The following is a 116,794-nucleotide window of genomic DNA, read 5'->3' on the forward strand; positions in this document are numbered from 1 at the left end:
CAGTGAGTGCCCCCCGGCCCGCAGGGCTCATCGTAGGCCCTTTTAGGGTTCAGCCACAGCCAAACTGAAATGCTGAGCGTGTTTGAGCCTGGCAGGTTTTCTGAGCCCTTGCTCCCGCTCCAGCTCCGGGCGTGAAAGGTTGGGAGGGAGCGAGAGAGTCCGGTTCCCAAACTTCCAGCCCTCGGGTGCCGCCCTCGCCAGTTGGGCGGGGCGGAACTTGGGGGCGGGGCCAGAGCGCCGAACGCGGGCTCTCGGTTGCTGTGGCAACGCGTCTGCACCCCAGCGCCTGGCGGCGGTGCCCTCTGCAGACGGAGGCTGAGATGGTGAGGCCCTGGTGGCGGTAGCGCTCCTGTCCTGAACGGGGCTGGGCTCAGAGGCTGGGATGAGGAGGCTGGCAGGAGTTGGATCTGTCTAGGGGTGCGGAATGCCAGAAAAGTAGCGAGGAAAGCTGGAGGGGGGCGGGATGGGGGCTTTCGAAGAGAGATCAAGATAGATTCGTAAAGATTGCCAGTGTGGAGTGGGGCGAAGTGGGGAGTTGTGCAGAAAGAGATGTCCCACCCCGCTCCTTTTCTTCCTATTTAGTCAGGCCTACTTCCCTGGAGGAGATGTGGGGTGAGGGGTGTAGAAAAACCCCAGTGGGGAGGGCAGCTGGCGGGCCATTAACTTACCAGGGTGATCATGAACAGGCTGCCTAATGCCCGCTGAGCCCCGGTTTTCTCTTAGCAGGGCTTTGAGTCACCCAGTCGGTACTCAACAAACATTTGTGGATGGACGAATGAATGAGGAGGGTCTCAGGTTTACAAGGCACTGAAGAGCGAGATGGGGACCAATGTGTCAGGCTTGGGGAATCCCTGGCCTCAGGAAGGAGCCTCCAGGGCCTGAGTGGGCTGGTCCTAAGGGGTAGGAAGGCCCTGGGGGGGCTAAGGTTAGGGGGGCTGATTGTGGGTGGCAAAGGAACTTGTGGACGCATTTCAGCAGTGGTGGATCCCAGAGATTCCTGGCAGGCCTGGGGTGTGAATGGAAGTCTGGTGCTATATGTGAGTTTTTGAGAGAGCGTGAAGGAGTGAGAAGATGTAGAGCTAATGCGGAGGCTCCCAGTTAGGCAGATTGTTCAGACTCTTACAAAAGTAATGATTAATATAACACAGTCCAGAAACAGGGACAGGGATGTCAGTGCTGACTGGGGTATCGTGTTCAGGTGGCATCCCCACCAATGGGCAACCTGGTCCAGTTGAAGAAAGGAAAACCAGGAAGATTATTCGGAATAAAAGGCAAGGGCTGGTGTGTGGGAATCCCCATGTTCTTAGCAAGCAAAGTTTATAGGAAAGGAAGTAGAGCCAGACCAAGAGTTTGAAGCCTGAATTTACAGGTGGCTCTAGGCAGGAGAGAAACTAGATCCCACAGGTGGGTAGGACATTTAGGAAAGGACATACCTTTGTCTTTGTTCAGTTGACAGGTGTTAGCATTATGTCAGAGAAACTCCACACCAACCTGTTCCAGTCCTGGGCCATCTCTGTTTTGCTGGAGTTGAGTGAAACACCCTGGCTGTTGGCTTCTGTGGGTTGCAATCCCTTGCCTTCAGAGTTGGGGTTCCAGGCTCTCCATTAATACTTTGTTCTCAACTAAAATAAGCGTTATTATTATTTTTCCTGATCACAAAATAATTACCTACTCATAGCAGAAAATTACTCAATAAAAAAATCTTAAGATGGTAAAACTCACGTAAAATTCTGGCTAGACATTTCTGTGAAGGTTCTTTCTGTGATCCATCCTGAATGTACACCCTCCCTCCAAACACTTCTATAGGCACATTTACATATGTATTAAAATACATTTTCCTCAAAACTTAATATATTATGGAGATTGCCCTATATCAACAATTGTGTCAATAATCTTTCTACATTGGAATTTCTCTTCCAGCCCCTTACTCTGGCTAGATAAGTGTGTGTGTGTGTGTGTGTGTGTGTGTGTGTGTGTGTGTGTGTATGTGTGTGTGTGTGTGTGTGTGTGTGTGTGTGTGTGTATTAGTACTGGGCTTTAAACTCAGGGCCTGGGGCTGGCACTTAGCCTTTTTGCTCAAGGCGGGCATCTTGCCACTCAAACCGCAGCTTTCCTTTCAGCTTTTTGGTGTTAATTAGAGATAAAGAGTCTCACAGATTTTTCCAGCTGGGACTGACTTTGAACTGAGATCTTCAGATTTCTGCCTTCTGAGTGGTCAGGATTACAGGTGTGAGCCACTGATGCCTGGCATCTGTCTGGATTCTTGTGCTTCTGAAATGAGATGGCTTTAGGAAGAGAGGGGAGTCAGCTGGGTCACCAAGATGAGTGCATGAAAGTAAGGCTGACTTCATTAGCTGACCACAATCCGTCTCGCCTTTGCCCAGCTTCCCCTGCCGCCCCAGCTATTGGGAGCAGGGCAGAGCTGCCTTCCCTTCTTAAACTGCCTTCCCCACAAGCGAGACAAGGCGGGCTTCTTTAGCCACTGTTCAGCTTCTTAGGAATATTTATTTGGTCATGCAAGAAGTAAAACCAGCCCTTTACCTCCTTGAAGAGCCTCTTGGCTACTGCCTCTGGCCCAGGGGGATCCAACTTTCCATTTCTGCTTGGTTTTTCATTTTTTTCTAGTCCATTTACACAGTGACCTCCCTAGTTCTTCTTGTTACTCTTGGCAAAACTGGTTATTCTAGCCCTGGGATATGGCTTGTGGCTCCAACGTCAGCAGTTTTCAAATGAGGTTTTTTTCTCAGACATCCAAACCTAGAGCTCTGAGCTTCCCTGTGGCCGGCCCATGGCCACTTTTCTGTGGTCATCTGTTTTCCTTCCTCTGTTCAAACTCCTAGGCTCAGGCAGTTGATTATTTCCTGTGGTGACTTCCTTCTGACCCAGGTCCCAAGGGCACAGGGAGGAGAGCCGCTGCCATCTCAGCCTTGAGGGTCCTGCAGTCCGGTGGGCGCTTCACATAGGGAAAACCTGTAGGAGGCCTTGAAAAGAAACAGGAAAACAAATGCAAAACAATAATAATACTTTCCATCTGTACTCTAAAGCCCTTTCGCTTACATTTATTATCCACAGAGCAGACCACATAGGCAGCTTGGAAAATGTGGAATGGTGGAGTGACTTGGAACTGATCAGATGTGTTTCCCAAACCTTCCAATCTCAGTCCTTAAGTGGCCATCTTGCTCAGTTTCATTCGTTGTTCTTCATCAAATGTGTATCGGGTCCCTACTGTATGCTAGGCATGACACCTCCTTTCTGAATTAGATACAGAACTCACACCGTCCTTCACGATCCATGGTTTTCCACCTTCCCGTTATTCTCAATGCTAACCCCCCACCCCATCCCACCTACTGCAGTTCTATTCATTTCCTCTTAGTCTATTTTCAGTGGAAAGGGGAGCGTTTGCTCACCACCTATCATGTAACAACCCTTCCGAGACTGTTATTAGGCATTCTCTGTGCTGCTATATTTACCTCCTAATAAATCTGAGCTTTTCTGCCCTGCTGTACGGGGGCTGACTAAGGTTGCAAAGGGAGGCTCCGTCTGTAATCCTTTTGCTGTCAGTGCCGGGCTCAAGAGGAAGGCAGGTACAGTGGTGCCCATTGTTTGGATCAGAGCCCGCTGTAGAATAATCGCCCAGTTTAATGTGAAAACCTGATACAGGTGGAAAGGCTGGTTGGTAATGGCAGATCACAGAGAGCTTTCCAAATAATTGTCCAGTCTCAAGTGACCTGGGATGAATGGCCCATTTTTGTTTACCCTGTTCTCTTGATAGCTGATGATGATCAGGCTTGGAGGGGCTCAGTCTTTCTAGCCCGTTCCCCAAGGTAGCCTAGCTTCAAGAGATGTGAAGAGGGAGGTGTGAGCTACTCCACAGTGAGCTTTGAATCAGCTTTGGAGTCATCCAAAAGCCTTTGCAGAAATTGTTTCCTGGGGATAGCTTTGTATCCTTGGGACCAAACTGAAGCTGGATCGATGGATGGCTGTATTTGTTGGGCTCTTGATTGTTAACAAACAAAATAGAACTTTCAGTAGAAAGGAATACATCGAAAGGATTTTGGAGAGCCAACAGACAATGCCAAGGTAGGGAAACTAGGCTTGGAAAACAGGAACAGAGGAAGGCCCTGCTGTTGGAACCAAGGCAAAAATCAGAACAGAATGGATCTGGCAAGGCCCTATGAGGCACTGTTATCTACCAACACTGCTGGCTTTGGATGTGGGCTGCTGCTGCTGGCATCCTTATCAGCATTGCCCTAGATATACTGGGTATCGCAACCTCAGCTGCCTCTGTCAGAAAGGATTTCCTTGCTCTGTATCTTACATCACTGGTTTCCTAGTCACTGTCAGGCAGGAGTGATCTCATTGACTCAGCCTAGGTTCCTGCCTGACTGGGAAGACAAATACCTGGTGTTTTCAGCTTTTGTCATTGGAGACCAGCCCAGTCTCCCATAGCATTAGACAAGGGAATTTGCCAAACCTGGAAGATACCTGGGGTGTTGGTTAGATGATGAATGCATACTCTCAGGAGAGAAAGAAACCACATAGTGGATATTATAAACTAGTTAACTGTTTGCCTGATTGCAGCTGACAATCTTTATTTTTACTTATTTTTTTGTAAGTACTTTTTTTTTTTTTTGTCGGCTGTGGGGCTGGTCCTGGGCACTGTTCCTCAGCTCTTCAGCTCAAGGCTAGCGTTACCACTTGAGCCCTAGTGTCACTTCCGGTTTTCTGGTGGTTTATTGGAAATGAGTCTCATGGACTTTGCTGCCCTGGCTGGCTTTGAACTGTGATCCTCAGATCTCAGCCTTCTGAGTTGCTAGGATTACAGGCGTGAGCCACAAAGGCCCGGCTTGTAAATACTTTTTATTATGATAAAGGTGATGTACAGAAGGGTTACAATTACATACATCAGGTAATGAGTATATTTCTTTTTAGATGATGTCACCACTTCCCTCGCTGTCTCCCAGTTTTTTTCCTCCCATTCCCACCCACACGTTGTATAGTTCATTTTCTTATTTTTTTATTATTATCTTTAAGTAGTTATAGAAAGAAGTTCCCATTCTACAAAACAGTATATGAATACAAGGTGTCTGACAACATTGTTGTCACCCATTACTCCTAACACATCCCTTCTCTCTCTTTTTTTTTTTTTAATTGAGATTAGGCGATTACATAATTTCACATATCTCACAGTATTGTGGAATAGTATACTTAGTTAAAGTCGCCAACACATTTTAACCTTCACAAGGCACATGGTCATTACCATGGTCTAGACAGTTTGTGAATTCTATGAGCTTTGACAATAAAAATTATTTTTTACACATCAGGTGATGTTTACATTTCTTTCCTTTTGCTTAGTGGAAGCTGTTCACTCTTTCCCTCTCATTCCTCCCTTCCCATTGCTGTCTTTAGGTTGCTTAGTTCTTTTTCTTCTATGTCTAGTGTGTATAGTTCATTTTCAACATGGTGTCTAGTGAGTGCCATTGCTGCGTTTGTTCATCCTTTCAGTGGACAATCTCTTAGCATTCTTCAATTTTTTTTTTTTTTTTGTTGGTCGTGGGGCTTGAACTCTGGGCCTGGGCGCTGTCCCCACGCTCTTCAGCTCAAGGCAAACGCTCTGCCGCTTGAGCCACAGCGCCACTTCCGGTTTTCTAGTGGTTTATTGGAGATCACAGTCTCCCGGACTTTCCTGCCCGGGCTGCCTTTGAACCTCGATCCTCAGATCTCAGCCTTCTGAGTAGCTAGGATTACAGGCGTGAGCCACCCGCGCCCAGCTCATTCTTCAACTTTTAAAAGTACTAGACATCAACCAAGTATGAGGTTCTTTTACATCCTTTTTATCTTCCGGTCCCTACTCTCACCTTGGGAGATTGCCAGATACTAAGGAGGTCAGAAAGCATGTCATTTGTGAAGGGGACCTGGAGCTCAAGCTGGGAAGATTGGGAGCAAAGAAGAATTATGTATTTCTGGGAAGATAGTTTAAATTGCCCTGCAAGAGGTTGTTTTTCTGGGGAGCTCAAGCCACTGAGGCAAAGAGGTGAAATTGTGCTTCTCTTCCTCCCATCCCTTCCTAGCATACAGCCTGGCCAACGTGGCCTTGTTCCTGAGACTAGACTAGTGTGTGTCTATGTGTAGCTAGTGTGCTTTGCTCCAACCAAGGGACCTCCTGCTTCTGTGAGGATGCTGTCCACCCGATGCTCTTTGCCCCTACATTACAGGGTTTATTCAGGGGCTTTCCCTAAGTAGTTTTTCCATAGGCCCACCCTTTGGCCTCCCGCATAGACTGAGAAGTGATTGCTGCCTAGGGTCTGGATGCCACCGCACTGATGACCCCTATTTTCTGCCTTTTCCTGCAGCCGCTAAGCACAACTGGTGTCCTGAGCTCCTCTTCCACTGCCTCCAACAGGTCACGCAATAGGACTCGCTACCGGACCAAAGCTGTGAGCTCTGAGGTGGATGAGAGCCTTTTTGGAGTTGTCAAGGTAACACTCAAGCAAACCCCTCTGTGTGGCTGCCACGTGGAGGCAGTGGCCCTGTGCTGCTCAGGCCCAGGCTTGCACTGGTCACAGAGCTCTTGTAGGTAACTCTCAGACTGCAGACAAAACAGGAATGCTGAGGCCCACGCTACAGAGTTCTGCCTGAAGTTTGGCTCAGGCAAGCAGGAGTACCTGGCTTTCTGCATCCCTGAGGTCCTCATATTCTCAGTATTTATGTCAAGGGGAAGCTCAGCTGCTGAGAACGCAGTAGTAGCTCCACAAGAGGCCAGGATGAAAATGTTTGTAGGCCAATGGGCCCAACTTTCAGACTCAGAAAGCAAGTGATTTCTCTTCCACCCAGAAAGAGCATTGGGATAGAACACATGTGAGTACAGACTAGAGCTCCATGTAAAATTTTCTAGTCCTTCCCCAGTCGTTCAACTAAATCATTCATCTGGCTTTAAGAAAGGAGAAGATCTTTAGCTGCAAGTCCCCTCTAGATGAAGACGCTAAGAACTCCTACAATATTAGAAAAGGAGAGCTAGAGAGCATGAGAGAAGGTGAGAAAGAGTGGAAGAAAAGAGGAAAGGAGAACAAGACACTGCAGTAAGACAGGGAAATATTTAAGGAGATAGAAGAGAGAAGAAAGGAAGGAGAAAGAAGAGAAGAAAGAAGGAAAGAAAGAAAAGGAAAAAGAAAAGAAGGGCAGCATGAGGAAGAGAGTCAGGAGAGAGTTAATGTCTGTCTTTATCCCTCACTATCATCATTGTGAATCAAAGACACAACACAACATGGGTGCCTTTTTCATTTTGAAGGTCCCTCTCCCCCAAGCAGTTTTCCTATTTGTAAGGGAAAGAATCACAGGAATGCAAGGTTTTACTTACACTTTTTTTTTTTTTGGAGGGAGGGCATTAGGATCAATGTGGAATTCTCTACTCAAAATGAAGGGAGGCTGGGAGTGTTTAGGAGTTAGTTGTCCTGCTGGCTAATAAAAGACAGAAAAATTCCAGTTGCGTCCTGGATGTAAACATCCAGGACCTCTCTTAGCCAGTAGGGGGCAGAAGTGGCCTGTAGCACAACTGAGTGCTGCCGGCCTGGAAGCAGAGGTGGGCACCAGGGGGCAGCAGCAGTCAGGGGCGATGGGCAGACTGAAGCGCCCAGGACCGACCAGGCCATTCTATGGCCCCCAGGCAGGCCCCAGTTACTACATTAATGGCAGGAGTTACTGTGTTTAGAAATTCCCTGAATAAGTGACTGCATTTGTCTTGTTATATCTAAGCCTTTTGTGAGCAGGAAGTTTTGAAAAACATCACACATCTACTCTGTCTTCATTGTGCTGAATTCTCACTCAACCATATTAGATTTTTAAGGACAGATCCCTACCAGGCATTTAGTTATATCTAACTCTCTCAATATGATTTTTTTGTTGAGGGTTCAAAGTACATTCATCATTAGAAAGAATTAAAAATGGGTAACATCACAGAGTGGATTCATCTGTAACAAATTGTACTGCTTCAAACTCACAGTATGTGGTCCACCAGAAATAATTAGTCCTTCTTTAATAAAGGAGAAACTTTCATAGAGAGAGAATTGAGAGACCAAAATTTTACTTTTCATTCCTGAGGCTTAAACTAAGAACCTTGTGCTCAAACTCAGGAAGAGCCTTGTGCTTACTGGACAGGAACTCTACTCTCTTGAGCCACATGACTTAGTCCTTTTCTCTTGGTATTTTTCTTTTCTCTTCTTTCTTTTAAAGAGAGGGTCTTGTATTTTTTCTTGGACCCATGAAGCTGCAGCTCCCATGTAGCTGAGATTATAGGCATACACTGCCATGCCTTGCATTTTAGGATTTTAAAGTAAGGGTAGATACTTACTTACTTGAAGTTAGGACTGACCAGCAGGAAGTTAGGTGACCAGCTTCTAATCTGTCTTTTCTGATCTCATAGCCCTCGGCCCGTGGCCAGAATGATAGCCCCATTGTGCTGCTCCGAGATAAACGTGCCATCCAAAAATCTCTTGCTTCCTTGAGCATGGACCATAAGCCAGAGACCATCCGGATCATCACAAGGGACATGGTCCGAGAGCTCATGTGAGTCCCCAGGGCATAGTCCCCCACGCTTCCCTCCCTAAGCCTATACTCCCTTCAAGGCTCTTTGCAGGAAAATGGGGAAACTGCTCTGGTCTTGTTCTGTCAATCCTACCCTTCCTTCCTTCGGTATTCATTTCCCTCTTTTTGCTTCATGGTTCTTTTGACTCTATCTTGGGCTCTTTCATTTCTCCCTTTGTATCCATCGCTCTCCTTGCCCTTTTCTCCTAGCTCCTTTCTCTTTCTTCTGGTGGGTTGTGGGATCGAAGGGACTGATAGAAGAGCTTAGTGGAGCCTCCTTAAGTCCCCATTAGTGCACTCTGGGAAGGGAGGCCATCCAGATGAATCACTTCCTTTTGGTTACATGAAGTAGTCCAGGCAAAGGGAAACTGACCAGATGCCTAATCAACCCGTCCCCTCCCTGCAAGCTCCTTCCCAGACTCTGAGGCTATCAGCGGAAATTCACAGGGGGCTCCCCTGGCTCCCTTGTGATTGGCCCAGCCTTGCTTCCTAACTGAAGTGGGCTCTCAGGGTTCACGCCCAGCTCAACCAGGAGCCAGCACCATGCTTAATAGCTCACTCCGTGCAACTATTTCTTCACTTTGTCTCCAGCCACTAACAAAGAGAACTCTCAGAAAATACTGCCTGTTGCATGAGCTGGGGAGGAACATCTGGAAGACAGCACATGAGCTGAGCTCTGCTGCAGCCCTCTCCTGAGCTTGATTTGGCTAGCTTAGACATCCAGTGTTCAGATGGGGGCAGCAGCCATGAAGCCAAGCTTGGGGCCTGAGAAAGGGTTCCTTCTTGGAGTGTTCTTCTGAAGATACTCTGAAATCTTTATTTTCCCCAGACCTACTGTGGTAAAGTCAGATCCCTCCTGGTCACTCTAGAGCCCAGGTCATTCAGTGAAGCACAAGACCTTTTTCCTAAAGCCTTCAGTCCACTCACTCATTTTATCTTCTGGCACCCCACACTAGTTTTATTAGATGAGGTTTCACTTCCTGTCTCAGACTGTCTGCGTCTTCTTGCCATGTGCCTGTTAAATTGCCTCGCCCAGAAGCAGCTTTATTCCCAACCCCCAACTCCTCCCTCCCCCATTAATGTATGTCATTTGTTTGTAATCATTATAATTAGCTATAGGTTTGTTGAATGCGTTGGGCAGCTACCAGGAGAGGTCTATAGCCACGTCTCTGGTAGTTGTCAATCAGAGATGTTAATTAATATTTAGAGTTCAAAGCTTCTCTCTAGGCTGGATGGACAGGGATGTTTAGATTTCTCACCAGCATCCATTCCAACCCTATCTGGTGTCCCCTTGCCCTTTTTTAGAATGTCATCAAGAATCATCTATTTTTGTTTTTGTTTTTGTTTTTGTTTTGTCAGTTGTGGGCCTGAACTCTGGGCGCTGTCCCTCAGCTCTCCAGCTCAAGGCTAGCACTCTTGCCACTTGAACCACAGCACCACTTCCAGCTTTTTCTGCTTATGTGGTGCTGAGGAATCAAACCCAGGGGCTCATGCATGCAAAGACAAGCACTCTACCACTGAGCCACCTTCCTAGCTCCAAGAATCATCTATTTTTAAGGATAGGTTCAACATCTTTGTTTTTTTGTTTGTTGTGTTTTTTTGTTTTTGGTCAGTCATGGGGCTTGAACTCTAGGCTTGGGCGCTGTCCCTCAGCTCTTCGGCTCAAGGCCAGCGCTCTACTGCTTGAGCCACAGTGCCACTTCCTTTGTTATTTTTTTTTTAAAGTTTTTCTTTTTTCTTTTTTTATTGTTAAGGTGATGTACAGAGGTTACAGTTACATAAGTAAAGTAATAAGTACATTTCTTGTCAATAAGTACATTTCTTGTCTACTTCTTATCCCTTCCTTCATTTTTCTCCTACTTACCCTTTCTCCTCAGTCCCCCCTCCCAAGTTGTACAGATCATTTCCAACATGTTGTCTTGTAAATATTGCATCAACAGCTTTGTTTTGAGTGCTCATTCAGTACCAAGCACTGTACCAAAGACTAATCCACCAGGGTGGTTAAGCCAGATTCATATCTTGAAGAAGCTTGTAAAGAAAAAAGACCCTGCACCATGGGCCACCATCCGCCACCATCCTGGCTGTAAGAATAAAGCGGATTAGAATTCAGAGGAAGGGACCTGGGGCCAGTTGTGGTGTGTGTGAACGCTGAAGAGGGTCTTAGACAGCTGCAGAGTAGGAGCATGAACTGATCTTAGAGATAAGGACCTAAATTCTTTCATCCGTACCAGTCCTTGGTTTTGACCTGGAACCCTGCCTTATAGTGGCTGTGCAGATGCACCTTCTCCTGCCATTGGCTGAGTCTGTGCCGGAGAGTTAGCACCGTACAGAGAGGGAAGCGAGCCAGGAGCAGGGTGCCCATGGCTTTCCTTCCCGCTCTTCTCTAACGCTGTTTATTGCTGGGTCAGTGTTCCAAAAGAGGATCCTTCCGGGGAGTCGCTGATCATCAGCCCCGAGGAGTTCGAGCGGATCAAAGAGGCATCCCACGTCCCGACAAAGGAAGAATTGGAGGCTAGGGAGCAGGCCCTGAAGAAGGAGAAGGAAGCCGTTGTGGTAGATAACCTCCCTAATCTTTCCTTTCCGCAGTGGGCGGCAGAGTAGAAACAGTGGAAAGAGCCCAGCGTCTCACACCAGACTCCATGGGTAGGGAACCCTAAAACATGACATGGGCGGAGAAGCATTGTAGCACCAGACTGGAAAGACCTTCCTGCGAAGGGGGGAGAGGGCTGCCCGGGCCCAGGGGAAGGCTGAGAATGAAGTCAGATCCTTACACTTCCCTGCTCCGACATCACGGTGGGCTCAGGCAAAAATCATCCTCACTCACCTGTAGTAGCCAGACTAGTGCCAGGACCCAAGAGCACCGGGAATCACCCCGACTCACACAGCGTGGTCCTCCTTAGGATGCAGTGGTGACGCGCAAGAAGATCATGAAACAAAAAGAAATGGTGTGGAACATCCACAAGAAGCTCAGCGACCTGGAGGAGGAGGCCAAGGAGCGGGCGCAAAACCTCCTGCAGAGAGCGGACAAACTTCGCCTGGAGCAAGAGGAAGAGCTCAAGGACATGAGCAAGGTGGGTCTGGGGTCCTTCCCTCTCCACACTCACTTCTATTTCCTCTTTCCTTTTATTCACATATAGGACAAAACAAGGTACTGGTAGGGGCAGGCAGGGGGTGAACCGAACCTGCTAAGACAGTTGTTCTAATTAGAGGACTAGCTTTGCCTCCTGCTTACTGTGTCACCTTGGGCAAATTTCTTGCCCTCTCTGAGTCTCACTTGCTTCAATTGCGAAATTGAAGGAAAAATGTAAAAAACAAAGATTAAATAAATAAATTGAAGAGAGTAAAGCAATAGTAGAAAACTTAAGAGTGCTCAAAAAAGTCTTTGAGGTAGCTTAGACAATAGAATTTGTGGAATTTCAAAGGTTATGATAGGGTGGGTGCCCGTGGCTCACATCTGTAATCCTACTCAGGAGGCTGAGGTCTGAGGATCACAATCTGAAGCCAGCCTGGGTAGAAAAACGTATGAGACTCGTATCTCCAATTCACCACCAGAAAAGCTGGAAGTGAGCTATGATTCAAGTAATAGAGCATCAGTTTTGAGCAAAATAAACTCAGAGATGGCATCTAAGCCCTGAGTTCAAGCCCCAGGATTGACATGCACGTGTGTGTGCGCACACACAGAGGTTTTGATAAAACAATACTTTTAAATATTTGCCTTAACTCTATAAATATATCTTAAAATGTATAAACACTTCATTAAGTACAAAAAGAAAATTGCAAAATGGGGGTGGAAACGCTACTTAACAGAACGCTTATTATTGGCCAGGTTGCATAGGCAAAGATGGGAAAGCCTTTGTGAACTGTGGTTGATAAATTGACTCAAGGACATTGCTTTTATTTTTGTCTTGCTGCTTCAATTATGGCCTCAGAGAGTGTTCCGAGGGAGCAGGATTTTGTTTTGAAGTGTTTATCTTGCTTCCTTTAGCTGGGAGCATAAAGACCAGGGGCTCATTTGAAATTCTATTTTTTCCAATTCATTTGAATGTGCCTCATTTTCTGATCACATGAAAAAAAAATGCTGACTCCCCAACTCCTTCATCTCTGTTTTCTGTCTCAGGTAAATCTCTACACATACCTTCTTTTATTTTCCATAGCTTTTACTTCTCAGTCCTTATTGATGGGCCCATGATTGTTGTTTTTAACATCCCTTTTTGTGTCACATTGGGCTCTTCCAGCTTAAAAATCGAGCGGCCGAGTGTCTACGAGAGTGTCTTGGCTTCCCTGAGCTTAACGTAGGATTCGTGTGTTTCTCACAAATTATGAACCTCTGAAATTTTATGGATATTCTGGGTTTATTTGTGTAGGTGAAAGTTATAGAGGAGAAGGCTCATGACTTTCATCGTATTTCCAAATGGTGCTCCATTGCCTCAAACACTAAAATACCCAGAAAGATGCTGTTCTGGGTCTCTCCTTGCACAGACCTTAGCACCAAATGCCTAGGAAATGTTTAAGCTGCACTGTGTAAAGGAGAAGGACAATGCCAGGATGCTCTTGCTTCTCTGGACATCTGACATCCCTAGCATCCTTGATGCTATCCTGCTTCTGTTTCTTTCCCTTTAAATTTGCACATCTCCAGTGCCCAGTGCCACATTTTGTGTTACCTTCACTCCCTAGATTATCCTCAATGCCAAGTGTCATGCCATTCGAGATGCTCAAATCCTGGAGAAGCAACAGATCCAAAAAGAACTGGACGCGGAGGAGAAGAGGTTGGATCAGATGATGGAAGTGGAGCGAAAAATGTCTCTTGAAAGGCAGGAGGCACGAGACAAGCGGAGGAGGGAGGAAAGTATACGGTAAGGATGTGGCCTTGACATTTCCCCATCTAAGTCGTTTCTGTATATGTTCGTGTCTGTGTAGCCTAGCAGCAAGGGAAGAGATGAGACACGGTTTGTCATCATCTGTCATCCCTTATGGAGTGATCCAGAGAATCACAAAACCTTTAATGCTTATTTTCAAGATCATCACAGGTGCCTCCCAATTCAGATCCAACTGAGTCTTAAATCTCAACACTTCCTGCCATCCACTCACTTGCTTCCCACGCCACCAGCATGCAAGGCCTTGGAATCACAAGTCCACTGACTTTTTTTTTGGTCCGGTCGTGGGGCCTGAACTCTGGGCCTGGGCGCTGTCCCTCAGCTCTTCAGCTCAAGGCTAGCACTCTACCACTTGAGCCACAGCACCACTTCCGGCTTTTTTTTCTTTTTGCTTATATGGTGCTGAGGAATCAAACCCAGGGCCTCAGGCTTGCAAGGCAAGCGCTCTACCACTGAGCCACCTTCCAGCCCAAGTCCACTGACTTTTGCTGTTCACTTCGCTGAGCATCTTTCTCTTCTTCCTCCTCTTTTCTTCCCTTTAGTGGTTTTGCTGTCACTTTCCTTGAAAACCTTCTCTCAATTTACCAGGCAGGCTTGGTGGCTTCCTGCTCTATGCCTGTCTAAATTTATAGTCTCGTACTTCTTCTCATGATGAGGCTGTCTGGCCCTCACCAGACTGTGAGCTCATGGAAGACAGGGGTCCAGTCATTCATTTCTGAAGTCCAAGGACCTATTGGAGCATCCAAACTGTCCTAGGAATTTATTTCATGTTAGAACACATAAATTTACCCTCTCCCTCATTATGTAAAAAGGAACAAGTCTCTGGACTACTATAGACTCAAGGTGTCCTAGAGTTAAAACGTCAGCCATACAATGTGTGAATTACTTCTGTAAGTGATTCTTGGACCACACATTGGATGACAGTTCTATCTTCTCAACTGTATTCTCTAGTAGGTACTCTGTACCCTGTAGCAGGCTCCCAGGAAGAGTTCATTTAGTGGGTAAGTAGCTGTGCACCTTCTGCCTTACCAGAAGCAATGAAGGAAAAAAAATCACCGCCTCATTAGACAACTCTAGTGATTTGACTTGGTCCTCATGTTGAACCCACATACTTGCTTCAAGGCAACTCTTTTTACTTATTTTTTTGATACTTTGTTAAAGATCTTTATATATATTTAATTTTATTTTATTGTAAAGATGCTGTACAAGGCTCTTTTACTTATTGCTTCTGTTTATTTCATGTAAATGTTCCATCTGACTATGAATCTTATATTCTTTCTGCTTGATTCCTATCCTCACCTTGTCTTCTCATGTTCTTGTAGCCTTTACTCAAGTCATGAGGTCTAAATGCTTCCATGTTGACTGACACCATGGTAACATGCAGAGGTCCCCAGCAGCACTGATGGGAGAGCCAGTCTCCCTGCTTTTTACTTTTGGAAGAGGGCTTTGCTGAGTAGAGATATTTAGTCAAACTCAGCCCTGCCAGCAGCTGACAATCTTCAATAAGAGCAAGGATGTAAAGAAGACAGTTGCCCAGAGTAGGCATAGGAGACAGGTTAGGAAGACAAGATTAATTGAGTGATATATATTTGCTGGTCTTGGGGGATTGAACTCAGGCTACTATCCCTGAGCCTCTTTGTGCTCAAGGCTAGAGCTCTACCATTTGAACCACAGCACCATTCCAGCTTATTTTGAGTAATTAACTGGAGATAAGAGTCTCACAGACCCAGGCTGGCTTCGAACTGTGATCCTCAGGTCTCAGCCTCCTGAGTAGCTACAATTATGGGCATGAGCCACTGGTGCCCAGCCCTGGGATTTTTAAATCTGTATAAGTATGGAAAGTTTGTAGATAAAGCTAGCTTCTTGTATCTTGTGAAGACATGGGAAGAGGTTAGATTTCAGAACCTCATTACAGACTGGATAGGAAAAAGCGTGCAAAGATATGGAGTTACCTTTTGGACAGATGGATGAAGAAGGAGAATATCAGGAAGGGAATGACTCCAAACTAGGAGCTCAAAGGAGAAGGGACCCATTTCCTACAGGATACGCTCTGAGGAAGGATTTTGTTCTAGACCCACAAAGCCTATGCATGTTTAAGGAGTACTTGTCAAATGGTACCAATGAAACCTCTGAACTTGGGGGTGAGTTGGGTGGAGGTGGTGGTGGAGAGACATGACTCGCTTGCTTTCTGAGCCACTGTGGCACTGCTGCTTCCCAGGGGAAGATGGCATATTGTACAGCAAATAGAAAAGAACCAGGAGGAGCGATCACTGCTTGCTGAGCAACGGGAGCAGGAGAAGGAGCAGATGCTGGAGTACATGGAGCAGCTCCAGGAGGCAGACTTGGAGGTAACAGGCCGAGTTTCACCAGCAGCAGCAACAAAGCCCTCCACTGGGGTTTCAGGGTGTGGGCCGATTTTCTGTCAGGCACATGCTCGTTTCACAACATCATCACCACCATCCACTTTTTTATTGCTGTCTCCAACATTTATATGTCCATGGCGTCATGTTGGGGGATGAGCAGTGCTTTGGGTAGATATTTTCACTGCCTCCCAGGGACCTGGGGTCTGAGACTGACAGGTCAGTGTCAAACAGACACATAAAAGAAATATATGGCTCCATGTTTTCCACAAGGACACATGGGGATGTTTTATAGTCATCCCTCAATTATCGAGGGGGCCTTATACACTTTGTAGCTGAACAGTAACAGTGTCTTGTTTCAGGCTCCCTGCTGGTACCTCATTTGAAGTACACAGCATCCCATTGTCATTAACTGTGTTGTGAATTCAAATCTTCCTTCCGGTTAGCCAAAACAAAATTAGTAGGTGCAGCCTTGAAAAACAAAAAAGAAATTAAAAAAAAGTAGAGAAAAATAAGGAAAATTAAGAAAACCCAAACCCCCAGAAATCTGATGACTTACTAGTCTAAATTAAGTAAAGTTAAAGTATTAACAGAGTTAAAAATGAAAGCATTTGCCTTATGTAGTCTGTTGAATATACACACACCTGTAGCACAGTTGAGGGACACAGCAGGCATTTATAACATTTATTATTTTTTCCCTTATATATAGTTTTGGAATTATTATAAGCATAGAAACTTAGAAAGAATTCTACTGTACCTGTAGAGATTTCTTCCAGATTTCAGTATTGTTAATAATTTGCCTTAGTTGTATGTGCCTTTCTAGGTGTCCACATATTCTTTTCCTTCCTTCCTTCCTTTCTTTCTTTCTCTTTCTTTCTTTCTTTCTTTCTTCCTTCCTTCCTTCCTTTTCTTTCTTCCTTTCTTTTTCTTCCTTCCTTTTCTTTCTTTCCTTCCTTCCTTTCTTCCCTTCTCTCCTTCTCTCCTTCTCTCTCCTTCCTTCCTTCTTTCCTTCTTTTCTTCTTTCTTTCTTTTCTTTCTTTCTTTCTTTCTTTCTTTCTTTCTTTCTTTCTTTCTTTCTTTCTTTCTTTCTTTCTTTCTTTCTTTCTTTCTTTCTGCCTGTCTTTCTTTCTTTCTTTCTTCCCTTTCTTTCTTTCCTTCCTTTCCTTCCTTCCTTCCTTCCTTCCTTCTTTCTTTCTTTCTTTCTTTCTTTCTTTCTTTCTTTCTTTTTCTTTCTTTCTTTCTTCCCTTTCTTTCTCTTTTTCTTTCTTTCTTTCTTTGCCTAAGCACTGTCCCTGAGCTTCTTTTTCACAAGCCTAGCACTCTACCACCTGAGCCACAGCACCGCTTCTGTTTTTTTCTGTTTATGTTTCATGCATGCTAGGCAAGCATTCTACCATGAAACCACATGACCAGCCCCACATATTTTCATTATTGCTAAGTAATCTGGTTGCAGCCATCTTGATAGTTGACACTAAACGCTTCTAAATGCCCAGGTCTCTGTAGAATAAGGTCACTTTTACCTATGGAGAATATCATTAGCACATCTTCCACCAAAGAACTTTAATCCGGTGCTTTTAGGATATTACCTAGTATTTTATCCTTATTTAAATTTTCTACATTTTTCTCAAAATATACTTGGCTACTATTTTCTTTTTTTCTGAACCAAGCTTCAATCAAGATTTGCACATTGACCGGGCTCCAGTGGCTCATGCCTGTAATCCTAGCTACTCAGGAGGCTGAGATCTGAGGATTGCAGTTCAAAGCTGGCCTGAACAGGAAAATCCATGAGACACTTATCTCCAATTAAGCACCACAAAACAGAAAGTGGTGCTTTGATTCAAAGTGGCAGAGAGTTCAGGGACAGTCCCCAGACCCTGAGTACAAGCCCCACGACCAACAAAAAAGAAAAAAAAAAAAGATTTGCACATTGCATTCAGTTAAGTTTTTTTTTAGTTCATTCACTTTAAGTGTCATTATTGATACATTTATTTTTAATTGATATAGTAATTTTGCCTGCCTGTGAGATACAGTGTGATTAGATCAGTATGTTCACAATGTGTAAGGGTTGGGTCAGGATAACTGGCATATCCATCAACTTAAACATTCATCATTTCTTTGTGTTGGGAATGTTCAAAGTCATCTGTACATGCCATTTTTGCAAATACATTTAATTGCTGTCAGCTGTACTGCAGGACATTAGAAATTATTCTTCTATTGGGCACTAGTGGTTCATGCTTGTAATCCTAGCTATTGGGAGGCTTCAATCTGAGGATCATGATTTAAAGCCATTTCCAATAAGGAGCCATCCCAGAGTGGACAAAGTGAAGCAAGAGTGTGAGGCCCTGAGTTCAAACCCCAGTAACAGCACAAATAAAAAGAAGTTTATTTTCCTATCTAATGACACTGCTGTTCCCCCACTCCATGTTTATGATTTTTATGACACTGATATTTTGAAGCATCCAGGTTAGGTGCCTTAATGAATGTCCTGTGTTGGAATTTATCTAATTCCCTTCCTCCTCCCACCTCTGGGTACTATTTTGCTTATGGAGTGCATACTATTTTATTTTGTATTTTTCTCTTTATTGCTCATGTTTTATGGATGAGTGAATTGTCATCAAGCAGTACATTGGATGGTGGTGAGTGATGGGGCTGAGAAGGGCCCCACAGGTAGGCAGACAAATTATGAAGGTTGTCAGAGCACCTGCAGTGTGACTCGGTATGAGGAGTGGGATAAACGTCACATGGGTTGTGTGTGTGTGCTTGTATGTGTGCTTGTGTGTGTGTGTGCTTGTGTGTGTGTGCTTGTGTGTGTGCTTGTGTGTGTGTGGCTTGTGTGTGTGTGGCTTGTGTGTGTGTGAGTGTGTGTGTGTGCTTGTGTGTGTGCTTGTGTGTGTGCTTGTGTGTGTGTGTGCTTGTGTGTGTGTGTGTGTGTGTGTGTGTGTGTGTGTGTGTGTGTTCATGTTGCCTTAAGAACTGCTTGAGAAGGGAACCAAATGAGTAAAGAAGACAGAGACAGGTCCAGGTTACTTCAGTTTCTGGCTCGGGAGAAGAAAAGGGAGAGACAGAGATAAAGATAGGGAGAGAGAAAGGGAGGAGAGAGAGATGTAGTAAGGGAAGGGGATGAGAAACAGAGAGTGAAAAACCAACTAGGTTGTGGGGAGTAGGGGGCTTCTGAGAAGCTCCTGGAGTCGGTGAGTCAACACCATTAATCTGGTGTGTGCCACCATCCCGTCTGCCACTCCCTAGAGTCTGCAGGAAGTTACTAGGCAAGTTTAGGGAGAACACAGCACCTTCCCAGTCTTAGTGCTGCATGTCATCTTTTTTTTTGGGGGGGGGGGAGTCCGGTTATGGGGCTTGAACTCTGGGCCTGGGCGCTGTCCCTCAGCTCTTCAGCTCAAGGCTAGCACTCTACCACTTGAGCCACAGCACCACTTCTGGCTTTTTTCTTTTTGCTTATGTGGTGCTGAGGAATCGAACCCAGGGCCTCGAGCATGCAAGTCAAGCGCTCTACCACTGAGCCACCTTCCCAGTCCCGCTGCATGTCATCTTAAGACAGCTCTTCCTACCATGTTATCAAAGATGAAGAAGAGAAAAGGGAGTTTCTCTGGGTTGCTTTGAAGGGCTTTAAAGACAGCAAAAGTCCTTCAGTTCCTTGGAAATCAAATGAACCAACCAAAACAACAAAACCAAACTGGGCATGGTGGTACATGTCTGTAATCCTAGCTACTTGGGAGGTGGAGGCAGGAAAGCCAAGAATTTGAAACTGGCCTGGGCAAAAATTCAGACCTTATCTGAAAAACAAAATACAGCTATATATGGTGTGTGTGTGTGTGTGTGTGTGTGTGTGTGTGTGTGTGTGATCCCAGCAATACAGGAGTCATAGTTAGGAGGAGATCCATCTGAGACTGGCCTTACAACAAAAATAAAACCTTATCTAAAACATAATTAACAAAAGGACTGAGGTATGGCTTAAGTGGCAGAGTGGCTGCTTAACAAGTACAAGGCCCAGCGTTCAAACCTCAGTACTGCCACAACAAATAAAAAAGAATTAATTAAAAACAAAGGACTGAGCTGGGCACTGGTGGCTCATGCCTGTAATCCTAGCTACTGAGGAGGCTGAGATTTGAGGATCATAGTTCAAAGCCAGCCAGGGCAGAAAAGTCTGTGAGACTCTTATCTTCAATTAACCACCAGAAAACCGGAAGTGGTGCTGTGGCTCAAGCGGTAGAACGCTTGCCTTGAGCTGAAGAGCGCAGGGATAGCACCCAAGCCCAGAGTTCAAGCCCCACCCCGACAACAAACAAACAAAACAACAACAGCAACAAAGGACTGGGTCATACCTCAAGTCACAGAGTACTTGCCTTGCATGTATAAGTCTTGAGTCTAATCCTCAGTATTGCAAACCAAAGCGACAAACACACAAAAAAAAAACCAAGCTAGAAAAAAATAGGTGGAAGATTAAGCAAATAATACATGATTAGACATATGCTCCCAATCAGGGGTCAGTAGTTTCTTTAGCTTTGAGGTCAATAGGACTAAACAAGGCCTAAGATTCTTAAGTACCCTCCCACCCCCCAGCATTGTGATCTGAGAATGTGCCTAGCCTCTGAAGTGGTTTGATCATTGGGAGATTTGGGAGACTGGGACTGATAAAATCAGGGACTCCTTCCTTCTAATGGATCTTGTCACTCAGGATCACAAAGGTTCACTCCCTTGCTCAGAGACACAGGTTTCTCCCTGTGTAAAACTTTCCTCCCTCTCATTTCACTCACTTTGGTTCTCATTTAGCCTCTTGCTGGGCTTACTTGCTTTCGTTCTCACATTGAGCTACATGCATTTAGGGGAAAGAGAGAATGGGACACAGGTTCCTGTCCTCCAGCAGGGATAGGATTTCCTATGAAATGAGTATACTCCAAGGTCACTTCTCAAGAGACACAGCATCACCTAAGTTCAGAAAACTTAGAATTGGAGAAAATTGAGAAAGATTTCCAGAGAAAGAACAAGCAGGTTCAAAGTTTGGGCCCTGTATAGCTTTGGGAAAGTCACTTATATATTGGGCCTCAGTTTGTCCTGAATAGGTCTAAAGTATTAGAGAAAGCCTATTCAAAGTGCTCAATGAATGGAAAGTACTCAATTAGGACAATGGTTATTTTATTATTCTTGTAGTGGTAGGACTTAAACTCAGGACCTTGTGCATGCTAGACAAGTGCCCTACTACTGATCCATAACCCCAGCCCATGCCTGTTTCTTTCTTAATTATAATGAATACAGATTGAAAGTCTGAAATTCAGTAGGAAGGAAATGAAGGCAGGCGGATGGCAGTACCTAAAAAACCCACAGTTCTAGGACTTAGCACAGCATGAGGGAGACACTGAGTATCATTTTAAGAGCATCTAGCTGGGCACTGGTGGCTCACGCCTGTAATCCTAGCTACTCAGGAGGCTGAGATTTGAGGATCATGGTTCAAAGCCAGCTTGGGCAGGAAAGTCCATGAGATGTTTATCTCCAATAAACCACTAGAAAATCGGAAGTGGCGCTATGGCTCAAGTGGTAGAGCACTAGCCTTGAGCTGAAGAGCTCAGGAAACAGTGCCCAGGCCCAGAGTTGAAGCCCCACAACCAAGAGAGAAAAAAAAAGCATCTACTTCTGAAGTGCATAATGATCAGCAGCAACAGGAAAGGCCACAGAGTTGAATTGGATGAAGACTGGAATGAGTCCATTTGGTGGCAGAGTCATTGACTACCATTGAAAGAACAGCTTTATCAAGGCGAGTAGTGGCAGCTGGACTGCATGCAGTGTGTTAATCCCCTTGCTTCCATTTGTGACTCTCTGTCTCAGTGTCCAGTAGCTGTTGATCTCATCTCCTTTGATACCGAGGTTCTTTTCATTTTGCCTTCAGGACATGGAACGAAGGCGCCAGGAAAAACTAAAGATGCAGGCTGAGATCAAGCGCATCAACGAGGAAAACCAGAGACAGAAAGAAGAGCGAATGGCTCAGGAAAGGTTGGCAGACCAGATGGTGATGGAGTTTACCAAGAAGAAGATGGTAAGGACCTGGTTACTTATGCCTGGATCCTCTGGCTAGGAATGGCATGTCTGTAAGAGAGATAGGCCTGGGCACTGAGAAAATTCCAATGCTACATTGCCAGCTACATGCTGCAATGTCCTTAGTTAGAGAGCTTGACTTCTTATTCTCTTCCTTTTGGCCAGGCTGTTCATTTATTAGTAGGCAGTAGCCCAGGAAGAACCCCAAATTAATGTGCTATTATCTTCATTAGCAGCTTCATGAACATCATATGCAGGAAGGAAGAGAAAGAAAAACAGTTGGCAAAAATGACTTTTTGTGTGTGCTAGTACTGGGGTTTGAACTCAGGACCTCACACTTGACTTTTTCACTTCAAGGCTCATACTCTCCTTCTTGAGTCACAGTATAACTTTCAACTCTTTGCTGGTTAATTGGAGGTGTCTCATGGGCTTTTCTGCCGGAACTCTTTTCAAACTGCATTCCTCAGATCTCAGCCTTCCAAATAGCTAGGATTACAGGGGTGAGCCACCAGCACATGACCAAGTGTGGGGTTTCTATGGATTCCTTATGGCTGGGATATTTCTGTAATCACGAGTCAGCTGTCCCTTAAATTTCCTGTAAAAACTCCTATAATTGAGTAGCAAACAAAGAATGTGAAGAGTCAGAAAAATCAAGTCTCCTTCTCCTCCTCTCTCTCTGTAAATCAGACAAGAACAAATGTGCGGTAGAGCAGAGAGCAGTTTGCAGTTATGGATGGATGGAGCTTAAATACATGTGCTCATTTGGAGGCAGAGCTGAGTCGAGTTGGGTGGGGGGTGGAGAGTGGAGGGCAAAGAACGGCTCCTTGTATGATTAGAGTCAACATGTGTCTATGTAAAAGTGGGAAGATGTACTCAAAGTGACAGGAAAATAATTTCTTCATGTGTCAGTCTTGTCTCCCTTGTAAATTTCGAAGTTCTGGCTGTGACAGTAAACACGCCATACTTCTCTCCATTTCTCTGCAGTGGGGCTTGCTAATGAAAGGGAAGGATTGTGTAGTTATAATATATATAGGCATATTTAGCATACCTTTTCATGCTGAATACAGATGACAGAAAACAAAAGCAAAGTTCAGTTATTGGCTTTAGTTTTAGCTTTGACTTTTGGATTTCAGGGATGAGCAGGCAATAGAGTGACAATATAAGATTGGGGTCACAGCTGGCTCATATCTAGTAGCAGCTGTATAACTGGCCTTCACTGCACATTTAGACTGGGCCTAGGCCAGTGTGTTTTATTAATGAACCTTTTCAACAACCACACAAAATAGTCATTGACTGACTAAAAGCACATAGAATTCTTCAGTGTGTGTCCAGTGCCAGACAAAGCTGGATGCCTAGAGTAATATAATGTATTTCATATGGAAATTCACCCAGGTGTTTCACCAACTGGGTGATGGTCATAATAGGTAATTACACAGAAGTTTTCTGGGTGCAGCAGTCTGTGGTGGTCATGATATAAATTGAGGAGGGTAGGGTGAAGCTGGACCACTGAGAGCCCTGGATTTGCAGCAGAACAAGAAGGGTGGAATGATGAAGAGTCACAATAGATTTCTTAGCAGGATGAACTTCATCTTGTATTCATCCATGAAAGGGCACTGGCCAGGTAGAGCTGGGAAAGCCTCAAGACTTGCAAAGAGATAATACATTTGGGCACCTCTACCCCCCGCCCCCACCCCCAGTCCCCTGTGGAAGTATCAAAGTACAGTCTTATACAGTCTTACGTCACCTAATGATGGGATACATTCTGAGAAATACATCATTGGGTGATTTTTCATTGTTAAACATAACACCAAAAATTTCTATAATGTTAACTAGGCAATATAATCCTAGAGATCAGTATCTTATGTGTATAAGATACTGTCCTCATCTGTGTGCTGGTGGCTCACACCTGTAATCCTAGCTACTCAGGAGGCTGAGAGCTGAGGATCGCAGGTCAGAGCCAGCCTGGACAGGGAAGTCTGTCAGAACTCTTATCTCCAATTAACCACCAGAAAACTGGAAGTGGTAAGCTGTGGCATAGGTGTAGAGCACTCATCTTGAGCTGAAGAGCTCAGGGACATTGCCCAGGCCCAGAGTTCAAGCCCCATGACCACCACTACCAACAACAAAAAGCTACTGTCATCACTATGTAACACATGACTATATATCAGTGAGCACTAATCGAAGTTCTTTCTGGGAAGTTTGAATTTCCAATCAGCCTGTGTTTACTTGTCCACTTGGGAAAGAGTGGTTAGGAAGCATTAGGGATATGTCTGTTCTTTCAGAGAGGTGGTAAGTGAACTAATTTTAATGGTTCATTCTTCAGGTATCTGTTAACCACTGTGGTATTGCCCAAAGCATGGTTGGCTATTTGCCCAGGGACTAATGAGATAACCTCTGCCTGCTACACTTTACAAGGAAGGCAAGAGCCATAGGAGTTACTTGGCAATGCACCCTTGCAACTCAAAGTTTTCGGAAGTGTAGAAGGAGCAGGAAAGCTGCTCTCAGGAGTCTTGTGTTCAAATCATTTTCCTCATCTATAATATCTGTCTTGTAAGATGCTGTGGGAGCACTCTGGGTAATAATGTATGTGAGAATCTTTTGTAGAGAATGCAGCTTTTTACAAATGCTAGATTTTATGTTTCTTTTGCTTATCTTTAAAAAATGGAAGTGTTGGACACATGAATAGACGTGTCAGATTGAAACCCCTTTGTTACCACTATTGGAAGATTGTAAATAAGACAAAAAACAATAAGAAGAGCAAAAAGAAAGGAATTGGGAAGTGGGAGGGAGGGATGTTGCACAGTGTGTTTGTTACAGAGATTGTGTTGCTGCTAGGAAGACAACAACTATTCTATGAGGAATTTTCTTCCCGGCAGGCTCGAGAAGCAGAATTTGAGGCTGAGCAGGAGAAAATCCGGAAGGAGAAAGAGAAAGAGATTGCCCGCCTCAGGGCCATGCAGGAGAAGGCCCAGGACTACCAGGCAGAACAGGTACCCACTTCTTCCTCCCAGTTTCTCCCTGCCTCTCCAGCTCCCTTAGCAATTCCTTTGATGGACTGCAAAGTGGCCTCCAGGGTGAGGTATAGAAGAGAGGGTGGCAAATGTGTAACAGCCTTCAGTTGTCTGAGGATGACAGTGTGGGCCTGTTCCCAAAGCCTATGGCAGTTATGAAGGAATAACATTTGGTGCTTAGGGTCAAGAGAAACTTTCCTGGCTGCTATATAAAGAACAACTTCCAACCTTAACTGACCAATGAAATATGTCACCAGAGGAAACTGGCATCTCCATCATTAGCAGTTTTTAAAATTAGAAGCAATTGCAGGAGTGCCTGGAGGTGTTTGAGAAGCAGGGAAAGAATTGCAGAGAGAAGGGTAGAAGGACAAGGTGACCCCTCAGGGTATCTTCTGACCCAAAAGTTTCCATCAAGAGTCCATTTATTCTTTCCTAGCAGATTTTGCTGCCTAGAGAAATCTATGGTGCTTTTCAAAACAGAGCAAGTAAAATCTATAAGTAGGTGTCTTGCTATAGATAACTAGTCTGTACACTGAGGTTGCAGGGTGACCCCTATTACCCAGGATGCCTTGCGTGCCAAGCGCAATCAGGAGGTGGCAGACCGGGAGTGGCGCAGAAAGGAAAAAGAAAATGCACAGAAAAGGATAGAAACAGAAGAGGATCTGCGGAAGACCCGGCTCGAACAGGTGGCCTTCAAGGAACACACTCTAGCAGTCCAGGTGCAACGAGACCGGGATGAGTTCGAGAGGATTCTTCGGTAGGAGGGGCCTGGGAACCTGAGCTTCCTTTCCCTGTCTGCCATAGAGTGGAGGGCGTTTGGAGCAAGGATGGTCCATATTAGACCGAGAGAAATTTTCTGGCACTTGAATGGATGGATGTGCATTCATCTTGACCATGTCAGTGAAGTGATTCTCACTAGATGAACGACCGAGATATTTCTAAGCCACTTGAGCTGATTAGAGAATTGGAAAATAGAATCTGGGAAGTGTCTAAGGAATTAGGGATTATGGAGGGTTTTTATCCTAGACCAATCTAAATGTAAATAAAGGTATAAATCTGGTTCCTCCTGCTCCCCTTCCTACAAATTAGAGATGCAGTTGCAGCAACAGAGACTTAGGAGAGACAGAAGAGCTTCAGTCACTGAGGATCATTCCATCAGAACAGGACTCGAAGAGGGGCTTTGCCACTGTCTTGACAAATACATTTGAACATCTGTGGTCAGGGCTCTGTGCTGGATACCATGGAGGACATTAGAGATGGATAAGCACTGCTCTTGCTTAGGGAAGATGTTAAGAGATTTATATTTGGATGGCCCTCACTTAGATTCATCCATCTTTCCTGTTTGGCAGCTCTTTATCTTCTGTTCTCTCTTTTGGCTCAATGGTAATTCCACTGCCTAAGCTAATTGCCCACATTGCTCCCTGTTCTGAGCTTTCCCCCAAAGCAGTCCTAGGCAGGGGTCCCCTTGGCTTCCCTTCTCTGTTCTATTCTCTACCTGTCAGATCTGCTAGGATTAGGCCTAGTCAATCTCCCTTCTTGCTCTGGGTACAGCTTTTGTAAGATCAGAATTTTTTTTTTCCACAAAAGGAAACAAACCAAACAAAATTTTGGGAATGTGAAATTATAGAATTTATACTCAGATGAGTGGCATTGAATACCAGAGTCCAGCTCATTGGGTATCTGTGCTGTAAGTCTTTCCTCTTGGAACTCTGTCAGTGAAATGGCTTGCCACCAGGATGTCCCTATGCTTAGCAAAGGCAGAAAAGACCTGTAAGAACCTCTGCCTTTTGCCAGACCCAGATTCCTGATCTTTTATTGGCTTAGGGCCCCCAGCCTGTTCCCCAGGCTGTGATACCTTTTGGCTCTGGTCGCTTTCTCTACCCTCAGGGTTGTTCTGTGTTCACTGGATAGCTGGTAAAGAAAGAAGCTTCCTAAATACGCCCAAACAGCCTGCCCTGAGGCTCTAGATTAGCTTCTAGATGTGTCCCCTCTTCTTCCTGGCCTCTGTGCCCTTGGACATATGCATGCCTTTAGCAGGCACTAATAAATATTAATGGAATGAAATTAAAGTCCTACTTTTGCTGCTGACCCATTTGTTTCTGCTTTGCTTTGTTTGCCTAAAGCATACACACTAGCCAGTTATTAAAGCCCTTTGGAGAAGTTTGGCCTTAGTATTGAGACCCAGTGTCTCCAAGCCACGTGACCTCTGTGATGGAAGTCTGCACTCTAAGAGTGTCTCTGCCATAGTGAGCCATCCAAAGTTTCCTACTTCAAAAGCATGCCATCCAATATGGCCTACATTTAGACTTCTTGCATCTGGGCAGATGGATTCCTTGGACTCTCACCCTTACTAAGCAGAGATATCCAGTCTACCCTCCCAAGTGGTTCGTAGACATACTTAGGGCATTTTGAAAAATACTCATGTCCCTCCACCCCCATAGATTTTAATTTAAATGTTCTAGGGTAAGGCCCATATATCAGTATCTTTCAAATCTAGCCAATTCTACTATGCAGCCAGATGCCATGCTCACTGCCCTAGCTCTGGGCAATGAGCAGCCTCTTCCCTATCTGGATTTTCAGCTGCCTGGGGGTTCTGCAGTGACACATACATGTACCCCTTTTCCACCCTCACACCTTAGCTCAGAAGAGTGCGAAGTAAAAATGGTATTAATGCAGAACAGGGTTCTTGCTGTCACACGTGTCTGACACTTGGTGTTTTCAGGCACACAGAGGGGAGGTCAGCAGTTCTCTTCCCACATGGGGAAGTCTCTGTACAGGAGTTTTCAGGGATATGTGTATGGGGAAAACAACTGCTGGGGGTTGGGAGTATTTCCTCTGTATGGGGAATCTTGAAAGATAACAAGAGGAAAATGAATATATAAAACAACGTTTTGGGGATTTTTGCTGAGCCTATTGGAGAAAAACAGTTAAGTGATCCCTCCTCAAGCCGATTTTAATATCTTGTTTTCATTCTTGATTATATTGAGAAGAAAATTAGATGTTAGTTCAAGATGGCCTCTGCATTTGTTTTGAGATGCAAATTTATTTCTCCTCTTTCTTTTTTTTGGTGGTATTGGGTTTGAACTCAGGGTTTTTCTTTTGTTAACAGGCACTCTACAACATGAGCCATGCCCTGGTCCTTTCTGCTTTTGTGATTTTTTTTTTCCAGTAAGCTTTCAGTTTTTGCTTAGGCCAGCCTCTGGACTATGATCCTCCTATTTTACTTAGGGAATAGTTAGGATGACAGGCAGGCAACATGGTGCTCAGCTTTTTAGTGGTTGATATGAATATAAGGAGCTTATTCCTAGACACGCTTCAAACAGCAGTCCTGATTTCAGCCTCCCGAGTAGCTAGGATTATGGATGTGAGCCACCATGTCCAGCTGTGAATATATTTCATTTGAATTTTCAGAGCCTATCTGGTTGTCATTAGTGGTTTTTTTTCCCTCAGTGTCAGAGTCCATGAAGCATTCTTACAGAAGAGGAATTTAGAGAATTTAGAGAATTTAGAGATGATCAATAGCAAACTAAGAGATATCCCACTGAATTCTCTTCTTCTTTCTAGCAGCCAAGGTAAAGAAAGCATTACAGATTTTGCTCTCTCCTCCTTGCTTGGTTTTGTTAATGCTATTATCATCAGAGAGGGAAGGAAGGAAAGAAGAGAGGAAGGAAGGCAGGACAGAAGTAAGGGGGAAAAAGGAATATGTTTTAAAAGAAGCTGAGGGAAGTTATGCATTGTTATGAAGAAAGAGTATGAACAACAGCTCCCAGTGGGTGAACTGTGGCTGTAAATACTGCTACATAATTTGCAGAGCCCAGTGTAAAATCAGACTGTGGAAGTTCTTATTAAAAAATTATGAAGAATTTCAATACCATGACAGAGCATTAAACCAAGGCTAGGGCCCTTCTAAGCATGCCCAGGACACAAAGCTGGTTCTGGCAAAGGGGTGGAGGGAGCAAACATGGTGGCCACATTGAGCTGATCCCTGAGCCACAGAACATGGCTGGGGTCTGGGAGACTCTGGGCTGATTCCCGAGCTGCAGAATAAGAGGGCTGTGATCTCCGGAGCAGCCTAGCCCATTCCACGCCTGTGTGTCTCCTCCAGAGCTCAGAGAGAACAGATTGAGAAGGAGCGGCTGGAGGAGGAGAAAAGGGCTACAGAGCGCCTGCAGCATGCCAATGAGCTCCGGCGCCAGGTGCGTGAGAATCAGCAGAAGCAAGTGCAAAACCGCATTGCCACCTTTGAAGAGGGCCGGCGTCTCAAAGAAGAGGCCCAGAAACGGCGTGAACGCATTGAGGATATCAAGAAGAAAAAGCTTGAAGACCTGAGGTACCCTGAAGTCTTTTCCTCTCCATTCTTCTTCCCTTCTCCAAAGTGATGGCATGACAGTTTTACAACATGCTTATTTCTAAGTGTGGATTCAGGGATGACAAGCCATGGCAGAGATGCTCTGACACACAAATCTCACACTCTTTAGGGACCCTCTAGCAGAAGATTCTTGGGCTCAGGCTTCTTGGTTTTTCTGAGAGCTCCTTGGCAGTGTGCAGGGACCTTTGGGCGTGGGTGGGTAGATTGTGGGCACAGGTCCCCAGGTTCTAGAAGCCCAGGACCTACTTCTTCATACTTCTACTTAGGCCCATCACCTTGCTTATACCTGTCCCATGTTTCCCCCACAGAGCCACGGGCCTTCCTGAGAAGTACTGCGTGGAAGCGGAGCGCAAGGCTAACATCCCGGCATTCACCTCTGTGAAATGATGAGCCTCTGTGGTCTTTTTGGAGGACAGGTTCTGTCCAGTATCTCGTGGTTCACAATTGCTGCAAACCTAGACATTTCAAAGTTATGGATTAAATATGTTCTACTTCTCTAAGGAAGAGCCTGGCTTTCTTGCCTGCCACTGAAGGCAAAGGGAAATTGGAAACTCACGTGTAGGCTGTGTGATGCCCAGGGTGATGGAATGGGAGGGGGCCCCCCACATGATTATTCCCCCTAAACTGGGGTCAACTGGCCTTTCTGTGATGCCCACAGGTCATCAACTACAGCATACTCTTGTTTTTATACTTGCTCTAGGAGGGCTGGCCATGGGGCTGGGCTGGGCAGAGCTGGGTAAGAAGTTCCAGGTCTAAGAGCTCTTTCTAAGCTCACATCCATGATCCAGACCTTATCTGTGAGTGAACAGTGCATGAATCTGGGAACATTGATCCTTTTCCAGCCCTTTCCTGTCAGAGCCCCTTCAACCCCAGGTAGTATTCTAACACGAGTAGATTCCTCCTCTCCACGAGGGCTCCTCGCCCAAGCATTGCTGCCCTTGCCTCACACGGCACAGCCCTCCTCAGCCCTCCTCCCTTCCCTAAGTGGGGCTTCCCAATGCCATTTCTGTCTGTGCTCACTCCTCACTTTAGTCCCAATCTACTCTTTATTTATTCATTCACTGACTCAGGTACTTACTGAGTGCCTGCCATGTGCCAGACACCCTCTCGGCACTCTGAAACTGCTACAGACTCACTTCCAAATCCTGAGAGCCTCTGATTTGTTCTCCTGGTTCTCCACCCCTCCTCCAAATTTCTGGTACCTTTAGAATGGGTCCAGCTCTTCTGGAAGTCCCTGGCTATAAGCCTCACGTCTTGGCAGGAGTGCTAGTATCTAATAATGGAGCCACTTCTCTCTTTCAGTACCTCTTGGGAGGGAAAGGGCCTTTTTCCAGCAGCCACCACTGCGACGCCTCTCCTATCTCTGCTACTCCTAGGAGCTCACTCCATTTCTTATATCTAATGCCCAGCCTTGTCTTCCCCCGTGCATCCTGCACCAGAGGAGAGGGCGGCTCTGGGCGCGTCCTGAATGTTTACGATGCCAGGTTACAAGGGCCTGGGGCAAGAGTCCTCTTTTCAAGGGGCCCAGGGAGAGTCAGCAAGCTGCTTCCTGTGCTTCCTCTTCCTCAGGTCTGAGCAACTGCCTCAGGTGCCCTCTCCACAGCACCACTAGCTATTGGAGAGTAAGACTTTGTAACCATCCCTACTCACTACCCCTGACCGCCACAGCCCTACTCCCTAGGAAAGCTGATCTCTTTCATAGGACCTACTTTCCCAGCTGGAGCCAGAGCCCAAGTCAGAAAGAGCCTTGTGAAATTTGACCTAAATCATCCACTCAAGGCTGGACCCCCGTGGAATGCAAGCTAGGGAAGAAGGGGCTTCCATACTCCCAACTCCTAAGCCCATGTATATAAAAACGGACCAAGTTCACAGACTGAAGTCAAGGTTGTCATCTGATTGAAGCTGCTGCTGCCCTGCCAGCCTGTAGGGCTTTAGATCCCAAGCCTCAAAAGTGAGACTCTTTGGATAGAGCTTAAATGCAAGACAGTTATAGAATATAGGAATAAAATTCTGACTTGGAGAAGGGGAGACTGCAGCAATCTCTGACCAAGCAAAAGATGGTTTGGGGAGGGAACTGCAGAGATCTGTCCAGGGCTGCCCTATGCAATCTCACTAATTTCTTCTCTCAGGACTTCTAAGTACATTGCCCAGGTTTTCATGGCTTCTAGAACCAGCCTGACTTGTCAGCGGGAACCTAGTTCCTAAAAATGGGGCACTCCTGAGAGCTGTCAGAGGTCTTAGGCTAGCCAGATAAAAGCCTGGATTGTGGAAATCTTTTATAAACCCTCTAACCCCTCTCTTTCCCAGCAGAAGTCCTCTGGCTTAAGTGGGGATCAGTGGTGACCAAGCCAGCAGGAGGCTGTGTGAGTGCGGGCTGCTGAGTGGGGGTGGAGCCTGCGTGTGACATTCAGAACTCTGTAGTCCCCAGGCTCAGGAACCAGAAGTGACCAGGCTCAGCCTCCCTGCTTGAGGTTAGCCCTTGGGTGTGTATGGGCAGGTGGGGAGTTCTGCCAAGGAGGTTTCAAGAAGGAAACACTGTGAGAATCACATCTGGGTCAGCATTGGGATGTCTGGGAGGCTGCAAACCTAGAGATTAAGGAGAAGGTGCTTTGGGTGCACTCTTTGTTGGTATAAAGATGCATTTATGTATGTGTGTGTGTGTGCGCGCGTGCTAGGGCTTGAACTCAGGGCCTGGGCACTGTCCCTGAGCTTTTTTTGCTCAAGGCTAGCACTCTACCACTTAAGCCACAAGTCCACTTCAGGCTTTTTGGTAGTTTCTTAGAGATAGGAAACTCATGGGCTTTTCTGCCTGGCTTGGCTTTGAACTGTGATCCTTAGATTTCAGGCTCCTGAGTAGCTAGGATTAAAGGCCCGAGAAACCGGCATCTGGCCAAAGATGTATTTATTTTTAGGTGTTCACACTAGTATTGACTTACATGGATTACATATTCCTTTATGTCTCTTTTTTTTTCTTTACATTATCCTACACAGAAAGGTATATCTGAGCTTCTGAGGACTTTCTAGAAGCTTGTCTTGTGCCTTTGAGGTCTTTTTAGTCTTTGGAATGTCAGACTGGGCTAGTCCAGCCTGGAAAAGCCAATAGCTAGGTCCTTCCTCACCCTCTGCCTCAGAGCACTTGGGCGCTGCTTCCCAGGCACGTGCGCCTCAGCTTCCAGCTGGCTCTGTGCCCTGCTCCTTCACCTGCTGCGGCTTGGGGGCTGTCTCTGAACCTTGCACCTGCCATTGAAGCTGCTCCAGTGGGTCATGACTCAGCAGCCAGTCCTGGTGGCTGAGCCAGGCGGTCCCTGACTCAGTGGGGTTCTGGGATGTCCTCCAGTGGCCCCAAAAGACTCAGAACCCTGATCAGTGACTTGGGTCACAGCTGGACATTAATTGGTCTCAGTAAAAGCATTTGGAACAGGTGAGATGAAAGGGGTTGTGAGAGTTCAAAGCCACACAAAGCTTTGGGGGGTAAAAAGGGGTGGCAGCTGTTGAGGTGACAGTAGAGAGGAGACGCTATAGGTTCAGACAAGAAGTCTGAGTACAAAGATTGTTGGGGATTAAGACAGAGTTCCTAGCGGTCACCCTTCCTAACCATGACTTCTGAAAAACCTGGGGTCCTGAGCTGAGAGCCATGGAAAAGGAGACAGCCTGCTGAAGACCAGAGAGCTCTTCCCAGCTAAGGCTGCTGTCCAGGGTGGCCTATCTCCTGTTCTACGCACTGTGATGCTCCCTAGGAAACCATGACAATGTTGCCTGGAAATCCACATTTCCAGCAATCTACGATGATTCTTGATTTGACTGGTCTTCAATAGGTAGCTCAAACTTCCCTGTCTTCATGCCCATGGCTTCTGTTTCTTCCAGATGCCATATGCCTCTTTATTTATTTATTTATTTGGGTCTGGTCAGGGGGCCTGAACTCTGGGCCTGGGCACTGTCCCTCAGCTCTTCAGCTCAAGGCTAGCGCTCTACCACTTGAGCCACAGCGCCACTTCCGGCTTTTTTCTTTTTGCTTACGTGGTGCGGAGGAATTGAACCCAGGGCCTCATGCATGCAAGGCAAGCGCTCTACCACTGAGCCACCTTCCCAGCCCCCCATATGCCTCTTAAGGTGCAACCTCCACATCTCTTTCTGCATGTCTTGTCCACATCCTCCTAGGAAAAGAGGAAAAGGGGAAAAGGGTAGCCATCGCCTCAGCGCCCTTTGGTGGCTCTGAGGTTGAGACAAGAATTGGGTTGAGGCTTGAGATGACCTTAGCCACCGGCAAGAGGAATCAAGGAGATGGAAGGGGTGGAGAGCAGAGAGTGGAGAGCCTGAGGTCTGAAAGAAACTAGAGAGAGAGAGAGATTTTCTCCATGGTTCCAATGAAAAGATTGTCTCTAGGCTAGTGGGGGTGAGCACCAAACCATAGAACCTCAAGACTGGAAGACACCTCGAAGACCTTTAGCTAATGAAATCTCCTCAGTACTAATCAGCTGATCCTCTGAGACTCCTCTTCCTCCTAAGGTGGAGCCAGTAAACTAGCTAAGTAGCTGGACAGTCTGAGTTTGCAGACCCTTACTATCAGAGCACTCATCGCTTTATAAATGAACCTGGTCATTTTTGATCAGCCCTAGTGCTCAGAAAGTTCTTAATATTGAGTCAATTAGCCAGTACTGGTAGCTCATGCCTATAATCCTAGCTACTCAGGAGGCTGAGATCTGAGGATAGTGGTTCAAAGCAACCCTGGCATGAAAGTCCATGAGACTCTTATCTCCAATTAGCCACCAGAAAAGTGAAAGTGGTTTTGGTGGTACGACATTAGCCTTGACCAAAAGAGCTCAGGGTCAGCACCCAGGTCTTGAGTTCAAGCCCCAGGACCACTGTGTGTGTGTGTGTGTGTGTGTGTGTGTGTGTGTGTGTGTGTGTGTGTGTGTGTGTGTGTGTGTGTGTGTGTGTGTGTGTGTGTGTGTGTGTGTGTGTGTGTGTGTGTGTGTGTGTGTGTGTGTGTGTGTGTGTCCATTGTGTCTTCCTGTATGTCTATGCATAGTCCTACTTCTGTTCTTTGGGATCATATGAAAACCCCAAAAGAAGTTCAGGCTCTTTTTACATGATGGAACCCTCTTCATGTATTTCCTACCCCAGCTATATGCAGAAGTGCCTGTAGTTCTGGAAACTCAGGGTTCTCCTGAGTATTTCAGGGAGCCCATGTTAGAGGGAGGAAACTTGGGCTGGGCTTATTGCTCCCCTGCCAGTTAACACTTCCCTCTACCTCCCAGCCAGCCTGGGCAGAGGGCAGAGCATGTTTCCTCTGAGTCCCACCCACTCTGGCACCACCTTCCCCTGCTCAGTCCTTCATCTTGGTATCCAGGCAACAGGAAACAAACAGGGAGGGCCAAATGAAGGCCAGTCAGGTTGGGCTTAGTTGGGGAAAGCTCTGAACCAGAAAACATTGGCTTCCCCTCTGAGGCCTCCTGGCTTCACATGTTTCTGGCAGCTCACAGGGGGCAAGACCAGCCTAGGACCACCTTAGGAGTCAAGGGGGAACCTTGACTTGGCAAAGCAAAGGAAAATTTTATTTCTATAAATTCTAAAGCCAAAGTCTCACGACGTGGATTAATTCATCACAGTCTCCAATCTCCACATGCACAGTCCAGGCCTATCAATCTTAGCTGCCAAATCCATCCTGAGGGACTGGCTCTGATCCCAGTAAGGTACTCTGGGGGTTTGGGTAGAAGGTCCCTAAGGTTCATTTCTCAAGGATCTCTCACCTTCATCCAAAACTAATCATGGCTTGTCACTCCTGGCTTCACTCTTCTCAATCTTGTCTGGCAGGGCCCTGGCTTATTTCCCATGCACTGAAACATCCCTCTTGGGTATCCCCCATCCTTCCTCTGGCACATCATTAGTTACCTTTCAGATCTCTGTTTAAACATCATTTCTACCAGGTTGGTCCCTGATGGGCGAGGTGCCCCTTTTCTTGTTTGTATCCCCCATCAGATGGGGACATTATGGAAGGACAGACTGAGTCTTTTCCATTGCTGTTTCCCCAGGGTCTAGCACAAAGCCCAGCCAATCATGGAAGGATGAAAATCCTGTTCAGTGTGGTTTGATCTCTGTGAGCTGAAGACACCTTTTATCCTCAAAATCTCTCAATACGTCTTTTAGTTTGTCATCAGGATTTCACAGTTTGTAAGCCACGGCCTCACTCAGAGTCCTTCATCCTAAACATTTGCTGAAGGCTCACGGAGAGACAGCAACCATACCAGCTCCTTACCTCTCTAACTTACCTGATGCTGTATCTCCATAGTAGCTTATAACTTCTGTTCTCAGACTCTCCTCAGAGGTTCTCTGAAGCGTAGCCCCTCCCTAGGTGTTTGGGGGTGAGCTCTGGGCACGAAAGGGATGAAAGGGCATGAAAGTCCCTGAGGGACTTGAGGGGCTAGATGTGAACTGGAGGTGTTGAAAAAGGGTCAGATTCAAATACCAGTCTTGGGCCAAGGCAGAGGAAATGAGAGCTTGAGCCCAGGAAGCTAGGGAGCCTGGAGAAAGGGCTGGAATGGGCACAGGCAGAGATGGTAGGACTATAAAGCTGTGTGGTTGCTGCAAAGTGGGCTTTGGAGGGAAGAGTAGGTGTCCGAGACCTCTGCTTGTCCTTCCTGAAAAGGCTCTGAGATTAGGTTGCACCTTGTCTCAGAAGTTGGTTGTGGGTTTCTTTGGGTCCTTGTCCTGCCTCTTTAGGTCCTTGTCCTGCCTCTTTCCTCCTCTTTGTCTTTACTGGGCCTGTCTTGAATCTGTTTTTGACTTAGAATAGAAGCAAATACTACCCCAACTGGGATCATTCTTCCCTCGATAATGCACAAAAGAGGGAGCACTCTCCTCTGGGAAGTGATGAATTTTTCAGGGAAAAGTGAAGGCTTCTTTCAGAGATTTATACATTGCTTCCAGATTATAGCATCAGTCTTCTCTCTCTCTGAACTTCTCTGATGGGCCATTTGCATGTATATTTTCTGACAGTCTTGGTCTCTGTCGCTTAGTCTTGTTATCCCTATATTATCTCCCTTTCCATTCCCTCACATCTTTTTTTTTGTCCTCCACTCTTTCTCTGCTTCTCGCTCTTGGCCCAGAGAGAAGTCCACCAGTGGCTGAGATCATGTTGGACCTTTATAAGATGCGAAAAGGAAGTGGGTAGGGAGGGAAATGGGATGTCCAGCAGTGAGCCTGTCAGTCTCTCTTCTGCTGAGACTGAGGCCCAGGAGGAGACATGGCTGTGGACCAGTCCCAAAGGGAGGGCTCTATGGGCTGAACTATGCCTGGCACTCTCACCCCATCACCACCACCTCAAACCCCCACAGGGCTCAGGGCATATGGAAGGAAGGATGACAATTTCTTTTATAGGCTCCAAATTGCAAGGAGGTGACAATTAGTTCTCAGTAGGTCAAGAGGGATTGATGATGGTGCTCTGCTTTTCTAGGATTTGAGAAGTTCCCATGGATTCCCTCTCGCCCCACCCCCCCCCCGCCCCCCTGCCCCAATCAGCTGTTCTTCTAAATACATGTAGGTTCTCATTCTCCCTTGCCTTCCATCTCCTAGACTGTACAACCAGACCTCCTCCCTGGTAAGACTCCTTCTGATGGGCTTCAATCAGCTCATGGTTCAGTTTGATGTCAGCACCCTCTCTCATTGCTAATAGCTTCTTGCATCCCCTCCCCAAATGGCTTTCTTAGAGCTTGACCAAGCTGTGAGCTTTGATGGTGGAGTAGGACTTCACAAGTTTCATTTGTTATGGGATTAAGCTGCTTCATACCCTTCACGTGAGCTCATACACATTTGGATCCCTCCCCCAAATCCTAGAGTATATTCCATTGGTATTCTTTCAGAGGTATGGGTTGAATATGCTAGCCAAACCTGGATTTAGCAAGTACAGGGTGACATCTTTCTATATCATAAATGAAATCTCATTTTTGATTGACATGAATCCCCTGCTCTGTTTTTAACACATATTTTAACCTCAACCACAGCCAATTCTACCTCAAATCCCAAACTCAATTCTAACCTAATTGTTACTAATCCTAAATCAATTTTAGCTCAGCCTCTGATTTAGCCTTAGTTGCATTCCAAAACATATCTGTAAATGAAACTAATGTCTTATTTTTTGTTACACAAATCTTAGACATAGCCACTAGCCTCGGTGCTAGCTGTAATTCTAATCCTAATGCCAACCTTCATGCAAATCCCAACGTCAAATCTGGCTTCAACTTCATTCAGATTTTTACTAACCTACCCCAACATTGGTATTAGTTCAAATCCAGAACTCAATTGACTCCATTCTATCCTGTACCTGTAGTTAAATGGATTTACAACCCTTCTCCTTTCAGTCTCTTTTCCTAGCTGTCCTGATTTTCCACCCCCCTCCCCCCACTGACCTTCCATGCTTCCTTCTTACAAATGAATCTATTAGCTCATGGTGTCCCTAAGCCCTTTTCTCGAACCACTCTGGGCTGAGAGTCAGGATGCTTAGTTATTCTTCATTTAGCCAGTAGCAGCAACTGAGCCAAACCCTTATTTCTACTGGCCTCTGTTTCCCCAACTGTAAAATGGGGATAATGATCCCATTCTCCAGAGGGCACAGGACAATCCCATAAACCTCAAAATAAATAAGGAAATAGGATATTTACTGTGTACATCTCGTGGGTCCTGGAATACCCTGTTATTGTTAGTAGGGTAGAGGAGTTTAGAACACAGGTGCATGGACTCTTTCTTTGTGCTTCCTTATTGTTCTGTCTTATTCTTTCCAGAAGAGTGAGTCCTGGCAGCATCCATGAGCTCCATAACTCTTCCTAAGACTCTTCCTTCTCTGGCCTACCTGACCCCATGTCAGAGTGAGTGAGAGGGGGCTCTTGGCTCCTTTGAGGGCGTCAAGCTGTTTAAACAGGGTCCCTTATGACCTGCCTGCGGGGGACAGCACCCCCTCCCCGCACCTGCACAGTCACCAAGGATTGGCCTTCCTTTTTCTCTTTCTGTTGTCTAGAAACCTAAGGATCCATTTAACACTAGGGCCTGCATTCACCCGTCAAGGCCTATTGACTCTTCCTGGGCATAGAATCTGGAAAACAAAGAAATCCCCCAAAAAAGCACACAGAGAAAGGCTCAGCCTTCCTTCCCACCTGTGATGGGTTTGTAACACATGATCCCCCTGGTCCTGTTCCTTCATTAAAGACAACCCCACTCACTCCTTCCACTCCCCTTGTCTATGCGCGCGCGCACACGCACACACACACACACACACACACACACACACACACACACACACACACTGGTCCCTCTGCTGCAGGCCTCACTGAAGTAGTTTAGATCTATGTGTTGGGGAAAGGGGTCCCTGGAGCCCTGGCACCTGGGAACCACCCTGTGTCAGTCAGGAGTGGGAGCACAGTCACAGGGGAAGATTGTGTTCCTGAATACACTCATTCCCTCCCTCTTTCAGCTCAGAGCACTACTCCCTCTGAAGGGCCAGAGGGCCTCAAGGCAGGCTGGGGTATTCCTGGATGGCTTTCATCCACCTGAGCCTTTCCTCTTTCCAGGATTGGCATGGGGAAGGGCTCCCCTCCCCGGGGTCACTTTTACATAGCTAATGTGGATGGGTCCTCAGAGGGTCAGAGGTGCTCGCTGAATCCCTGCACTTGAGGGACATGCCAGGTCCCAATCCGGTCAGTGTTAACTCTTCAAGTCCTGACCACCCTTCTTCCCCAAGCCTGGCTTCTCCTTCCTCTTTCCCCCTTCCCCCAGGGAAGGAGGCAGCAAATGAGTGGTGAGGGGAGCTCCCTGGACGCTGTAAAGTGGACGCTGTAAAATGGGGCGACTGTTGTCACCCTGAGGATGTGGCCAGGAGGAAGTGGAAGTTTAACAGGTGCCTAATTATAAGTCCCGCTGGCCGCCCTGCACCACTCTTGGGACAGGGAAGAGCTTGGGTGAGGGCTGGGTAATGCCTGGGTAGGCTATCCTGTCACCCCGCTAATTAGGGCTACTGGGGCTCCTCCCCAAGGCGGGGACCAGGCCCCCTCCCTCCCATAGAAATAACTCCGGTTGCTCCCCAGCTGGGCACTCACTGCACCTTCCTGCCACCCCGGGCAGTGTCTGGGCCCTCAGCTCCCCCTCCCTCCTCCTGCCCCTTACACCCACCATCACCATCCCACGGGAACCCAGCTCAGGCGGAGGATACATCGAGCCTAGAGACATGGGAGTTCGAGGAGCATTCCACCTTCTACTCGTGTGCCTGAGCCCAGGTATGGGGCTGGGCAGTAGGCCGGGAGGCCCAGCATGAGGCTAGATGGGCAGAAGAAAGGTTCAGCAAGGGCTCAGAGAGGAGCCTCCAAGGCTATCTGAGAGGCCCTAGCAGGGTCTGCCCATCCTCACCCTACCACTATTTTGGTTTGGATACTGCCAGGACAGCCTGAACCTGAAGGATTTGAGCAGCATCTCTGTGTGGAGGTCTTTGAGTGGATCTTCATGGTGTCTGAGAGCCTCTGGGGCTCACACATATCTGCAGATCCCTGCGTGTTATGGCCCAGGCTGGAAATGGAGACAGGGCTTGCTCTGAGTTACCTATCGGAGCTGGAGGTGGGGTAGGAGTCAGGTGAGCAGCAGCTTTGGGTGGGGGCTAAGGAGGAGCTTCCTTAGGATCAATTTCCATCAGACTTTCTAAGTACTGTTCTCCTTGGGAGGGCCACTTTCCCAAGCTAGAGCCTGGGCAGAAGAACTGCTTGCTTTGAAAAGGCTGAGTCTACAGGGTATTGCTTCCAACATGGCCAGTGACCATCCAGACTTGAGACCTCTGCTCTGGGCACCCTTTGCTTTGAGAGTTCCAGGCTGTGCCCTCTCCAAGATGAGACCTGGGAGGTAAGGATGGATGGCAACTCCCAGAGTCTCCTTGCCCCTCTGGGATACTCCTGGAGGGGAGAGCTCAGGTTTGGATACTGTAGCTACATGCCTAGGTTGGGCAAGTTCCAGCAAGGGCCATTCTGTCTGGCATTGTTGGAAAGATCTCTGGGTCCCTTCAGGGGTCTGAATTTAGGATGAAGGCTGTGAGGAAGAACATGGGAAGGGGGGGCATTTTAGCGTCTGTTGGTGTGTGTGTGTGTGTGTGTGTGTGTGTGTGTGTGTGTGTGTGTGTGTGTGTGTTTCTGGCAGGATCTCTGTAGCACCCTCTCTGATTACTGAGCACTGGACTGGCAGAACCCCCTGCTGTGCTTGGAGAGCTGACACATGTCCATGTGTACAGTGTGTATCCAAGTGTGAGCACAGATTCCATGTACATGTATGTACCAAGCTGTCTTTTCTCTCCTCCTTCCCCTTCCTTTCCACCTGTCACATTCCTGCTTGGAAGCAGCTTGAAATCTCAGAATAAATTTCCCAGCTGACAGCAGCTACTACTATTGAAGTGACCTTCCCCAGAGGGTGGAGAGCCCTGGTGATTTTGTCCGGGGACAATCACTATCTTCCTTAGAAACCCACTAGTGTCTATTACCTCCCTAAGTCTCCCAATGTAGCTCTCTTTCCACCCTGGCTTTCTTCCCTCTCTCCAGCCTCCCTCTTCTCTCACATTCCCTGGACGTATTTCTTCAGTATCATAGTAAGAGTAGTCACAGTGGGACACTAGGAATAGCTCTTCTCAAGGAGAGGGAGGAGGTGCAAAAAGGCTGGAACCCTTGGGAGGAGGCTGAGAAAGCTTCTAAGGAGATTGAGAAGCTGGGGCGAGGTTCCCTGTCCTAGGACAATTGAAGAAAAACACTCAACCTAGTGCAGGGTGGAGACACTTTTCTTCCAGTCTGTCCTTCCTTCTCAAGCCCCTTCCTCCAATTACTCACGGTCTTGTCTGGTTGACTTCCATGGTGTGTGAAAAGGCTGCTTCCAGTCTGGGCTCTTCCCCAGGGAGGAGTCTCTGTTCTCAGATGAACTCTGGCTCATCCCTGGATTGCACCGTGCTGCCCCAGGATCTGGCAGATGGCATCGGATCCTTATCTTAGGAATGAGCTGGTATTCTCTTGGCCTGGGGCTGAAGGAGGCTTCTCCAGGTCCCGTTAGAGCTCCAGCAGCCAGCCTCTGCTCTCGGGCAAGTACTTTGTAGTTTAGCTGGGTGAGGGGAAAGTTGATGGCCCAGCCAGGGTTCTGAAGGTTCTGAGAATGTGAAAAGGGCCCTTGCTGGCCTTTCTAGAGGCAGGATACACCTGGCAAACAGGGCTTTTCTGCAGGTATGTCTGGTCTTGAATGAACGTGTATGAAACCAAAGGAGCATGCAGTAGGTGTGCAGTGGGTGTGTCTTCTGGATTAATACATTCTGTGTTTGGCACTAATGTGTCTGTATTTGTATAGATCTGACCATGTCTGTGCGCATAGGAAGGGGAGACGGTATAAAGTTGTATCTGTGTTGATTTGTTTTGCCTCTGACAGTGTAATTGTGTGTCTGTGTGAGTGTGTGTATATGATATTCTCTAAACATGCAAGAGATCCTGAGCCATAGAGGACAGAAATGAATGATTGCAGACTTAGATATTCCTAAGGGTACATGGATTAAAAGGAAAGTCGGTAGATGGATAAGAAGGTGAGCGAGGGTCCTGGAGGAGGGAGTGCTGCGGGAAGCTGGGAGGCAGGGTGCTGAGTGGGCAGGGTGAGGCCCTGGGTACATCCCCCCCCTGCTTTTCTCTCTCTAGGTCTAACCGGTTGGGTTCTTGCCTGGGGCTTCAGGGTAGGGAGGAAAGGATTTCTAGATCTTGGCCTCCTGCCTCTGACTCAGTGGCAGGAGGGGCCTCAATGGGAGTGAGCATGTGGGAGTGGCTGTACCTCAGCCACACAATAACACCAGAGAAAGGACACACAGCCTACAATGCCACACTGCCATGCAAGGCTCATCCTACAGACACATGCTGTCCCAGCCCCAGGCATAAGCCATCAGTCACTATCACACAGGAACGGAGCCAGGTTCCAGGTCACAGCTGCACTGTCACGCAAGGGCACGTTCCATCACTTAGAGCCTTTACATGCACTGCACACAGTGCCCAATACCACATGAAGATCTACAACCACACACACACACACACACACACACACACACACACACGACTACATTTGAGCAAGCATATAAGCCAATGCTTTACATGCATAAATATCTGCATCTACAAATACTCAATTACATAATGCACATTTGGGTACATACATGCAAACATACAATCATATATAGACACAGCATGCATAACAGCTCTGTATATGCAAATAGTACTCAGATGACACCTATGCAGTGCTGGAATATATACATGAGTCGTGTGTATGAACAGGCTCTGCCAATGAATAAACAAGCTTAGCAAGTGTCTGCAGAGACATGCCTATTGCAGTTTACACACACACACACACACACACACACACACACACACACACACACACAGAAAGCCCCTCCTTCCTCTCCTCCCTTTGGAAGCCCTCCTGAGTTCTGGGTAGCCCTGACAGAAGCAGCAGCCTGGCCAGGCTGAGGCTGGTTACTCTGGCTCTGCTCCTCTCACCTTCCCTGTCCTACCCTTCCTCAGCACTGCTGTCTGCTGTGCGGATCAACGGGGATGGCCAGGAGGTCTTGTACCTCGCAGAAGGTGATAACGTGAGGCTGGGCTGTCCCTACATCCTGGATCCTGAGGATTATGGCCCCAATGGGCTAGACATTGAGTGGATGCAGGTCAATTCAGACCCCTCACATCGAGAGAATGTAGTAAGTACTGGGCACAGAACTCTCCCTTTGTTAGACTCAGTGATGACTACCTGGTGGGTCGCCAACATCCTGAGGGAGAAGGAGGTGAAACCGGGACTTCCTCCAAAGCCTCTTGGGGAATGGGGCAACAGGGATAAGAGCTGTGCAACTGGGACTCGGGCCAGCCAGTCAGTCCACCTCCTCCCACCCACTCCCAGGGGAAGGCGAGGCGTGGTCCCTGCCCTGACAATTTCCAAAGTGCTTGCTTTCATCAGCTTTCACCTATCCTGTATGAAATCTGAAAAGCAGGCATTGTTATTCCTATTTTTCAGCTGAAAAAAACCCCCCAAAAACCTGAGTTTCAGAAATGTTCAATATATTACCCAAACAGCCAGTCCACAGAGCCCCTCTTGGGCTCTGCCTGTCTCACCATGTTTTCTCTCTTCTTCACAGTTCCTTAGTTACCAAGACAAGAGAATCAATCATGGCAACCTTCCCCATCTGCAGCAGAGGGTCCGTTTTGCAGCCTCAGACCCCAGCCAGTATGATGCGTCCATAAACCTCATGAACCTACAGGTATCTGACACAGCCACTTACGAGTGCCGGGTGAAGAAGACCACCATGGCCACCCGGAAGGTCATTGTCACTGTACAAGGTAGGATCAGTGTTCAATGGGCTCCCTCCCCTTCTCCCAGTCTTCAAAGCCAAAGGGAGACTGGCCATGATGAACCTGGCTCTGCCTCCTAGCTGGATCTTGGCTCACAATTGTCTGTCTCTTTGCAGCACGTCCTGCGGTACCCATGTGCTGGACTGAAGGCCACATGGCAAAGGGCAATGATGTGGTGCTAAAATGCTTTGCCAGCGGGGGTTCCCAACCCCTCTCATACAAGTGGGCCAAGATCAGTGGCCACAGTCACCCCTACCGAGCTGGGTCTTACCATTCCCAGCACAGCTTCCACTCTGAGCTCTCCTACCAGGAATCTTTCCACAGCTCCATCAACCAAGGTAAAGAAGTCCTAGAGGGCAGAGTGGGAATAAACAGGAACTCCAGAGTGCTTGAGGCTCCCCTAGCTAAACAGTGGCCTCCAAGCAAGCCTGGAACATTTGTGAGAGACTGCTCCTCTCATCCAGAAGCTTCCACTATGGGAAGAAGAGAACGTAAAAGCAGGGAGTCAGTCAGAAATAGCCTGGTTAATGAACACGATCTGAGATAGAGCTGGGCTTGAATCCTGACCAGGACTCAAAGCTAGCTACAAATCTCAGCAAACAGCTTAATATTTCTGTGACTTATGAAAAGAGAAGATGAATAACTACCTTTCAGGGACAGGTAAATCTGAAATGTGACAAGGTATACAAGGCTCTTAGCATAGAGCAGTGGAATGATATCCATGATTAAGGAACAATATAGTGAGAAGGAACTTTTTAAGTCCCCTGGTTTAACCCAGTCCTCACTGGACAAATAGGGAATCTGGTGCATTCAGAGAAGGTCCCTTCTGGTCCCTTCTGAAAGGGACGTATTTCCCAGAGGTCAGAGAATGATTGAATGAATGAATGAATGGTGTTTCTTTTTGCTAGGGCAGAGGTCTTTCCAGGTGTCTTCCACTCAGCAGGGGAAGGTGGCTCAGTTAAAAGTAAAGTGGATGTGCATGTGTGTCTAAGCCATTCCTTTCCTAAAAGCAGTGCCCAACTCCCCACCCAGGGCTTACAAGGGTGGTGGGGCGCTCAGAGACCAACCTTCCCAGAACTCAGGAGAACCGTCTAATTGTTCTTCAATCTCAGGCTTTAACGGGGACCTGGTGTTGAAGGATATCTCTGCAGAGGACAATGGGCTGTACCAGTGCACCGTGGCCAACCATGTGGGCTACAGCGTTTGTGTGGTGGAGGTGAAGGTGTCAGGTAGGTGTAGTGGCCCTAAGGGTCCCTGATGCTTGGGTTGGTCTGGGGTCCCTGGACTCTAGTTTGGAGCCTCAGCCAGCACTGTCTTTCCAGCCTCTGGAGCCTCTGCCTAGGACAGCAAGAGGCTACATGTAGACATAAAGAATCAGCTCCCAACCTCCCCAAACTTCCCACACTGGGAGTGTAGACCCTCTCCCCCGCCCCCCCCCCTCCGTCCTCCAGGGGTATTCCCCCCCTCTCTCTCCCACAGACCCTGGTCTGACCCTCCGCCCTTTCTCTCCACAGACTCCCACCGTGTAGGCATGATCATCGGCTCTGTGCTGGGCTCCTTGCTCATGCTGGCGTGCCTGGCGATGGGCATCTGGGGGCTCATCTGCTGCTGCTGCGGGGGCAGCGGCGCCGGCGGCGCCCGCGGTGCCTTTGGCTACGGCAACGGCGGCGGGGTCGGCGGAGGGCCCTGTGGTGACCTGGCTAGTGAGATCAGGTAAAACCTGATGCATGATGCATGCTGCTGTGCCGAGGGGACCGGCGCCCTGCCCTCTTCACCCCTGCCTGCCACCGGCCGGCTGGGACCCCTCTTCACCCCAAACCTGCTCGCCATCGCCACGGAGTGCTGGGACCTCAGCATGTCGACCTGCCACTCGCCGCATGGCTTTTCTGTCTCTCCCCCTTTTCTCTTCCCAGTCTTCTGCTCCCCTGCCCTCCATCTCCTCCTCCTGTCTTTGCACCCCACTGCCAGTCTGGTCTAGACTGTAAGCTCCTGGAGGGCAGGCTCTCCCCCCACCCTTTTCAATTTCTTCTCCTTTTCCTCCTACGCGCCGGTGACAACTCCGACATGCTTATTTAAGAAGAGTTCGTAAGACGAATAGTGCGGATAACTTAACATTAGAAACAAAGTAGAAATAAAAATAGAACAAGACTAGCAGCGCTAACGACTGCAATGCCTTGGGGATGGAGGGAGAGATGGGAAATCAGGACAGAGGAAACAGATCTGAGATCCCTCCCTACGGGACACCAGCTTGGGGCTGCTGGCCGTGGGCGCGGGCCGTGCGGACACGCGTGGGGCACTGGGAGGGTGGATCCCCCCAGGATCGCCGGCTCGGGAAGGTGCAGAGAGGAGAAGAGGTGTGGAGGGAGAGGGAGAGAGGGAGAGAGAGAGAGAGTGAGGGAGGGAGAGAGAGAGAGAGAGAGAGAGAGAGAGAGAGAGAGAGAGAGAGAGAGAGAGAGAGAGAGAGAGAGAGAGAGAGGAAGGAGGAGGAGGAGGAGGCGGCCAGGGAAGACGGAGGGAGGCGCGGGAGACCAGAGGTTCCAAGAGCCCCCAGCTCTGCCCAGGCCGTGCCAACGCCGCGCCGCGGAGGAGCCCGCTCACGCGCCCGCCTGTTGTTTTCCAGAGTGGACGCCGAGGCGCCGGGGTGCAAGGCCAGCGGGCGCGGCAGCCGCGTCACCCACCTCCTGGGGTACCCGACGCAGAACGTCAGCCGCTCCCTGCGCCGCAAGTACGCGCCTCCGCCCTGCGGGGGCCCCGAGGACGTGGCCCTGGTGCCCCGCGCCGCCGCCGCCGCCCCCGCCTGCGAAGCGGGCCCCTCCCCGGTCTACGTCAAGGTCAAGAGCGCCGAGCCGGCCGACTGCGCCCAGGGGCTGCAGCAGGTCAAGGACGGTCTTGTAGTGTGAGCGCGCGTGGCGCTGCGCCGGGCTGCGCCCCGGCCGGGAAGGAGGGGTCGGGGCTCTCTGCCCGCAGCTGGGGACAAGTTGACACCGGTGCTGACCTCGCTCTCCCGGGGCTGACAGGCTCTGGGTGCGCGAGCTGAGGAACTTCCCTCCGGAAAAAACTAAACCAAAACACCCTTTGTATAGGGAGGTTAAGCCTCCTCCCCCAGAGTGGGAGGGGGCAGGGAAAGAAAGAGGAAGGCGGTCCAAAGCTCTCTCCAGCAACATCCCCCCCCCCCTCCGCCCCCAGGACCTCTGGGCTTGGGGCTGGGGGAATCGGAGGGAGGGAAGGAGGAGGAAGCCAGTCCTATCCGAGAGCCGCAGAGGAGCAGGCCGGGTGTCCCCAGCCAAGGCAGAGGGCCCCGGGGCCCCAGGTGGGTGGGAGTCTGGACTGAATTGCTTTACGTGTGAGATCTGGGATCCCAGGCAACAGTGTTAGCACAATAAAGAAGCTTTGAGACTGAGGTGACTGCGCGGGTGTTCCACGGAGGGAGGGTTGGGCGTGGGAAGGAGAGGGGCCTGCTCTGGAATGGGGAATTGCTCCTAGCCACCTCCCTCATTCCCACCATCCCCTTCCACTGCTTTCTTGCGGGGGAAGTCAGAGGCAAAAGGGGACATCTGATCTCCTTAGTACAGGTGGGGAAATGCAGGCCCCTCAGTCTGGACTTTAAATCTAGAACCCTACTTCCCCTCTGCGTTTTGTAAGGGCCCAAGAGGAAACAGCTATCAGAGCTATCTAACTGTTCCCTTGTCCCCATCCTGGCGATCCTGACTTCTTTCTTTCTTCCCTGTATGCTTTCCTTCCCAGCAGCCAGGAAGGGAGTCAGGGTCACTAGTGTAGAAGGCCATCTCACCCAGCCCCCCTTTTGATGGGAAGAGGAGTCACGTTTTTGAACACCCTTCAAGTGGCAGATGCTTTAAAATATTACGTTTATCTCTTTATCCTCGACTGGTGAGACAATGGACCTCTCCTATTACACACAGGGGGATTTGATATCTCAACTAAGGCAACAAAAGTAATAACTCAGGATGTGGCTTAAGTATAGTTGACATCAGGTTATCGTGCTATTTCTCTGATATCTAACTTCCTTCTACAGCATTCCAGACAAAACATGTTTCAGTCTCTTTTTGCCTAACCTCCACTGGTATAGTTCACTACCTCCCAAAGCAGGCTAGTCAGCCTCTCTGATTGTCAGAATACAATAGAACATTTCTTCTATTGGAATGAATAGAACTCCCTTGGCCCAAGATCTCCTCTTAGGGAGCTCACCGCATCCACCTTTCCAATTCACATGCTCGAATGGACCAAGTGGTTGTAATCCACACAAAACAGTTCTAACAGGCACATAACTGGACATCTGGCCAGTGTAAGGGTAGGGGATCCTCAGAAAGATCCTCTGAGGACACTTAGTTCTGACTTCCTAGCCATCTGCTTGTTGAGAAGCCTTATCTCCTCTTCTTTGGAGAAGCTCTTCTTCCTAGTTCTTGCTCCTACCCTAGGACCACATGAAGTGGTGTTTGCATGAGTGTCTGTGTTTAAGAAGCCCCCTGAATCCTTTAAGATGGCTGCTGGCAAAGGGGTGATGATGTTGTTGCCTCTGCCTTGACAAAGCTTGTAAGAAGAAATGAGATAATTGGGGAGACACAGGAAACCAGAACAACTGAACTGGGGAACTAGGCTTGGGACTGGGCTGGGGACTGGACAAGGGGGTGGAGGGAAGGGAGTTGAACAGGAAAGGAACAGAATACTATCTGTTCTTTCATTTATGTTCTCACGTTTATGAGCACCCTTCTGGTGACTTACTCACAAATAGAGTTAGGTCTTCAGCAAGGTATTGTGCTGGGCACACTTTTGTCCTGAGGCTGAGGACTGACAACATTGATTCTGGGAGGCTGCTCTGTGGAGCCTCCATTCCAGCCTTCTGCAGGGTGGTTAAGGGAGAGAGGAAGCCATCTGGCTGTACAAGTTGTGCTGTACAGCCAGCCTTGTGGGAACCAAGAACCAACTCAGATTTACCCTTCACTTGAGGGGTGGAAACTGTGAGACTCTACAAGAGAACATCATTAAGAAGATGCAAGAGAGATTTCAGAAAGACTCTGTCAACAACTTCCTGTTAGAATGAGTCAACTGAGATGCCAGGGAAGTTCCTAAATGCCAGACTGACTGCAACCCTCACTCAGCTTCATATCCCAGAACCAGGAATGAGAGACTCTTCTACTTCAATGATTTTTTTTCTTTTTGTGCCAGTATTGGGACTTGAATTCAAGACCTGGGTATAATACTTCAGTGTTATGGCTCAAAGTTGGCAATATCCCACTTGAGCCACAGCTCTGCTTCTGGATTTTTGGTGGTTAATTGGTGTTAAGAGTCTTATGGACTTTTCCAGTCTAGGCTGGCTTCCAACTTCAATCCTTAGATCTCAGTCTCCTGAGTAGGATGACAGGTGTGAGTCACTGGCATGCAGCTCATTCCATTGATTTTGCTGCACAAACACCTTGATCTTTTTGTTCATTTCTCCTGCCTGAAACCTTGTTCAGTGTAGGAGAGCACTTGTGGTGCTAGATGTTCAGCAGGGGCTTCTGGAGCAGTGTGGCCTTGGGGGAGGGGGGAAAAGTCAGGAAAGACCTGATTTGTAACATTTCTCAAGTTTCACTGAATCTGCTTTCAGGCTCTCACACGATGTTACCAGCATGGACTTGGAGGAAATATTCAGTAGTGCAGCATTGTGTAATATTTCCACAATTCATATAGAGTAGAAATGGTCCTCTGGAGCTTAGAGAACTGTAGTGCAATGATCAAGTGGTGAATTTCTGGTGCCTACCCATGTTTTATTGCAACTCACTTAATTTTGTAAGTTTGTGTGATTTGCTTTTAAACAGTGTCTGTATTGAATATCTGGCTTGCAAAATTTAGGTGGGCAGTGTGACAAGGTGTGTCAGTCAGCCTTGCATCACTGCCACAAAATGCCTGAGATGATGAATTTCAAAAGAAGGAAGCTTTATTTTGGCTCATAGTTCCGGGGATTTCAGCCTGGGGTTGCTTGGCCTAGTTACCTCTAAGTCTTTAGCAAGACGGCAAGCAGTCTGTCATGGTGGAAGCACATGCTGGAGGAAAAAGTTCACCTTGAAACAGCGATGAGAAAAAGAGGAGGACCTGGGACCCCAACATCTCCTTGAAAGACATGTCTTACACGATCAAACTTCCTTCTACTTACTCCACCTCCCAAAGTTCCACTCCCGTCCAATCACACATGAGTTTAAATCAAACTTCCACCATGTGGCTTTTTTTTTTTTGTCCGCCTGGGGCTGAACTCTGGGCCTGAGTGCTGTCCCTCAGCTCTTCAGCTCAAAGCTAGTGCCATACCACTTGAGCCACTTGGCTTTTTTCTACTTAAGTGGTGCTGAGGAATCAAACCCTGGGCCTCATGCATGCAAGGCAAGCACTCTACCATTGAGCCAACTTCCCAGCCCACCATATAGCTTTTGAGGGATGTTTATCCAATAGCACTAGGAAAGCAAGCAGAGGGCTGGACACAAGAGCTGCCTCAGGGTGGAAATCGTGACAATCCCATGGTTACCTGTTTCTTCCTGAGAGGTGCAAGTAGCATAAAATCAGTTGTCTTCATTCATCTTCCTAGTTCTGCCCTTCGCATCTCTCCTCAGCCTTGCCAGGGCTAAGTTCTAGTTCCTCTAGTCACTGAAAATGTATTTAGAAGTAGCTAGGTTCTAGTGGCTTATTCTTGTAATGCTAGCTACTGAGAAGGCTGAGATCTGAGGATTCTGGTCAAAGCCAACCTGGACAGAAAAGTCTGAGAGTCTTTTATCTCCAATTAAACACCAAAAATCTGCAAGTGGAGATGTGGCTCAAGTGGGAGAGTGTCAGCCTTGAGCAAAAAACACGAAGAGAAAGCACGGCCCTGAGTTTAAGCCCCAGTAGCAACACACAGACACAGACACAGACACACACACAGACACAGACACAGACACACACACACACACACACACACACACACACACACACACACACACGAGTATTTAGGTAATTTACAGGTCCTTGGGAACCAACACTACTCTTTTAGTAGCTGTCAGAATTTGCCTTCTAAGGCACTTGGTGGGAGGAATCTATACCAGCAGCACTTCCTGAATCCTCACAGATTCAGGTCCTTCTCTGATATCCATCCCAGGCTTTTAGGAAGTCATTCTTCAGCCATCTACTTTTAAGTCTCAAATTCTCAAGCCATGATCAAGGTGGAATCCTAGTGAATCCTATGCACTCCTCTTACATTATGACCAGACATGCTACTCATTATATTTCAATTTGTAGAAACTAACTGGGAGGGGATTTTGTTGTCCAAATCACCAGAAATAAGGGAGTTTGGGGGAATTACCCAGTTGTCCATTCAGAGTTATAAAACTACCAAGCCCCTGGGGGTTTAGGCTGTGGCCTGTCTGGAGGTGGAGGAATGCATCAGGACTTTATCCCTGTTTTTAAGCTTCTCAGGAGCCTCCTCTGGCCATGCTTGGTGGGAAACCCTGCTCTGGAGTTTGCATTCTTCATCTGCTTGGCTTATCTGGAGAAACGGTTTCATTCATTCCTGGTGTGTGGGAACAAAACTGACTCCAGACAATCCGTGGTTCTTAGGTAGAAATAACGTACTGCAGGGGAAGGAAAGGGCTGTGGAGGCAGCTCTGGGAAATCTGGAAGATTTTGAGTGTGGTCTCAGTGCCTGCAGACACCCCTCTGGTTATTGCCCTTAGTAGCTATCTTGTATACATTTTGGAAGTGTGGGTAGGACAGGACACTGAGTATGGAGACTATGGCCTTTACTGAAGGCAGGAAAATGAGCAGGAGAGGATGGAGTAAAACTGCAGAACTCGTTTTCAGGAAGGCTGAGTGAGGTGACAGTGGTCTTTTTAGGGGAGGAAGGAGAAGGAAGTAGAAAAATTACAATTTGTGATATAGCCATACACTCATATGCAAGGGATTCTGTTTGGGATTCAGACAGATCTGGGTTCATAGTGATTAGTAAGTTTCTATAGCCTCAATTTCTTCATCTGTGAAATGGAATAGTGGGAAGGGTATCTTATGTTTTGTGAATGTTACATAGCCTGGTGCATGGCAGGGGCACAGAAAATCGTTGCTCTCTAATCTTCTACAACCCCAATGTGTAGATCCATCTTCTACAACCTCTTGTGGGAGGTTGTCTCGGCACACAGATGTGGGGGGTAGAGGCTGAGGCACTGAGAAGGCCACAGGGAAGGGGATAATGTGGGAAGAACGAAGCCATGGGATTGAATTTGGAGACAGCTCACCACAGGGAGATGGGAAGCAGCATGTATTGAGCCTAGCCAGTGAAGCCTGGACTACACACACAGGTATTAACTTTGACAACAGTCTCCATTAGTAATAGCGATACTGCTAATAAGAGGAAGCACTTGAAACACAAGCTTGGCAGGACCTGGGCCAGCTGCTGGAATCTTCAGGGACACCTCCCTGCATCAGGGCGAGTCCTGTCCCATCCACCCGTTCTTAACAGTTGGCAGCTAGGCCGAGCTGGGACCAGTGCCCATTGTAGTGCCTTCTGTGGCACGGACCATGTCAGAGCATTGCTGGTAGACAGACCCCCTGAAGGGTGTCCACACAGCTGAGGAGGGATCTTTCCAACACGGCATACATTTGCTTCAACTTTTTTTTTTTTTCTGTTGGTGTGCGGTCTGGATTTGGCCTGGACACTGTCCCTCAGCTCTTCAGCTGAAGGCTAGCACCACAGCACCACTTCCTTTTTCTGCTTATGTGGTGCTGAGGAATCGAACCCAGGGCCTCATGCATGCAAGGCAAGCGCTCTACCATAGAGCCACCTTCCCAGACCCTTGCTTCAACTTTTTAGGAGAATCAAGTAGCCTTCCAGGCCCTGTACTCTGCTTGCCTGGAGACTCATTTCTATCAGTCTTCCCCATCCTTTCTTTTTTTTTGGCGAGGGGTCCAGTCGTGGGGCCCTAACTGTGGGCCTGGGCGCTGTCCCTCAGCTCTTCAGCTCAAGGCTAGCGCTCTACCACTGGAGCCACAGCGACACTTCCGGCTTTTTTTCTTTTTGCTTATGTGGTGCTGGGGAATCGAACCCAGGGCTTCAGGTATGCAAGGCAAGCGCTCTACCACTGAGCTACCTTCCCAGCCCTTCCCCATTCTTTCTGTACCACAAGCTTCTCCTTTCTCCTTATCTCAGCCCCTTGGCCAAAGTGATCTTTCCTGGTCTGTATAGCCCTCCTCCCTTTCTCCTCATCCTCATTCTCAGCCTGTCTCCACAGAAAACATACTGGTCTTGATTTGTCCCATTATTCCAGCCTCTCCTCTGCCCCTGACAAGAAAAGGTGTTTCTTAGCTTTACCCTGTCTTGAAAACATCCTAATACTCTCCATCTCCATCAGTCTAGGCTTCTCTCAAGATGGAGGCCTTGTGTCCTCCATTCTCAACATCTATTCCCATGAGAGCTCAGAAAGTCTCTCTGAACTAATGGGTAAATCCTGGTGCTGGGCACTGGTGGCTTACTCCTGTCATCATAACTACTCAGGAAGCTGGAATTAGAGGATAGCAGTTCAGAGCCAGCCCAGGAAGGAAAGTCTGTGAGACCCTTATATACAATTAAAGAAAGTGGAGCTGTGGCTCAACTGATAGAGCCCTAGCCTTGAGCACAAAATCTCAGGGTCAACAACCAGGCCCTAAGTTCAAGCCCCAGGACCAGCACCAACAAAACAAAACAGAACAGCTACCACCTCCAAAGACCTTAATGTGATGGATAAAGTTTGTATTAATGACTCCTCTGCATACTTGAAGTGATGACAGTAGTCAATGCTTGGTGATAACTCCAGGGAAATGGGGGTGGAAGGAGCCACATCTTTTTTCCCAAACACTTCTTAGAAGTGCTTGTGAAACTTTCTCTCTAAGAGGCTCATGGAAGAATGAGTAAAGTCAGGCAGGATCGAAACAACAGTGTTACTCATGCTCTGGGCTTTCCAGCATGGAGCCAGGTCTACAGGCTAGGTTGTGTTTGTCCCGTTTCTCTAACTAGGAGATTATTGAATCTCTTTTCTATAAAGCAAGCAAGCTTCTCCTTCATGGTTAGTTGAGGACTTGAGGAAATACTCTACGATTACTACTAGTAAAAAAATTGAGCAACAGATTCTTGGTCAGGAGCTTAACCTGCTATTATAACATTGTTCCTGTGAGGAAACTTGATTCTTTCCTTTTGGTAAACATTAGCCTTTCCAGGAATGGAGTACACAGTCTGAGAGGGGGAACCATGGGGACAGGAACAATCTCCTACTTGGAGATCTACCTAAAAGCTGCACCCAAAATCCTGCTCCTGTTATAGGCATCTTTCCTACACAGGTGCTGCCTGCTTAAATATTTGACAAACAGATGAAAAGTAGCATGGCCCAAACACTGCCTTGTGTCACCCCTAAATCTACGCCACTGTCTTTTTCCTCTCAGCAGTTGGTAGTTCTATTCTTTAATTCCTTTTTTACTTTCTCTCTTTTCCTCCCTCCCTCCCTCCCCCCTCTCTTTTTCTTTCTTTCTTTCTTTCTTTCTTTCTTTCTTTCTTTCTTTCTTTCTTTCTTTCTTTCTTTCTTTCTATCTTTCCTTCTTTCTCTATCTCTTTTTTCTTTCTTTTTCTCATCATTTTTTCTTTCTTTTTTTAGCTGTTTCTTTTTTAAATTTTTATTTTATTGTAAAGGTGCTGTACAGAGGGGTTATGGTTACATGAATAAGGTAATGAGTACATTTCTTGTCAAATATTGTTACCCCACCCTCTTTGTTTTTCTCCTACTATCTCTTTTCTCTCCCACCTCTCCCACTCCTCCCTCTCAGAAGTTGTAAAGTTCGGTTCCAACATAGTGTCTTGTGAGTCTCATTGTTGCAATGGGTCATCCTGTGTCCTTGTTTCAGCATTTTGCTATTCCCCTTCCCCTCCCCAGATTAGATAATGGTATATGCAAGATGCAAGGTACCAAAATTCAATGCAGTGACAACAGGGGATATAACATATAGAGAAGAACAGACAAAAGAAACAAAAAAAATCACATAGTACATTAACAACAATTGACAAAGAAAAACCTCTTGTTTTCACATCTTAGGGTTCATATTGTTTAGCATCATCTTATATGGTCATATGTACATAGCTTTTGAGCTTTATAGGTCCCATGGTTTCCCTTCTTCCTTTCCTTCCTTCCTATCCTTCCTTCCTTCCTTCCTTCCTTCCTTCCTTCCTTCCTTCCTTCCTTCCTTCCTTCCTTCCTTCCTTCCATCTTATTGTTGGTCGTGGGACTTGAACTCAGGGCCTTGGCACTGTCCCTGAGCTCTTTTGCTCAAAGCTAGTGCCTTACCAGTAGAGCCACAGTGCCACATCCTGTTTTCAGGTGGTTAATCGGAGATAGAAATCTCATGGACTTTCCTGCCCATGCTGGTTTTGAACCTCAGTCCTCAGATCTCAGCCTCCTGAGTAGCTAGGATTACAGGCATGAATCGTAGGCGTCCAGCTTCTTTAATTCATTTTTTTTCTCCCTATTCCCCCACCCCATGCTGATAGGACGTCCTGGCTTATGCCTTTAAAGAAGGTCTGGAACTGACCTCTCTCCTGTTACCTCACAGGTCCTTAGCCTTCTATAAGTCTTGCCTTGGTCACAGCAAGATTGCCCAGGCCGATCACCCTGCTTCCTCCCTTTTCCTCTACAGCTCAGTCTCAAAAGGGAAGGCAGAATGATAATTAAATCTTTTTCCTGCTCAAACCCCTCAAATGATTTTTCAAGGTCAAAGTCCTTATACTGTTCCCAGAGGACCAAATCTGTTACTCATCTTCCCCTTGACTCTCCATTCCAGCCACACTGGCTCCGGTCTGCTTCTCAGACATCTTGTGACTTTCCCCTGGCTGTTTTATTTGTCCAGAATGGCTCTCCAGATTTCTATATGGTTGAGTCCTCATCTTCAAATCTTGGTTTAATTATGTTCTCAGTGAGGTCTATCACAGCTGCCTTATTTGCAATTGCAATTGTCTATCTTGTCCCTAACATACTATACAATTCTTATGTTGTGATGGTTGCTAATTGACTCACTTTATCCTCACCCTATTAGCTCCTCAGGACGAAGTATAAGACAGGGATATTTATTTATTCACTAATATACTTTTTATTTTTGTCATTCATGGCGCTTGAACTCAGGGCCTGGACTCTGTCCCTGAGCTTTTTGCTCAAGGCTCTAGCACTCTACCACTTTGAGTCCCAGTGCCACTTCCCATTTTCTGGTGGTTAATTGGAGATAAGAGTATCATGGACTTTGGCTGGCTTTGAAAAGTGATTCTCAGATCTCAGCCTCTTGAGTAGCTAGGATCACAGGCATAAGCCACCAGTACCTGGCATTCATTACTATACCTAATTCCTCTTAAGATGTCAGGCATATAGCAGATAGTCAATGAATATTGTTTCAAAGAAACAATAGGATAGGGGGGATGTACCTCCAGGCCCTGAGCCTGAGAAGAAGTGAGAAGCTATTGTATACTGACAGTCATCTAAAATGCTCTCGGGGTTCAGAGCTTATCCCACTCATCATGCTGCTCAGAATCAGGAGATTTAGCAGTGGAATCTCCCAACCTGAGACTCATCTTCTTCCATGAATAACAACAACGCATTGTTCACCAGAATGTTCCTGCCTGCTGCATGAACCATTTCATTAAGTAAGCCTTGAGGATGCTCTTACTGTGTGTGAGTGATGGGGCTGGGATATTAAACCTGACCCTTCCAGGAGCGTGACCAAACTCCCCAGGGAGGCAACTGAACTCATTTTGGGAAATTAAAGAATGAAGCACTTAGCTGTTGATTCAGCTTTGAGTAAGCCGGGAGAGTTGACGCCAAGGGATCACTGGAGGGAAAGCCTCTGAGTAGGTGTGCCTGGGGTTGGGCCTTGAATCACTTGCTTGGAAAGGAAGATGGATGGAGCATACCAGGCTGGGAGACAGAAGAGCCTGGAAAAGGGGACAGAGTGCATGAGAGTCTCCAGTGGGGGTTGGGCAGGCAAGATTCCAGTCTGTCTGAAATGGAGGCTGTGGGTAGAAGCTGTTGATAGAAGCACTCCCTTCCCCCTACCCCTGCCTCCCCTGCCAACCTTAAGGTCTCCTAGGGCTAAAGTTAGAACGGGTGAAATATGTGTGTCATCTGTTTCCTAGCTGGATATCCATTCTCCAGGTCAAACGTCCTTATTTCTTCTGTTGTCCAACTGACCACCAGTGCTTGTTTCCTCTCCTTTTCCACAAACTTCCTCAGCTTGGACATTGCAAGATGCCTCTTCTCTTTAGTGTTCAGACCTGGCTGACTCAACCCTCTAGGAATGAGGCCTGGCTCTGCTGGCAGCACTGATGCCATGCTGGCTCCCTGAGGCAAGGGGACAACTTGGTGATTGTGTTTGTGTGTCCTTCAAAACCGGGCTGTTGCACAACCTCACAGGAGGCTTTGCAGTGAGGGGAGGTCAGAGTGTCAGGGGATAGGGTACAGCAGCCTATAGCATCTCTAGGACTAGGAATATCTTTGCCTGAAGATCCAGTCTTCTGCTGGCCTCATCTGTCTGCCTCTCTCTTTCATAGGTAATCTATTGGTCCTTAGAAGTATCTAGGACATCTCCTTCCCAGCAGCCAGGAACACAGTCTACTTTTAGCCCTATTGTAGCTCTGTAAGTTGTGAGCTCTTATACAGGCCGGTACTGGCAATGCCTTCTTCACTGGCATATTGGGGTCTCATTTTCCCAGCCTCTTGCCCTCAAGCAGCAAGTCTTGATGTTCTTACATAAAAAGATACCCAATGACATTTGACCTGGCAGATGTTATTTGCTTCTGAGGGACAATCACAGCATCTAATAATCCAGATGCTTTGTAATGAATGATGCATTGTCCTTCTGTGTTTGACCATGTCCACTTGATCAAGTCTCTGTCCCTATGGGAAGTCTTCTCCTAGACCACATCCAGAGACTCTACCTAGACATTCTGTGTGGGACCTTCTATGCTTCAGGACTGGCCATGAGGTAGGATGGAGTCAGAGGTGATGAGGTCAGGAGCAGTTCTTCTTGTCTCCCAATGCAGCTCTAGCATCTCCAATATTATCCTCAGATTCTAAATGTTCCAGGATTATCTGGAAATGATAAGCAGGACTCAAGCCAGGTGGCTGAGGAACTCACCAGGACACTTCGGGCCCAGAACAATTTGAGTTAAAGGTAAGAGATCCTCTTTGTCCAAAGACATCTTGCAACCCCCCCATCCTCAATTTCATGATGAAGGACTCTGATAACTGATTTGCAATGTGAAACAAACAAACTAAAACTACTTGACTATATAAGCATAGGTTGGGAAGGGAATCATGCAGAAATGGTCTTTTCTTTAAGTCAACTTACACTTAAATTACTAGGTTCCACTGAAATTACCTATATTTGGCCAGTTTTCTTGATCAGTCATGGAGCTTGAACTCAGGGCCTGGGCTCTGTTCCTTAGCTCTTTTGCTGAAGGATAGTGATCTACCACTTTGAGCCACTTCCAGTTTTCTGGTGGTCAAGTGGAGATAAGGGACTCATAGATTTTCCTGCTTGGGCTGGCTTTGAACTGAGATCCTCAGGTTTCAGTCTCCTGAGTAGCTAAGATTACAGGTGTGAACCACCAGTGCCCAGATCTTGACCATTTTTTTTTAAACTTGTAAGTATGATGGTTTTTATGTGATTCAACCCAATATATTGTTCGGCTTCCATATATTTTTAAAGACAAATGAACTCTTGACCCCATCCTATGTGATCTTCTGTCTTCATTGCTAATTTGGGTGAATTACACCTTGAGGTGTCTTGTTACTTAGATCTGAGTAACAAGCCTCTGTGGCACCCTTGACCCTCCCTCAGCCAAGGGCACTAAGCCCTCAAGATTTTAGCTCCTCTATATGTATTGGTTCCACCTACTTCTCTCTCTCTCCCCCTTCATTTCCATTCCAGACTGCCATCATCTACTGCTAGGAAGAACTTCTTCACCCCCCTCCTTCCCCCTTTTCTCTGTGCTCCATGCAATACCAAACTAGTCCTTTAAAAATGCAAGTCAGCTCATGTCATTTCTTTTCTTAAAGCTCTTCAGTAGCCTCCTTTCACATTTATAATTAAAATTTAAATCTTACCATGTCCTACCAGACTCTGCCTGACCTGACCTCTGCAACTGTCTCAGCCCAGGGTCCTGCTTGCTCATTACCCTCTGGCTGTGGGGATCTTTCCTTTAGATGTTCACATAAACCAAGATCTTTCCAGAAGAGCTTTCATACTTGCCAGTTCCTCAGCATGCAGCATCTCCCAACTGCCATTTTATTAATTTGTACTCTCCTTGCTGGTTGCAGTTTGAATAGCCCTTCCTCAAAGAAGCCCTTTGTGTTGCCCTCCCACAGTGACATTTTGTTATTCTTGTTTATGGTTATCAGTGATTTTCTTCTGTACAGTTTAGCACAGTTTTAATCAAACATTTATGCTTATTTGTTCAGTTTCTGGCTCTGCCTACTGGATTGCAAGCTTCCCAAGTGCAGAGACATGTTGATTTTGTTCACAGCTGCATTCTTAGTCTCTGGAATGCAGTAGGTACTCATTAAAAGTGTACTGAACTGGGCACCAGTGGCTTATGCCTGAAATCCTAGCTACACAATAAGACGACATCTGAAGGATCAGAGTTTGAAGCCAGCTAGCAAAAAGCTGGGCTGGAGGTGTGGTTTAAGTGGTAGAGGGCTAAGCAGAGCAAGCATGAGGCCCTGAATTCAAACCCTGGTACTGGCAAAAAATTAAAAAAAAACATAAAAAGGTATGCAGAATGATTGTGAAGAAAGACAGAGCTCAGTAGGCTAGGACATCATGGTTTGTTGTTCCAGGTTGACTTCAGATCCATGCCGTTGTGCTCCTTCTGAACTGAAGTGACAAATGAGGGTTTCCTTTTAGTCACAGAGGGAGATCTCAGGTTCGGTGGATGGATGGATGGATGGATGGGAGTTGTGATAGACAAGAGTCTCAAGGGAGGCTAATTCATAGTCAATCCTGCCTTAATTATAAATCATACTAACAAATTCTTTTTTTTTTTTTTTTGTCAGTCGTGGGCCTGAACTCTGGGCCTGGGCGCTGTCCCTCAGCTCTTCAGCTCAAGGCTAGTGCTCTACCACTTGAGTCACAGCACCACTCCCAGCTTTTTCTGCTTATGTGGTGCTGAGGAATTGAACCCAGGGCCTCATGCATGCAAGGCAAGCACTCTACTACTGAGCCACCTTCCCAGCCCCTAACAAATTCTTATATGAACTCTTAGACTCATTGAGTGTACCAAGACTCGGTAAGAAAGCTGCTCTGGTCCTGAGCACTCCTTTTCTTACCCTCATCTCTAGCCTAGAGTATATTGGGCTGTGGCTCCAAACACGTAGGTCCTCTGGCACATCTGTCTTACCTCTACCTCCTCCCCCTCAAGCTACCTTTACACCTAGGGTGTGTATAGAGAGGATTTGGTCCATTTGGGGTAGGATGAACCCAGGAAGGAAGGTGGGGAATTCCCATGTGGGCAGGAAATTCATGGATCTTGGATTCATGAAGTATAGCTTTCGAGGGGTAGTGAATCTAGAAGGGTGTCCCATTGGCTTCTTGAGGGTGAGCCAGAGGGGGGCCCCTGGAGCCCAGGCTGAGGTAGCGACCTTCTTGCCTTGATGCAGAGGTAGAGCTGCCTCTGTGTGCATGTTCTTCCTGGAATAACTGGGCAGGCAATGGAATAACAGGCATCTGGCTGTGCTTGTCCTTTAGGAATACAGCCTCTGTTAACTGTGTTAACTGCAGCCTGGACTTGGCTGAAGTGTTGGGTGGTCACTGTGGTGTCTGGTAGAAAATTCTTTTTCACGTGAGTGATACTAGGTAATATGGTAGCCTCTATCTCTCTCCTGTACCTCTCATTCTTCCTCCTGGAGTGTCTGTGCCTAAAATTGGTTCTTCCCTTACCACAGTCTCCTATTAAAGGTACCACTGAGTATGAAGATGTGTGCTTAAGTGTGCAGGAAGAGTCCAAGGCGCTGTGTGTGTAATAATGGTTAGCAATTTGCTGGAAATGTCAGGCTATAAGGCTACTGTTATCAACAAGATTTGTGTGTGTGTGTGTGTGTGTGTGTGTGTGTGTGTGTGTGTGTGTGTGTGTGTGTGTGTGTGTGTCTATGGGGGATAACAAATTGTTTTTGAGCAGGAAAAAGAGAGAGAGGGCCAGACTACCAGCAGATTGTGACTGGTGGGATTGCCGCATGATGAGTGTCTAAGCCTGGTGAGGAGGAACACAGTGAGCACCTATTGCTCTTAGCTGGCTGAATGTAGGCAGATGTGGTGGGCCAGTCAGCACACAGGGAGGGGTAGTGGGTAGAGCAAAGACCTTTTCATTTTCTCTCCAGCAAGGCTAAGTTTCAGTGACCTTCCCTGACCTTGATAGTTTTCTAAGGAGCCAGAGCAGCCCTGATGGGGTGGGATGTGAAGGTCAACAGGGTGGGCATATTAGCACTTTGGTCCAGGCATCCCAGCTTGGATCCTAGTTATTTTTTGTTTCTTACATACAAAGAATCTTGATAGATACAAGTCTTTTCCCATTCTTAAATATTCTAAAGAGCACAAACATTTCTTTGGCTGTATATTTTATATTCACTTATTTGGTTTATGTGCTTTTGTTCAGTGTTTTCCTGGTAATGGTATTACTGATGCTTGAGTTACCTCTACCAATCAATGAAAGTTGGAGATCAAGATGAAACTTATTTGCCATTGCTGCCAATCACTTTGTTCTGGAAAGTTCTGACACTTCTTCCAGTCAGCATACCCAGAAAAAAATGCAGACGAAATGAAGGCTGAACATGTCTTCTTTAGCAAAAGCAGGGCTTCTTTCTGATACCCTTGGAGAATCTTTTCATTGGTCTCTTTTATTCTGCTGTATATTCAATCATTATTTCTTTCATTTATAATTAATTTGTAATATCAGGAGGGTCTTATATACTGTTTGGGAAGCAATGTGAATTGGTCTCATCTTGCCTCCCAACTTTAATTGATTCATAGAGGTAGCTTGAACATTGCAGCTGGTCTCTTCAGGAAAAGTGTCATAATTAATTAGCCACATCTGACATGGCGCTGGAAGGCAGATTCTGGATATATGTGCCATATACTTGTCATTCCGAATGCAGCATCCTTCCTAATAGTTAACGTGTCCAGTGTATGATCTTGCTCTGAGATTATGTCTGCTTAAGCACATTCATTGAAACAGCTCATTTCATATTTGGCTTTCTTTATCTGTTAATGGTCCTTCCCTGGTCGTCTGGTGCAATGTGAGGAGCTGCTGGATTGAATTATACAACCTAGAGCTAATTCTGACTTTATTCTAATTATATCCATCTGGGGAGTAACATCTCTGGGGGCTCAGCTTTCCATCCAAGAAATGAAAGCCTTGAACTAAATAACCAAGAAGTTTCCTCACAGCTCAAATACACTGTTACTTATATGAGCCAATCTCTGTCTTTTAGTGGCATGCTTCAATGACCTTAGTTATACAGTCTGGGCTTAGGTGATAGCCCTTCAAATATTTGCAATCATGTCCCTTTGAGCTTTTTGGTCCAAAGTAAACATGACCAGTTTCTTTAATCACTGCTTATGAGAAAGGGCTCTGGATTTTTCACCATTCTGGTCATATACCAGTATCCTCCTGAAAGTATGACAACCCACAACCTCCTGGTTATCCATGTGTGGAGCCTGTCCCTGCTGGCAAATAATGCTGCCCAAGAATCTGTGTATGATTGTGTTTTGTAGTTTCCCATCCTTTCTTCCAGGCTGCCTGCAGAATAGATGCAAGGAGCCATGTTGTCAAATCTGGAAAGGGGAGGTTCTTCTCTAGAAATCAGTAAGCAATCCAAGAGTGGATTTCAGAACAGGTATGATTTCTTCATAAATTTAGAAGATTCACCAAAGATGCCTTTAATTTTCACAGCAGTTTCTTTCTTCTGCCTCCTCCTTTTTTTGACCTCCAGGTTCTCTCCAATCTGTCTGTTCCCCTCCCTATTTGAGCCAATCACATCACACGACCCCATGACCCTAGTAGCTCTTGAGTTTGTCCTTTGCACAAAAGAACAGGTGTAAGGGCTGTTTGTTTAAGGAAAATAAAATGGAAAAAAGAAAAGCAAAAACAGATTTGGGGAGGGCTCTAATCTGACTGTAAATCTACTGGAAACGAGGGTGCAAACGTTATTCTGGTAAAGTATGACACCCTGATTGATCAGGGTGTCAACATCCAAAACCCAAGGAACGGATGAGCTGAAGACCATGAACTTGCATATGCTGCAGCCCTAGGACATTGGTCTGTATCTTCATCTCTTCACCCTCCCCTTGCTTGGACCCTCCATCTTGGTCTTTATTCTTTGACCCTGCTCCTGCTTAGGGCCTTTGCATTTTCTGGCCTCTCCATGTGAAGGACTCTTGGTCACTGCATGGCTCACTCATTCATTTTCCTGGGCCCTGGTTCCAATGTCACCTCTTTAGAAACTGTCTTCCAATCACTTTATTTAAGATGAACCCCCTCTTCAAACACTTCTTCCCCAGCCCTTTCTCAACAGAACCTATCAGCACTGAACAAAGACTTAATACCTTATTTACATGACCTCGCTCATAAACTCCATGAAGGCCAGAGCTTTGCTGTTCCTCTCAGAATATGCAGAACCTGCAGTTTATATCTGTGATGACATAACTTTTCATTCATATTTTTTTTCTTTTTCTGTTCTTTTCCTCTATGCAACCCCTTTCTGTGCCAGTAGCCCACCGGTAGAGGCCAGGCAATGGTTCAGGACCACAGTTTGCTCTGGCAAGGGACACTATGAAAGGCCCACAGGGACAGGCCTGCCATAAATCCAACCCATGCATGATGACATAGCTTTTAAGACACTAATCTCAATGCTTATTAGCACAATTATTGGTGTTACAGGAGCATTTTGTGATGTTCAATAGCAAGCTAGTAAGTCTCCTAGTTGACAAGTGAGTCGCTGGGGATGGGAATATCAGTTGATTTGTGCAGTACGGGCCTGTTCAGAGGCAACTCACAGCAAAACCAACCACTGTCTATACAAAGTTGTCAAGAGTCACCGTGTGCAGGGGAACACTGTAGCCTCCATTCAGAGGAAAGATTAGACAGGAAGGGAAGAAAGGGGCAGTGGTGCATGCTTTTTGTTTCTTTATAGAATCACCAAAACTTATTGCTAGACCTTGGGCTTTCTTTCTCCTATCATTTTTAAGGCTAGGCCAGTTTTGCGTACTTGGGTGATCTGGCATGAGGAACGCCTCTAGGTGGCAGGTCAGGGCAGCACAAGCTGCTAGGCTGAGTGGGCATATATGTTGTGCAGGTAAACTTGGCAGGGGAAGGTGATAGGAAAGAAGTGGGCCCAGAAGAGGGATAAGCATGAGTTAAACCAAGGACCAACAAGGAACTCTCAAGCGAGCCCGGAGAGGAAATCTAGGAGCAGTGGAGATGTGAATCTGGAATTCAATTCTGCAAATTATTTGTCCAAGGTGAGTGACTCTCCAGGCACGGGGGGGAAAGAGGGAAGGTCCTATAGCAGGATTGACATCCTAGGTGAAGAGACTGAAGCCACCTGTGAACATACCCAAAATCTACTGCTGTTTCATCAAGAACGTCTTTATTATTGAGACTTGAGTGAGGCCCTGGAATACAACCTGGTTACATTGGGTGGGAATAACTGTGAACCTAATTAGTCACTTGTTCTTAAGGGTAAATTTCACTCATCAAGTTTTTTCCCCCTCCAGTGGCAATAATAGCTTAGACTTGTTTTCAACCAGAATTAGTCAATGGCAGAATGCATTTTCTAAAGATGGCCACAATAATCTTTTCTGTCCCATGTGTCAAAATGACCTTGATGATCCTGTTGAGTGATGGGGTCTTGTCTCTTCCTTACACTTGGCTGGCTCTTCTGCATCTAAAAATGAATGTGGCAGATTCTCAAATACCTTGGCACCCTTCCCCTCCATAATTTTCCTCTTTTGTAGTAGCTTCCTCTCCCAGTCTCAGACAAAAAAAAAAGACTTGCCATGAACTCAGCTGCTTTTCTTGAAGATATACAAGAGTTTCTTGTTGGCAGAGGCATATTTAGTCATCTTTTTCAGGTCACTGTGCTTGAGAGTAAAGGAAAAACCTCAGATACCATCCTCACATCATGCAGGTGACAAGATCAGTGGAAATGGCAAAGATGTCTATATACAAAGTATTACCAGGAAAATGGCTTCCATTCCAACTGTGGGATGTCAGTCATTCTAGGTTATCCGTAACTACCATTTACCTTTGAGAGACCATGAACTCAGATAACCTCAAAGACCTTCAGGTCCAAAAGATAAGGCCCTGTCTCCCACCTCTGAATTTTATTTATTCTAGGCCTTGCTTCTTGACAATACTTTGATTCACTGGTCATGGGTGATTTACTTTCTCTGAAGTTCCATCACCTGATGTTGTTTAGAGAGTAGGATTCAGGCCGGAAGCAATTACTTGGTGCCAGTTGGGCAATACTTTTATGTATGGTAGAGGAGCAAATGTCTCAAGTACTCAAATCTGTGGATCTTGGAGAACCTAGGGTGTTTTTTCAAGGAGCATCCTATTAGCCCATCCTGTCCACCGGACAGCCAAGGAAGGGCTGAGTTTGTTCAGGTGCTGTTTATCCTCCCAGTATGCTGGCTGTCCAGTTTGATCCTGAGAGGCAGGACTGGAAGTTTCCAGGCACTAGCCATGTCCCAGAGCATCAAGCGTCGGGGCAGGGAAGCTCTCCATGATCCAGGTCTCAGCTTGTGTTGTTCTTCATGGCACATCCTACACAACAGGGTTCTCTGTCTCGGGAGCCACTTCATCAGTGCAGACATCCGTCTTCCTTTTCCCTGGTAATGACAAAGTGCCAGGAGTTACCTTTTCAATGTTTAGCATTTTGGCATTCTTGGTCTGGCCGCTGAATCTATGTGTGCTAATGCAGTAAGCTCAGGCAAAGGAATATCTCTCCTTATCCTCCAAAATCTGGGGGTGGGTGGGGGAGGAGATTCTTTAAAAAGAGGAGTTCTTTCTAATGTCTTCCTGTGCTATAGATATGGCTTACAGAAGGTATAGAGAGGGCTGTGATGGGCCTGGTAAGTAATCAGAAGCCACATGGCAGAATTAAGACCAGCATGTGATCCCTTGTGTGTAGATCCTTTCTACTATCCCAGGTGGTTGGGTCCTCTCTGTCCCTTCTCAGGGGCCAAAGCTACTCTTTTATGAACCTTGAAACATACAGTCTGAGACCATTGGTACAAAATATCCAGAGCAGACAAATGTGTATGATTAAAAGTAGATCAGTGGTTGTCCAGGGTTGTGGGAGGCATGGGAGGATTTGGGAGGTATTTGCTAAGTGGTCATAGAATTTTTTTTTAAGTGGGCAATGGGAATGTTTTAAAGTTGGTTGTGGTATTGGATGTACAACTCTGTAAATATGCTAAAAGTTATTGAGGTGTACACTTTATAAATAGATGGATTATAAAGTGTGTAACATTTACCTTAATAAGGGTTTGTTGTTGTTGTTGGTCATAGCCTTTGAACTCAAGGCCTGCTCAGGATTTTCTTGCCTGGGCTGACTTTGAACTGTGATTCTCAGATCTCAGCCTCCTGAGTGAGTAGCTAGGATTATAGGTATGAGCCACTGGCACCCGGGGCTAATAAGGTTGATTTTAAAGAGCTGTTCTTGGGCTGGGAATGTGGCTTAGTGATAGAGTGTTTGCCTAGCATGAATGAAGCCTTGGGTTTGATTCCTCAGTACCACATAAACAGGAAAAGCCAAAAGTGGCGCTGTGGTTCAAGTGATACAGTGCTAGCCTTCAGCACAGAGAGGCTCAGGGATAGAGCCCAGGCCATGAGTTCAAGCCCCAGGACTGGCAAAATAAATAAGTAAGTAAATAAATAAATAGCTGTTCTTCTCTTGGAATCTACCTTCTTTCTGTAAATAAATACTGGAGACTCTCAGGGGCAAAGGGCTAGGGTCAGATGCTATGCCTGTAGACAGAGCCTGTAGGAGGAGTGCAGTCTAAGCTGCCACCAGCTCTCCCTGTCCCCTGGGAAGAATATCAGCAATCATGCACTCTTTGCCTCCATGCTTAGTCGATGTGCCAAGATGCTGGCTTTCCAGGACACATTCACTGTAGTGAGCTCTCAGTGCTTCTTTGCTGATCCAGGGACCAGCAAGCTCAAACAGTTAGATGTAAAAGCAGCCACAGAGCCTAGGTCAGTCCAGTCAGTTTTTCAGGGACAGGGCGTCTGGGAGCAGAGAGAAAGCTAAGCTGGGTGCAGGACTCAGTGTTGTCACCTGATCTCAGATTTCCCCCCACCCCCCCTTTTTTTTTAAAGGTGGCACTGCCAGGCATCGTCCATGGAAGGGACTTCTCTCAGAGAGACACTTTCTAAGAATGGTAGGCAAGGAGAGGTTGTGAGTCCTTGGTACTTTTTCTCAATACATATTTATCAATCTTAGTTATATTTTATGGATCACTGAGTTCTAGGCACCACTGGTAATGCCCCATGGTGGCCTAGCCTTTGCCTTAAAGTGACCAGAATTCAGCAAGGGAGTGTCATTAGCTCTGTGATCAGGATAAACAACTGAAATTAAAGAAAGTCTGCACCTAGCTGTGGGTATATGGAGGAGGCTTCCTGGAGCAGGCTAACTTTGAAGATTTAAGCCAAATAGAAAAGGGGAATTGAGAGGAAACTCCCAGTCAGATGGAATAGAATGTGCAAAGGCCCAAAGATGTGTAGGAGAGTATGTCATTTGTAGAGTGTTGAAAGAAAACTTTACATAGTTCAGTCTACTTGAACAACGAATGAGATGAAGAGGGCCAAGAGACAAGGCAGGAGAGGTGAAGGGAATAGGTCATCTGGAGCCTAACATAAACATGGAAGAAGGTTCAACCCAAGCTTCCTACCCAGCAGATTTACCTCCTTCCCCATCTCCTGCACCTGCTGGATTCCTCTTACCTGAGCAGGGGCCACAGTGCCATACTGAGAAGAGACCAACCAGGATCAGGAGCAGCGAGACTGGTACCACCACCAGTAGCACATCCTTGTAGGAGGTCTTCCCTGATGCTGGACACAGAAGGGTTGGGTCAGGGGTGGACCCAATGCTTCACCCTCCCTCCATCATTGATCCCTGGCCCCTGGCATACCTGTCTCATGGTTGCAGCTCTTCCAAGGGGTGACTGTGGCCACACCCCAGCTGACAGGGTTGGAGATGATACAGGAATAAGCCACATCCTTGTCTCTCAGTCCTACCGAAATACTTAGCACCTGTCCCTCTGTGAAGAGGCTGTGTGGTTCAACATCAAGGTCCATTGTCCCTTCTCGTCGCCAGCTATAGGTTATGTCACTGATGTTGGGACCCAAGCAGGACAGGAAGACCTGGCAGATGTTAGAGGGCTGAGTATCCCCTGTTACAGCAACGAACACCTGAACTGTGGGCCTTGGTACTGCATCTGGGCAAGAACAGCAGAGCAGATAGTCATTACAAGGATGCTGGGCCCACCAGACAGAAGCTGAATTTTAGGCCAATATCCAGACCCTTTGTGAACTGATTCCCTCCAGTGTCTCCTCCTTCTGACACTCATTAATTTGCAACTCTCCTAAGCTTGTGATGCTGTTTCAGATCTTTCATGCTTCTTTGTAGTTCATTGGCACACATAAATGATTTCTCTCTCTGTCCTCCTAAAGAGCTCCTATGTAATCTTCAAGACCCAGCTTGGACATATTAAAGTCATTAAAGTCTAAATTGTGAAATTTTCCCTGTTATTTCAGGAATGGCTGTTTTAGCTTTCTAAGCAATCAACAAGAGATAACAAACACTTATTAATTCAGGCAAGAAAACACATCCCTGGGGATTTGGAGTTTATAGTTTAGTAAGAAAGACAGATCCTGACAAATGACTATGAATAGCTAAAAGAGAATAATGAGAAGGGTACAGGACAATATGCTTTTAAGGAGCTCAGAGGGAGTGGCTCTTTTGTTATCTCAATAACCTTAGCAGCCTAGTGTCAGAAAATAGGTGTTCAATACCTAGGCCACTGAGCAAATTGGTGTCCTGGTGCCCTAAGCAGTGCCTTCCTCATTGCTATAGAGATTGATGAGTAAATCTGAATCTCTGTGGCAATGGGGCCAGTGGGAGAGCATTACAATGTCAACGGGAGTGCTCAGTGTCTGACAGCATTCCAGAGTCAAGCAGAGTAAAACCTCCTTAATGCCAGCTCAGTCTGGTGGGATTTGTGATATGAAAAAGGAAATGATTTGCTGGGCATACTAATAGTATAAACAAAGATTACAGGGGGGATATTTACACCACTTAGAAGGACACTTGGCTTCCAAACACGATCAGGCGCAGTAGAAACACCCATCGACATGTCTCGTAACTGATCTGCTAATTCACATCATTCTTATCTATTGTCAAAGCAGAGCTCCTAAGGATGGCTGCTTGGCAGCTTCCTGCAATTAGTTCTAATCACGCTATGTATTTGGAAGCAATAAAACAGCAATTTCCTTAAAATCTGTAATTCAGATACTGAGAACAAGGCATTTTAGAGCTTAGCGGTGTGGGTGCTGTGTGTATTGTCACATTCAATGTCCTCATTTAACACATGCAGCAGCTGAGAATCACAAGGGGGGAGGGGCTGCAGGGCTTCCATGGTTGTGGGGGTTAGTCACTGTACAAGGGCTCAGGCTAGAGGGTTGGGGTGGGGTGGGGTGTGTGTGCTGAAATCCAGCCAGCATTCTGCTTGCCAAGATGTGCAGCCTGGCTCAGGGCTTTGTGTATCCAGGAGGGCATCCTCTCATTGCACATCTGTACTGTGAATGGGCCCCCCAGGGCGGCCTGATAACTGTCTCTGAGAGTTCAAGATGCCTCTCTGGTTTGCTTATAGCCTTCCTTTCCTCTGCTTCCTTTTTTCAGTTGCTATCCCTACTTTCCATTCTTGATTGATTGATATTGCGTGTGTGTGTGTGTGTGTGTGTGTGTGTGTGTGTGTGTGTTTTATACCAGTACTGGGGCTTGAACTAAGGACCTTAGTTTTTTTGCTTAAGGCTGGCACAGTATCATTTGAACCACAGCTCCATGTTTGGCTTTTTGGTGGTTAATTGAAGATAGAAGTCTCATGACTTTTCCTTCCTGGGTAGGCTTTGAACTATGATCCTCAGATCTCAACCTTCTGAGTAGCTAGGATTACAGGTGTGAGCCCATCAGCACTGGGACCTACTATCCATTTGGATTTTTCTTCTTTTTTCTATTCATATTTTGGTCCACTATTTCCACTGAAATTGTGGTTTAGGAATCCCTCTCATCTCTTCCCTAAGCCATTAGAGAGATAAATGAGACTAAAAGACATTTTTTTTTTAATCTGTCATGGGGTTTGAACTCTGGGCCTAGATGCTGTCCCTGTGCCCTGTGCTCTAAGCTCAAGGGAAGAACTCTACCTCTTGAGCCACAGCGCCACTTCCAGTTTTCTAGTGGTTTATTGGAGATCAGAGTCTCACAGACTTTTCTGCCCAGGCTGGCTTTGAACCACGATCCTCAGATCTCAGCCTCCTGAGTAGCTAGGATTACAGGTGTGAGCCATTGGTGCCTGGCATTTTTTTTTTTTTTGACTAGCAGAAATGTGTAGAGACAGTGGAGGAATGGAAGGGGGCGGTGGCGGAGTGGAAGGGGGCAGTGGAGAAATGGAAGGGGGCAGTGAAGGAGGGTTTGTTGCAGAACAAAGCCCACTCTGCTCCTGGATAACTCAGTTATTCCAGCTGCAAGGGATAAAAGCAGCAGCAGAGACCACCCTGGAAGATCAAGTGAAGCAGAAAATCTGCTTAATGGGATCCTGCCAACCCAGAAGAACATGAAAAATAAAAGCAGTTGTTTTTTAGCTCTTAAGTTTTTTTTTTTTTTTATTTTTGTTTTGGTTAGTTGTGGGACTTGAACTTTGGGCCTGGGTGCTGTCTCTGAGCTTTTCAGCTCAAAGTGAGTACGCTATCACTTTAGCCACCGTGCCACTTCCAGTTTTCTGGTGGTTAATTGGAGTCTCACGGCTTTTCCTGCCTGGGCTGTCTTTAACCGTAATCCTCAGATCTCAGCCTTCTGAGTAGCTAGGAATACAGGTGTGAGCCACCAGTGCCTGGCTAGCTCTTAAGTTTTGAGATACTTTGTTTTGTAATGATGAATGACAGTGAATCCAGGGATAGCATCTACTTAAAATGTCTCTAAAAATAAACCACCTCTTTTAACAAAAACAGGGCTACATTCAATGCACAGATATGAAAATGGAGCCAGATAACTTGAGGGGATGGGTAGAGAGACATTGATAGAAGGCGTATCCTTAACAAGGTACATTATCCTCATAAATGGACACATTGAATTTGTCCAACTACTTAAAGATAATAAAATTAAAAACAAATAAAATAAGTCAAAAATAAAAAGAAATGCAGGGCTGAGAGTATAGACCAGTGGTACAGTCCATACATACTCAGCAAGTACAAGCTCTATTGTCAATCTCTAGCACTCAAACAACAGTAGCAGCACCAACAACCACACACACAAGAACCCCAACAACCTTGGCCGGGCATAGTGGCTCATGCCTAGCTAGGTGTAGGTGTAGTACACACGTAGCGGAGTGTAGTGGCTCACGCCTGTAATCCTAGCTACTCAGGAGGCTGAGATCTGAGGATTGTGGTTCAAAGCCAGCCCAGGCAGGAAAGGCTGTGAGATTCTTATCTCCAATAAACCACTCAGAAAACCGGAAGTGGTGCTGTGGCTCAAGTGGTAGAGTGCTAGCCTTGAGCTGAAGAGCTGAGGGACAGTGCCTAGGCCCAGAGTTCAAGCCCCATGACCAAAAAACCCCTAAAAACAAAAACAAAAAACCCCCAACAACCAAACTAAAGAGAAATACACACCCAAAATTGTGGTATAATTATAGTAAAAGTTGACTCTAATTTATAAATAGAAACTGTTATGTTGTAATTTATATTTTAATTAGAAGTGGTTTTTTTTTTTCTTGGGTCCGGTCATGGGGCCTGAACTCTGGGCCTGGGCGCTGTCCCTCAGCTCTTCAGCTCAAGGCTAGCGCTCTACCACTGAGCCACAGCGCCACTTCTGGCTTTTTTTTTCTTTTTGCTTATGTGGTGCTGAGGAATCGAACCCAGGGCCTCATGCATGCAAGGCAAGCGCTCTGCCACTGAGCTACCTTCTCAGCCCCTAGAAGTGTTTTTTTTAAAACTAGGAAATAAAAAACATGCTGAGGCTGGGGTAAGGACCACAAAGGGAAGGTGCCCAAAAGGAGGGAAGAGGTGAACAAATGTAGCCATTATGTCCATGGAAGATTATGCAAACATTGAACTCTGTAGTTGGAGGGTAAGGATGGGAGTGGGAAAAATGGGGGAGAGTGATGGAAGGGTTGGCATTGGTGAAGATGGATTGTTCTACATAACCTGACATATAGAATTGTTACCTCTTTGTACAACTACTTAATAATAAAACTAAAAATTTTTTTGGTGTTGCTGGGGTTTGAACTCAGAGCCTTGCATTTAGTGGCAATGTTAAATATGTAACACTTTCCTTTTTAGTTGTACAGAAAATGATTGCATAACATAATCTATGGCGAGGCATTAGAACAAATGAATAGGAGAGTGCTTAGTATCATTGTATTTCACCTTCATGGTCACTATCCACGGGAATATCATAATGCTTACTTTACAAATGAGAAGGTTGAAGGTCAGGGAGGCTAAGAATTGAATCTGAGGCTGCTAAGCCAAGAACAGATCAAGTGGAGTTCAGATAAGGACAGTGGGATGGCGAAGCTCAGCTGCTCCAGGCAGGCGCTCACGTGGAAGTATCCGGGGAGTTTTCTTCGGTGCGATTGCCAGGGAGCAGCTGTTCCCTGAGTTAGCAACATGATCAGAGACTGAAGTTTTCTGGAACTCACCTCTCCCCAGGTGCCGTGACTCATGATTTCGGATGCTTTGTAGAAGGAGAGGGTCAGGACACCAATGTCACCCACACTCACCGTACACCTTGAGTTGCAGGGTTTGGGTCCAGGCCCGGCCTCCTGTGTCCACCATCAGCACAGAGAAGTTGCCGCTGTCTCCAGACTCCAGGGGCCCAAGTTCCAGGCTGAGGTTACTGTGTAGCTGAGCTCGGCCCAGGAAGCGGGAATGGTACAGAGTCTCCAGGGAGCCCCTGAAGAACGTGGCCAGGAGTTCCTCCGAAGGCCACAGAGATCTCCAGATGGCTTCACGAACTTGAAAATTGGGCGGGTGCTCTACCACCAGCAGCACAGAACCCCCCACCTTGCTCAGCACTTGAGCACAAATAACTTCAATAAGTGCTGGAAGGACAAAGACCCTGGTCAGCCTACCAGTGAATGCTTCTTCTTCTTCTCTCTCTCTCTCCCTCCCTCTCTCCCTCCCTCCCCCCCCCCCTCATGCCCCTGAGCTGCCCTGGAGTGGATAAAGGCCCCTCCACCCACACTCTCTATACTTAAGTTGAGTCTAGGTATTGGGGATAAAACAAGTGGGAAGAGAATTTCATTGTAGTCTATTTATGTTGGTCAAATAGGAAGCCAGACACTGAAGCAAGCAAGTAAAGAGTATGTTAATGGGGGCACAGGTGGATCATGTCTTCAATCCTAGCTACTCAGGGAGTTGAGATCTGGGGATTTAGGTTCAAGGTGGCAGAGTGCCAGCCTTGAGTGACATAGTCAAGTGAGCTTGTGAGGCTGAGTTCAAGCCTCAGTACTGACAGGCCCAGACACAAGGTACGTTAAGTATTGTGACAGGAAAATGAGTTGGTTCTAGGACTAGGAAAACACAGGTAAGGTGATAGGGATTTTCACTTAGCCTTGAGGAGCTGAGAATGGAAGGAGCGGGAATCAACCTGGCTAAGCAATGGCTGCTGGAGGCAGGGATGGGGAGGTGTTTAGGAAGAGGGAAGAGCAGTGGGAGGACCTGGAGGGAGTGTGTGTGTGTAGGAACTGAAAGTGATTCTCTGCAAGGAGAGTAGAAAATGACACTGCAGAGGTGGTAGGAGCCAGATTGTGCTGAGCCCCGAAAGCTGCATTGGACTTGGGGCTTTTATCCTTAGAGCAATGTGTGTGTGCATGGTGTGGTGTGTAGGGGTGGGGTGGGGTGGGGTGGGGGGAAGTGGGTGGGGGGGGAGGGGGGAGTTGCATCTTAGATGGGCTTTAAGCAGTAGAGCGACATGATTAGATGCATGGTTGGGAAGATCACTCCAGCCAGGGGTATAGAGAATGCATCCAAGACTGAGGCTGTTTATATTAATCCAAGGGGGGGGGATGGAAACTTGACCCTGGGGAAGGAGCCTCAGGAGAAGTGGGACCAACCAAGAGATTACTAATCCTAATTGGAAGGATTTAGTAATAGATTAGATCTGGAGAGTACAGGAGGCAAAGGAATAGAGATGGCTCCTAGATCCTTGGGACCCATTGGTCCCAAAGTCCCAGCACTGTGAGCTGGAACTGGGGGGAAATGCACAGGGGGATGCTTGATTTCTAGGGGGATTGATTTGAGTTTGAGATGTGAAGAAGATATCTCTGCTTGGAATACCCTCCTGATTCCTTCCCTGGCTGATTTCTTCCCATTCTTGAAATTTCCCTGCTTCCTCCAACCTCCCCTATCTCTCACCCCAGGTTACAACTCTTTCTGTGCCAGGCACCAGCACCATGCCTATTGTTATTCTATTAGTATCTGCTTCTGAGTCAGCACCTTCCATCAGACCATGAGCTCTTCGAGGCCAACAACAGTTTATTTCATCCTTGTACTCCCAGTGCCCACCCTGTTTAGGATCAGGTTACAGGAGAAACTCTAAATTGTGCTGAATTTGCTGAGGACTGACCCTGTGCCTGACACTGCAGCAGACATGAGGGATAGTGCAGAAGAAAGGCTGACACGTCATGGGCCTCATTGTTGGGAACTTTGTTGAGGATGGGCACTGAACTGGCAACAATAGCTCCAATCCCTCATCCATCTCACATCCCTCTCTAGCCCCAGACATTTCCATCTCGCCTAGACATGGCTTTAGATCTGGTGTTAATACAAAATGCAGACAGAGCATGTAGAGAGAATTGCATTGGATGCCAGTCGAGACCTATGTTCTATTCTGCCCTGGTGTTGACATAAATCAGTTGTGTTACATTCAGTGTATCATCCTCCTTCCCTAAGCTTCAGTGGTCTTGCCTATAAAACGTGGGGCCTGTATTGGATCATATTTACTCATCTCTTGCCCCAAAGAACCTAAAATTATTTAAGGGCTAGGTATATTGTCCAATATCCCTATGGTTAGATCATCTGTTTAGTGTGCAGGAAAAGCAATAATTATTTTTTCAAAAAGTCCACATGTTCAGTGTCTAATTCCAAGTACATATCCAATGACTTAAAAGGTTTTAAGGATCTTTTAACAACTATAAAGTGTCACTTCCCACACACATTTAGAAATGCTGAAGAAACCTGAAGGGCTTTTAGAACACCCAGAGCCAGAAACTCAGGCAGGGATGATGGGCAAAACAACAGGTGTGTCTCTGATAGAAACAGTAGCATTGTGGCCTTTGCTATATATCATGTGACTCCCATCCCTCAGCCTGCAGGGGCTGACACTTGTTGATAGAGAGGGAAAGTCAGGCATCAGCCTGATGGCGGGATTTGCCCAGTGCAGAAGAGGCCCCTTAACTCAGCCATTTCAACGTCTCGTTGTTGTCAGCCATTCTCAAGTCCATAGGAACCATACTGAAACCTGCTTTGATTTCTCCTTCCTACTTAATATCCACCCTCCCCTTGCACAGGCTCCAGAGAGGGACCCTAGTGTTCCCACAGACTGCCGAGAACACACTTCTTAGATCATAAGGAATTCTGCTCCCGCTCTCCAGGCCTTCTTCTCTCCCCAGACTATATGTAGAATTCCCACGTGCTACCAATACCACAGCCTCCCAACCTTCTCTCCGGATCAGCAGTGCTCCTGGTTTGCTCCTAATTTTCCTGGGCCACATGACTTGGGGCATAGACGCTTCTAGTGCTGCAACCTCCTCCCATCCAGTATTCTCGCGTCCCGTGTTGTATCCACTAGCTTGAAATGTTGCCCCAAAACTTGCTTCACTCTCCTCTTCTCCCCCCGAGCTCCTGGGTTCTCATCTGGCTTGGTGGTAGTGGTAGGTAGGGCTGCTCAGGGGTCTGAAAGGGGCCTTCAGCACTCTGAGGATAGGCTGTCCACCTCCCCCACTTACCTTCCCAGAGAAGCAGACCCCAGAGAGACCACATGGCCATTTTCTTCCTCCAGAGAGGCAGGCAAACTCCCTTGACAACCCAACTCCAGAACATTGCGGGGCCAAGGCGGATGCACGGGAACAGCTGTGGTCTTCTTCTGGAAAGTCCCATATTAGGAAGGAGGAATCTTGACTCAGAACAAGATACCCCGAAAGTGAAAACATCCACAGTAAAGTGGAAGTTGGCAGCAGGCTTCCTTGGACCTTGCTGGGGTTTTGAGAGCAGATTCTTGTAAGTCAGCCTCTTTCCTGTGCACATGGCTGGACGATGCATAGTGATATGCACACCTACACAGCCCACGTGCTGCTCGATCACTGTCACCAGGCCTCACTGCATCCAGCCCTGCCCAGTTCTGTCCGGGCCTTCCCTACAGCCACAGAGAGCCTTCTGAGTTGCAGTGCTGACCAAATCACTTCCCCTCTGCTGGAGAGTTCTCTCTTGGCTTCCTGTTGCTCTTGGGATAAAGACTGAACTCTCAGCTCAGCACGCGAGGCTTTGGTATACCTATTCTGCTTTCTGGCTGTCTCATCCAGAATGATCTCTTTTCAGAATCACCTACTTGTTCCTCCACCAGGCATGAATGGGGTTCCATTTATCCTTGCAGACCTGGTTCAGCTTTGAGCCCAGCCAGGTTGTCATTGAACACTTCCTGATCTCAAGGGGAGTGAGAACTGCTCCCGCTCTGTTCCTTTGTGTGTACAGATTCTTCTCTCATTGCCCTCAGCATATCACCATGGCAGTTTTCTGATGTTCGCTGGTTAGACGGTGATGGATAGTGTCTGTTTCTGTGTTCTCTTCAGTGCTGGGTGCATGATAGATGTTTAATGAATATCTGTTAAATGAATGGATGAGTGCTAGACACGATTGCCTGTTTTTTTCTGTGTAGTCTCTGTGATTGTTCTCAGACAGATCTTCTGGTAGCCTTGTTGGAAGTGGGAGAAGTTAAAGGCAAGGTGAGCTCTAACACTTTGTTGAGGTGTGCCGAGAGAAGGGATATGCTTCATGTTTGCCACACATACCCTCTTTTCACTCTGTTTCTCTTCTCACTTTTACTTACCTGGTTGCTTATGTGAGAAAAGATGTTGTCCTTGAGGAAGATTCCTGGCTGTCCTGAGTGAGGATGGTTGAGTCTGGTCCTGGGAAGCCTTTGACCTGTTAGTCAAACAACATCATGCTTTGGACTCAGCCAAGATGTATGCAAACGGCATGGTGGGAAGCAGAAGAGTTTGGGACTAGAGCTCCTGCCTTCCAGGTGCTCATAACCAACATGCAGAAGCAGCGATGCTGGGGCTGCCTGTAGACAAGTGCCTTTGATTCTACACAGGTTACACATGTAGTTCACACTGCAGGAGGGGTAGGGAAGAGGTCTCTGTGGATCTGGGCAGGGAATGCCTTCTGAGCAAGTGACACTGGACATAGTTTAGATTAGGGAGAAAGGAGCAGGCCTAGGTGCTGGTGAGCCCTAAACATGAGGGGAAAGCAGAATGTGCAGTCATGGTGGTAGGAAAATAGGCTGGCGGTAGGTAGGGGGAGATGAGGGCCCACAGGGAAATGGTAGGATTGGGTTCAGATCACAGAGACCTTGAATACTGGGTTGAGATATTCTGGAGACCAGTTGCTCATATGGTTGTTAAATACTTGGGTTGTGTTCCCAGGGATATTGGCTTTGTGGATGGGGATGGTCTCAGGAATCTTAGTCCTAACCATCACTTTGCTCCAGGGAATGTGCAGCAGGTAGACTTTGAGAGAGTTTTAAGAAGCACTTCCTGGATCCTGTTTTGGTCTGGGGGTGACTTCCTGATGAGAGGATAGCATGTAGGGCAGGTTGGCAGAGAAAGAAGATGCAGGAAAGCCTGGAGACCAGCGGTTGTGACGGTCCTGGGAAAAGGACAAAGGTTCGGACCAGGAAGGAAATATCTGGAGTAGAGAGAAATGGGACAGAGCAGAAGTCCTGGCAGAACTTGGAAGCTGCCTGGTTGTAGGCTAGAGAGGCTGGGAGAGGGGAATTCTTTATGACTCTATTGTCAGTTCTGTCACCCATTCATCAGGCATTTATTGAGCATCTACTTAGGTGCCAGGTGCTGGGGACACAGACATGAAAGGCTTAGTCCCTGCCCTCAAGGAATTTGAAGTTTAGAGGAGAGGATGGGATATGTAACCCAATAATTACAATCAGTGTGGTGAGAACAATGCCAGAAGTGTGCAGGGGATGCTATGGGAGCTAGAGGGGAAGAGTCCTGCCCCCGCCTGGGAGTGTGGGAGGCTAGGGAAGGCTTTGTGGAAGGGCTGGTGTTGGAGCGGAGCAAATGGATGATGGAAGCAGTTAAGAACTCCAGCTCTGGAGTTAGAGTGGGGAGCAGATCTTGGCTGTAAAATCACAAGTGAAGTCATTCTTACGTTGCAGTGTGCTCACCAGACGAATGGGAATTCATAACAAGGTCTACCTCTAAGGGATGCCAATCTAACGCCTCTTAGGGTTTGCAATAGGTCTGCTGTATATGAAGTCCTCAAAACACTGTGAGCCATTGTTTTATTAAGGTGCAAGACACAGGGAAGAGGGGACAGCCATGTGGATGAGGATAAAGGTGTGTTTGAGACAGAGCAGTATCCTGCTTCATCTCTTCTCCTAGTCTTCTAGGCCCTTGAAGGCAGGGACCATGCCTTGTTTATTTGTGCATCCTGTCCACTTCTGAGGACAGGCTTTCCATGAGGAGATGCCCTCTAAGCATCTGCCAGCTTGGATGGAATGATTCTGGAGTATCCAGACTTGGGCCTGTCAGGGCTTGGGACTAGGGCCAGTATGGACCAGATCCTGAATTCCTTCTGAAGGGACATTGGACAGTCATTATTATTATTATTTTCTGCCAGCCTTGGGGCTTGAATTTAGGGCCTGGTCACTGTCCCTGAGCTTCTTTTGCTCAAGGCTAGCACACTACCACTTGAGCCACAGTGCCACTTCTGGCTTTTTCTGTATATGTGGTACTGGGGAATCAAACCGGGACTTCATGCATGCTAGGCAAGCACTCATGGTCATTATTTTTCTTAGCAAAATTGGTTGTTCCTAGTGATCCTTTAACCTTCTCTCACCTTGGAAGCTGAGGGGGAGGAGGAGGAGGTTTAATAAGGAATGGAAAATATCTCACCTCCCCAAAGAGAAGAAATTTATTTAGCCAGCCTGAAGGACCACTGAAGAAAGATGAGCTGAAGACAGCCAGGCTTCTTCCCAGGTACAGGGAAGGGTTAAGGTAGCTACAGGCAGATTCTCCCCACCACTGCTAATCACTGGTTCACACCACATTAATTACCCAGCCACAGGGGGGAGTGTGCTGGAGTAAATTAGCAGGTGAGTTCAAAGGGGCCACTCCCTGCATTCCTTAATTAAGAGAGCAGCTGGCAGCCAGGGCTGCTACTCAGCCTCCCTGGGGCCTTTCTGGGAAACTGGAGTCAGGCAGAGTCTGGTGTGTGCGTGTGTGCTGAGGCTGGAGCAGTAGCAGCAACATCTGCCATGCGCGAATGGTGCAGACTCCACCATAAGCCTATCTCTAGTGTAGGTTGCCTGGAAGGTGGGGAGCAGGTGTTAACCTTGGCCAAACAGCTTGCCTGACCTTGACCATTAACCCTGAGTTGTTCGGTGTAGAGACTCGGGCTGGATGGAATTTGGATGAAGTCGTGCCAAGCTTGCATGAGGTGCCCAGTCCAAGGGCAGAATGGGGCCATGCTTCTGTTGGGGGCTGGGAGCAGGGGAGAGAGGGAAAGGAAAAGAAAGTGGGGGTGATTGAAGAATTAAAGCGGGGGAACCAGGCAGGACAGGGAATACAGGGCGGAGGGAGTACAGACGGAGGTGGGAGAAGATGGAGGTGTTATTGGGGAGAGGCTAGACCCCTGGGTGCAGCTTTGAGATGACAAGTGGGGATGGGGTGAAGGGGCCATGTGAACCTGCTCAAGAACTGCTCAATGGAACTTCAGGGGCAACATGGTTGGATGGAGATCCTGAGCAGTCCAAACCAGAATGGAGTCATTCCTACCAGGTGCTCCCATAATCCAACTGATCTTTAAAAAGGAGAGTTCCCAAAACAAGCAAATGAGCCCAAGGAAGTCCCTCTAGTTTTAAACCTAACAGAAGAATAGCTTTGAAATGACCTATTAAGTGCTGGGTCAGTTATCAAGCTTGTAGAGGGTTGTGGCCCCAGTTCATGAATTGTGTATACAAGCCAATTTTGTTGGACTTTTGTAACATCCCCCTACCTGCATGGTCTGTCAGCAGACACTATGCCGGGGTGGTGAGTTCCTGGCAGCCCCTTCCCAACCAGCCATGGTGGGCAGCGGTGGAATGGCAGGAGGACTGGACCCAAGGCAGAACACCCCAGAGGGAATGTCGCCTCCATTACATCTTAGAAACACCCACGGTCACTGATTTTCTGCAGGGATGACACTCAGAGGTACCTTACCTGTCCTGACATGGCATGGGCACAACCCTGCATCTCACTGCCTCCTTCAATTTTGTGCTTGTATCATCTCTCCTGTCTCACCCTGGCTCTGAGGGAAGTAGGGAGAAGAGATGGGATCTTTAAGGAACTGCTAGTGTGGGGCACACAGATGGATGGGGAGAAGCCAGAGAGCCAGGAGGAAGACAGAGTGAGAAGGAACACCAATAACGGAGTGGGGCGAAGGGCCTACAACTTAGGCTCACGCTGCTTTTAAGGCAATAATACACTTTCCAGAGATTTGAAGGAAGGCTGAAGAAAAGGAAACCAAGTCCCAGTTGTGCGTTATTGAGGCAGAGAGGGGAAACTAGAAGCTTCTTCATGCATTCACTCCTTTACCAATCCCTTAGATTCCCATCTTGCATGCACTAATGCGTCCAACAAACATTTATGGAGCATTGAGCATACGGATTACACCCCATGAGGTCAGGAACTCACTCGGATGATGACAGCGATCATATACTAATGATGAAAGGAATAGTCACTATTGATCTGGGCCTCACGTGGGAAAGAATTCTACAAGTAGAGCATAAGTTGTTCTCTCAGAGTCTGAAAGAATTCCTCTGAGCCATGGTATGACGAACAATGCAGACTTGTTGATGGTTTCAGGGCCTGCCAGCTGCAGCTGCTTCTAGCAATGCAGAAGGAAATATGCATATGTGGCAGGACACAACATATCTCTGCATGTTTGCCATACTGTACAGCCTGTCTGTAGTCAGTGTCATTAAAGTTTACACAAAGATGAAAGACACACAGTGCTGCTTAGTTTCAATAAAAGGGTAGACCTTATTTATTTTTGCCTGATTTGGGTCTTGAACTCAGGGCCTGAGTGCTGTCTCTTAGCTGTTTCTGCTCAAGGCTAGTGCTTTACCATTTGAACTACAGCTCCACTTGCTGCTGCTGGTTAATTGGAGATTAAAGCCTCATACACAGACTTTGCCGCCTGGGCTGGCTTTGAACCACAATCCTCAGATCTCAGCCTCGTGAATATAGGCAAGAGCTACTGATGCAGGGCTAAATTTCTTAGCTAAATGGGAACAAAACTGGGAATTGAAAGAACTTCCCATGCATACAGTCCTTTTGTGTCAGGGAAAAAAAACATGCTTCATTTTTGGCTTATATCTAAATTGCATAGCCTCATACAAAACAAGGACAACATGTCTCATCATATTTAATGATGCAAAATTGCCCAATGAATGCATCAAACCCATATGGGTGGTGTGTCAGGGCTTGGCTTCCTGAGAGGACCACCAGAGGGCAGCCATGAGGCCCCCAGGTGCCTTGAGTTTGTTTCTTTAGTAAGGGGGCTGCTCCAGATCCCTAGGAAAGGTGGAGTTAACACACTTGGCTAGGCAAATGTTTGCATTCAGCTCTGTATAGAAGGAATATTTCACAGTGCGGGATGTGTGAAGCCTGCCGTAGCAGTGACCGGTGGCAGCAGCACCCACCAGTCTACCCCTAGAGAACTGTGGATGCCCCATTCGCCCTGAGAGATGGCCCTGGCCTTTCCCTACCTACCACTCCCTGCTCCAGTGTCTTTCAGAAGTAGAAGCAGAGTCTCAAGACCTGGATGTGTTGACAGTCTACAAACCAGTTAGAGTCAGGCTTCTATGAAAAATTCTACCTTTTTCCCTCTTAAATTTTCTTAGATATGGTTCATTTTTGGGAAAAAAATCCAGCTTGTTCTTTTCTAAAATAAGGGGAAATGATGTTTTCATCTGCACAAATAGATCTGGGGTTGGGAAGGAGTCCATAGGGAGTTCAAAGTGCCCAAGCAACCAGAAAGCGGGGCGTGTGAGAGAGAACAGAAGTGTGTATGTGTAGTAGGTAGATTGGGGTTCTTACCATCAGGCCATCAGGGCCGCAGAACCTATTTTTTAACTTCCAATCCATTATGGACTTATACTTTCATAGAACAGTTAAAGCAAATTACTAGAAAATCTTAACTTTTTATGATTGTATTAAACCCACACACAAATGACTGTCAGATTGCTATAAACATTTCTAAATTCTTCCTGTGATTTGCCTGCATATATTTTATGAATTAGTAAGAAGCAATTCATAGTATGGTACCAGTCTTTGGGTGCCGCTGGTCTAGTGTCAGGGAGGGCAAACGTATTAACAGCTCAGGAAGGAAGTGGTCTCTGGTCTTTGGGGACAACTGGAACGGGTTTCTCTATCAGTGTTTTCCTTCTTAAGCTGACTTGATTATGTCTTGACTTTTATAAGAAGTGATTTTTTTCCCCCATAAAAGCATGGGAACTGCTGGTGCACCTTCATCTCATGGATTTTTTTTTTTGGGGGGGTCCAGTCATGGGGCCTGAACTCTGGGCCTGGGCACTGTCCCTCAGCTCTTCAGCTCAAGGCTAGCGCTCTACCACTTGAGCCACAGTGCCACTTCCAGCTTTTTTTTCGTTTTGCTTATGTGGTGCTGAGGAATCGAACCCAGGGCCTCATGCATGCATGGCAAGCACTCTACCACTGAGCCACCTTCCCAGCCCTGGTGCAGCTTCATCTCTAGGGAGGAACCCACCCTGTGCTTCTAGATGGTCAGTATTGTGTTGCTCAGTCCTCACAGCAGGCAGCTCTGATGCTCTGATTGGTGACCAGGAGGAGGAGGTGTTAGAACATTCTGGACATGGACTAGACTGGTGACAAGAGATGGAGATGAGGAAGAAGATGGAAAGGTGTTAGCATGGGAGAAGGAAAGGAGGAAAAGGGAACAGAATAGAAATGGAAAAATATGCCTGCATGGTTAACTTACTAGTTCTCCTGGCCTTTCTGTCTTCATCAAGAGAAGTACCACAGGCAAAAGCTCCCATGATGATTGGATGGATTACTTCTACAGTGTATCTTGTAGGTAAATCAGTTAAAAAAAAACTTTAAGGTGCATGAGAATTGCCTGGGGATCTTATTGAAATGCAGATTATAATACAGCAGGTCTGAGATTGGGTCTGAGCAGCTGCACTTCTAATATTGGCCATGTCAACACTGCCTGTCTAGAAGAGAAACCATGTTAGAAGTTCAGTGCCAGTAGCTCTTTGGTGACACTGGTGCCTTCTTCATATGAAAGGGAGATGGAGTCTTGTGTAGTCCCTGTCTGTGAAGCCAGAGCAGGAGCCTGTGAAACCAAGCTAGGGTCTCACAGGAGACCCGACTACTGTCGGGTATCAAGGAGTATCGACTGTTGGACTGTTGTGAGAAACTGACCCAGCTGTCAGGCAATGCAAATGATTGATGTTGATGAAAGATATGAAACAAACCACTATATTTCTTTTTATCCTTGTTATTTTATTGTCAAGGTGATGTACAGAAGGGTTACAGTTACACAATAAGATAATAAGTACATTTCTTGTCAAACTTGTTACCCCTTCCCTCATTTTTCTCCTACTTTCCCTCCCTCCCCAATTCCCCCCCCCCAGTTGTACAGATCATTTCCAACATATTGTCTTGTGTATATCACTGTTGCATTGGTTCCCCCCTTGTCCTTTGTCTCACCATTCTGTTGTTCCCCTTCCCTTCCAGAATTCAGATAAATGTATATACCATACCAGGGTACCAAAATCAAATGCAGTGACAACAGGGGATTTACCATAGGGGGAAGAACATACAAAAGAAACAAAAAATCACATAGCACATTAAAAACAATAACAAAGAAAACCTCTTGTATCCATGTCTTGGAGTTCATTTCACTTAGCATCATCTAAAATGGTCAGATGTATATAGCTAATGAGCTATTCTGCTCATCTGCTAAGATTATGTATACTATTTATTGCAAATAAGGGAAACAATGTAACCTCTGTTTCTTTGGGTCTGGCTTACTTCATTTAATATATTTTTTCCAAGTCTTTCCATTTTCTTACAAATGGAGTGATGCCATTCTTTCTGATGGAAGCATATATATATATATATATATATATATATATATATATATATATATATATATACCACATTTACTTGATCCAATGGTGAATAATACTGCAGTAAACATAATTGTGCTGGAAGCTTTAGTGTGGCCCTGTGTGTGTGTGTGTGTGTGTGTGTGTGTGTGTGTGTGTGTGTGTGTGTGTGTGTGTGTGTGTGTGTGTGTGTGTGTGTGTGTGTGTTTGGTAAATGCCCAGAAGTGGGATTGCTGGGTCATAGGGAAGCTCCATGTTTAGTCTTTAGAGGAACCTCCATACGACTTTCCAGTGTGACTGAATGAGTTTACACTCCCACCAACAATGCAGTAGGGTTCCCTTTTGGCCACATCCCCTCCAGCATCTGTTGTTGTTAGAGTTTTTGATTATAGCCATTCTAACTGGGGTGAGGTGGAATCTCAATGTTGTTCAAACCAGTGTATGTCTATTAAAGGAAATATATTTTACGACCATGTAACTTTTTAAACAAGTAAAGAACAAATGACTTTACTGATATACTTCACAACCTAGAGCTTTGGGAAAGCCTCAGTAAACAGCAGGGTCTGAGGAGAAGTGGAGCTGCAGGTGAAGGCAGGGTCCTTGGTACCTGCAGAGTCTGACCCTGTTGCCAAGAATTCTACAATATAATTTGGGCCAGATCTGTTAGTGGCTGACTTTGGTTTTGCTGAACTTCTGAGTCCTCTTAGTTCTGAGGTCACTGATGGGTGTCAGCTTAAATGTTGGAAATTCCTATGGAGCTGCATGTCCTAAGATGTCAAATTTGATATTGTTTCTTCTGAGGGTAAAGCCAATCACATTCTCTTTCTTCCCTCTATCTATGTATCTATCTATGTATCTATCTGTCTATGTATCTATCTATGTATCTATGTATCTATCTATGCATCTATGTATCAGTCTATCTAATCTATCATCTATTTAGCTAATCTATCACCTATTTAGTATGGTTATCTATCAGCTATTTATATATGTATATGCATGTATGTTATCTATCAGCTATCTGTCTGTCTGTTTGTCTGTCTATTAAAGGAGAAATGGTCTTTTCTATTTATGTAGAAAGAAGACCTCAGGCTCTAAGTTCAGTAGTACTGTTGGAACCCAAGTGTGGGGGTGGGATGGGATGAGGGTTGTCCCTTCCCACACCATGACTTTGTCTTTTGCTAAGAGAGGAACTCAGTTTGGGAGTTCTAGTTAGCATAAAAGCACAGAGGCTCCCTCAGGGATGGGGCCAGGATCTGGAGGATGTACCCAGGGGGCTGGAGGGGATGGCTGGGAAGCAGTGGGGGCAGGAGGTGGGTATATGTTAGAATGGGATGCCATCACTTGTAGAGAACACTCTTTGTTTCTTTCTTTTCTTTTTCTTTCTTTCTTTCTTTTTTTTTTTTTTTTTTTTTTTTTTGTTGGTCATGGGGCCTGAACTCTGGGCCTGGGCACTGTCCCTCAGCTCTTCAGCTGTAGACTAGTGCTCTATCACTTGAGTCATAGCCCCACTTCCGGCTTTTTCTGCTTATGTGGTACTGAGCAATCAATCGGGGGTCTCATGCATGCAAGGCAAAAGCACTCTACCACTGAGCCACTTCCCAGCCGTAGAGAACATTCTTGTAGTCATCAGAGGAATCTTATCTTGGTAGGTCTGACTTCTTTCACTCAATTCCTTGGTGAACTCTCCCTGAGCTGTGGGCATCTCACCTCTGTGTAGATAATAGAAACATCCTACAAGAGAGTTGGATGAGGTTGAGAAAACAGATATTAGACAGAGGGTGAGAAAAGAACCAAAATCCTGCTCACCTTTTGGCTCCCAGGGAAATCCTCATTGGACCTGGCTATAAGGGAAAGAGAAGAATTCAGGTCAGGGTATCTGTGCTCACTGATCTTCTCCCTGCTTTTTTTCTTGTCATCCCTCTTGCTCTATGGAGCATGGACCCAACCCAGGCAGATTCCTTTCACTTCTACTCAATTTGAAAATAGAAGTAGGAATCTTGAGGCTGGGGTTCTAGTCCCAATTCAACCATCACAAACTGTATGACCTTAAGCTTTAGATTCTGAATCTCAACTTTCTCAATTACCACCACCACCACTACCACCACTACCAATAGCCCCCCTCAACCCTAACCAAACCAAACTAAAACAGCAAAAATTCACCCCCAAAAACAAAAAACCAAAACTGGTAATGGTAATGACTTCATCACAATGATGAGGCTGAGACTTAAAAGACACACAAAGGATGCTCTTAGAGTAGCTACTACCCTAGACTTCTACTGAAGTGTAACCTTTTAGGTCTGAGGACTATGTTTATTGTATCTAATCTCATATCAGCCCTGCAAAGTAGAGGTTATTAAATTTCTTTTCATATTGAGAAATCTACTGTCACTTCTGTAAGAAGTGGAATTGTACATAAATACGGAATCCTTAGAAACAAGGAGGTGTTTTCCAAATGATAAGAGATTCCGTACCTTCCTTCCTCAACATCTTGGAGCATAATGGCTTCTCTTGAGATCACCCACCTTTGTTCCTTTTCAAGGTTGTATGTACTTCTGTGTAGATAACACTTTCATCTCCTTCATCTTTCTGATACTGGTGATGTGCTGCCAAAAAAAAAATTGAGGCTTAAATCGGACCTGTCTGACTCTTTCACTGTCCTGAAGACACTTAAAGAAAGAAACCAATCAGTGGCCCTGTCAAGGTGATGACTAGCATGGGAATCTGTCATTAGAGAGGCGATGTCTACCACGGCATAGGTAGACATCCTCACTCAGAAGAGCTTAGCTGCCTCCCTAGCTCTGATATGCTTTGAACCAGATTGCCAAGCATTTTCTTTTCTTATTTTTGGTCATGGGGATTGAAGTCAGAGCATGGGTGCTGTCTCTGGGCTTGTGTGCTCAAGGATAGTGCTCTACCACTTGAGCCACAGCTCCACTGCTGGCTTTTTGCTGCTTAATTGGAGATAAAAGTCTCATGGACTTTTGAACCATAATCCTTTGAACCATAATCCTCAGATCTCAGCCTCTTGAGTAGCTAGGGTTATAGGCATGAGCTACCAGAGCCTGAGGACATTGTGGACCATATCATCAACACTCAGTTTTGTAGTGAGACTGTTGATATGCAGAATGCACAAATAAATGTGTATGATTGGGTGCTAATAAAACTGTAGTTTTCAAAAATAAGCAGTGGGCTGGGTTTGGCCCAGGGGATGTCAACTTTTCCCTGCCTTCTCCTAAAGTCCTGACTCCCTTCCTGCCTCCACCTCCCACAACCAGTTGTACTGCACGTGTTCCTCAAGCCCTCTCCAGACGCTGCCATTTCCCTTCCCTGGATGCTTCTGCCTCTGGAGGCCTGGTACTGGTGAGGGGCTCCTTCCTACGCCTTGTGAGAGATCTTCTTCTGGCTTTGCAGACAGGCAGAGTCCTGCTGGAAGTTCTTACCATTGCCATGTAGTGGACACTGCTCTCCATTTGGAGCTAGGGATGGATTCTGGGATGGAAGGGACCCTAGAAGACACAGAAGCATGTCACTGTATTTATGGAACAGGTGTGGCAGTGGGGACAAGAGGCCCTGAAAAGGATGGTGGTGGAGTTGCTGGCTGTTTTCCAGGGTTACTTTTCTCACAGGTCTGGACATGGCTAATTTTGGGTGGGATTTTCCTTTGAACCATCCTCTGTAGGAGAGGATGGCTCCATGCGAATCACAAATGGTAAGGTCAGAAAGGAGAGGGTCACATCCTTACACAGACAGGGTGCTTCAGGAGGAAGAGCTAATAACATTACCACATATTAGGGGCCAGACGCAGGACCAGAAATTTCAAGTAAAATTCTACTTCCTGGCAAAGCACTTATCCCACTGACCAGCATGCAGTTTGTTTTTAAGAAAGCCTCCCTCCTTAATTTTTGGGTAACTTATATTCTTTGTAGTCCTCTTGCAAAGGTGGATAGAGCTATCTCTGTTTGGTTGATGAGAAGACAGGCTGGAAGAGGTGAACTTTCCAAAATTATAATCAATGGAAGAGACTTTTTCTTTTCTGCCAGTAATGGAATTTGAACTCAGGAGCTCACATTTACTTGGCTTGCTTTGCTGGCTGGCACCACATGAGCCATATCTCCAGTCTAGCTTTTTACTGGTTAATTTTTGAGATGGAACTTCATAGACTTTTCTTCCTGTGATGGCTTCAAACCATGATCCTCTGGACCTAAGCCTCCTGAGTAGCTAGGTTTGCCAAGCTAGGTCCAACCAGCTGAGATAGATGTTAATCCAGCCATCAGCATGCAGTTGGATTTCATGTGATTTTTCAGCCACTAGCATATAGGCTCTGTGAAAGCCGATACTTCTAGAACTAAAAAGTAACTTCTGGGGTGGGAGTTGTGTCACGTGTAGACTTTAGAACGCTTGATTCATGCCTGGTTTCTGAGAAATACTCATTAGCTCTAAAAGCAAGATTCAGAATCACCAGGTAGGGTCTGTGGAAATGGCCACTTCTGTAAAACCAAGAGGGCACCTATGGGAATCAGGCAAGCCGCTCATTATTAAATCTTCTTCAATGCTCATTTGTCAGACCTGTGTGTCCCATTCTCACCCGATGAAGAGTTCCATAAGTTCAATGGAACTTCATTTTATAGGCAGTTTGATCAATAATAAAATAAACATCTTAGAACCAACAACCCAGAACCTGTACATGTAGGTGAGCGCTACTTTGAAATGGATCCCTTACACAACCATATCCTTATTCCAGTGATTGCATCATTGGCCAATGTGTTTTGACAATTGTCCTTAGACTATCAAGCCATCAGATATCTTGGTGACATATTTTCTGGTTGAGAAGTAGATGTGTTATTTGGAATAGTTGAGCCTCTTCTAGAGCAAGCTATGAAGACTAAAGTGGGTGGTTGGTAGCTTTCTTGTGTAGCCATGAAATTTGAAAATGGTTTTCTGCCTAACTTTCTAAAGAAGAATTTATGTGCCTGAGACACTGGGATTTCAGGACCATCCCCAGGACCATCACTGCTTGCACATGAGAGACAGTGGAGTCCACTTGTTCCCAGGTTGGCAGCAATGCTACTGGTGGTATAAGATCTCTCTGCTGTTCCTGGTAACAGGTCTCAAGAGGCTCCACTCTCTCGTCTGGGGCTTGGAGGGAGGCGGCTGTCAGTACTGCCTTGTCTTTAATGCTAGGGCAAGTGGATAGGAATGTTTGTGTCACTGAGGCCATGTTGGATCACTTGCAGGAGCAGCAGTGATAGGACTCTCAGATCTTCAATTTGTGATCCTCTGCTCTAGTTGTCTCTTCATCTAACCCCACCTTTCTCATATGATACAGAGATTATAACTGAAGCAAGTCTAGCCAGACTTAGGATGATCAAGAAAGGGATGATGGGAAGTTGGATAGGTGGAGACTGTTACATCAAAAAGGAGAGAGAAAATTGAAGCCTCTCTTGAACTTGAACTGGGTACTCAGTGAGGCAGAAGCCTGGGTCTGGGGCTAGAGGGGGCACCTTTCAGACACTCTGGCCTGTGGTCTGGGAAGAATGCTTTGTGTTCATGACTGGGTGATCCTCCTTTATAAGTGAGCTGACTCAGCTCCCAGAAAATACATTATAAATTCTTTCTCCTGAGGAACAAACTTAAACAAACTTGAATAAATAAATCTAGCTTTGGGGGTTGATAAGGGCAATCACTTAGAAAATAAGAACACTGTCTCCACAGACAAGGAAGTAGAGTTCATTTGAATCCCTGCAAGTAGACTTAAAATTCCTAGATATAAATTGGCACCAAGCACCTTTGGCACTGACTGCCATTCCTTTAAATGTGGCCTGAAGCAAATGACACTTAGAGTGGGAATAAGCATGTAGCCATCGAAAGTGTCTCATTGATATCCAACATTCCTGCTTAGTTATCACTGCCAAGAAAGGTGGAGGAAGAAAATTTGCAATAACACAATTAATAAATAGCCAATGATCTGGTTGTTTTTACTTCCTCTCTACTAAAATCTTTTACATCTGGAATTTTAGCCAAGCCTTTTTTTATGTTCAGTGACTGATTTAGAAATCAGAAAATGAACAGCAGGTGGACGAACAGGCCAGGGAACATGATGGGGTAATCCACTGGGACTAGAATGAGGACTTAACTGTGGGCCACTCCCTCAAGCACTTTAGCTTGCTAACCTGAACGCTGCAGCATCCCTGAGAAGGATAGATTTTGGTGCATCTTAGAATGAACTGGCCCAAGGCCACAGAACTAGTAAATAGTAGTGTTGGAAGAAGGCCATGGCTCAGCTTTCTCTATCATGTTTACTTTCTGAGTGTCACCATCTGTTGAATACTCCCCTAACGGCATTGTAAAGGTGAGTATTGAGTGTGCAAGCATGCACATATGCACTCTAGCTCTCATTTTTTTTCTTTTTCCTCTACCAATTGGGCTGCATTTAATGGAAGTTGGAGGCCTTGTTTCTTTTCAGTCATGTTCAAAACCACAGATCATCTTCCCAATGCAAAGGACATCAATATAAATCACATTTGGCTTGTAAGTATTCCTTGGCTCATGTGTCTCTTCATGCCTGATAGTGCAGCTGTATGTCTGTGTGCAAATCTGTGTAATTGTGAGTATGTGCAATAGTGTGTCTGTGAGTGAAGATGTTCTGGAAGCTGTAAATGTCCCTCCACATGCCCCCTTGTGTGACATGGGAAGAGAAGATCCAAATTCTGCCAGGTTCCTGTTAGGTTTTGGCTTCTCAAAACCTGAGCAGTGGTTGGCATAGGAATTTAGCAATCAAGAAAGCCCCAAAGAGATACTAACCAGCTTTTCTCCAGGGTCTGAAATATGCTAGAAGCACAGCAGCAATGAACATTACACCAAGCAGACTCCCAGGTAGCCAGGCAACCAGCCAGTTGCTGATGGTGGGGGTGGACAAGACTTGAGAACCTGGGAGGGGAAAGTGACCATGAACAGTGCGAATAAAATCCAAAAATGCATCCCAGACAGGCACAGGCAAGCAAGAGTGGCTGGCTGTAGAAGAACTACCTGCCTACAGGAGCCTTGGAGATGGGAGTGCGGGATGGTTCGAAAGATCCAGCATGGCTGAGTCATACTCTGCATGGCCACATAGCCCCACCCCAAGGTGCATGCCATTCCCTGCCATGTGCAGCGGGTAGGCCTCCCAGTCCAGGCTCACATGCAGTTGAGTAGTGGGCCATCATGATGCTGTTTATGGTAGGTGGCAGGGAAGAGAGATATGGTCCCTGACAGCTTGCTTGATTCAGACAAAATACGCCGTCCAGAGAGAGCTACTTGGACTCACTCTTCTCTCTGGAGACACTCTTGGCCTCACAGGAATAGTTCCCAGCATCCTTCACTGACTTCATTGGGAAGAAGAAAGGAAGCTGTTCTGCCATAGGGAGCCCAGGTGTTTCCCCAAGATCTCCCCATCAAGTAGAATGAGTACAGGGTTGGAAAGGAGCCATTCGGAGACTCACAGAGGAGCTCTACTATGTCTTCCAAAGCAGGGCCAGTGGCCCTGTGCCATAGAGAGAGCACAGGACAGGATACAGGAACTGAGATTGCACAAGAGTATTAGACATCTCTCCCCAATCACCCAGGGCCCAGACTTCCTCATTCCTACTTTCCTGTCTCTGCTCCCAGGGAGTCTTGTTGTCTGATGACTGGACCCTTGGGAAATATTTCCCCCGCTTCACCCACTTACCCTGGACCATGATCTCCACGCAGTAGCTCTCTTTTTTAACTTGGCCACCCTCAGAGGCTACCTCACACCAGTAAATCCCGGAGTCTTCCTCCTTGAATCTTGGGATGCAGAGTACTGGGTGGCGGCCCCTGTCTTGCAAGGTATAGCCATCCTTGTAAAACGAGAAGAGGAGCCTCAAGGCTGACTTCTGGGGGTGCAGCTTTGTCTCACATGTCAGGGTCAACAGGCTCTCCTCATGGGGCTCTGGAGGGGTGGCCCTCAGCACAGGAACCTGGAACAGCTCTGGAGAGACAACAGGCCCAGGGCTCATGAAGGGAGTACTGGACAGTGAGGTCTGGAAGGCTGAGACCTTGCTTTAGCCATGGCCCAGGTTGCAGCTCTGAGGCCCGGGTGGGAGACAGTTTGCGCCTCAGGATCCGTCCTCTTGTCTTCATTCACGCACTTCTGAAATGACTCCCCTAGAGCCAAGCCCCTCCTGTAGTGGTTGTTTGGTCCTCAGAGGGGAAAGATGAATGGCTGGTCTGGTCTAGAACTCTTCCCAATCTTTCCTCTTTTCCCTGGCTCCAGACCTGCCCCATAGGATGAGGGGATATTTGGACAGCATCATGGGCCTTCAGGACACCATGGATTGGTTCAACATCAAGAGCATCCAGAGAGAAGGGTGTCATCCAGAGAACTTCTGAGCTCTGGAGACTCAACAACACCTTACTGTCTTACCAGTAAGTGTCCTTAGTAAGTGACTCACCTTGGACTTGAACCACGGTAGTTTCTGAGGTTTGTGTGGATGGGGATTTGTTATTCACCGTCCCAGTGCATCTGTACTGGCCACTGCTTGCCATTGTTGCTGTCCCCAGGATTAAGGGATTGTTGGTGTTAGGGGAATCAAGTGATTTCCCATCTTTGTAGAACTTCACCTCCGACGCAGCTGTGTTCCCTCCCTCACATTTCAGAGTCAGTGAGTCTCCTTCAAAAACAGGCTGTGGCAGGACTCTGAGGCGCAGCCAGGCTGTGAGACATGGAGATAAGGTCAGCCTTGGAGCTGCAGGTCCCATCAGCACTCATTTCCCTCTCTGACCCACGCCCAAGGCCTCTGGTGTGGATGGAGGCTCCCAGAAAGCACCTTTACAACTCTTGCCTGTCTCAGTCCTTCATGCCAACCAGCACAGGCTAGGACTTTGACGTTCTTTCTTCTGCTCTTCTTCCTCTTGTCACTTTGTTTTCCCTATCTCTTGCCTCCTCTGCCTTTCTCCTCTCCACACCTTCTCCCCAGCCTTCTTTCTTCCCTTTCTTTTTTTTTTCTCCTTTTACTTTGCACTTTCCTCCACTGCCTTGACAAGTTGGCTAGGCTTATTAAATCCACTGTCTGGCCTCATTCCTCCAGACCTCTTTTCTCCTTCCTTAGATTGGCTTCTACTGCAAATGTGATGCTTTCTGCTGTGTGATGATGCTTTCTTTCTGTGTGATAATACTGCATGTTGGCCTGTTGAAGAGAAGCTTCCTGGCTAGTCTTCCTAGGCCCAACCTCTACCTCTACCCTTGAAAGGAACTTTCGTTTGCTTTCAACCATGGGAGGGATTGCTTATTCTTTTGCACATATTCCTACATTCTATGCTATGACACGGATGAGAGCAGAGATCCTAGGGATTCGGAACCTGTCTGGAGGGAGGCAGCAGGCTAGATCTGTCCCCATGCTGTATCCATTCCAAACAGCCTAGGAGTCCATATGGATGCTCTGAGTGTCATGCAGGGAGCCTGGAGGCCAGCCCTAGCACATCCTGCTTCTGCCTGGATCTCCCTGGATGCTTAGGGCCCACTGCTGTTACTCTGAAAAGAGAACCCTGTGATGTTCACAGCATCACTGAAGGGTGAGCCTTGTTTCCCTGACTGTCCTTTGGATAAATTCCAAATATTGGTTTGAATAACTCCTCCCTGAATAATGAAGCAGGTCATGTAAAGTCAAGGTTTTTATAGTAAGACTTTTTTCCCTTAGTGGACAGAAAGCACATGAAATGGGATGGGACGGGGAACAAGAATAGCTGCAGAAGGCTACTGATTGGACAAAGTGCCTGCCTCTCAGAACATAAAAGGGAGGGAAAAGATTCAGAGCCTTGTTAAGGACAGAATATAGGAGCTCCAGCACCATGCTGAGAGGAGAGCCACTTTTAAAGAAATAGAGAAGAGGCCCAGAGCCACTGAGTTGAGACTCTAGAATTACTCAGAGCCTTGGTTTGTGGATCTCCATGTTTACTAGTCAAGAATCCTGAGGAAGGGGCCTTCTTTGGTGCTGCAATGCAGATGGTTATGGGGACTCAATAGCACTGTCCTGTTTCTTTCCATCCATTCAGTGTTGGCCCAGAAACATACTTGGAGTTAGAAGAGGCATGGATAAGACTTACCAGTTTTCCCATGACAGGTGACTATAAGAGAACAAAGTGATAACATTAGATTAAAAAGAAGAAAGAAATTTCACTATGGAAAGAACTTTTATGCCTTTCACTTCAACAATTGGTGCTTACCCCTAATCATCCCTCGACCTAGCCATTCAACCACCCAGCCACTAAACAAATCACCCAGACAGCTAACTATTCACCCACCTAATTACCAAGCCCCCAAACATGAAAAAAATTAACTTTTGAGCTGGGAAGTTGGCTCAGTGATAAAGTGTTTGCCTCACATGCATGAGGCCCTGGGTTCAATTCCTCAGCACCACAAAAACTGAAAAAACCTTGAAGTGGCGCTGTGGATTAAGTGGTAGAGTGATAGCCTTGAGCTGAAGAGCTGAGGGACAGCACCCAGGCCCAGAGTTCAAGCCCCACGACTGACAAAAAAATTTTAAAAAAATTAATTTTTATGGTGATTGGAATTCTGAACCCTATTTGAGTTTCGAATAATGCCTCCTCAGACACATCTTTCCAAGTATCCCAATCAAAAAAGATTCCCCCCAATCACTTTTATGAGTTCCCATGGCATCATCATCAGACCACTAGTAATTGAATTTATTATACTTACCAAATTGACACCTTGTTATCTATTTTCCTCTGTCAGGAATGCAAACAGGCATTCTATCTATTTTATTCACCTATTATGATACTTAGTAAAACCTCCAGTCCTTTTTACTCTGGTTATTTTTGAGACAGGATCTTACGTTTTATTTGTGCTAGCCAGGACTGTGATATTCCTATTTATGCTTCCTGTTGTAGGTGGGATGTTAGATACATACTATCATATCTTTTTTCTGTATGGTTTTCTTTTTGCCTGGGGTATCTTTTTTTTTTTTTTTTTTTTAACTCTGGGGTGTCTTAAAATAGCAATTCTCCTGATCTCAATCTCCCTCATAGTGAGGATGGAAGTCATATGTCTTTTATCAAGATAGGGTCTCAAGAACTTTTGGCTTGGGCTCCCTTTGAGTCAGGATCCTTCCAGACTCAGTCTCTCAAGTAGTCAGGATCACAAGCATGAGCCTCCATGTCTCAGATAATGATTACTTTTGATCGATAACTTGTATGAGGGCATTATTGGGAAGTGGTGAATAGTAGGAAATGGGACCTTTGAAGGAAGTAGGTACCTGAAGAATGTTATTGGGAGAAGTAACTGTCTCTGGCCCCTTCCTGCATCCCCTCGCTGTTTTCTGGCTGCCATGATGTGAACTGCTCCTTTGCCATGCCTCACTCCACCATTATGGACTGCACTTCTGAAACTGTGAGCAGATAAGTCCTTTCCTCCTTAAGGTGTTTATGTCAAGCATTCTGTCACAGTGATTAAAAAGTAACAAAACAGTAAGCATCTGTACCTTTCCTTTTATGTCCAATGGTTTGGGCCTACCTCCCACCATATAGCAAGGCCTGGACCTAGTTCCTGTGATCAGTAAATAGTTGTGAGGAACAGAATGTGGAAGCCATCAGACTGAGGAGGCAAGCTTCTCTGGAGGAGTAATCATTAAAGGATGCAGGATGTAGGTCAGGCAGCTCAGTTAAACAAGAGAACAACCAACAAGCTTTGACATGTTACCCACCATTGCATTCATGCTTTTAATGATGCAAGAAAATAAATGGCCTGAGAAGACAAACCCTCTCCCCACCAAAAAAGATAGATAGATAGATAGATAGATAGATAGATAGATAGATAGATAGATATGGCTAGAGAGGTATGAAGAGCTTAGGTAGGGGAATGAGGGCCCTAAATTGAGCAGCAGGGTTGGGCATGAGCTATGGAGACTAGTCTGATGTTTGGGGCAAGGGATGAAACATGACTGGCTGTACGGCTAAGTGTAGTTAGTCCAGACAATCTTTACACAGTTAGCTGTGCTCTCCATTGGTAACATGTAGTAGATACTTTGAAGGACACTGAGAAATGCAGTCTCGGGGGTTATTATGGTTTAGATATGAGTATTTTCCTCAAATGTGTGAAGGCTTACCTCTCAATATAGCCACATTTGGAAGTAGAGCTTTTAGGAAGTGACTGGCTCATGAGAACTCTAATATCACCAGTGGATTAACTCACTGATGGGTTCTTAATTTGGTGGCAGTATTGGGATGGAGGAGCTGGAAATTTAGGAAGTTGAACCTAGTTGAGTTCCATGTTTAAGTCTGCCCCTCAATTTAGAGTCTTCCATCCTCTCAACATTAATAATCATTGTCACTTTTTGGCTTGACCTCTGTTGAGAACATACTGGGATGTGACATGAAAGAATATATGCCCCTTCCTTGCTTACTCTGTCTGCTCTGGCTACCGTGAGGTGAGATTACTTACCTTTACCATACTTCCCTATCATGATGTTTCCATCCTGCCACAGGCCTAAAAAATAGACAAATGTGGACAAAAACCTTGGGAATTATGAGCCTTAGGTTAATTTTTCTCATAGCAACAAAAACTATCATAAGTGTGGTGTGTTACAACCCTGTAAGAGTGGGCATGTATCACTATTTTGGATATGGAGCTTTTCAGGCTAATTTTCTTAGCTCATGATCAGCTTAGTTATAAGTTCTCAAATGTAAGAAGAATTGTGAGGATCCCTTTCTTTGGATCCCTCTAATTGTTTTTCTCCTTCTTCCTCAATTGATGAGGTTGTTGTAGTAGAAAGCATGCAGGAATTGGGTACCAGTATCTCTCACCCGTAATCCTTGCTGATCAGGAGGCTGTGAGCTTAGGCTCATAGTTCAAAGCAAGCCTGGGCAGAAAAGTCTGTGAACTTCTTATCTCCAATTAACCAGCAAAATGCCTTAAGTGGAGATATGGACATGGTAGAGTACCAGCCTTTAGTAGAATAAGCCAAGCCCTGAGTTCAAGCCCCAGTACTGGTGCAAAAGCAACAATAACAAGTAAAGAAGCATGCGATATTTAGAAGCAGATGACATGGATCAGACTAACGGATCTGCTTCTTTCTGTGTGAGCTTGGATACACTGTCTAAATTACAAGAGCTTCTAATTCTTCATTTTGTTCTACAATGGGAATGATAACGGTAATATTCTTTTTACAGCATGGAGGTAAACGTTATATTAACCCACTGCCTGGGACAGTGGTTATGACACTAACTGAAAACAGAAAGAAGGCCTAACTTCAGGGTGACTGAGAAACTGCTCTGCAGTTTTGCCTTTCTGACTTTCCTTCCTCACTGGGAAACAATTTTGTAACTACAAAATGGTGAATAAACAGTGGTTGAGGGTACCTGAACTTTGTAACAGGGGAGAAGTCATCTAGAGAGCAGAGCCACTTTAAATGATCTCTAGTCTCCAAGTCTTGGACCTTGGAGTCTGGATAGTAGAACTGCAGTCTATGATGAAGACGGCAGTCAACTGGGAACACTCAGAGTGACTCCTGCTTATATAGCTGCTCCTGTAAAGTGGGCTTGGAGATAGCAGTTAACTGTAGGCTAAAGATGATGTGTGGCAGTGTCAAATGACGACCAAAAGCTATTGTCAAACTAAGTTGCACTGGAATCCCAAACAGGGGAAGCAGCATTCCCCCTGGAATCTATGCTAGTCAGTCCACAAAGGGAGGAAACAGAAAGTCCTGCTCCTTAGTGTGTTGATAAAGCATACCCAGACAAACAGAATAAGGTGGAAAACAGGTCTAGAAGCTATTTCCTATTAGATTTGCTGAAGGATTTGGGATTATTTACTCTATTGACAATAGTGTAGGAGTATATTAAGTCTTCAATCATTTGGTAGGCTGTTTAAAAGCAGAGAGAGACTATGTTCTGAGTCATTTCATGGGATGGAAAAGAGACTAATTCATGGAAATTAGAGCCACCACGAAGGCAGCTTTTAGCTCAACGTAAAGAACAATCTCACGCTTGAGCTTTATCAAGGTGGCATATGCTACTTTGCTGAAGGTGGCTTCCATGTTTCGGGGAGTGTGCCATAGAAGCTGTGTATGTGAGTGTCTGAGGGTGAGCTCCAGTAGGAAGGGGAATGGATTAATCCTCAGAACCATTTTCCAAACTTTATATACTACTAAGTTCAGCCATGTGCTAGCATGTTTGAATCAGAGCCCCCTAACTTTCTGGAACTTTGAGAGCAAATAATAGTAGTAGCCACTTATGAGGGAGACCATGCCTTGCTAGATATTTTCAATGAATTATTATTTCCCACTGCTCTTTAATTAAAACCCAGCTGTGTCTGACTATAGACAGAACGGAGAAAGCATGAGGTTTGACTTCAGGTGGGGCTGCATTTGTGTCTCTGATTTCAGGAAAGTTTCTTAATCTTTCTGAATCCTTGCCTCTTCCACCACTTAATAGGGATAAAACTAACTACCTAGTAGGTTTCTAAAGGTTAGATGATTCATATAGCACAAAGTAGTCATTTAGTGGTTTTTTTTTTCTTCCCTCTCTTTTTGTCCACATTTGAGAGGAAATAGCAACTCTTTACATACGGTAACTGTACCTCCATGCCCAGCCCTGGGGGTTGTATTTTCTGGAGTCTCTGAGCATCAAGTCTGGCCTACAGTGTCTGGTTCTCCATGATACCATACCAGTCAGCTGATTACTGGCTACCCTCTCCCAACTTTGCTAGTTTCTATCCAAATCCTGGATTTCTTGAATTCTTTATCTAGATAGGCCCAAAGGCTGTTACTTGTATAAAGTCGTGGAAAGGAACAGTTTTACTTTTTTGTTCCCATGAAATCAAACAACAAACAAATAAGCAAACCAATCATTGGAACCGAGTTAAAAAGGTCAACTCAGAAACTCTCAGAAGAAATAAAATACATGCACAAATTGTGTCTTTGAGATATAGCATAGAGAAACTGATTGATACAGAGCTGAATCGGGGGTAGGAGCAGAGAATATTCCCATTGTAGCCTATACACAGAGAACAGCTCCTTTCGTCACTGCATGACCAGCTGGCATGGAGAGAAGTGGAGATACTGGTCAGAGAAAATAGATTTGAGAATTCAAACCAACCCCAAACCATCAGCCTCCAAGCTCACCATACTCCCAATGGTAAGAAGATAGAGGCAGTAGAAGCAGAAGAGAAAGGGTCAAATTCAAAAAGGCTTTAGTCAGTGCACAAGACTTGTTTTAGCCCCTCACCAGAGTCTTACCAATCCAATATAATGTTTTATATCTAATCTTTATTTTTTATTTAAATTTTATTGTAAAGGTGATGAATAGAGGGGTTACAGTTATATATGTCAGATAATGAGTACATTTCTTTTTGAACAGTGTCATCCTTGCTCTCATTTTCTCCCAGTGTTTTCCATCCTTACCCCCTAACTCCCATGTTGTATAGCTTACTTCCAACATAGTGTCTAGTGAGTATCACTACTGAATTCATTCACCCTTCGTCCCTACATTTCTGTGTTTCACTTTCCCTCCCCAAATCAGATAAACTTATATACAAGACAAAGGGTACAAAAATTAAAAAAATGACAAAACAGTGACAAAAGGAAATAAACAATCTGGGGTAGGGACTACAAATGGTACAATAAAAAACTCTTGTTTCCATTTCTTGGAGTTCATTATAATAAACATCATTTTATATGATCATATGCACATAGCTACTGAGCTCTTGGAAAGTCAGGTCATTGGCAAGAGGTTTTAAGAAAAGGCAAAGGCCACACAAGTATACTTTATCTTATAATCTCACCTCTCATTGATCTACAGAGTGCATGAATGTCTTTCCTCAGTTTTCTCATCTCTTTTATTGTGTCTGCAGTGGCCTTTCCTTTAATCTTTGTTTTCTTTTTGAGACAGCCCTGATAAGTGTTTGAATTTGATTTCACTGGGTAAAAATGTCATTGGAAAATGAGGACCGCAGAATGTGCTTTTCTGCCTTCCTAATTTACCTCTGACACAGTGAGGGTCTACTCTGCCAAGAAAATAGGATAAAAATTATGGCAAAAATCAGGCTGTTGGTGCCTGTAATAATGCGCTAGTTACTCAGGAAGCTGAGATATGAGAATTGTGGTTCTATGCCAGCCCAGGCAGGAAAATCTGTGAGATTCTTAACTCCAATTAATTACCAAAAAAGCTGAAAGTGGAATTGTGGCTCAAGTGGAAGAGTGCTAGCCTTGAGCAAAAGAGATATTATCCAGGCCCCAAGTGGATTGACGAGCGCGTGTGCACAGTCACGCATGGGCACACACACACACACACACACACACACACACACACACACACACACACACACACACACACACACACACCAAAATAAAAGGAAAACACACAACAGAGATCCTCATACTTCTGTGTCCATTTCCCCTAAGCATGCTCACATGAGTGTACTTCTCAGCCTCAGCCACCATCTCACAAAAACAGGGACATCTCCGAGAGGACTTGGTATCACAGGAGTGGATGTCTGGGCTCAGTGACTTACCAAAGAGGAGTATAACCATCCATAGCAGTATGGTGTCCATTCTAGTACAGATCTGGAAACACAAGGAAGGCTGCAGGCAGAGGTGAAGTGGAGGGAGAGCTCCCAGGCCTCTGGTCCAGGGTGAACAGATGGCCTCCTGTGATCTGGGTGGTGTAATGGCTTGGTAGTCTAACTAGAGGAAGTGGGGGAGAAATTTGAAAAGCTCAAAGTGGTATTTCCTTTTCAGTTGAAGTTTATTAAATATATTGGTTTTCTTGACTATAAACACTGCAGGAATCAAGTAAATGGCATATAAATACTTGCTGACATTCTCTCTGTGGCTTCAAAAAGCTCACTCCAGGGAACAGGATAGAACATGGCTATGAGACATATCCATTGAAAAGATCCTTTAGAATGAGACTTCTAGAACTGTCTCTCAGCTTTTCTTTGTCTGGGGGATAGCATAAAACTGAAAACACTAAAATTGTCTGCATCCCACCCCAAATCCCAGAGAGATCTCTACTTCTTTGAGGTCCCCCCTTTCTATAGCTCTAGAATGGACCCTAAACGCCCGTGTGTTAAATAATTTGGTCTTAGTCCATAATGCTATTGGGAGGTGGTGAGACCTTCAAGAGGTAGAGCTTAATGGGAGGTCTTAAGTCATCAGAGCATGCCTTCAAAGAGGATTGTGGGATGTGGGTATCAGTCTCTTCCTCTACCACTGCTTCCCAGGAGCCAGGGGGTGAACAGCTTACCTCACCCTATGCTCCCTGTCATAATGTACTCCCTGTGCACGGGCTCAAAAATTGATACAGTGGGAAATGGCTGGACAGAATCTCCTAAAAGTAAAATAATGGCTACCTGTTGACTCAGCCCCTTCCTAACAATAAGTTAAATGGGAAGGCATATGTAGGGGCATCAAAACGCATGCACAAGAGTGCTCATTGATGATAATTAGAGTAGATGATAATTGGGCTAGATAACAATTGGAAACTATTCCATCGCCCCTCACAGAGTAAGAGCCAATCATCAGAGTTTATCTCCATCATCTATGAGTCAGAACTTAGAACATCCCGGGAGTTTAAGGAACAATGTGGAAGAGTCTAGTAAAAAATACTAGGAAGCCCTTTCTGGTGATAAGGTTTCCTTGAAAACCTATTTATATATTTATGACAGGATCATACTATGTAGCTCAGGCTGCCTTTTAATTCACCACCTTCTTGACTTAACCTCTTGAATATGGGATTATAGATATAGTCCATGTTAGACTTTTCCCTGGAGGTATCTTTCTTTTTATTTGTTTGTTTGTTCTGGTACTGGGGCTTAAACTCAGGGCCTTGTGCGCTTGCTTGGCATTTTCACTCTAGGCTAGCCCTCTACCACTAGAACCATAGCTCTATTTCCAGGTTTTTTTTTTTTTTTTTTTTGCTGGTTAATTGGAGATAAGAATTTCACAGACATTTCTGCCCAGGCTGTCTTTGAATGTGATCCCAGCCTCCTGAGTAGCTAGGATGACAGACTTGAGCCACCAATTCTTGGCTCCTGGAAGTCTTTAAATGAGAAGCTTCATATACTGTGGAAGAAATACAGCATGCTTATTGCTGAAAGCAGAAAGGGAGAAGGTGCATTTTTTGTTTTCTCATCCTAGACTCTCTATATCCTGAACCTAGCAATTCTGGGGGGCAGGTAGGGTCACTTCATATTCAGGAGGGAGTGAAAGAAGGGAGGAGATAAGTTAGGAGTGGGATATCTTGTCCATCTGCCTAAAAGTCTTAACATCTCTATATTTTTCTCTGTCATTCTCTTGTTTTTCCTGATATGCGTTGTCTCCAGCTGCAGGTGGTGTGGGTGTAGCAGATGCCCTGCAAAAAAGCAGCTGGGCCTGAGAGAGATGGGGGTGGGCAACCACAAATGGTCTAACTTGAGAACATCCGTGGTGGTTTACACACCAAATTGCTGCAGTTCTGCCCAGCTACTTCGATAGTGACTGGGTTCCAACAGCCAATGGTGTAAAATGTAGCTTGTCTTGACAATCACTTCTGCAGAGTGAGGTTCTTCTGTACCTTCAGAGGTAAGTCCATTGCCCTGAGTTGGGCTTACTGAACATCTTTCCTTTGGGGAGGAAGGTGGCCCTGGGGCTACTGCACAGGTTAGGAATCTTATAGGACTCAGATTGACATTGAGTTAAGGCTTCTGTGGGCTAAGGAAGGGCCCCCAAACCTGTAACAACAATAGCAATTCTCCATGGGAATGGAGAATTGGAGATGAAGATTTTCTTCTACAAGGGGCTTGGATCCTAGGTGCCATCATTGCTCAAGATCAGTGTCTGGGTAGCAGCTGTGAGGGCCAATGGCTGTTGGGAATGAGAAAAGGTATCTCATTCCCAGGAGGCCAGAGGGGAGTGTAGAGATCTGGGGTGAGGGGCAGCTCTGGGCATACAGACAGAGTGGGTATAGAGCCAAGCACCCCAACTTGAATCCTCATTCCAGAGACTAATCTGATCACAGCTCTTGGCTAAATCCAACATTTGCTGTGCCTCAAAATTCCTTATCTTGAAAGAGATATATAATTATCCTGTATTATAGGAATGTAATGAAGGTTAAATGAAGGAAACCGTGTGCTGCACTGAGATGTTGCTGTCTAATGGAACGTTCCGTGATAGTGAAATGTTCTCTGGCTGCCCAGCACAGTAGCTCCTGGCTATAAGTAGCTGTTGCCCACTTGCAATTAGATGGTGAGACTGAAGAACGGAAGTGTGTGTGTGTGTGTGTGTGTGTGTGTGCGCGCATGTGTACATGCATGCACGCATACCAGTATTAGAGTTTGAACCCAGGACTTGTTCTTTGTTTGGCTTTTTCACTCAAGGCTGGTATTCTACCACCTGAACCACACCTTCATTTCTGGCTTTTTGCTGATTAGTTGGAGATAAAAGCCTTTGGGATGTGTCTGCCTGGGCTGGCTTCAAACCAGGATCCCGTGATCTCAGCCTGTGTAACTAGAATTACAGGCATTGGTGCCTGGCAAGTTGTTTCTTATTTTAATGACTCTAACTTAAATAAGACAGATAGTTCCTGAATGTCTTCTTGGCTATCACTGGATTAGAGACCGTGTCAGGCCTCTCAACCTGAGCTTTTATTGGTGAGGACTTTTAGAAAGATGAAGTAATGTGTGAAGGAACTCACTCAACCCATTCATCCTGTTGTGAGTGTAGCTACATTCCTCGTGGGAAGTGGAGGTCCTCCAAGGAAAGACTGGGTACCATTTCTGAGTTAGTTTCTATGATGAGATCAAATTGGAGATGTGTGCCATCGGCCTAGAATTTAGGGGAGGAGCTGACAAAGCGAGAGTAGGATGAAGGTGGACCCAGACTTTGAACTAAGATCTGGCCTGGCCCAAAGAGGCAGGAATTGCTATGAGGCACCCAGTCATCAACCTCCCCCCCCCCCCCCCCCCCCGCCTTTCCTTAAACAATTGGAGAGATCTTGAAAGGGCCAATAGAAAAACTTCATTTGCATCAGGTCTGCAGCGACCTCTTGTGGATATATGGACAAGAGTTGATCTAAGGAGGGACTCTAATACGGAAACGTATCCAATAGTCATCCATTCAACAACCCATCCACCCTTTCTTCCATCCTTCAAACTTACAAAACCTCTTAGCTATATCCAATCCGCCTCTGCCTTCATAAGCTCAGGAAAGTATAGGCATATATTTGGCTGTAATCTCTTGTACTTCTTAAAGCATTTTCTTCTGGTCCCATTTTGATTTATCATGCTGTATTGTATTTGTTTTCTTCTACTCTGAGTCCATGATCTCCTCAAATATAATGAGTGAGCTGAGTTTATCTTTGTGATTCCAGGTCTTGTACAGTGTGAGCTCAAGATAAACCTAAATATAGTTGTTAGGAGTTTTAAGAAAAATATGAATTATAGTCCTGGTTATGCTGTTTACTAGGGAGGGAATGGGAACAGTGCCTTAACCTCATTAGTATTTAGATTTTAAGTCTGTATCATGGCAGTGTTTTTTAGTGTATGCTCTACATGATATTTTATTTACTTTAATACCTTCTTATGAGACTTATATGAGACGCATTCTGCTGTTTTGGTTTCCATGAATTTAACCACTCAATTTCTATCGGATCTTTTCTGTAGATAGATTTGATCGCGGTTCAAAGCCAGCCCGGGCAGGAGAGACCGTGAGACTCCTATCTCCAATAAACCACCAGAAAACCGGAAGTGGCGCTGTAGCTCAAGTGGTAGAGCGCTCGCCTTGAGCTGAAGAGCTGAGGGACAGCACCCAGGCCCAGAGTTCAAGCCCCACGGCTGACCAAAAAAAAAAAAAAAAAAAAAAGATTTGAAAGATGCTTAAGTTTTCTTCATTTTAAGACCGGCTGAGGTCAGGCATGGTAGTTAACACCTGTAATCCCAGCACACAGGAAGCCAGGGTAGGAGGAGGATTGCACTTTACAGCAATACTTATCTTAAAAAGTTAAAAAACATCCATGAAAGACATTTAAAAAACAACTAAATAAACCTAGCAATCCTTCTCTTCATTCCAGGCCCACTGTGAACCCTGCTCACAGCCATTCTCTGTTGGTAAACTACAACTAGTCACAGGTATTAGAAGATATTGGTCTTCTCAGGCCTACGAGCAGCTACGTAGAGCACTGCTTCTAGCTACAAGCAACCTTGCTCAGCTAAATACTATTCCATTTAAAGATAATCTTTATGTGCCACAAAGAAACAAGTCTGGGAAGCACAGGGCCGCTTGTTACCCTCTCCCATCTCGCCCACCCCCTTTCATGTCTGCAGAATGTCCAACTGACAGGGTTGTCATCATTTTCTTTTCTTTTTGTCTTTTCATCTTTGGTACTGGGGATTGAACCCAGGACGTTTCATTTGCTAGGCAAGCACTTTGCCACTGAGCTACATCCCAGCCCTTTGTCCTCATTTTGTTTTCGTGCAGGCCAGTTTTGTTTCTGCTGATTATTACCTCCTTCTTTAAACACCAAGACACCAGCTCTCTCCTCCGTTTTCTCTGGTGTCTTACATCTCCTCTCCTTGTTCTTCCATAGGCTCAGCCTCCCTCCTCTCCAGGCTTTGAATGAACTCTGCCAACTGTGGTCTAATGCCCTTTCTCTTTCTGTCCTGTATCGTATCACTAAGCATTCTCATCTGTGGATTAAATTATAATACCCAATGAATACCTGTGATATCTTTTTAGCATAAAGCATCATACTGAGTTTCAGCTTCGAGTAGCTAACTGCTTACTTGAGAGCTCCTCATGACTTACTCAGACAGTTAAGACTTAACCCAACCTCTGCTTGCCAACCTGATCCTCTTCTGGTATTCTCTAGGTCATCTGACTGCTTACTCTGATGTATGAGTCAGAATTCTGTATTTGATTAGCCTTAAAGTACAAACTAGCCCAGGCAAAGTGTTCTCATCAATACAACCCTTTTAGACAATAGATATTACATATATGAGTATATATACATATAGTATATAAGCATATAGTATATAATGTATACAGTATATATAGTATATATACTATATACATTGTGTTTGTGGGGTGTGTGTGTGGGGGGGGTAGTGGGGCTTAATTCTGGCCTTGGGCACTGTCCCTCAGCTCTTCAGTTCAAGGCTAGTGCTCTAACAACTTGAACCACAGTGCCACTTACAGTTTTCTGGTGGTTAAGTGGAGATAAGAGTTTCCTGGACTTTCCTCTCCAGGCTGGCTTTGAACTGTGATCCTCAGATCTCAGCCTCTTGAGTAGCTAGGATTATAGGTGTGAGCCACTGGTGCCTGGCTACTTTATATTTTTATTGTTGACTATTTCCACCCTTCCTTTGCCAGTCTGGATTAACTTTAGATATGTCGTAGATCTCAACGCTTGGATTCCTTCTTGTAGACACTCTTTCATGAACACTGTCTGAGCTAGGTGCACAGTCCACTGCCTTGGCACCTGCCACTCTGGCCTGGTATTGGAACTACGTCTCACAAGCATTCTGTCACAGGATGAGCACTTTCTTGAGGGCAAATGTCAGGATTGGGTTTGTTATATTCTTTGCTGCACCTCCAATGCCTGGTTGGCAGAGAGTATGTATTCAACAAATATGTGTGGAGTGGAGACTGAGAAGTAGAGCCTTCATGCGGATCCTGCTCACGTGCAGTAGCTGAGCTGCCTTCTCTCCTCTTGCAGGCTTTCTTACCCTCCTATTCTGGTCACAGAGAAGTAGGTTTTAGAGTCTGACTTAAAGATTGAAGCTAAGTACAGGTTGCTTGTAATCCTGGCTATTCAGGAGGCCAGTTTGAAGCCATCCTACCCAGAAAATCTGTGTGACTCTTATGTCCAATTAACCAGAAAAAATCTGGAAGTGGAGCTGTGGCTCAAATGGTAGACCACAAGCCTTGAGCAAAAGAGTCAGCCAAGCAAGAATTCCAGGCCCTGACTTCTAGCCCTAGCACTAGAAAAACTGATGGTCGGTTAGCTCTGAGTTACCTTGGTATCCATATTCACTCAGTGCCTTTCTATTTTCTACAGTGACAGTGGGAGACACCCATTTCTTTGGAAGGACTCCAACTTCATCTCTGCAGTGCCTTTGAGCCACAGTTTCATGTTCTATCTCTATTTCCTCACTTTTAATTTACTTGTACTTACTACATACCTCTTTGATTGTACCTTCCTAAGGAACACGTTAAAATCGTTTGGCTGTGTGTCAGATGGGGCATCTTCCACTAAAAGTCTGTGGTTACAAAAGCAGCCTCAGGAAGTAGAGATGGGCTCCAAGGAGAGGCTGAGAACTGCTGGAGGTTCACTGTTCCCTGGGGAATGAGGAAGAAAAGCACATATAATTAAAATGATAAATTGGATCTTTTCTGGGTTCTCTGTTCGCCACTGTCAAACATAATCTATTTCATGCCTTGATACAGAATGCATAAAATAAGTTAGAATTAATTTTCTTCAGTTTGCTTATTTTCCCCTCCAGTTCCCTGGGTAGATGTGGAACCCAGATGGAAATAGGAAGACTTGCAAGACTTATATATTTAGAGGAAATGATGGTAAAGGATTTAGTACTCCAGGGAGCTGGACACCCATGAGTGAGATAGAGTGTCTGGGAAAGAGTGTGGGACCTGGACCAGGCAGAGCAGAGTTACAGACCTGGTTTAGCCAAGGAAGCATGTGCGGATTGGATTCCCTTCCTCTTCTCAAAGCACTGGGTCCTGCATTCATCCCTCCACTCTTCCCACCTCAGTGTCTCTCCCCAGTAGATCCTCTTCATTTGCATAGAGACCGGGAACATCTACCATCCCAAACAGACCTTTCCTTCCTTCCTCTTTCCTCTCAGGGTCCAGCTTATCTTTCTCCTTCACTCTGAGCAACTGCTAAAGACTCCCCCACATTCACTTGCCTCATGGACCATCTGGCCTCAGTGCTCACGGAGTCTCCACTCTATGGAACTGCTTTATCAAAGTGACAAAGACTCCCGGTGCTTCTAGCTCCAACCAGGGGGTGAGTGTGTATGCGTTGCTGAGTTAGTCCCAAGCGGTATTTCAACAGCTGAACACTGCTCCCACCTTAAACACTTTGCTTTCTTGACATCTGCCATATTCCCCCATCTTGATTCTGCTTTTACCTCAACAAGTTATTTGCTGGATTCTCTTTTTCCTGATAGTAAATGTAGGAATACTCAGAATTTATATTTTACAATATCTGTCTACTCCTCTGGCTTTCAATACTATGCTGGTGACGCTCAAGCTCTTATCTTCTGACCTGACTGGGCTTCTTCCACGAAATTCTAATCTGAATCTACACCTGTGAGCTCTGCTTCTCCACTTGGGTTGTTCACAAACATCTCACTTGTCATCTCCAAAGTAAGATTCTCTATCCATCTCCTCCTTGCTTAGAACTAACTAACCAGTCAGCCACCCTTCCCCTACCTCTGTTCCATTCCCATTAGTTTTCTCATCTCAGAAAACAGCCTCCACTTTCAGCTGTTCAAATTCTACTTGAGATGAAGGCTTCACCTCTAATCTATGACCAAATTACATCAATTCCTCTCCAAACTTATCTCAAATCCACCTTATCTCCAGAGTTCCTGACTCCTTGTTATGCCCCCAATATCCTTTGCCTACATTACTGAAAAGTCTTTCTCCCCCATCTTTTTTTTTTTTTTTTTTTTTTTTTTTTTTTGCCAGTCATGGGGCCTGAGCTCTGGGCCTGGGCACTGTCCCTCAGCTCTTCAGCTCCAGGCTAGCACTCTACCACTTGAGCCACAGCGCCACTTCTGGCCTTTTCTGCTTATGTGGTGCTGAGGAATTGAACCCAGGGCCTCTTGCATGCAAGGCAAGCGCTCTACCACTGAGCCACCTTCCCAGCCCTCCCCCATCTTTTTTCCGTGCACTTGCTTCTTTTTTCATATACAGAAGAAAAAGAAGACTTATAATCTAAACAGCAAGTGTAGTACTCTGTTTACAGTCCAAGGTCTCTTCATAGCACTGAGAACAAGCCACACCCTCATCTTCTGCCTGTCTAGGCCCTGTCTCTTACCCCACCCCATCTAAGGCCATGTTGCCCTCTTACCAGACTCTGGCTGACCTCTCATAGGGAGCCCCTTCCTTCCACAGGCCTTCATTTGAGGAAGTTCTTCCTCTATCACCTCTGCCTCCACTTTTTCCTAAATAAATAAGTGACTATTACAATAGAATACATGATGAATCCCAAAGACCAAAAATGTTACCAAATACCACAAGAAACATCCAGTACTAAACATTACTTAGTTCAAAATTTTTGTTACATTTCCTCAGGTTGGCTTTTTTTTTGTCTGAGACTAGGACTTAAACTTTGTACCTGACAATTTCCATCACTGTCTAATACAGCTCTACCTCCTGAGCCAAGTCTCCAGCCCTGAATATTTTTTAATTGGCTTATATCAGTTATACAGGGGAGGGATTTCATTTCCATCTCCATGTATGTTTACACTATATTTCAAGAATTTTCACCTCCTCTGTAATACTCCCTGCACTTTTCTCTCTAAGAAATAGCATCCACAATAGGTTTCCTTGTGCTGTTCATATAGCACTTCGGGATTTTATTACTCCCCTTCCCTCTGTTTTCCCCTCCCCCATCCTCTCCTCTCTTTTCCCTTCCCCTTTCCTTCTTCCTCTTCTTTCTTATCTAAATCTTCCTGGGAAGATCTAGATCTTTCTGGCTGGCATCAAACTCACAATCTTTACACTTCAGTTTCCTTATTACTGGAGTTACAGGTATATATTACCTTTTGTTAACCATAAAGAAATAAAACACAGGATGGGGGGTTGGGCTCAGGAGTAGAGAAATTGCTTGGCATTCAAGAGGACCTGGGTTGGATCCCTGCAATGCAAACCAACCAACCAACCAAACAAACACAAGAAATCAGAATCATCTGAAGTGCTGCATCTAAACTCCTTTCCAATTCTATTCTCCCTCCCTTTCAAGAAGCAGCCCCAGCATTTGGTATTTATCCTTTGCAAGTCTGTTTTCCCAGTGATTACATACGTGTGTGCTCAACCAACAATATCTAGTTTTGTTTGGAGTCATTACAATTTTCTGCAAATTGTCCCTTAGGGAGGAGGAAGGACTCACAGCTCTTCCTTTGCTCAGTGTGGTGTGTGAGGTGGATCCACATGTAGCTTTCCATTGCCATTTCACTGTGGCTCAGTGTTTCACTGGATATAGATGTCTAACACTAATTATCTCTTTTCCCAATGATGGATGCTCGTGCCATTTTCCACTTTTGGCTATTGTGGACAATGTTGCAAAGAACATTTGTACACATTTCCTTGGGCATATGTTTAAAAGTTCCTCTAAGATTGAAGACCTTAAAATCAGGATAAAAGAACACGTGCCTCTTCATCTTCTACTAGACAATGCCAGGGTAAACTTTAAAGTGATTGAACAGAGGTGAGGGTGTGGATCAAATGGGGGAGCACCTGATTAGCAAGCACAAAGCCCTGGGTTGAAACTGCAGTATTACTGCAGTTTTAAACATACTCCCTCTGGTAAGGTAATATGGGTGAGTTCACATTCTCCTTGACAGAGCTGCTGAGCCAGTTGTGGCTGCCAGGGGGAGCAAGACAGCTCATTGGGAGCTTGGGTTCAGGGTAGTAGCTGGAATCTGTTCTGGTCCTACTACTTGTGGTGTGCCCTCCTGTGGGTAAGATGGGGATCTCAGACAGGTGTACAGGACTGGAACCTTCCAGCCACTGGCTTGCTGGAAGATGAGGGCCTAATGCTCTTGTTACCAACTCTTTCTTATAATTTGAAAGAAATACCAGAGAAAGACTTCCCCATCTTGAACAGAATTTAATTGTTTATAAATGTATACATGCTGGTATATACTTAAAGTGTCTAGATTTTTAGGTGAAGACTATTGAATCAGCTGGGCACTGGTGGCCCATGCCTATAATCCTAGCTATTCAGGAGGCCAAGACTTGGAGAATCAAGGTTCCAAGCTACCCAGGGCAGAGAAGTCTATGAAAATTCATCTCCAATTAACCAGCAAAATGCTAGATTGGAGGTATGGCTCAAGTGGCTTAGTGTGAGCTATTGGCAAGTACACCAGGCCTAAGTCCCAGTACCAGTGAAAAAGGAAGAAGATGAAGTTGCTTTCTAATTTGTCTCCCTTTAACTTTACCTGTAACTTCCAGGTTATCAAATGAACAGAATGAACTGGGGTGAGTTGAAGGTCACTCCAAGGATGCAGCCTGACTTCTGCAGGGATTTGGAGCTCACCATAAATCCCCAGTATTTTATTCCCAGGAAGAATGTGAGCACTTAGGCCAGGGCAGATCAGGGATTCCCAGGATGGAAGAACAATACGGACACCCACAATCGTTCCACAATCGCCCTCTGTGTCCAGTCTCACCTTAAGCTCTGAAGGCCCCTGTGAAGAGCAGGAGGAGCTCCTGGAACTTGCAGGTTTATTATTCCCAGGGCTCCAGCTGAAAAGAGCCAGCCAGGAGAGTCCCAGAGTCAGATGCTCTGGCTTTGCAGATTCCTCCCGGGACCCTGCAGGTTCCCCCTGTGGGGGATGGTGTCTTTGGAATTCCCAGGGCGCCTCTCCTTGGAGCCTCCAGCACAGCGTCCTTTGGTTACAGGAAGCATATGACCTGTTCTGTTTGGCTTCTTTGCACTTGATAAATTGAATACCATTTGGAGGGAAACAATAAAAGGAGTTTGAAGGCCAGATTCAGATGGACTGGCCCTGTAGAGGAGAAGAAAAATAGAGCTGAGGCAGATTCAAATCTTCAGAATGGTCCCTGGCCTTGGAACAGCCAAGGAGGAATCCCAGAACCCTAGACTCAAGGCAGCAGTACAGAGAGCTACTGGAAACCGGTTAACTGGGATAGGGCAAGAGCCTGATTTACAACAAGACACCAGTGAATGAGGCAGGGCAGTTGGTGTGCAGAAGCCAGTGCTGGCTGCCACAGAAAGATGCAGATTTCTAGCACGTAGGGAGGATGACACTTGAGATCCTTTCCCATTTGGAAAGCATTAAAAAATCATAACCTACATGCCCAGAGGGTGAGCACTTCGACTTAACAACTCTTTTACTTTCTTTTGCAAAGCATTAAAGCCATTAACTTCCAGTGAGAAGGAAAAGCAAGTTCTTACTTAACTCTTATCTTCTAAAAAAGTCTTAAAAACCAGCTGCAGTAGGCCTCATCTGTCTTTGACAATATTAAATCACAGAGCACCATACTGCTGCTAAGTAATGGGGTCGTTCTGTCAGAATATAATTTAAGAAAAATGGAACTCAGTGACATGTCCTCTGTACTCAGAAACCTGTGGTGACTCTACACCACTGGCCAGACTTGGTCCTTCCCCCCTGCTCTGAATGTCTCTGCCCTTCTGCTTCCTTAACTTTACCTTGTCTTCTCTGCTTCCACTGGATTTGCCTTCATCTATGCCAATCAACTTCCCTTCCTTCATTGACACCCATTTGTTCTGTCCATTCTGTTCGCACTCTAAACCTCCTGATAGCCTTTGCACTTGACAGCTAACATTGGCTTTTTATTTTTTTGCAGCTGTGATTTTTAAAAGATATATTCTTATTATCTTTAAGTGGTTGTACAAAGAAGTCACCCTTTAACAAAGCAGTTTATGAATGCAATGCCTCTTGACATCATCCCTTTCAACACTTGGCATGTTTAATAGCACTCAACATTTGTGTATTCCTTTAGGCTATCCAGCCACACCCTCAACGTTTCTTTGAAAAGCTCAGCTTTTTGAATTTAATCAGCCTCGTTGCTCCTATCTCTTCAATCACTGTAAAGTGCAGAAATATCTGCACATTGCATATCTATCTTCCGTCTTTGCATTTACCTTGAATGTATGCATGGCTTTTATTCCTCTATTAAGCTATTAACCCACTCAATTCGGCCAGAGTGAAGCAGCATATCAGACAAAAGGGAATAACAGGTTCCCAGACTGTTATGAGGAGAGTACACAAAGTATCTGGTAGTGTGAAGTGAGCACAGTAGGCCTGGGTTTTCCAAACCCTGTACACTGCAAAGGTCTTCAGGACTGCCCATCCCCCATTGCCTGAGAGATGACTACTGGACCATTGGAATGTCCTGGATGATAGAGTATCTCTGTGTACCTGAAACCTTAGGCCAGACAGATGGTTCATGCTAACAATGTGATTTATGCTGAACACCTGTTTTTATAAACTTAGGCTGCTTTGGGCCATGCTGTTTCAGTTTGACCTCTGTTGGGGCTGGTGACAGAGTGGCTAAGGTCAATTATGCACATGCTGCCTGCCTGTGTGACTAACTCCTAATAAAATCTCCGAACATCAGTACTCTGGGGAATAGCCTTAGTTGGCAAGATTTTTGTCTGTGTTGTCGCACATCGTTGCTGGGAGAATTAAGCCTGTCCATGTGACTCTCCTGGGAAAGGACAACTGGAAGCTTGTGTCTTGTTTCTTTTGGACTCTGGCCTCTGTCTTTCCCCCTCTGACAATTATTACCTATATTGTCTCACTGCAATAAACTATGAGCAGGAGGAAAACAGCTTTTCTGAACTATGTGAGTTCTTCTTGTGAATTATTCAATGTGGAGGTGATCTTGAGGGCCTCCCAAATTGGTAAAGTAGAGAGAACAAAGGCTGTGGAAGAGGAGAGTATTTGAAATGAGGAGATAGATTAATGCTCTAGATCATTGTGGATCAGTACCAAGAATGGCATAGCTCTAAGTTCACTCTGGGATTCTACACTGATCCAGCCCCAGCTAGATCCCAAGGGGTGGGAGGTACCTACAGAAAACATATAAATTAGTGAAGGGGCAGGGGATGCCAAAGATACATAAAACCTACAGGGGTAGGTCAGCAGTATGACCCATGGGATGGCTGTGCTCCTTACCATTTTCCGTAGAAGCATCTTGGATTTGGTCACTATTCAGTGTCTGGCAGTAAAGAAGAGGCAGTGTGGTTATGATAAAAGCCGAGGAGGGGGCAATCCTAGAACTGCTTGCCATATTGAATGACACACATTAAAAATTCAGAGGTAATGTGGCTAATTTGTTTCATGATCACATATCCATGGTGACAGAAGAAGTCAAGGGAAAAATAGGGTGAGAGAGTCGTAGAAGCAATTTAAGCAATTTATTGGTACAAAAGACCCAGTTATCAAGGTTGCAAATAAGTCATCAACTTCAGGCATGGTTGTGCACCAAAGTGTTTCTCAAATTTCTGCTTGCTTGGACAGGCATGCTGCTTCCCGAGAGTATGCTTTGAATCTATAATAGCTGGAGAAAATGGTAAGCATAATGGGTGTTTATGTGACTCATTTCTAAATTAACAGGGGGCTGTGTTTTTGATGGTGTTGGAGACTCGAGGCAGAAGCCTGTTAGGGCTGACTACAGGTCAGCCTGTGCTGATGAATGACTGGGCAGCCACACACAGGAAGCTGAGTGAGCAGAGGCTTCACCCAGGGTCCTGAGGCTTGATTCTGGGGGACCACCATAGGCTGCTATTATTTACTAATTACAGCAGTCTCTCTTCTCGAGAGCTATCTTGTTAGCTTCAAGCATGAATCTTGGTCTACTATGTGACATGGGGAAAATTACTTAAACTGTGTTATCAGCTTACTTACTAACTGTACATTGGCCATTTGCACACATAGGGCTTTTAATTTTTTTGAGGAGCAAAAGGAACAATATTGCTTTTGGCACAGTGCCTGGCATGCATTAAGGGCTCAAACAACAAACTCAGAAAGGGTTTTTTTGGTAAATCACTATATACATATGGTGAGATATGTGTGTGTGTGTGTGTGTGTGTGTGTGTGTGTGTGTGTGTATTACTGTGTGTGTGAGAGAGGGCTTTTGAGGGCTCTGTGCCAGCCATACATGCCTTAAGACTGACATGCTGGGTGGGTACATCTGAGTGTTTTGATTAGGTAAGAGTTAATGTGACAGAACCATCCTGGTAAGAGTGTTACTATTCTGACTGTAACATTTAAACAATAGTCTGTGTTTTGAAGAGCAGTGAAGAATTCATGTGCTACTGACTGGAGCATCAGGTGCAGGGTTCATCTCTGGTCTCAGAAGATGAAGAGACTGACCACTGGCCATGTGGATAGGATGGCCCATAAGGCTGAGCTCTGATGATGAAGACAGACTCTTCCATGTTCTGGGAACTGAGGACAGCTTTGGCAGGCAGATGTCTCATGACAGAGGGATAAGCTCTGGATTCAGGAGATGGCTTGGGTTTCCCACCTTCCTCAGTACAAGTGTGGCATTGGGTATGTTATTCAGTTCTCTAAATCTCAGTTCTCTCATCAACACAAAGGGTTATGTGCTCCATATTGGAAAATGGGGGCAGGTGGGTGAGTGGGTGGAGGACTTGAAGAGCAGACCACCTCAGCCAGAGATCATCAGCAAGGAGCTGCAGTAGCTGGCATCAGCCAGGAGATCATCTGAGAGGAGCGGCTGTGGATGGCATCCCACGTTATGAGCAGCTCTAAGGGTTGAGCTATAAGGGTGCTGATTCATTCCACCTCTGAGGGAGGTGTGGGTAGCAGTAGGAGTATGTAAGTGTGGGCCCGTGTCCTCACTCGAATCTTCTCTGTGCCAGGAAGCTAAGTGCTGTGACACATGGCCTACCCAGCAGCATGGCATTTAGAACCTAGAAAGCACCAGAAACCCAAGTGGGCATCCTGAAGGGGAAGTGGGAGTGGGGACAAGGCTAGGGAGAAAGCGTCTCAAAGAAGCTTTTGGCCCTAGTTCTCTTCCGGTCCCAACTCCAGTTATTTGTGCATCAGAACAACTTTCTGGGAGAGGAACCAAATGAAACAATCAGGGAAGAGCTCAGATGAGTTGGAGCAAGGTATCTACACAGAACAGCTTCCTTTTAATACAGAACTCCAACCGTGTACCAAATATGAAGAGGCCTTTACAGAAGGGTGGAGGGAGTTGTGAGTTGCAGCCATGTTTGCTAGTCATTCATCAGAAATACAGCCTTCTTGAATAGAGGAAGTGAGCGATGTCAATTACTGCTTGGAAATCCAACCTTGACAGGCTGAGGGACTAGAGATGATGGACAGCCAGCCAGCCAGCCAGACACAGGTTGGAAGATAATGCTGTTTGATGGCTTTTTCTCCCTTACTAAGATGTGTGCATCTGCAGGAGAAATGGCCGTCTGTTCCCTCCTTGACTCCCTAAGGGAATGAAAGCTGATGGCAGCAGCTGCTGCTTGTTGATCTGACACTGTGGTTCTCAGCTGGGGGTGGAGAGTGTGGCTTTTGTCCCCCACAGGGGACGTTTGGCAGTGTCTAGAGACATCATTGGTTGTCACAACTGGTGATAAAGGGGTGTGTTACTAGCATCTAGTAGGTAGAGGCCAGAGATACTGCTAAATGTCCTGCCCAGGACAGCTCAACCACAGAAAAATCACCCACCCAACATGCCAGCAGCACTGTTGGGAAA

At 46.0% G+C, this 116,794-nt stretch overlaps 4 protein-coding genes and 1 non-coding gene across 6 annotated transcripts; 2 read left to right on the top strand and 3 right to left on the bottom strand.

Moving 5' to 3' along the window:
- Positions 1-268: 268 nt before the first annotated feature.
- On the top strand, positions 269-29,721 carry Cfap45 (cilia and flagella associated protein 45). The gene is made up of 12 exons (XM_070000047.1): positions 269-323; positions 6,354-6,479; positions 8,420-8,562; positions 10,989-11,133; positions 11,481-11,651; positions 13,255-13,433; positions 15,673-15,802; positions 21,714-21,860; positions 24,736-24,849; positions 25,434-25,627; positions 28,976-29,200; positions 29,548-29,721. Exons 1-12 carry the CDS (start codon positions 321-323, stop codon positions 29,624-29,626), a joined length of 1,656 nt encoding a protein of 551 aa, XP_069856148.1. The 5' UTR covers positions 269-320; the 3' UTR covers positions 29,627-29,721.
- A 9,731-nt stretch (positions 29,722-39,452) lies between these two features.
- Vsig8 (V-set and immunoglobulin domain containing 8) lies at positions 39,453-46,577 on the top strand. Its single transcript, XM_070000048.1, has 7 exons — positions 39,453-39,501; positions 42,793-42,968; positions 43,401-43,602; positions 43,731-43,952; positions 44,727-44,843; positions 45,129-45,327; positions 46,235-46,577. Exons 1-7 carry the CDS (start codon positions 39,453-39,455, stop codon positions 46,512-46,514), a joined length of 1,245 nt encoding a protein of 414 aa, XP_069856149.1. The 3' UTR covers positions 46,515-46,577.
- A 16,789-nt stretch (positions 46,578-63,366) lies between these two features.
- Positions 63,367-63,499, bottom strand: LOC138812258 (small nucleolar RNA SNORA42/SNORA80 family). Its single transcript, XR_011367576.1, has one exon. It is a non-coding gene; the product is annotated as a small nucleolar RNA SNORA42/SNORA80 family (small nucleolar RNA).
- A 760-nt stretch (positions 63,500-64,259) lies between these two features.
- On the bottom strand, positions 64,260-76,064 carry Slamf8 (SLAM family member 8). Of its 2 annotated transcripts, XM_070000049.1 has the most exons (5): positions 75,907-76,064; positions 72,679-72,999; positions 67,819-68,124; positions 67,631-67,738; positions 64,260-65,514 (listed from the first exon to the last, which is right to left on the bottom strand). In XM_070000049.1, the coding sequence occupies exons 1-5, from the start codon at positions 76,055-76,057 to the stop codon at positions 65,450-65,452; spliced, it is 951 nt and encodes a 316-aa protein (XP_069856150.1). In that variant the 5' UTR covers positions 76,058-76,064; the 3' UTR covers positions 64,260-65,449. The 2 variants fall into 2 exon arrangements, with proteins under 2 accessions (XP_069856150.1, XP_069856151.1); XM_070000050.1 differs by lacking the exon at positions 72,679-72,999 and having other exon boundaries at positions 75,907-75,946.
- A 9,859-nt stretch (positions 76,065-85,923) lies between these two features.
- On the bottom strand, positions 85,924-93,024 carry Fcrl6 (Fc receptor like 6). The gene is made up of 7 exons (XM_070000051.1): positions 92,780-93,024; positions 92,035-92,316; positions 91,131-91,256; positions 87,770-87,835; positions 86,852-86,932; positions 86,136-86,170; positions 85,924-86,060 (listed from the first exon to the last, which is right to left on the bottom strand). Exons 1-7 carry the CDS (start codon positions 92,871-92,873, stop codon positions 85,995-85,997), a joined length of 750 nt encoding a protein of 249 aa, XP_069856152.1. The 5' UTR covers positions 92,874-93,024; the 3' UTR covers positions 85,924-85,994.
- Positions 93,025-116,794: the final 23,770 nt, after the last annotated feature.

Source organism: Dipodomys merriami, unplaced genomic scaffold, assembly GCF_024711535.1.
Source record: "Dipodomys merriami isolate MVZ:Mamm:240054 unplaced genomic scaffold, mDipMer1.0.p SCAF_56, whole genome shotgun sequence".
NCBI classification, from domain to species: Eukaryota; Metazoa; Chordata; class Mammalia; order Rodentia; family Heteromyidae; genus Dipodomys; species Dipodomys merriami.

Coding starts and splice junctions, on each gene's coding strand:
- Cfap45 (XM_070000047.1), top strand. Junction 8,563..10,988: donor GACATGGTCCGAGAGCTCAT/GTGAGTCCCCAG, acceptor TTGCTGGGTCAG/TGTTCCAAAAGAGGATCCTT. Junction 13,434..15,672: donor AGGAGGGAGGAAAGTATACG/GTAAGGATGTGG, acceptor GCTGCTTCCCAG/GGGAAGATGGCATATTGTAC.
- Vsig8 (XM_070000048.1), top strand. CDS start 39,453: ATGGGAGTTCGAGGAGCATTCCACCTTCTACTCGTGTGCCTGAGCCCA. Junction 39,502..42,792: donor ACTCGTGTGCCTGAGCCCAG/GTATGGGGCTGG, acceptor ACCCTTCCTCAG/CACTGCTGTCTGCTGTGCGG. Junction 43,953..44,726: donor CCACAGCTCCATCAACCAAG/GTAAAGAAGTCC, acceptor CTTCAATCTCAG/GCTTTAACGGGGACCTGGTG.
- Slamf8 (XM_070000049.1), bottom strand. CDS start 76,057: ATGGGACTTTCCAGAAGAAGACCACAGCTGTTCCCGTGCATCCGCCTT. Junction 68,125..72,678: donor CCTGCAACTCAAGGTGTACG/GTGAGTGTGGGT, acceptor GTTCTTGCCCAG/ATGCAGTACCAAGGCCCACA. Junction 67,739..67,818: donor GAGCTGCAACCATGAGACAG/GTATGCCAGGGG, acceptor TTCTGTGTCCAG/CATCAGGGAAGACCTCCTAC.
- Fcrl6 (XM_070000051.1), bottom strand. CDS start 92,873: ATGGCAAGCAGTGGCCAGTACAGATGCACTGGGACGGTGAATAACAAA. Junction 92,317..92,779: donor TACCGTGGTTCAAGTCCAAG/GTGAGTCACTTA, acceptor TTGTCTCTCCAG/AGCTGTTCCAGGTTCCTGTG. Junction 86,933..87,769: donor GTGTCCACTACATGGCAATG/GTAAGAACTTCC, acceptor TTTTTTTGGCAG/CACATCACCAGTATCAGAAA.